This window comes from Rana temporaria, chromosome 3 (assembly GCF_905171775.1).
Source record: "Rana temporaria chromosome 3, aRanTem1.1, whole genome shotgun sequence".
NCBI lineage: Eukaryota > Metazoa > Chordata > Amphibia > Anura > Ranidae > Rana > Rana temporaria.
The window spans coordinates 426,452,155-426,579,644 of record NC_053491.1 but is presented as its reverse complement, the minus strand read 5'-3'; the positions used below and the strand labels follow the sequence as shown (position 1 = coordinate 426,579,644).

The window sequence follows — 127,490 nt, the reverse complement described above, 5'->3', positions numbered from 1 at the left end:
CGTGACCTCAGATGCCAGCGAGAAGGGCTGGGGAGCTCACTACCGGGACCAGACAGCCCAGGGACCGTGGCACTTCCCTGCCCGGGCACAGTTTCGAACATTTTAGAGCTCCGAGCCGCGTTCCAGGCACTCTTAGCCTTCGCGCCTCTGCTACAAGGGAAGACCGCTTTAATCCGGATGGACAACAGGGTGGCGGTAGCTTATGTCCAGAGACAGGGCGGTACCCGAAGCCACACTCTATTAGAGGAGGTTCACCCCATAATGGAATGGGCACAGGCTCATCTATTAGACCTGAGAGCAGTTTACGTTCCAGCGGCACAGAACACGCTAGCCGACTTCCTGAGCAGGGAACTTCGTTCGAACAACGAATGGTCTCTGAACCTCCGGGAGTTCTCCATTCTGACGGAGGCATGGGGGACTCCAGAGATCGACCTGGCGGCAACACCAGCAAATGCCAAATGCGTGAAGTTTCTTTCCAGAGTTCCCTTTCCAACAGCAGAAGGGACAGATTGCCTTCTTCACCCATGGGACTTCAATCTGGGGTACATCTTCCCCCCAACTCCCTTGATAGCAAGGTTTCTATCTCGGCTCCGAAGGTCATCAGTCACAGTGATCGCGGTAATACCATTCTGGCCGAGGAGACCGTGGTTCACGACTCTCCTGCAACTCAATACCCGACCTCCTATCCACCTTCCGGTCTCAGCAGACCTCCTTCACCAAGGTCAGCTCCTCCATCCGGCTCCGGACAGACTCCACTTGACAGCCTGGAGGTTGAGAGGGCTAGACTTAGAGAACAAGGATGTTCCCAGGCAGTTATAGCAACCTTAATGCAGGCCAGGAAGGTCACCACGAACACTGTCTACACCAGAGTCTGGGAAAGATTCGCCCACTTGGCGCAACTCAAAGGTTGGAATCACGTCTCTCCGGATCCTTACCAGATCCTAGAATTTCTGCAAATAGGAATCGACAAAGGTCTGAGCTCAAGCACCCTGAAGGTACAGATCTCCGCTCTGTCTGCCAAAACGGGCACTAGATGGGCCCTGCACCCCTCGATAGTTCAGTTCATGAAGGCATGTATTAAAATTAGGCCACCCAGGAGACCATCCTTTCCGGCTTGGGATCTTTCAGTAGTTCTGAAGGCGTTGTCCAATCCTCCCTTCTTCCCACTCAACTCAATCTCCTTGTGGGACCTGACCCTAAAATTGTCCTTCCTCATTGCCATTGCTTCGGCTAGGAGAGTGTCGGAGTTGCAAGCTCTTATGTCAAAGGAACCATACTTAGTTTTCCTGCCCGACAGGGTGGTACTAAGGCCTTCGGATCGCTTCCTTCCCAAGGTTACTTCAGCCTTCCATTACGGCCAGGACATCGTCTTGCCATGCCTTTCTAACGAAGATGGTGAACCTCATGCCTTGGACATTAAGTCTGCAATTTCTAACTATCTATCAGCCACTATCCACCTTCGGTCAACAGACGCCCTCCTGATTATACCTCACGGAGCCAGACGAGGTCAGGCAGCCTCCTCTCGAACCATCGCCTCTTGGCTAGTCAAGGCCATCGAAAAAGCATATTCCACTCAACAGCTGGAGATCCCAGAAGGCATCAAAGCGCATTCAACTAGGGCAGTGGCTACCTCTTGGGCAGCATATTGTGGAGTCTCTTCAGAGACCATCTGCAGAGCAGCAACCTGGTCTTCCAGGCATACCTTTATCACCCACTACAGAGTGGACGCCGCTCTGTTGGCAACTTCCGAGTTTGGCAGATCTATCTTCAGGGCCAATTCTTCGGCTCTATAGGAAATAAAATACTTTTGCATTGAACCTGCCCGACTAGCGAGTTATTTCCCAGTGTGTGCTGCCATGAATGCGTCAGGAAAACGTAAAATTGTATACTCACCTTTCCGTAATTTTCCTTTCCTGACGCATCTTCATGGCAGCACACAACTGCCCACCCTGTTGTTCAATGATGATGATATTTACGGAGAATGATGCCGGGTGTCTCCTCTTCGAATTTATAGCTAACCAATCCTGTCAGGTTGTGGGGGCGGAGTCACAACCCAGTGTGTGCTGCCATGAAGATGCGTCAGGAAAGGAAAATTACGGAAAGGTGAGTATACAATTTTCAGTTTTCCCGGCTCGTCATAGTGTTTACGTCACTGCGTTTTGGACGGTCGGAATTTGGTCTGACATTGTGTATGCAAGACAGCTTGAATGGAATTCCGACGAAAAATTCCATCGGATTTTAGGCCATTGGAAATTCCGATCGTGTATACAGGGCATTAGTCTAATATCACCAGAGGATTTTCTTGTTCCAGCAACAAAACAGTCAGTTACAGTGACAGAGAAGATACTACTGCCCAAAAGTTGCCATACTGCATTCAAATAAAGTTTTAGATACACTTTAAAGTTAATAAGGTTGCAAAAAAACACAGATCTTCATCAATTTCCTTTCATAACATCTAGAGCAGTGGTCTCCAAACTGCAGCCCATGGACTCTCTGCTAGCTTTTATCCAGCCCTCGGGGCACTATTCCCCCAACAGTAGGGAACAATTCCTTTCACTGACACAAATGATGGGGTATTATTTCTCCCACTGACACCAGAACTGGGGCATAATTCCTCACACTGATATAAACAGTTAGGCCGGGTTCACACCTATGCGAAATGGATGCAGCTTAAAACGCATCCAATTTGCATGTCATTAAAAAATACATACATTTTTATGAGGCTGGTTCACATATCTGCGGTGGATTCGCACTGCGCAGTGCCGAAGAAAAGTGTGCATTTTCTAGGCATTGCGGTGTGGCTCAGCTGCGAATTCAGACCCATTATCTTCTACGGGCACGCATCTGATTCGCAGATGTGTTCCGTTCTGAACAGGAATTATCGCCCTGCTCACTACACACCCCCCCCCCCCCCCCCAACTCCCAGGTCAAGAAATTTAGAGCTACAATGCAGATGATCCACTGAACAGCTCTGTTATCTCTTTGCAGAGATAACAGAGCTGGAATTAGCACCGCACAAGTGTGAATCCAGCCTCAGGCAACATTCCTTTCACAAATAATCATATGACATTATTCCTCCTTCAACCGACTACAGGCACTATATCATTTTTCTACTCCCACTGAAGCTGGGACATGTTCTTCTTGCACTGGTAACTCCGGCCCTCCTAAAAATTTGAAGGACAGAAAACTGACCCTTTGTTTAGAAAGTCTGAAGACCCCTGGTCTAGAGGAAGGCAATACAAAAGTGGGGATTCAGAATACTTAAAAATCTTTGTGATGGCTTCTCTTTGACCAGTAGCCGACCAGCCGCCTTCATTCTACGGCAGCAGAACGACTCTCCTGCGCAAATCGGCGTAGCTGTACGTCGATCCCTCAAACAGCTATAGCGGGTGGGTGCACGCACGTGCCCGCTGCACGTGGGGAACCTGATGCTCGTAGGCTAGTGGTGCAAATACCTGTCTTTAGACAGTTATCTGCACCCCCTGGAGGTAGAGGGTGGAGCTCCGCTTTAAGGTGAAGGTGTTAAAGGGGTTGTAAAGGTTTGTGTTTTTTCACCTTAATGCATCCTATGCATTAAGGTGAAAAAAACACCTCGCTGTCATGGGCCCCCCGTCTTACTTACCTGAGCCCATCCCCGGCGTCCTATTTTCCACTGAGTCTGGCCGTTAATTGGATAGATTGATAGCAGCGCAGCCATTGGCTCCCGCTGCTGTCAATCACATCCAATGACGCAGCCACCGGGGGGGGGTCGGACCGAGTCATACACTTGGCGTCTATGGACACCGACTGTATGACATGGGAGCACGCCCGCAAGCTAACCCCCATGCGAAAGAGCTTGCCAGAGGGGGGTTAGCTTTAGTAGGGAGGAGCCGAGACAGCCGCTGTGGGACCCCAAAACAGCAGGATCGGGGCCACTCTGTGCAAAACGAACTGCACAGTGGAGGTAAGTATGACATGTTTGTTATTTCTTATTTTTTTTAAAACAAACCTATACAATCACTTTAAAGCTCACAGCAGAAAGCTAAGACAGACAGCTCTTGAACATTGAATACAAGAAATACAAGTCATTTCTGTATGGCTTTATTTATGAAACAAGTTTTTTATACATTAATATATATATATATATATATATATATATATATATATATATATATATTAATTTTTTATTTTTTTCAGTTACACGGTTTTCCTCTCAGTGCAAATACAAAACCTGTTATTCCCAAGACAGCTGCATGTGTTTGAGTTTCAGGTCCTTACTGTTGCTATGGTGATACACAGAACATTCATCCTCTTCATTAAGGGCATTTCAAGAAAATTATCTTCAGTTTTGTAAATAATGATTTTTTTTTCCTATTCACAAATCCTTTTAATTGGACAGTCACTTTTCCTGAGTTAAGGTTTTTTAAATTATTATCCTGGTAAGATAAATCATACCCCTTCTGTATCAATAATTACGATTGTCTGCAGTTTTCCCAGAGGCTATGACAAAGACGGATTTATCCCCCCAAAAAATAAAAATAAAATAAAAAAAATCAAGATTTGGCTTGGGTAGAATTAGGTCTTCCAATAGGATATTAAAGCGGTAGTAAACATTGCATGGTCGCCTGTACCTACAGGTAAGCTTAGAATATAAAGCTTACCTGTAGGTACATTGAATATTTCCTAAATGTGCACCGCTTAGGAGATCTTCTATATTTCTGCAGCCAGTGATGCGCACAGTGCTCCGAATTGAACACAGACTGAGTATGCTGTCAACTCAGAGCACTGTGCTGCGACTGTGACTCCCGTGTATGACATCATCACGGCTCGGCCATTCAAACGGCCAGAGTTCACGAACCCGGAAGACCGGGGGAAGATGGAAGCCCTGTCAGCAGTGACAGCGTGTCACTGGAGGGCTTCATTTTAGGGTACGTTTTTCATAATGTGCTAAAATGTGATGCATACTAGCACTTTATGTTGTTATTTTCTTCTTGCGGGGGGGACATTTTTTTAAATTTATTTTTTGGCAGACTTAACTACCGCTTTAAATAACAATTGGAGAAAGAAAGAGACGAAAACGATTTTGTGTACAAAAATTGGATGTCTGTTTTTAAGTAGGAGTCACCTTTCGCATAATGCATGACAAGATCATCACATAGCAATGGTCATGCTGCAATGTCAAATCTTACCAGCAGGTGAAATTTTATGTTGTAGATTCAAGCAGATCTAAATATGGCAAAGTTGTGCAATCCCTGCTAAAAGCAGAATTTTACTCTCTCGAACAACATTGACTATTTTTAACCAATGTGCTGCTAGCATTAGTAAATAGATAGGAAGCCATCATAGTTAAATTTTTTAAACTTTTTTTATTTTAACGTTTCTTCTGTTTTCTTGCCTAGGCAAATGATGTTATACATCAAGAGTCTTTAGGGGCGGAGGAGGGGTTTTCTCAGCTAAGCACACCCTCCTGCCTACATGCCTGAGCTAAGCGCAGATGAATTTCAGGAAGTAAACGTTACATGAATCATCTGCCCTTACTTAAGATGGCCACAACCAGAAATGCTAGGGCAGTGATGGCGAACCTTGGCACCCCAGATGTTTTGGGAAACTATGTTTCCCTATGATGTTAATGCACTCTGCAGTGTAGTTGAGCATCATGAGAAATGTAGTTCCAAAACATCTGGGGAGCCAAGTAGCGCCATCCTTGTGCAAGGGGATGTTTTTCAAAGCAATTTCTTAGTACAATAAAGCATGGAGACTTAGATGGACGGGTGCGTTTGCCTTAAATATTATACAAAGTAATTAAAAGCAGTTATTGGTTTGTGCTGCTCAGGTGCAGTGTAGTTCCGCTTAAAGCGGGGGTTCACCCTAAAAAAAAAAATCTAACATTACATTGAGCTCACTTCCGACATTGACAGTATGCTGATCTTTTTTTTTTGCCGTACATACCGTTGTATCGTTATTTCCCCCCCCCCGGCTTCCGGGTAGTGAATCCTGTGGGAGTGGGCGTTCCTATGCACAGGCTAAGTGATTGACGTATGACAAAAGCTTCCCCCCGGCGAATACGGCCGCGTCACGAGTTGCCGAACGTCGGTGCGCAGGCGCCGTATAGAGCAGACTCGCAGTCCGGCTTTTTTTCGGCAACTCGTGATGTGGCCGTATGCACCGGGGGGAAGCTTTTGTCATACGTCAATCACTTAGCCTGTGCATAGGAACGCCCACTTCCACGGGATTCACTACACGGAAGTCGGGGGAATAACGATACAATGGTATGTACGGCAAAAAAAAAAAGATCAGCATACTGTCAATGTCGGAAGTGAGCTCAATGTAATGTTAGAATTTTTTTTTTAGGGTGAACCCCCGCTTTAAATACTATAAAACAGCCAACAGCCAAAAGCCAACACATATTTTGCCCTGTAATCCCCCTTTAAAGCTTTTAAATGTAAAACCCAAATCTGATCAGATTGGGATGTCACATTCCATTTATTTAAATGAGAATTTTATGCTACGATTAGGAGGCCCACAATGCACAGGTTCGGACACAAAATGGAGGTTTTCTAAAAAATTAAAGGCATTAGAACGTGGTACGTTTTCTGACATTTGAACAGGAAACTCACAAAGAGTTGGATTATTAAATTTGTTTTCTAAAGCAACTTTAGCCATCTTTAAAACAAGAAAATTAAGGTCCCCCTACAAAGCAAACTATTAATACCAGTCCTGCTGCCCATGCCACCAAACTCCACAGGGTTGAAGAGATAATCTTGCTAAAAGATATTCAGTATTAGTGGATGTCTGGCCCCCCACTGCTCATTATGGCTGCGTCTGCCACCCCACATAGTGATGTAGGGTCTAGTGGAGAAAACCACAGAGATCAGCTGGGGACAACAGCATTCAATATCCCCAGAAGTGCTGAATGCAGAAAATCTCTGAACAAGTTCTCTCTTAAACCAAGCAGAGGTCAAGCAGCATAGGCAGCAGCACAGCAAAGTATTAACTGCTTGCTTTGCAGAGAGACTTTTTCCATCTCCATTACGAAGTCCTGGGAGCAGGGCGAAACGCGTCGGGTGCATGGCTCAGACAGTCTGCTGAAGCTGCTATTACTCTCACATTGGGTGGTAACCGGGATACTATTTCTGCCTTACAGTTTGTATTGAGTCAGGGCAGATTCTTATCTAGTCTGCACCCACAGAGGGATCCACCGAACGGGGCTGTGCAAGCTTGAGCAGAGACCCCAAGCTCTATCCAGGTTTACGGAGACTTTTTCATGTTTTAAAAACAGTGACAAAAGCAACAGAAAAATCACGATACAGAGGATATAATATATGGATGGAAAACTTATTTGACAAAGATTATGATGTACATTGGAAAGCATCAAGGGTTCAAATGCGAATTGGAAAATTCATATGCATGTGTGCAACCGGCTTATGAATGTCAACCTTTACAAGGGCTCAGGCATTTGAATGGGACTTTCCTCAGGCTGAAATGTTATTTGAAAGATCCTGTGTCTGGATAAGGGCACCAGGCCAACCAATGGAACCACCTAATTTCACCCAAATCTCATTTTTTTTTATTTTTTTTTTGGCAATAGTCCTTAATTGGGAGTTACCCACACTGGCCTTTTTTTTTTATTGTACAGTCCCCCAAACAAAATGCGACAATAAATCATTTACATGTGACTCTCACATTTCCAAACTTTAAAGTATAGATGTATTTGCACATCCAAAAATATGCAGAGAACACAAACACTTGTCATGCTAGGTAGCCACAGTCGTAGAACGGTTTGTAATGGCAAATAAAGTCTTGTGATTTGGGTAATGACTGCAGTCAGTGGCAAAGTTCATCTTCGAACGGCTTTAAGTAATTAAAACCTGTGAACTCCAAAATGGCTTTATTCTACCTAGAAAAAAAAAATTGTTTCCAGAAAAACACAGCATTTTTCCTAAAATATTTAGTTCTTCATGAAAACATCTACAACTACAACGAATTTCCATTGTAAATATTCTCAGTAATGTTCCATGGGTGCTGGAAGTCCAATTTGTCCAGCAGGGCATCCAAAAGGATGTCTTATTTTTTTTTTATAAATAGGTGGCTTTTCCCTTCATCATATTTTTGGCATGTTAGGCACCCGAAGACCATGCCATTTTTTTATGTCGGCTGGCCAGAAACCTCTTGGAATCCAAATAAACCTTTATAACGAAGAATCCTTTACTTCTGCCGCATGAAATCACAAACCCTTCCGCTCTAGCCTCTCCAGAATCAATTGTAGCTTCCTCACAGCTTCTTTCCGTGCCTGACGAATACCCTCCTGACCACCAGTTTCTACAGAATCTAATTCTAATAACTGCTTTGTTAATAGCTCTTCTAAATACCGGTAACTCATATCAGTCTTTCTACCTACAAATTCATCCACCTCCTTCTCCAGATCCACCACCTTTTCCAAGACTTCGCTGATCTTCACAATGCCAGGATGGGCGCTTGAAGGATCAACTGGAGAAGCATTAGCTTCTTTGGCTCTAGGACTGGTTTCTTGGTTTGAAGGATCTTTCCGGGTGTACATTTGAGGAGAGGCGCTGTAATGAGGGTTGGGTGGGGCTATTGAGGCAGGTGGGTTAGGCTTGGGTTCCGGTGTTGGCCCTGGTTGAGAGATATTGGAGGGGTAGCCAGGGTAGGGCCTTTGATGGTTGTAGTTGGATGTCCGAGATGGATCCTGAAATAAAAATTGAAGATGAAAAAATAATTATACCAAGAATAACTCAAGCTTTCTCATTATGGTTGCACATTCATCATCAGAAATAAAACCAAGACAGGACAGAAGATAAAACCAAGACATCACAGGCAATCTAACCACAAAACGCTTTACCCTTCCACAAGTCAAAAAACGATACCAATGCCTATGTGCATGGGTGACAATTCTGGTAACCATTTATGGTTGTGAGAAAAAGGTTGGAACTCCCTAGTAATTATCTAAATTTATCTGGGAATGGTTCATAAGATGTTATTTAATGTTATTCTGAGTCATAAGAACAGTCATAAAGACATTCTTATTTAACAAAAGAAAACAAAGCCTACTTGGTGCTCTTAGACAATTTCCCATGGCAAAGGAAAACAACATACCGTACCCTTATTTAAAGTCTTGTTTTTTTTTATATATAAAAATAATAAACATGTTGTTATATTTACCTGCCCTGTGCAGTTGTTTTGCACAGAGCAGCCTAGATCCCCCTCTTCTCAGGTTCCTCTTTGGTGCTCCTGGCCCCTCAGCCCTTTTAAGTGCCCCACAACAGCAAGCAGCTTGCTATTGGGGCACCCGAGCCAAGCCGCTTCTCTGTGTGTCTATTCAGACACAAAGCCACAGTCCCACCCCGCCCCCTCTCTCTCATTGACTTTGATTGACAGCAGCTGGAGCTTCCCTGCTGTCTCAACCAATGAGGAGGGACAGCCAAGTCTCCCAGCGATGTTGCATGAATCGAGATGCGGCTCAGGTAAGTATTAGGGGGACTGCTGCACACAGAAGGCTTTTTATCTTAATGCATAGAATGGCATGGGATGGTACAATAAGTGAAGAACTCCCCATTCCTCTGTTCTGTAAACTGCATAGTGTGCTACACACTTCTGATAGTGTTAATAAGAGCCAGGAACCGGTGTACACCTACAGGGAGACCCTGTCTTATCAATAACACAGGGCCTGTTAGAGGCAGAGGCTTCACCCATCACCGTGGGCATACCCCGAAAGGATCTTCAGAGTCTGGGAACCAAAGAAACAGACTACGGCCCTGGACCTGTATAGCACCCTGCTCCTAACTACACATGTTGCACTGCATGCCTAGGTAATACCCAACACCAGATCCAGGGCCTGAAGCAAAGATTACAGGCCATGCCAACAGAGTGGGGTCCAAGTACGGTCCCCAAGGTACCTGATCTGGAACCTGCTAGATAGCCCTGGGGTTGTATGGTGTGCTCTGTGGGTGACCATAACAAGTTTAGTTTGACAACGACCACGTGAAGGCAGCTACATATAACCTATGGTCTATGAATACAAGTCCTCTGTATTACTCATTAAAAGAAAAATCAATAAAAATGCATTTGGGTATAGTGTTCTATGACAATTGTCAAACTATCACAGTACTGAAAAGCTAAATATGGCCTGGTAATGAAGGGGTATTACAAGATGTTACTCAATTGGTTTAGCTTTCCTGTGATGTGTTCAATTAGCCAAATTATCTGTAGTCACAGTATGTTATCAAAAGTATTGGGACACATGCCTTTACATGCACATGAATTGAATGGCATCTTAGTCTGTAGGGTTCAATATAGAGTTGGCCCACCCTTTGCAGCTAAAACAGCTTCAACTCTTCTGGAAAGACTGTCCACAAGGTTTAGGAGTGTCTATGGGAATGTTTGAGCATTCTTCCAGAAGCGCATTTGTGAGGTCAGGCGGCACCGACGTAGACGAGAAGGCCTGGCTTGCAGTCTTCGCTCTAATTAATCCCACAGGTGTTCTATTGCATTGAGGTCAGGAATCTGTGCAGGCCAGTCTAGTTCCTCCACCCCAAACTCAGGCATTTATGTCTTTATGGACCTTGCTTTGTGCACTGGTGCGCAGTCATGTTGGAAGAGGAAGGGGGCCATCTCCAAACTGTTCCCACAAAGTTGGGAGAATGAAATTGTCCAAAATGTCTTGGTATGCCGAAGCCTTAAAAATTCCCTTCACTGGAACTTAGGAGCCCTGAATAACAATCCCACACCATAATCCCCACCTTCACCAAATGATTTGGACCAGTGCACAAAGCAAGGTTCACAAAGACATGGATGAGTGAGTTTGGGGTGGAGGAACTTGACTTGCCTGACCTCAACCCGATAGAACACCTTTGGGATGAATTAGAGCAGAGACTGCGAGCCAGGCCTTCTCATCCAAAATCAGTGCCTGACCTCACAAAAGCGCTTCTGGAAGAATGGTCAGACATTCCCGAAGACACTCCTAAACCTTGTGGACAGCCTTCTCAGAGGAGTTAAAGCTATTATAGCTGCAAAGGGTGGGCCAACTCAATATTAAACCCTACGGACTAAGAATTGGATGCCATTAAAGCGCATTTAAAGGCAGGTGTCCCAATACTTTTGACATATAGTGTATGTGAAAACCAGGAATGAGATGGGAGGGGGCCGGATTCTCTCATGCAATAGTGTGATCCACCCATTTTGTAGAATCCTGATGCTCCAGACCATACAGAGTGTACTGTATCTATCGCCAGATAAATGTCCCAGCAAAACGCTGACGTCAGCAAACACATAAACAAAGATGAGTCATTGAGTCATGTCATCACGATCTTTGTGAAGTTCTGAAAACAGGAGGAAGCCATTTTAGGAGGGGTTGCCAAGTCATTCCCATGAGAAGTCTTTGGTCAGACAGTCAGACAGATAAGCAAATAAACATGACATTCTGCACAAGGATTATCCACTTTTTTTAAGGGTGGCTACACATCTCCTGATATATGCTAGCAACCTAGCTAATAATAATATGGCCATGTAGGTGTTAAAGTGGAGGTCCGCCCACCCCTGCCAAAATTAAAAACTTAAATGGCATGGGGGGTCCCCACAACCCAATGGCAGCATCTCTTCGGGTCTGGATTCTGAGGGGAACCCTATGCCAAAAAAATAATAATACCACCATACCAGATCCTTACTCGAGCATACTGCTGCCTTAAATCTTTGGTTGAGAAATATGTTGATAGTGGTCCGGCAGGACCCAGAGTTCTGGTAAGCAGCTGCACGATTGGTGGAGGATTCACGTTTGGTGTTTTATTACTACATTTCTGGAATCTTCACGGGTGTCTTCATTTGCTATATGGACCTACAACTTATTTCTAAAAATTATTTTGGACTATATGGACTTTATATTAATACATTATTATATGTTTTGTTAATTTCTTTAACAATTATTGTGGCTATGGTTCACAATCATTTATGTTATTGATCACCTGGTTCATATATATTATTGCTAGCAGAGAGGCCATCTGGCCCCCTGATTCCACTGAGTTTGTGTGTTAAACACGGACACAGTGGTTTTACACACACACTTGGTTATTAGTTTAATCACTAGTGCACGTTTGGGTTTAGCGCAATTATTCTTTTATCCGTTACTCGAGCATGCAGCCTGCCAGGCCAGAAAGGAGTGCTTTGGGGGTAGGGGGTGCTTCCCCTTTCCCAAAAGAACCTTGTTCCTGTGTAATAGGGACAAGGGTCTCTTCCCCACAACCATTGGCCATATCTCAAAGCCTCCTTTAACAGATCCCGCCACTCCACTATGTGAATTAGTATGGGGTACATTGTAAAACATGTGTCAAAAATAAATAAAAACACAGAGACAGTTAGACAATTCCTTTATATATATAAATCCAGTGTCAATCATGATGAACACCGCTGCCCTGAACAAAAAAAAAAAAAAAAAGGAGGTGGTCTGAACCCGATGCTGGCTCCCGCCGAGTTGATGACATCATGAGAAGGTGGGGGACATCCATTGACACTCCTTAGTTTATTGCTCGCCCCCCCCTTTCTTGGCCTGCATACTCATATAAGGGTCTGGTGTGGATTTGGGGGGGGGGGTTGTGGTTTGGTTGAGTTGCCCTCAAAATACCTTAGGTCTGGTATGAAATGGGGGACAGACCAAATGCCGTTTGATTTTTCACATTTTGCATGGGGTTCCCCTTAAAATCCACACTAGACCCCAAAGGGCCTGGTATGGATTGGGGGTACCCCTACACATTTTTTTTTCTCAAATTTTATTGCTGCAGTTTTTTTGGTTTACATTCAGCTGTCAGTGAGAACACGCTGACAGCTAATGAGTCATCGTTTGTTAAGGACGTGGCGACCAGCTTGCCGGCCTGCTCCTTAACAACCAGTTATTGTCAAGATTGCCAGCGGCCGCCTGCTCCTAACATCCGTATCAGAACCGTATCTAAAAACGCAGCTGAACCGCTAAACAGCTACTTTGGAAATGCACAGTGAAAACGGACCTAAAATTTGCACCACACGTGTGAACCCGGCCTTAAACTATGACCGCATCCGTTTAGATACAGCCACCGTTGAGCTGACAAGTTTCCATCTGCCTTCTTTTCTCCGGCTTTTTGTGTGATGTGTGTACATTCACAGCCAAGATTGTAAGGGCTACGAAGATTTTCATAACAGTGTCATCCCTGATCCAACACAACAGTCCAGAAAGCAGAACGGTGATTCCCTTCTGAAGAAAATGGGTGATGATGGAATAAAGGTGAAAAAATACACTAATAAGAGAGGTTCTTCAAACATCGATATGAGAAGATCCCTGGCTTACTGGCAGGACATAATGAGACGTGTAGTTCTTCCACAATTGCAGATAAACATCTAAAGCTTTCTGAACATGGCTGCTTACCTTCATATCATACACTCCTGGTGGTGCGTCTCCTCCTGTCCATGGTGGTCTGCCACCAGCCATATAATGGCCGCTGTTTGGGTTGTGTGTAGGAGGGGGTGCTGGGGGCCACTGGTATGGATTGTGGGCTCCATAAACGTTCCAGTTTTCATTTTGTGGGCTCTGTTGAGGCATTCCCTGGAAAACAAGATATCTTGCTATCATATACCAGTGAAATATAAAGAGGCGTTTTATTACATCTCTAGGTTTATTGCAATCAAGTACAAGATAAGTTCTGCCCAGTCTTAAGCTGGCCATACATTATACAATTTTATTATTCAATTTCCTTTAGATTTAACTTCAACTATGTAGTGCAAGGGCCTGCCTGATTGCATACAAATTGAAATTTAGGTTTGACCTCATATTATATGGTTTTGGCAAACTAAAGGAAAAATTGTATACCGTATTTATCGGCGTATACTGCGCACTTTTTTGCCCTGAAAATCAGGGCAAAATCGTGGGTGCGCGGTATACGCCGATACCCGCGCCGAGTTTGAATACTGTGCCGACATATACCGAGCTCAGTACACTCGGGTATAGTCGGGCAGTCTCGGCTCCTTCCGCGCTTACGTCCTGGACGTACAGGACGTCAGCGCGAGAGTTGCCGAGCCTGCCCGACAATACACGAGTGTACTGCGCTCTGTATATGTCAGCGCAGTATTCAAACTCGGCGCGGGAAACGAGCGGGGAGGACGCGAGGACGCTGCAGAAGGACGCCGGACCCGACGAAGAGGACACCCGAAGCCGCAGACGGACGCCGGACCCGACGAGGCCGCCGCGCAAGACACCAAAACTAAGTACAAAAAACTTTTTTCCACAGGAATCCGCTGCAACTTTAGGGGTGCGCGCTATACGCGGGAGCGCGCTATACCCCAATAAATACGGTAATCTATGGCCAGCATTACATGCATTTTCTCGGGCAAAGTCGTTAGTAGTAGTCATTAGCACTTATGTTCTTCCAAGGACCTGCCAGAAAGAGAGCTGCTAATTAGGTCAAATCAGACTGGAACTAGAGGGAAAATAAAAGATGACACATGCTGCAATCTGTGAGCATTAGCCACTTGCCGACTGTATAACTTGCATATACGGAGGCAAGGTGGCTCTGCTGTGCCAGACATGTACCTAGTAAGTGATCCGAAACTTGTGGGTAGGGGGCACGCATGCACAATGCCGCCAGCCCGCTGCCGCTGATTATACATAGTGAGGGCTGACCTGCGGGTACCGCAGACTCAATGTCAGCAGGCACCCACCGATCATTCAGTACAGAGGCAGAACGGCAGCCTGCCTATGTAAACAGATTGCTGTTCTGTCAGTAGGGAAGACAGGGATCCTGTGTTCCTGCAAAGCTGGGGTCCATGCCTTCCCCTAGTAAAAACACCTCCCACTTGGTACAAAAGCACAGGCTAGGCACACAGTTAACCCTTTGATTTTAACCCCCTGATATTAACCCCTTCCCAGCAAGTGTCATTAGTACAGTGACAGTGCATATTTTTAGCACTAATCACTGTATTAGCTTTACTGGTTCCCAGAAAAGTGTCAGTTAGTGTCCGATTCATCCACCGCAAAATCGCAATCCCGATATATATCGCTGAACGCCAACATGGACTGATCTTGGTGATGTCAGTAGAGAGCGGAGTTCAGGCTGAAAACGGGTCACAGGAGTGAAAAACAAATTGCACTCCTGCGACCCATAGGAAAAGCCCAGCCAAATGAGCTTAGGCTGGGACTTGTCCTTTAATGCATTCTATGCTTTAGGATAAAAAAAAAACTGTACAGCAGCCCCCCTCGGACCCCCCAATACTTACCTACCTGAGCCCCCTATCTGTCCATGAGTGTCTCAGCTGTCCCAGATTCTCCCTCTCGATTGGCTAAGACATAGCAGCGGCGCCGAGAGAGAAGAAAGCACAGCTCCATGTCTGAATGGACACAGGGAGCTGTGACTCGGCTCGGGTTCCCCCATAGCAAGCTGCTGGCTGTGGGGGCACTCAACAGGAGGAAGGGGCCAGGATCGCAGAAGAGGGACAAGAAGAGGAGGATCTGGGCTGCTCTGTGCAATTCCACTGCAACAGAGCAGGTAAGTATAACATGTTGGTTATTTTATAGGAAAAAAACAAACAAAACCCTTTACAATCACTTTAATTAATTCTTCTGTCACGTGTATAAAATGTATGAATATAATGACCATGTGGGACAAGGCATCTTATGGATTTGGCCATGTAAAAATGAATTTAAGACGTGCAAGTACAGAATATTTTATATTGTATGGTCTGTGTACAAAGGTCATGTCTGTTGCTATTTTCAGTTTTACAATAGGCACGTGTTAAATATTTCACTTTATAACTGTAATTTTATATCCGTTCCCTACTCTAACCTAAACTAAAGAAAAAAAGTTTTGCCCATAAATATATTTTAAATGTAGCCTTTTATATGCAAGCCATGTAAATATGTAATTTTGACTTGGCATCAGCCTCCCTGGCACAGCAAAGCTCAAACTAGAGGGAGGAGAGAGGCAACACAAGAAGCCAGCCAGTTGTGCTGCAATGCTCCAGTACCAACAAGGGTCATAGGGATAGGAGGTGAGAGAAGACTGCTAAAGAGATGAGCCCAGCAGTCTGTGCTTATACTTTCACTGTCTAATCACAGGCTGGGGGAAAGACAAGACCAGTAAATGTTACTAGAAGTCATACTAAAGGATATTTTTTTTGCTTAAAATAAAAAAAAAAAAGATTTTATATAGTTACCTGCTCTGTGCAACAGTATTACACAGAAAGGTCCTTTAACTTTTAGAAGTCCCCACAAGGGCCGTCTGCTCCTCCCTCCTCTAGGTGTATCCTTAGCAAGTCAGGCGCTACGGAGGCACCTGAGCACACGCTCCCCAGCCAGGCTGTGTGTGTCCATAGATACACACAGCGCCAATAAGCTACACCCCTGATCCCTCCCCACAGGTGTTTGACTGACAGCAGCCGGAGCCTATAGTTCCCACTGCCCTCAGCGTCTCCAGTGAAAGCAGGAGGTGGAGAGCGGTGCTGCAGCCAATACAGAGATGGAGGTGGGTAGGACAGGTAAAGGGGTGTTTCTTTAAAACAAAAACAAAAGCTGGAGCTGCCGACTTTTAATAAACAGACACTCACCTGACCGGGGATCCAGTCCTGTGCTTACCTGAGCCGTTTGCTCCACCGGTCTTCCGTTCCTGGCGGCTGCGACATCTTAAAAGTGGAGTTCCACCCAAAAGTGGAACCTCCGCTTATCTGCTTCCTCCCTCCTCCAGTGCCACATTTGGCACCTTTTAGGGGGGAGAGGGGGGGGGGAATGGGTACCTGTTTTTGACAGGTACCCTTCCCCACTTCAGGGAGACAGCACCGCCCCACGGAAGTTCGGCCCCCCTCCTCCTTCGTTTTGCCGCCAGGCCAGTAAGGAAGTGCAGCGTATGCGCAGTAGGGAACTAGCTGTGAAGTCGAAAGGCTTCACTGTCGGTTTCCCTTAAGACGAATGGTCGGCGACAGCACCCGACAGCCTGGCTGGGGTGATGACATTGTGAGCTACCTGGACAGGTAAGTGTCCATATAAAAAAGTCGGCAGCTGCAGTATTTGTAGCTGCTGATTTTTAAATACCCCCCCCAAGGCAGAACTCCGCTTTAACTGTGGCAACCCAACTGACAGCTTGCAGCTTCACATCCGGCTGCCCACTGCGCATGTCACACATCGTGAATGGTCCTGTAGTCTTCTGGGACCTCTGACATGTGCCAGAAGAAGGGAAGAACTGTCAAAACTAGGTACCCGCTCCCCCCTCCTTCCAGGCAGGGCTGTGCTTTGTGACAGAGCTGTGTGAACCTTAAGACTGGATGGAAGGAAATACAAATCCTTTAGCACTTAAATATAGGAGTTAGTTCAGGGCTCAAAATTTCAAGTCCTGAGCTACTAGCCAGGCCTCAAGGCATACTCCAACCCCTACCATGTCCTGCCCCTACTCCTGCCCTCATAAATTATCTCATGAAATGACACTTAAATGTTTTATGCAGAATTATGTTATAAAAATAAATATTAACAACAACTTTATCCATGCCCAAAAATGCAGCCTGCCCATGTCTACCAATGCAGCCACGTGTCCCCAGTGCAGCCACGGGTCCCTATTGCAGCAAAATGTCCCCAATGCAGCAAAATGTCCCCAATGCAGCAAAATGTCCCCAATGCAGCAAAATGTCCCCATAGCATCCTACCTGTGCTGGGTGAGAGGAGAGGAGCCGGAGGCGCCGCCTGGTTGTTCAAAGCGTGGGGAACATAACGGCTTTCAATTCAATAGCCGTGTTCCCCGCCGCGAGCTGTCATATAAAGCCCCTCCCCCCTTGTCCGGGAAACTTTGATAGACAGATCATCCGTCCAATCCTGGGATGGGTGATCTGTCTATCAAAGTGCCCGAACAAGGGGGAGGGGCTGTATATGACTTGAATTGAAAGCTGTTATGTTCCCTGCTCTTTGAACAACCAGACGACGGCTCCTCTCCTTGCTCGCCTCCCCTGCTCCCAGGCAGCCCACACTCGCCAGCCCTCAAAATTTACTCGCAAAATGCGAGCAGGCGAGTGTAAATTTTGAGGACTGTGTTAGTTGACTTTATATCAGCCTCTTGTATTCCCCTGTACAGCTGCACTCAGATTGGGAAAATGAGGAGGCACCACTAGGGGTTCTGCATGCAAATATGATAAGGAACAAGGCCACAAGAGGGGCAAATGAAAAGTGAAGGAGAACCAGTCCATCTTCTGCTGCTCCTTCACTGTCCAATCAGCAGGTCGTATTACCAATGTCAATAGAGACAGTTGTAGAACCCCCCTGGTTGTTCAGGTGAAAAAGCTCTCCAATAATGTGTACAATTCAGCTGTATGTAGTGGTTTTCCTTGAGTTTATCTTTGATTGCTTCTTGGATGGACAAATCTTTAAAAATATCAGAAAGCAGCTGGTTCATGCAAAAGACATTTCCGGGAAAACAAAGAAATTTGATTTTTAGGACCATAAAAGAAAAAGAACATTTTTTTTTTACGTGCATTAGACTACTTCTTTGCTGGATTGATCCAGTCCACTCATACATAATGACTAACACATACAAATATTTCATTTACAAAGAACGCACCTATGACAAACCTATCAGTGACAGTCATTACTCACCGGAGGAGCGGGGTATTGTTGATATTGGGGAGGCTGCTGAGGATAACCCCAATGTGGAGGGGCTTGCGGAGCACCACCTTGTTGTTTATAAGGATCCACAGTATAATGAGGCTGCGAGGGAGGAGGAGGAGGTGGTTGATAATAGGGATTGGGCGGGTGAATGCCAGGATAAGAAGGGTTCATTGCAGACTGACTATAGGCTGGTCCATATGAGCCATTGGCATAGTGCTCCATACCCTGTGAATAAAAACATTCACTTATTCACCTCATCATATTTTAAGATAATTATAAAAAAAAGGCACTAAATACATTTTGTCTTCTGTACGCAAACCACGAAAAGGGGGATCCCTACCCCACGTCCTTTATAAAGGATCCACCATTTACATATACATTTATCCTTCTATCTGGACAAGCTTAGCATTTCAAAGAAATTAAGACAATGGGACAAGTCTCCAATATGGGGCAGGAGGTCGGCCCCATTGTGCTACCGCAAGTAACAGGTAAGTACATACCTGTCCTCCAACTGTGTAATTGGGGGGATAAGGAGGTCTGGGTTGACCTGCACAAGACCAGCCACTTGGATCGTACCCCGAATATGATGTGTTCTAAAAAAGAGAAGAGATGGGTCTTTAGGGCTGAGCTTTATTACTGCATTTGAAATATAAAATACAATAGAAATACAAGCACAGTAAATATAATGCAACAATTCAGAAAAGCTTAGTATATTAGTATAGTCATACACATTTTTTTTATTATATATATATATATATATATATATATATATATGTATATATATATATATATATATATATATATATATATATACACACACACACACACACACGCGCGCGCACACACACACACGCACTGGCAACCCACCATATTTTAAAGAAACTACCTGCATGCTGACTTTCTTTTCCAGAAAAGGTGATCCCCAATTATATTATATTAGTTATATATACACAGTAAAACCTTGGATTGAGAGTAACTTGGTTTGAGAGTGTTTTGCAAGACAAGCAAAATGTTTTAATAAATTGTGCCTTGATATACAAGCAATGTCTTGATATAAGTAGCGTCATGTCACAACTGAGTATAAAAAAAAAAAAGAAAGAGGAGCCTCTAAGTGTAGCAATACGGTTACATTTAATGAAGGTACAACATTTAGCAACTTATTGCTACACTTAGAGGTGCCTCTCTTCTCTTTTAGGCCCCTTTCAGACGGACGGCTGTTTTGCCGAAGTAAAAAGCACTACCAATGTTTTGTGAAATTCAAGGCTCCAGGCACTGCGATTAGCTGCATTTGCACATTGCGATTACATACTTTTACGTGCGTTTAATTGCGGCCACGTTTAGCTGCGGTATTCATTTCCATAGCAACCCCTTTCATTTTTTGGGATTATGATGTGCTTCCTGTTCTTTTTTTTTTTCCCCAACGCTGCTATCCGCAGTTGACAAAAAAGACTGCGATTACCTGCGGTTATGTGCATATAGCTGCGCTACATCGCACCTGGACGCATTCAATTCAATTGTCTCTATTCGCACCAAACCGCATGTAACGAAATCGCAGGTAAACGCTGTGTGTGAATGGGGCCATAGGAAAGCATTGTGTGCTTTTAGCTGCGGTAGAAAAATAGAAAATCCGCAGCTAAAAGCACCATTCTATCCGTCCGTCTGAAAGGGGCCTTATACCCTGTAAAGAAAAATGCTTTGATATACAAGTGCTTTGGATTACAAGCATGTTTCTGGAAGAACGAATTATGCTCGCAAACCAAGGTTTTACTGTACACACACACACACACACACACACACACACACACACACACACACATATATATATATATATATATATATATATATATATATATATATATATATATATACACACATACACACACACACACACACACACACACATATCTGGAAGACATTTTTGTGTTGTGAATGGGCACTAACAGCTTTCACTCACTTTTTTCTTTTTTTTACAAATAAGTATTTAACAGGTGACAAAGGATTTCCAAAGCTCTACTGGTTAGCTAAAGAGACAGCACAGCAGCCTGCTCATAGGCACAATCTGTCCATAAGGGAAGGAGTCACCATTGACCTCAAGGTGCCTGGTAAAATTTATGTAGAACTCCCAGGCTGTCCCTGTGCAGAAAATGGACATCAAAATGCAAAATGTTAATATGAATAAAGTGATCGATAAATTTCAGCAAGTGCTTATGAATGTAGTACTACTACTACTACTACTACAGCGCTATTACATATACTTTGTAAATTCACATCAGTCCCTACCCTCAAGGAGCTTACAATCTAAGGTCCCTAGCTCACATTCATATACTAGGGCCAGTTTAGACAGAAGCCAAAATTGTAGCAAAGTAAAAGCTTGATGGCCATGACAAAAAGTAATAGGAAAGACAACACTTTATTCCCCAAGCAGGAGGTAAGGAGAAATCTCTTATCGGGGAAACTTGTTTGGGTAACAACAATGGGGATCTCCCCTCATTTTGGAGACATTTCCACTTCCTGTTACAGTTTCAGGGCAGGAAGTGAAGGAAAGCCTCCCTTATGGGGGCACAGACAGCAAAGAAACATAAACCTGACCGAGAAGAAAAAAACCAAACCTACCCAAAAACTTTTTTTGGCTAGAGATACATTTTAGGGAAACACGACTTTAAAATGTTATTTTCATCTCAAAAGCAGACCATAAACAGCTCAATGAAAATGACAGAAGTTGCGCTTATCTTGTTGAATACACAGGAAAGACAGGCTTGTGACCTTACCTTGGAGGTGCATTACAGGGAAGTGTCTTATTCAAATCTTGTTACACGACTTAAACAAGCATGAGTCACCGAGTGACGGCACCGCACACGTGGTAAAAGCTGTGCTAACGGCCTACGCCACGGGAGGAGGAGGAGTGCTTGTATCATCCTGCTTGGTGCAAGTACATACATAAAGACCTGGACAGATACCAGGATCAACTAAGGATGACGGCATGCAAGGTTGTGCAATGCCCCGACACACATCTATAGGAACATTTCTGAACACATGCCGCTACTGCAATTAGATCATTTCACAAGACACCGTGACCTTGAACATTCAAGGAAAAGCGAGACAGCATCTTTGTAAAGCCCCCACCACCCAATACTCGCCCTGGCACCACTTCTTCCATGCTTCTCTATGGTAGCCGGAACTTAAATCCCCAGTGTCAGGCGCTATGGTGAGCCATGATGTCACTCCCTTGGTCAACACATGCCTTGCTATTACTATCGTTTAATTTTTTGCCAACTTCACCTGAACCATTGGTTGCTCTCTGCCATTGCCCCAGTGTTGGAAGGGTCTGTGGACGCCATTCCCCTTGGCTAGTGAATCAGTGGAATGCCATTGATTTGATATTAAAAACTTTTATAGGTCAGAGTGATTAATGATAGTACCGTTTATGTTATGAATTGATTTTTTTATCATGTCATACACTATTGCTATACTAATGTTGCACTTTCTATATATAGTTTGCTACATACACCTGCCTGAGGCACCTCTGAAGAAGACGGTGGTTACGAAACACGTCGGGTGCCTTTGTGCTACTGTACAAACCAGCTTGGAGTTAACTATGTGTGCAAACTACTATACCCTAGCTGTGCTTGTTTTTACTATCTGTGTACAAAAAAGCAATTCTTTTAATGTGAACTGTTATGTATTATCTGGTAGCCCTTAACCACTTGCTTACTGGGCACATATACCCCCTTCCTGACCAGAGGACTTTTTGCGATTCGGCACTGCGTCACTTTAACTGACAATTGCGCGGTCGTGCGATGTGGCTCCCAAACAAAATTGGCGTCCTTTTTTCCCCACAAATAGAGCTTTCTTTTGGTGGTATTTGATAACCTCTGTGTTTTTTATTTTTTGCGCTATAAACAAAAATAGAGCGACAATTTTGAAAAAAAATATATAATATATATGTAATAAATAGCTCACTTTTTTTTTTCTCAGTCTAGGCCGATACGTATTCTACATATTTTTGGTAAAAAAAAAAAATATAAAAAAAAAAAAAAAAAAAAATCGCAATAAGCGACTGGTTTGCGCAAAATTTTTAGCGCCTACAAAATAGGGGACAGAATTTTAATTTTTTTACTAGTAATGGTGGCGATCTGCGATTTTTATCGGTACTGCGACATTATGGCGGACACATCGGACAATTTTGGCACCATTCACATTTATACTGCGATCAGTGCTATAAATATGCACTAATTACTGTATAAATGTGACTGGCATTGAAGGGGTTAACACTAGGGGGTGAGGAAGGGGTTAAATGTGTAACTTAGTGAGTGATACTAACTGTGGGGGAAGGGGGGGTGACTGGGGGAGGTGACCGATCTGTGTCCCTATGTACAAGAGACACAGATCGGTCTCCTCTCTCCCTGACAGGCCGTGGATCTGTGTGTTTACACACACAGATCCACGTCCTTGTATCTGTAACCACCGATCGCGGGAGCCTAGCGGACATCGCGGCCGCCAGGCACGCGCATCGGCATTCCAGTGATGAGGCGGGCGCGCACCACCGGTGCGCTCATGCGCCCCCAGTGGCCAGGAGGAGCGGATGCCGTAAAAACACGGCGGCTCAGAGATTTAGAACCACCGTGCGGCCGTATAAAGTCGTACAGCAGTCGGGAAGTGGTTAAAGTCCCCTTATGTTAATTAGAGGGTATTCATTGTATAGGCCTAGCAATAGGCTGCTAGATCTGAGCACCGTCACAGGGGAGATCACATTAGGGTTGCCACCTATTTGGGATTCACCAGGTAAGTCTGGGTTTTTAATTAGGCGTTTGGGTTTCAGGCGGGCTAAAACCCCGACACATTATTCAGACTGGGCTGCGGCTCCCCAAGTAACCAAGATAGTCCCACACAAATCTGTTGCCATCCAGGAGCTGTGGGCAGCTGTCTGGGGGAAGGTTTGGCATCACTAGGAGGGCAGGGCGATGATGTCAGCAAGAGCAAGTTGGCAATACAGACAGTTCGCTGCGGCATTCTATGCTCGCCGCATTACTACTCATCTTGGGGCACCTAAAGTGTTCGGGTTTGGCTAGAAGAAAAGATGGCAATCCTAGATCACATGCTTCCCCGTCATGAAAACACTGAGTACTGTCACTGTCTGCAATGGAGACATGAGTGGTGCCAAGGTAAGCATCAGGGTTTGGGGGGGATTTTACATACACACTGTCACTTTGCAAAGTGATAGCGTATCTTTAAAGTGTATCCGAGCACCACAAACAAAAAAAAACATGTTTATTCATTTTTAATATTCAAGGCAAGAAAAAAAATAAAAATCACAAATCCATCCATGCTTTACAAATCACTTATCCGAAGCCAGTAAGGGCAGAACAGTCATGCAACGTTTACTTTCCACAATCCATCTGCCATTAGCTCAGGCATGCAGGCAGGAAGGTGTGCTTAGCTGAGAAAGCCCCTCTCCTCCACCAGATAAAAAACAAATGCCCATGAAGACTCCTGGTGTCAGCATCTGAATCACCTGCTGGTGGCACTGTTCTTCCCAAAACAGGAGATGGCAGCTCCAGTGTCACCAGCGGGTTTCTCCCAGTTTCCAGTAATCAGTCTCCACCTGATTCTGGCTGCTGGGAGAATAGATTTCAGTCCTCCCCCTTTGGTGCCCCTTGCTTTAGTGTTTTGCTTCTGCCAGCCCTTGCTTACAGTAATCCTGATCTTACCCCTGTATCCCACTGCCTTGTACCCAGGGTGGATTCGATTTAAATCAAGTTAATTTAAACCACTAGTATAAGGCTTGGTTCACACCCTGCCAATCCACTGCGGGGTTCCTGCATCGCACCCGATTTGCACGGTAGTTCACACTGCCATATGCAAACTGCTGGGGAGTGTCATACAATGTTAACGACACCCCCAGTTCGGCTCGCATATCGCACTGCGAACTGACAGTTCGGACATGAATCGGATCACATAGGTGTGAACACCCAATGCGATCCTATTCTGGTATGGACCAAAATAAGGGTCCTGTGCGTGTTTGGTCCAAATGACTGAAATCGCACTGCACGGACATCGCATGTGATTTGCACTGCAGTGCAGTGTGAATCACATGTGATCCGATTCATGTCCGAACTGTCAGTTCGCAGTGCGATATGCGAGCTGAACTGGGGGTTTCGTTAATATTGTATGACACTCCCCAGCAGTTTGCATACGGCAGTGTGAACTGCCGTGTGTGTCGGGTGCGATGCGGGAACCCGCAGTGGATTCGCAGGGTTCCCGCATCGCATCAGTGTGAACCAGGCCTAAGGCTGCATTGACACCTGAGCGTCGGTCATTCAGTCATTTTTTCCGGCGTTTTGTCGCACGTATTCATGCTTATTTGCGCGTTTGCATACAGCGTCGTCTGACGTTTTTGTACTTCGACGTTTTTTATTTTAGCCAATAGGAAAAAGGCCTAGTTAGACTTACCGGTGACGGTATTTCTAAGAGCCTTTCAGGACAACCTTGGAGAGAGCGCAGCTCCGCCTCTTCTGTAGGAAACACCCACAGGCTTTAAATCCCTCCTCTTCCACCATGGCTTCAGTTATTGTGTGGCCTCCGGCACTGGAAAACAAAGCACAGAGAACCACAACACCATGATAGATATATACTTTACTTTTTTATACACATTTAGGGAGGGAAATAGCGGTTGTCCTGAAAGGCTCTTAGAAATACCGTCACCGGTAAGTCTAACTAGGCCTTTCTCAAATCGCCTTTCAGGACAACCTTGGAGAGGATAACCAAGTAACTTACCCTAGGGTGGGACTACTGCCTGCAGTACCTTCCTGCCGAAGGCTTGATCTGCGGCCGACAGCAAGTCCAACCTGTAGTGCCGAATAAAAGTTGAGAAACTGGACCAAGTAGCAGCCTTACAGATCTGATCAGGCGTAGCACCGGCCCTTTCGGCCCAGGAAACTGCGGTTGACCTTGTCGAGTGAGCAGCGATCCCAGAAGGAGGAACTTCTCCTTTTGCTTGATAGGCTTCAGAAATTGCTTGTCTAAGCCACCTACCGAGCGTACTCTTAGAAGCTTTTTCCCCTTTTCGGGGACCGGAGAAAACCACAAAAAGAGCGTTTGATTTCCTGAACTCCTTGGTGACGGAAAGGAATTGTAACAGACATCTCCTTACATCCAGTGTATGGAAAGCTTCTTCTCCTGCATTAGCCGGAACTGAGGAAAATGTTGGTAGAATTATTTCTTGCGACCGATGGAAAGTTGAGGCCACTTTCGGTAGGAAGGCTGGATCCGTTTGAAGGACCACTCGGTCTGGCAAAACTCTAAGGAAGGGTTCCTTAATTGCTAGAGCTTGGAGTTCACTGATTCTCCTTGCTGATGTAATGGCAACTAAAAAAATTGTTTTGAGAACTAAATTTTTTAACGATGCACTCTGTAAAGGTTCAAACGGAGCTCCCGTGAGACCTTGCAAAACAATAGATAAGTCCCAACAAGGGAAAACTTTGAGGGCTATCGGTCTATTTCGAGCCAGAGCCCTAAAAAATCTAGAAATTAAAGTTTCTTTGGATAAAGATCTTTCAAGATAAACTGAGAGAGCCGCTACCTGTGTTTTCAGGGTGCTGGCGGCTAGACCTTTCTCCATTCCTTCATGGAGAAATTCCAGAACTGAAATAGTACTCTTGATTTCGAAACTTTTGGAAGAACACCAAGAGTTAAATTTCTTCCATACCTTGAGGTAGATGGACCTAGTTACCTCTTTTCTACTTGATAGTAGAGTTTTAACTACTTTATCAGAAAGTCCTTTAGATTTTAGAAGGTCTTCTTCAGAAACCAAGCAGTTAGATGTAGCCTGCTTGCTTCCGGATGGCACACAGAGCCCTGTGTCAATAGATCCTTCCTGTATGGTAATCTCCAGGGAGGTTTTGAGGCCAGGTTCAAAAGTGTTGCAAACCAAGGCCTTTTTGGCCAAAAAGGAGCGATCAGGAGCAAGTTGGTGTTCTCCTCCCTGAATTTCCTTAGGACCAGAGGGATTAGTGGAAAAGGGGGAAAGGCGTAACACAGCCGGTAATTCCATGGGTGTGCCAGGGCATCTATCCCCACTGCCTGATCCATTCTGTGAATTGAAAAGAATTCCTGGACCTTCGCATTTTGTTGACTTGAAAATAGGTCCACTTGGGGATGTCCCCATTCCTCCGATATTATATCGAACACCTCCTGGTTCAGACTCCATTCTGCTTCCACCACTCTTTTTCTGCTTAGCAGATCTGCTAGGAGATTTTGTGATCCCTTCAGGTGGACTGCCGATAGGGAGGCCACATTTATTTCCGCCCATGACAGAAGTTGATTGGCCAAGTCCATGAGCCCTTGGCTCCTGGTTCCCCCTTGCTTTAGCACATAGATCACTGCTGTCGTATTGTCTGACAGAATCTGTACATGATGTCCTTTGACCTCCTGTTGAAAAGCTATCAGACCCAAATGAATGGCTTTCAGTTCTCGCCAATTTGACGATTTTCTTGCCTCTATTTTTGACCACTTGCCTTGAGCGGTTTGACCCTCCAGGTGGGCTCCCCAACCCCAGGAGCTTGCGTCGGTTGTTAGACGCTTGTCCAGGGGAAAAAACCATGGGAGACCCTTCGTTAGATTGGAAGGGTCCCTCCACCACCATAGTGCTCGTTTCACTTTCGCAGAAAGTCTGAAACGCCTCTCGAACGGCACCTGGTGTGACCAGACCTGCAAGATGTTTTTCTGAAGTGGTCTGGAGTGCAGTCTTGCCCACTGGACTGCCGGAATTGTAGCTGTAAGAAGGCCTAGAACTGACATAACTGTTCTGACTGGTACTGAAAGGTTCGTCTGGATCTGACCCACTGCTGAAAAGATTTTGTCTATCTTTTCCTGAGGCAGGAACACTTTTTGCACTACTGAGTTTAGGGTGTAGCCCAGAAATCTCATCTCCCGAGAGGGATCTAGATGCGATTTTTCTAAGTTCAAAATCCAACCTAGATTTTTGAGATGAGTCTGTGACGTTTGGAGGTTCGTCCCAAGCTGATCCCTGGAATCTGCGAAGAATAATAGGTCGTCCAGGTATGGCACGACCGAGATCCCCCTCAGTTTTAGAGGCTCCAGGGCTTCCGCCATAATCTTTGTGAAAACTCTGGGGGAAGATGACAGGCCAAATGGTAGGGCCCTGAATTGGAGATGCCATACTGATGTTCCCAGATTGATGGCTAGGCGAAGGAATTTTTGTGAGGCTGGTGCTATTGGCACATGTAAATAAGCATCCCTTAGGTCCAGGGATGCCATGAAGCAACCTGGAGACAACAGTTTTGTGATGGAGTAAATTGTGTCCATACGGAAGTGTTTGTACCGTATTGATCTGTTCAGGATCTTTAGATTCAGAATCAACCGGTATTTGCCTGAAGGTTTTTTTACAAGAAATATATGGGAATAAAACCCCCGACCCTCCTGCTGTTTCGGGACCTGGATAATGACTTCTTGTTGAATCAGATCCTGTAAAAGGTTCATCATGGCCGAAGCCTTTTCTTGGTCTCTTGGAAGGGCTGTAATGTAAAACCTGCTTGGCGGACACTCCGAGAATTCCAGCTTGTAACCTTGTAAAATGATGTTCTTTACGAAAGGGCTTGTGGATATTTGACTCCACTGAGGGAGAAAGGATGACAATCTTCCCCCTACTGGAGTAGTTTTGTCATTTGTCTTTAGGGGTTTGATCTGGAGGCGATCTGAAGAGAACCCCACCTCTTCCCCTACCCTTTTGAGGAAACCAACGTTTTTTGTTGACATCTTCTCTATTTTTGTAGGGTTGTTGAACAGCACGAAAATTCTTTTTAAACGTCTGTTTCTTCTTGGCTGGGAAAGCCTTCTTTTTATCGGCCGTTCTATCTAAGACTGTTTCCAGGTCTGGCCCAAAAAGAAAATCCCCTGAAAAAGGGATGCCACAAAGTTTAATCTTTGAGGCTGTATCCCCTGACCACGTTTTTAGCCAGACTGCACGCCTAGCTGAATTGACAAGTGCTGAGGATCTGGCTGCCATTTTAATAGATTCGGCTGATGCGTCAGCCATGTATTTAATTGCATTAAGGATTAGAGGAAAGGAGTCTAAAAGGTCTTTCCTATGGGTGCCTGCTTCAATGTGGCCCTTCAGTTTCTCTACCCAGCATTCCAGGTTTCTAGCTACCACCGTGGAAGCCATGGCTGGTTTAAGGCTGGCGGATGCGGAGTCCCAAGCTTTTTTAAGGAGAGCATCTGCTCTTTTGTCCATCGCATCTTTCAAGACCCCCATGTCTTCAAAGGCCAGATCTGTCCTTCTAGAAACCTGTGAAAAGGCAGCATCCACTCTGGGTTTCTTATTCCAAACCTCAGTTTCTTTGTTTTCAAAGGGAAATCTTCTCTTAAGAGATTTAGGAAGGAAGGGACCTTTTTCCGGGTCTTTCCATTCTTTCTTAACTGTGTCAGATAACACTTTATGGACAGGAAAAACTCTATGTTTGGAGTCATCCATACCCTGGTACATTTTATCATGGACTGATAGTTGTACTCTTTCCTCCTGAATGTCAAGGGTAGTGTAGATTGCACCTAAAAGTTCATCCACATCCTCCAGGGATAATTTATATTTAGAGGTTCTGCATGCATCCTCTTCTTCCTCTTCCTCAGAGTCTACAAGTGAGGGAAGAGTACTTGTCCCCTCATCCCCAGAGTCCACCACTACCGGCCTGGAGGTGGAAGCTCTTGGGCTTGCTGGTGGTTGCTGGGGCTCAGTATGGACCGCACTCTGCACTAGCATGGATTTCACTGAACTAAGTGAGTCCGAGAGTTCCTTGACAGATGAAAATAATTCTTTAATTTGTTGAGAAGATTCCTCTTCAACTAGGTCTTTAATACATGATCTACACATGGCTTTCTGCCAAGAGTCTCTCAAAGGGTTTTTACAGGAAGGACATTTCCTTTGGCTTGGTGGATTTGCTGGTTTAGATTTACTAGCAGTTTTCTCCTGAAACGAGAAATTAAACTGACTTAAATCAAAGCTCTCTTAGCTAAGCAAGGGAAACCACCACCGTGCTAATACCACCAGAGTGAAAGAATGTCCCCTTTAAGAAAAAAGATAGAACATAGCAACCACCAGAGTTTCTGCTAGATGGCCCAGCATAGGCTTCCATCAGAGCAGAGCAGGCTCCCATAAGGAGGAAAAAACAACCAAACACAATAGAAAGCCCATAAGGATAAGAATAAAGGCACCATTGTACCCCTCTTACCTGGGCCTGACCGGTGCTGACGGCGCCTGCATCCGCCATCGCTGTAACTCTTTCCTCCATTGCAGAGAGACAGCTGTAGAGGAAAACGCTGGGCTTTTGAATTTCCCGGGCTCCGCGTCATCAATAGGAGCCGGAAACGGAAGCGCCGGTCAGAGAACCCGCCCTCTAGTCCCTGCGTTCCAGGCGCCAGGAGCCACGAGCGCCACGCCTCCACAGGAAACGCCGCGTCGCCGGCGTGACGTCACCCGCCAGACCGGGACCCGGAACCGACATGCAGGACATGTTTCTTGAAAGAAACGGTACCTGCCCGACCACCGGGGTCAAAACCTGCGGACTCCGGGCACCAGACGCAGCGTCCCCTATGGATCCTAAAGCTCCCGTGAGCAGGCGAGACCAGAGGACTCCGGAGCATCCCCCCTTAAAAGGTACAGTGGAGGAGCTGGGATGGTTCAGTCACCACCTAAAAAAAAAGGTAAATCAATGAGGGAAAAGCCTGTCTCCAGCCTTGGAGAGAACGCAGCTCCCTGGCTCCAACCTGATGCTTCCACCATGGCGGAGGAAACACAATAACTGAAGCCATGGTGGAAGAGGAGGGATTTAAAGCCTGTGGGTGTTTCCTACAGAAGAGGCGGAGCTGCGCTCTCTCCAAGGTTGTCCTGAAAGGCGATTTGAGAAATTATCATCTTTTCATCACTTGTTGCTATGTTGGTAGATTTTTTTAATCTTCTGCCTGGGTGAAATGTTCGATTGATTAAAGCAACGAAACGCCCGTAGCAAACGCTCGTTGTCGCGCTAGTCTCTTGAATCGAGCGTTTCCATTACTTTCTATGGGAAATGGAAGGGTCCGGAACTTGTTTGCGCTTCAGGTGTTCGGCGTCAGGTGTATGGAGATGTGAACCATCTCCATAGTGAATAATGTATTTTTTCCCCTCTAGCGTTTTTGAGCGTCGTGCTTCAGGCGACAAAACGCTCAGGTGTGAATGCAGCCTAAAGGCTTAATTTAAGGGCCCTTTGCTCAGCGGGGATCCTCCGTAAAATCCCCGCTGAGCTGGCAGCTGACAGGGCGGTCCCCGCACACTGTGCAGGGACAGCCCTGTGTTTTCTCCGCTCTTCCCTATGGGGATTTGGGTGAACACGGACCGTATGTCCGTGTTCATCCGATCCGATCCGGCAGACGGAAGAAAAATAGGATTTCTTCCGTCTGCAAATGCGGATCTTTGCGGAGGTGGACAAATTACGGGTGTCGGCGGATGTTTATCCGCTGACACCCGTAATCACATAGGAACCCATGTATGTCCCGTTTTCATCCGCAAACGGACGGATGAAAATGCGGACATACGGTCCGCTAGTGTGAAAGGGCCCTAAATCAATATGATTTAAAACATAATTTTTAAAAGAGCAACTGTCATTTCTGTCCCACAGTGGCTCCTCCTCCTATCCGCTGCTGACTCATCGACAGTCCCATTCACTTTAATGAAACAGCAGTGATACGACAAGGTGAGGGGCGTGGCGGCAGCAGATGCCCGCTAATAGGCGCTGCCATGATGGATCTGAAATGACAGATGCTCTTTAAATGTAAGGACTCATTCTTGCTAAAAGTTAGAATCTTTAAGATTTGCAAACAAAATGAAGGTTTCCTATTTAGAATATTAAGTTGTTAGGTTAGTAAAACAGCGATATCAGAAGCAAATTCAATTATACAGTTTGTAGTGTACATAGATTTGCAAAACAATAGGATAAAGTAATATTCCTGAACTTTGTTTTATCTCATGGTTACCGTGAAACTGTGTGAATGCATCAATGCAGTGCGTGTTATCTCAGCTTGCATTCATTGAATGAGTTTATAAAAATATGCTCGATAACTAAGCTCCATTTCATGCTGAATAAACTAGATAATTAAATGTATCCTAAATAGAAAAACGATCTTTATATAGATTTTTTACTCCAAAAGCATTTTATTAAAATAAATTTGCTAAAAAAAAAAAAACTGATTGAATTTTTTTTTTTTTAATCATTGATTTTTGTCCACCCTGCTTCTACCTGTTCTCCCTTGTTTATGACCCCAGTGTCGGTTGCCCCTTCCCATCTGTTTCCTGCATCTCTGGTTTAACTTATTTGTTCATGTTCTTTATTTTTTACACATTGTATATAGTATCCTGTTTGTTAGGGTTATTAGTCAGGTATTGTGTCACTGGGGTTTTTGTTCACGTTACGTATAGGTTTGCTGTGTGCTGTTGCTTGGATGGGTTTTGTTTCATTGTAAATAAATCTCACTTAAAGCACATACAGTCTGGTTCCAGTTTCTAAGTGTAGCCACACAGATCTGGCCATCTCAGCTGTTGAATCCAGACACCTGGGATGTTTGATGTCATTTTGGCCTAGGCCAGAAACCAGGAAGTAACTGAAGAAATGTAGAAAAAATAAATAATAAAGTTGAAAACAAGTAAATAATATACTTTACAACCTATTTATGAATATTAGCTGCAAAAAGCATTAAAAATAATTCATGTTGATTGAGATTTTAAAGGTAAAAAAGAGATTTTTAATACAGCTTACCTGTAAAATCTTTTTCTTGGAGTACATCACGGGACACAGAGCGGCATTCATTACTATATGGGTTATATGGAGTACCTTCAGGTGTAGACACTGGCAATCTCAAACAGGAAATGCCCCTCCCTATATAACCCCCTCCCATAGGAGGAGTACCTCAGTTTTGTAGCAAGCAGTATGCCTCCCAAAATGGTCCTCAAAAAAGAGGGGTGGGAGCTCTGTGTCCCGTGATGTACTCCAAGAAAAAGATTTTACAGGTAAGCTGTATTAAAAATCTCTTTTTCTTTATCGTACATCACGGGACACAGAGCGGCATTCATTACTATATGGGATGTCCCAAAGCAATGCTTACAATGAGGGGAGGGAGAACATCTCCAAGACAAAAAGGATTTAATTTAGAGATATACTCAAATCATAATAAATCCAACTTAGTTGAGAAAAATAATTTTAAATTTTAAATTTAACTCAAAAAAGAGGAGCCCCCGGAATCCGAGGGTCTCAAACTGCAGCCTGCAGCACTGCCTGCCCGAAGGCAGTATCAGTATTCCTTCTTACGTCCAACTTGTAGAATTTTGTAAACGTGTGGACAGAAGACCAGGTTGCCGCCTTGCAAACCTGAGCCATAGAGATCTGGTGGTGTGCTGCCCAGGAGGCGCCCATGGCTCTAGTAGAATGAGCCTTTAATGATACTGGAGGAGGCAACCCTTTCAAGCCGTAGGCCTGAGTGATTAATTGCTTAATCCACCTAGAAATGGTGGACTTTGCAGCTGCCTGCCCCTTCTTGGGCCCATCCGGTAGAATGAACAGCACATCTGTTTTCCGGATCTTCTTTGTAGCTTTAAGATAGGCCTTCATGGCCCTGACAATATCCAAGGTATGCAGCAACCCTTCCTTTCTGGAAGTAGGTTTAGGGAAGAAGGATGGTAATACCAAATCCTGGTTCAAATGAAAACTGGATATGACCTTCGGTAGGAAGGAAGGATGAGGGCGGAGAACGACCCTGTCCTTATGAAAAACAAGATATGGTTCCTTACAGGATAAGGCCGCTAGCTCCGAAACTCTTCTTGCGGAAACTATGGCAACCAAAAATACTAACTTCCTTGTCAGTAGAACCAAAGGAATTTCAGCCAACGGCTCAAACGGTTGTTTCTGTAAACTTGACAGAACAAGATTTAAATCCCACGGACAAAGCGGGGATTTAACTGGAGGTCTAATACGTAAGACCCCTTGAAGGAAGGTCTTAACCAGCGAGTGGGTGGCCAGCGGCCGCTGAAACCACACTGACAGAGCAAAAATCTGTCCTTTGATTGTGCTTAATGCCAATCCTTTATCCACTCCTAGCTGGAGAAAACTTAATACTCTATCGATGGTAAATTTGCGAGAAAGCCATCGCTTGGACTCACACCAGCCTACATAGGCCTTCCAGACCCTGTAATAAATCACCCTAGAGACCGGTTTCCTGGCTCTGATTAGGGTAGAGACTACTTTCTGAGACAGACCTCTACCCCTGAGAATCAGGGATTCAGCTTCCAGGCCGTCAAATTTAGATGCCGTAAGGCAGGGTGGAGGATCGGACCTTGCGATAGCAGGTCTGGCCGTAGAGGAAGAGTCCAAGGGTCTCCCACTACCATCTTTAGGATGAGTGAGTACCATGCCCTTCTGGGCCATGCTGGAGCTACCAGGATGACTGGTATGTGTTCCACCCGGATCCTGCGCAGCAGGCGGGGTAGTAACTGGAGCGGGGGAAACGCATAAAGAAGTTTGAACTGATGCCAAGGGCAAACCAACGCATCGGTTCCGCAGGCCATCGGATCCCTTGAGCGGGATATGAACCTGTCTAGTTTCTTGTTGAGTCTCGATGCCATGATATCCACGTCCGGCACTCCCCATCTTTGGCAGAGTGCTTGAAAGACTTGTGGATGCAGAGACCATTCCCCCGGCCATAGAGTCTGGCGGCTTAAGAAGTCCGCCTGAAAGTTGTCCACTCCTGGAATGAATATTGCCGATATGCAGGGCACATGCGCCTCTGCCCATAGGAGAATCAAGCTCACCTCTCTCTGAGCGGCTTGACTCCTGGTTCCCCCTTGGTGATTTATGTATGCCACGGCCGTGGCATTGTCTGATTGAATTCTCACCGGGAACACCTGCAATTTTGACGTCCAAGCCCTGAGGGCTAGTCGAGCAGCTCTGAGCTCCAAGATGTTGATGGGCAACTGCTTCTCTGGCTTTGCCCAAGTACCTTGGCGAGTGCAACCATCCAAAATTGCTCCCCAGCCCGTCAGGCTGGCGTCTGTGGTCACTATCTTCCAAGCCACTGGGCTGAAAGACTTCCCCTTCAGTAGATTCTGAGGGTCTAACCACCAACACAGACTTTGTCGGACTCTTGATAAGAGCGGCAACGGGATATCCAAGGCCTGTGGCCTTCTGCTCCATGCTGACAGGATGGCTGCCTGTAGGATGCGAGTGTGGCTCTGGGCGTATGGTACCGCCTCGAACGTGGCCACCATCTTGCCTAGTAACCTCATACATAGGCGAATAGTCGGTTCTTTCTTGCTTAGAACCAGTAGGATTAATTCCTTGATGGCTTTTACCTTCCTCAGAGGTAGGAACACTCCTTGTTGTTCTGTGTCTAATCTCATGCCGAGATATTCCAACTGCCTTGTGGGCTGGAAAGCTGACTTTTCTCGATTTAGGACCCAGCCGAACCTCTCGAGGTATTGGACCGTGAGGGCCACTGCTCGCTCCAAGCCGGGAGACGAGTGGTCTATGACTAGGAGGTCGTCCAGGTATGCTAGGATCGTGACCCCTTGGATCCTTAGCTTGGCTAGGATCGGAGCTAGGACCTTCGTGAACACCCGGGGGGCCGTAGCCAACCCGAAGGGAAGCGCCACGAATTGGAAGTGACGCGAAGCCACCATGAAGCGTAGATATCTTTGATGTGGCTGATAAATTGGAACATGAAGGTAGGCATCCTTTATGTCTATGGACGCCATGAAGTCGTCCTTCTGGAGTGTGGCAGCTGCTGACCGCACGGATTCCATCCGAAATGAGCGGATCTTTAGATATGCATTTACCATCTTTAGGTCCAAAATTGGCCTGACATCTCCATTGGGGATGATGAATAGGTTGGAGTAGAAACCCAGCCCCTGTTCCAGGACTGGCCGGAATCCGAGGCGGATCGTTTGGAATCCTCGACTCCTGGAAATGAGGAGGAGGAAACCTTAGGAAATCTAATTTGTAGCCTGTGGCCACGGAAGACCGTACCCACTCGTCGGGAATGCTGGCTTCCCAAATCTCTGAAAAGAGTCGCAGCCTTCCCCCCACCTTCGTGGGTGGGGGCGCCCCTTCATAAGGTTGGCTTGGGGGCTGGTTTTGCTGGTTTGCGAAACCACTGCCTTTTGCCTCTAACAGCCTGTCCTTGTGATTTGCTGTTGAAGCCGAAGTTTGCTTTTGCAGGAGGCCGTCGATACTGCTTGGCATTAGAGGGCCCCTGCCCAGGGGAATACTGTCGTTTAAACGCAGGCCCCTGAACCTTCTTCTTAGTTGGCAAGAGAGTACTCTTGCCGTTTGAAATGGTCTGAATGTATTTATCTAGGTCTTCTCCGAAGAGTCGTCCTCCATGGAAGGGGAACCCTACCAGGAGCTTCTTGCATGGGGGCTCAGCCTCCCAGCTTTTTAACCATAAGAGTCTTCTCATATGGATAAGGGATAACGATAAACGTGACGCTTGCTGGATAGAATCCTTGATTGCGTCTACCGTAAAACATATGGCCTTAGGGACATCCGAAAATTCTTCTGCCTGCTGGGCAGGAATAAGTTTAAGCATCTGCTTAAATTGATCCGATAATGCTTGAGCGACCCCAATCGCAGCCACAGCTGGCTGTACTACTGCCCCTGCAGTAGTGAAGGAGTTCTTAAGTAGTGCTTCCAAGCGCTTATCAACTGGATCCTTGAACACCTGTATGTTTTCTACAGGGCATGTTAACGATTTGTTAACACATGAGATGGCTGCGTCTACTGCAGGAGTAGCCCATCTTTTGGAAAATTTTTCTTCCATAGGATATAGGACAGAGAACTTCTTAGGTGGTAAGAAGATCTTATCTGGCTTGTTCCAATCTTGGAACAAAACTCCCTCTAATAGAGGATGGATCGGAAACACAGCATTGCTTTGAGGCGCCCTCAGTGAGCCCAAAGCTGAAACCGTCGATACCTGGAGATCTGGTACTGGCAAGTTGAATGCCCTATGGACCAAGTCCGACAATCCTTGAATCCACCAGCTCTCCCTCAGGGAGACTGCCCCAGACTCCTCTGTATCCGGATCTTCGATCCCTGAACCTACTTGGTCCTTGTCCAAGAGGTCGTCCAATTCCCCTGAGGAAAGGACCTCCTCTTCTGAGGGTCCGCGCTCGGGCGACGGAGATCTATTCCGCTTACTGCCCCGCATAGCTGCGGCTATCATTTTACCCATGCTTTTCTGCATCTCTTTTAAAGAGGTGAGTAATACCTCCTCCGTGACCATCTTAGGGTTGGACTGACCCGCGTCAGCTCCAGCCCCAGATCCCGATGGCCCCAAGGCTCCCTGTGGGGAAAGCAGCGGCATAGCATTGTCCGAGACCTCAGACTCTCTGGGGGAATCCCCACCTCTTGTACCCTTGTTTTTTGATGCCATGGTACAATACCGAGGTACACCTGCTACTTATTGGTACCTGGGACTTATAAATAGTTAAATGCCCAAACACCTGTTTGGGGGATAAAAAATGCTTCCTCTCCCCTAGATGACACTTTTTTTTTTTTTTTTTTTTCAAAAAAAAATCTTTTTTTTTTTTTTTTTCAAATCTAGGAAAGAAAAAACATTCTGTCCCCCTGAGTAGTATTGCAAGAAAAACTATGAGATGGAAAAGAAACAGCCTATTCCTAGGCTTGAAAACAGTCTTTCTGAAGACTGCAATATTCTTTCTGGCCACTGTGTGTCCTCGGCGCCCCGTGCTTGCCGTTCTGGTCTTTCCTCCTCAGTTCCAAAGTATTGAATGAGCTATATGGAACAAACAAGGAAGGGCCGCCCCTTCCTTAAGCCACTGACCCGCCCTTCCCCCCCAGCAATCTCAAACAGGAAATGCCCCTCCCGACAGGGGGGGGGGGTGGGGTTGGGAGGAAGGGACCTCTCTGCTCCAGCAAACTGCAGCCTGCAGCCTGGAACCATGAGGAGGTCAGCGTTTTGCCTGCTTTGCAGGCCGTGAGGAGGAAGACTGAATGGAGCATCGCCTGGAGGCTTGCAGGTAAGCACAGCTCTCTGACATACACATATACTTTTATATCACACAGGCCCCACTCAATGCTTTTCCAACACTACAAGGGAGGTCACATCTTATGGGGAATAATACATATAGAGCCATCCTATCTTTATGATATGTGACTAGTTTGCCAGATGCAGTGCATAACTTTAGGCATGTCCCCTGTGACCCCCCAGAAAAAACCTGCTAAGAACCAAGTTCCGCAAGTTTTCCCCTCACTTACCTGCTCCATGCCGCAGGACTTTGCCAAGCAAGAGGCCCAATCTTCCCCCATCTCGGTGGGGATGTCTAGACCTTCAGGCCCTGGGTTCCTATGAAGGATCCACTGTCCTGGGCCCATATAGCACTCTGGCAACAGAAACATTAGGCACCCAAAGGTTTCTAAGTTCTGGGCCCAGGGCCCAGCTCTCTAAAAAGAAAAGCATTATGGGCTATACCCCAAGGGTTTGGGGTCCGGTTACTGACCACTTTAGCGCTGAGGCTTTTTTGGACAGAACCGGTTAGCTCACCTAATCCCAAGGATGTGGAGGCAAGCTAAACCATGACTAACACCTAAGACACTGGCGGAAAAACTGAGGTACTCCTCCTATGGGAGGGGGTTATATAGGGAGGGGCATTTCCTGTTTGAGATTGCCAGTGTCTACACCTGAAGGTACTCCATATAACCCATATAGTAATGAATGCCGCTCTGTGTCCCGTGATGTACGATAAAGAAACATGTTTTTCCTAAATAGCTTCCTTTACCTTAGTACAGTCCTCCTTCACTTACCTCATCCTTCCATTTTGCTTTTAAATGTCCTTATTTCTTCTGAGAAATACTCACTTCCTGTTCTTCTGTCTGTAACTCCACACAGTAATGCAAGGCTTTCTCCCTGGTGTGGAGTGTCATGCTCGCTCCCTCCCTTGGACTACAGGAGAGCCACTAACACATGGCTCCTTTCTCTATCTGCAACGTAGAGAGCGTCCGGACTCTCCTGTAGTCCAAGCGAGGGGGCGAACACGACACTCCACACCAGGAAGAAAGCCTCACATTACTGTGTGTAGTTACAGGCAGAAGAACAGGAAGTGAGGATTTCTCAGAAGAAATAAGGACATTTGAAAGCAAAATCGAAGGATGAGGTAAGTGAAGGAGGACTGCACTAAAGGAAGCTATTTAGGAAAAAAAATATTTACCTTTACAACCCCTTTAGGAAGAATCCCACAAAAAAAATGTAAAAAAAACAAACAAAAAAAAACGCTGTTTTACATCATATCAATGCAACCATAATACTATAAATATACAAGCATTTGCCCAGACAGCCGTACTTTTTATATTGTTACCATACCACTAACTGCCAGGCATGTGCAGATATTTTGAATTTTATCTCCTATGGGGCAAAGCTTGATCAATAGATTACATAAGAACACAGAAGGTCGCAGGGAGCGATGAGGAGAGCAACTTCTCACAACAAGGAGTAAAGGTGTCAGCAAGACATACAAGGCCCAACCAATACCTCAAGGTTACTTAGGGCAAAGGGAAACCAAAGAAGATGCAGGATGAGGAATGAGCTCTGGTTCACCCCAGTGCGGCTTTGAAGTTGTGCTACTTCAGCGCGACTTTAAAGCCGACTATCAGTACGATTTTATGTGCAACTTGCCGACATCTATGTGACTTCATTTAACAGAAGCTGCACTGAAATTGCACAAAAATAGTGCAGCAATCTTTTGTGAAGTCGCTGCAACCTGGGTCGCAGCGTTCAAAATGGTTCCATTGCCGCAAATGGGGTGTGACTTGTCATTTGACTTTGAACTGTCAAACCGCATGAGAAGTCATACTGGCGTAAACCAGGGCTAACTTCTAAGATGACATTCCCTATCATCACGCTGGGTGAGAACTACCTGACATAAGGCCCCTTTCACACTGGGGCGGGGGTGGCGTCTGCGGTAAAGCACTGCTTTACCGTCAATTTCACAGCATTATTCACCCCCGCTAGCGACCGAGAAAGAGTTAAAAACCGCCGCAAACGCCTCTGCAGAGGCGTTTTGCCGGCGGTATAGCCACGGTGCCCCATTGATTTCAATGGGCAGGAGAGGTGAAGGAGCGGTATACACACCGATTCCTCTCTGCTCCAAAGATGCGGCTAGCAAGACTTTTTTTTACCATCCTGCTAGCGCACCGCTCCAGTGTGAAAGCCCTCGGGGGGCTTCTAGGCAACGTGTACCCATAGATTTCAATGGACGTTGCCTCCAAGTCGGATCTCCATCTATATTCAAGGGACTTTACAGGAAAAGAAAATAGTTTACTCAGGCAAACCCCTCCCTCCCACAGAGCTGATTTATCTGTGATTGGCCGCAGCCAAAGTCGCCTGTCCTGGAGGCAACTTTGCATTGTAAGTTGCTCCAAGTCACGCTAAAGTCGCACTGTCTGTCGGGTTGCCCCTGTGTGAACCGGTGTTTTGCCGATGAGTGTCCCCCCAGTGGATTATGCCCCCCCCCCATACTGCGACTGCGCAGGCCGCGGCGCTTGCCTCCGAAAATAGCCAAACATGCGGTGCCTGCGTGGACCTCGCTGTAAGTGGCCAGTCGGCCTCACGTCCTCACTTCGCTCGCTCAGCCTCCTGGCTCTTTTTAAACATCCTCCATGTCCATGGGGATGGTAAGGAATGAGCCTGGATGTCAGAATTGTGCGCAGGCGCCGTCTAGAGCTACATGCTCCTGCAATTTTCGGAGGCAAGCGCCGTGCCTGCGCAGTACAGGGGGGGGGGGCGCATAATCCGCCGGGGGACCTTTTTCGGCAAAAGACACTGTCACTAAAGCTTGCAATGTTCCTAGCTAGGGGATCTTAGTCATTTAGAGATGCTGGGAGATTTCGCGGAAAGTCTGTAAAAGCCCTCACCTAACTAAAGATGTTTTTGGGTGAGAGGAACTGGCAAGTCCTGAGACACATGGAGAGGAAAAAAAAGCACTGAAAATGGTGGGAAAAGCAACCTTTGCCTGCAACTGTAATGTGTCTGATATAAAAGGGCAGGTTTTTGAGAAGGTGAGGTGAGAACAGAAATGGCTTCACGAAAAAGAAAGAAATATCTGAGGGTTGTATGCCAGGAAAATACGTAGATGTTATGGGGTCCTCAAACTATGGCCCTCCAGTTCTTCAGGAACTACAATTCCCATAATGCCCAGCCATGTCTGTAAATGTCAGAGTTTTACAATGCCTCATGGGACTTGTAGTTCTGCAACAGCTGGAGGGCTGTAGTTTGAAGACCCCTGTGTTATGGCAATGAGGTTTAAAGCTCTAGGTAGTGAAGCCAATCCCAACATGTAATGAGGAGAATCCTACAGATCCTGAGTGGAGAATAATAAAACTGCCATGGACTGTCTCTAAAGAGTTCACCAGCAGAACCTGAGAGACATTCTCATAAAAAGGAGCAACTGAGGGGTGCTAGTAAGAGTAAGTTCCTGGACACGGGACCAGACACAAACATGAGGAGAGAATGTGAATGAGAATGATGATATCAGGATATAGACTGCAGCTGATACAAAGTCTGAGAAGGATGTGGAATTAAATCAAAGGGGAGAGCGTCAGCATTTTAGCAAATGGTTGAAGTAATAGGCCTCAGGAGCCTTGTAGTAAAAGGTCTCTTGGACACCTTGGGATGTGAATGATCAGGGTGCAAATAAGTGTCTAATAAAATAGCACCATATAGTGTACAATGTAAGGCAGGCATGTCCAAAGTCAGGCCCGGGGGCCAAATGCGGCCCCACTGTTGATTTAATATGGCCCCCCTGGGGATTTGGATAAATATATATTGTTTGTGGCCCCCAGGGCCACAAAAGATATATACTGTATTTATTGGCGCTGCCTTGGAGGGGACAGGGATGGGGCAGGACGAGCGCCGTCAGATTACATGAAGAGAATCTCCTGTTTACTCAGCAGCATCTGTATTGGAAGTCCCATCTCCTGGGATGTCATTGGACGACAGTTCTGTCTATCATAGGAGGCAGGACTTTGTATTAAAGAGGCCACAGAGTAAACAAGACATTCTCCTGTTTGTAATCTGTCAGCATTCGTCCTGCCCCTCCCTCTGAGGCTGCAGATGGACATCGTTCAGGCTGCACTGATGGCAATGGTAAGGCTGCATTTATGGCACATGTGAGGCTGCATTGGTTGCAATGGTAAGGCTGAATTCATGGCAATGGTGAGGCTGCATTCATGGCAATGGTGAGGCTGCATTCATGGCAATGGTGAGGCTGCATTCATGGCAATGGTGAGGCTGCATTTATGGCAATGGTGAGGCTGCATTGGTTGCAATGGTAAGGCTGAATTCATGGCAATGGTGAGGCTGCATTCATGGCAATGGTGAGGCTGCATTCATGGCAATGGTGAGGCTGCATTCATGGCAATGGTGTGTTATACGCCTTTGGCTGTGTGTTATACGCCAATAAATACGGTATATCCAAATAACACACCCAAGCTCATTCTTAGTCCTAAGCAGCGCTCTGGGATTCGTTGGGGCCACAAATAAAATATATACAGTATATCCAAATAACACACCCAAGCTCATCTCTTCACCACACAGCCACAAAGGCAAGAGAATTCTTGTTGAGCTGTGTATTGGTACTCAGGCAAACACACTTAGACAGAATTTTAATGGTTCAAAGAATGTCAGGCAAAACAGTCGGCCCTCACGCATGTTCACTTCATCAAATCTGGGCCTCTTTGAAAAAAGTTTGGACACCCCTGATGTAAGGTCTACACCAGTGGAGAAAAGCCAATCGGCTGCTCTCCTGACGGGGGGGGGGGGTGGTCTGCGCTGATTGATGATCAGCACAGCCTCCCCCAGGATGCCCACCATGGATACCCACTGGAGCCCACCAGGGATGACAACCAATGCCCATTAGGGATGGCACTCTGTGTCCATCAGTGATGCTTGCCAGTGCTGCCTATCAGTACCATCTATCAGCTCCTATAAGTGCCCCCTTTCAGTGCCCTTCAGAGCAGCCTCATCGGTGCCCTTCAGTGAAGGAGAAAACATACGTATTTATAAAAGTTTTGTAACAGAAACAAACAAAAAAAAAGCTTTTCTTTAACTTTTCGGTCTTTTTCCAATTGTAGCGCAAAAAATAAAACCCCCAGTGGTGATCAAATGCCACCAAAAGTAAGCTCTATTTGTGAAAGGGGGGGGGATGGTAAAAATGTGTTTGGGCACAGTGTCAATTGTCGCAATTGTCATTCAGAATCTGATAGCACTGAAAGCGGAAAATTGGCCTGGGCAGGAAGGTGTATAAGTGCCCTGTGTTGAAGTGGTTAAAGCAGGGTAGATAAAAATCAATGTTTAAAAAAAAAAAAAAAATACCAGTTACACTTACGGTAGCTGTTTTTCTGTAAGTCTTACAGGACGGCACCTTGAGAGTAGACTGGCTCCACCTGACAGGAAACACAATCAGAAAGAGGTTTAAAAGCCCCGCCCCTCCCCGTGCACCTCAGTTAGTGATAAAGTAACCACCATTAGAGCACGGGAACCAGTATATAAAAATACAAACCATATGAATTCCTCAGGGTGGGAAATAGGCCTGCCGTCCTGTAAGACTTACAGAAAAACAGCTACCGTAAGTGTAACTGGTATTTTCTCAAGTCGTCTTCCAGGACGGCACCTTGAGAGATAAGCAAGTAACCCTCAGGCCTACCTTAGGGCGGGACAACTGCCTGCAGGATTCTTCTGCCAAACGTCAAGTCTTGGGGTGACAGAAGTTCCACTCGGTAGTGTTTGAGAAAGGTGTTCTGGCTTGACCACGTTGCTGATCTACAGATTTGTTCCACTGAAACTCCTGCTCTCTCTGCCCAGGAGGTTGCTATAGATCTCGTGGAATGTGCCTTGACTTTAGGTACTGTTTTGCCAGCTTTAATGTATGCTAATGAAATTGCCTGTCTTATCCACCTAGATATAGAGGCTCTAGATGCTTGGCAACCCTTTTTCTGTCCTGAAAAATTAATTAGCAAGTGAGATGAGCGTCTGAACTCGCTCACCCTTTCCAAATAACTTAACAAACAGCGTCTTACATCCAAACAGTGGAAGGTCTCTTCCCTTTCGTTCTGTGGATTTGCGCAAAATGAAGGAAGAATAATTTCTTGTGACCTATGAAATTTCGTTGCCACCTTAGGTAGGTACAGGGGATCCTGACTTAGGACTACCCTGTCTTCAAAAAGACGAAAATAAGGCTCTTTGATTGAGAGCGCCTGCATGTCTCCTATTCTTTTGGCCGTAGTAATAGCCAGAAGAAAGGAGAATTTAAATGTCAACAGCCTAACCGGAATGCTGTCTATCGGTTCAAACGGAGGTTTGGATAGATGGTCTAGAACCAAGGTGAGGTCCCAGGGGGGAACCCTGGAGATTTGAATAGGGGATAACCTATCCCTAGCCGACAGGAATCGCTTGATCAGCGGATCCAGGGCCAGCCTCTTGTCTAAAAAGTAGGACAAGGCGGCTACCTGTACTCTTAAGGTTCTTGTGGCTAGTCCTAGATCAACTCCTTCCTGGAGAAATTCCAGGATGACAGATATTTCAGGTAGTGGGGCTTGCCTGGCTGCACACCAGCGTGAAAAAACCCCCCAGGTCTTAGCCTAGATTTTCCTAGTGACCTCCTTATGACTAGCCAAAAGGGTATTTATTACCTTCTCCGAACAACCTCTCCGCTGCAGGTTCCACCTCTCAAGTACCAGGCCGTCAGACTGAAAAAGTCGGGCTCTGGGTGAAAGATCGGTCCCTGCCGCAGAAGGTCCACTCGGACCGGGAGAGGAAGGGGGGGAAGAACTGACCAACGTTCTAACATTGGGAACCAAGCTCTTTTGGGCCACTGGGGAGCGATCAGGATCAGCTTCCCCCGTGAGCGACTCAGTTTCTGTAGGACCCTTGGGATCAGACTCAGGGGAGGGAAAGCATAGGCCAGCTGAAATGTCCAGGCCTGGGCCAACGCATCCACACCCTCCGATCCCTGATCCCGGGAGAGGGAGAAGAACCTTTCTACCTTCCTGTTCTTCCTGTTCACGAAGAGGTCTATCTCTGGGTTGCCGAAACGATGTCGAACCCAGTCGAAGACTTCTCGATTTAATTCCCACTCCCCCTGGAGGATGGGTTGGCGGCTTAGAAAGTCCGCTTCTAAGTTTAGGACTCCCCTGATGTGGATTGCTGAAAGGGAGAGGACTCTCTGTTCTGCCCAACTCAGAATTTCTAAGGACAGCCTTAGGAGGGAACGGGACCTGGTGCCTCCCTGGTGATTTATGAACGCCACCGTGGTTGCGTTGTCGGAGAGAATCTGTATTTCTTGGTTTATGACTCTCTCCTCGAACGCCTCCAAGGCCTTCCCGACCGCTAATAATTCGCGGAAGTTGGAAGAGGACCTGCTCTGTTGTCGATCCCAGCACCCCTGGGCCTGGAGACCCGACATGTGGGCTCCCCACCCCCAGGAGCTGGCATCCGTGGTTATCCTGAGAGGATTTGTCTGGTTCCATGGGAGGCCTTCCTCCAAATTCTGAGGAATGAGCCACCACCCCAGTGTGCATTTTACTGACTCCGGGATGCTGACCCTGGAGTCTAGGGATGAGTCCTTCCCGTCCCAGGAGGAGAGCAGGAAGGCCTGCAGGGATCTGTAATGAAGCTGGGCCCATGGGACCGCTGGGATGCATGAGGTCATCAGTCCCAGTAACCTCATGATCTGTCTGAGGGAAATTTCTATTGACCCCATGACGGACCTGACCACTGACCCGAGTCTCTGGATCTTGTCCTCTGGAAGAACCAGCTTTTTCTCTATGGAATCTATCAGGAATCCCAGATACCTTTTTCTCTGTTCTGGGAGGAGAGAAGATTTTTCTCTGTTTACAATCCATCCCAAAGATTCCAGAGTAGTCAGGACGGTGGCCAGATCCGAGAGAAGGAGTTCTCGGCTGGGGTTGAAAAGCAGTAGGTCGTCCAGGTAGGGGACAAGGGAGATCCCTTTCAGATGTAGAAAGGCGACCACCTCTGCCAGGACCTTCGTGAAAACCCTTGGGCTGGAGGCCAGACCAAAGGGGAGTGCGGTGAACTGCCAGTGCTGAATCCCCTGAGGGGAGGCAATGGCAAATCGGAGGAACCTTTGATGGTCCCTGAAGACTGGGACATGGAGGTAGGCGTCCCTCAAGTCTATGGTTACCATAAAAACTCCTTCTAACAACAGTCCCTTGAGACTGTAAATGTTTTCCATGCGGAATTTCTTGTAGAGGAGAAAGGTATTTAAAGGTTTTAAATTTATGATCAATCGGAATTTCCCCGAAGGTTTGGGCACCATGAAAATATGTGAGTACACCCCCTGACCCTGTTGTCCTGGCGGAACTGGGATTATGACTGCCTGCTGAGCTAGATCTGTGACACTTCCCAGAAGGGCAGCTGCCTTGAGGGGATCTTGGGGTAGATGAGTGAGGAGAAATATTGGGGGGGGAAGTTGTCGGAATTCCAATCTGTAACCCTCCCTCACTATTTGCAGAATGTGAGGACTCCGTGTTATACTCTCCCAGGCTGGAAAAAATTGGGAGAGTCTTCCCCCGACTCTTAAGTCACTTGGAGTCCTTACCTGCGGGTTTGGGATCGGGGAAAAGGATACCCCCTTTTGGCTTATCCTTTCCCGCGATCCAACGCTTATTAAAGGCCGATCTTCGGTCAGAAGGTCGGTTTTTATTCTGGGGGCCTCGAAAAAATCTTCTCCTATTAGGTCTAGGTTTTGGGGGGAACCGTTTCCCCTTTTCTGAGGCCCTAGTTAGAGCTTGATCAAGCCCTGCCCCAAAGAGAAGAGTACCTTCAAAGGGCAGGGCACATAGACGGGTCTTGGAAGCAAGATCACCTTCCCACGTCTTGAGCCATACCGCCCTTCTGGCGGCGTTGACGAGAGCACCCGTCTTAGCAGAGGATCGGACTGTTTCAATCGATGCGTCTGCAAGATAGGCAACCGCACTGCCTATGACTGTAAGAGAATCTCTAATTTCTTTAAACTTGGAGGTCTGAGGTACATGCTCCAGAAGTCTGGTTAACCAGGTATCTGCATTCCTAGCGATGCAGGAAGAGGCTAAAGCGGGTCCAAGGGCGGCCGTATTAGCCTCCCAGGCCCTGCGAAGGGAGGTGTCTGCCCGCCTGTCTAAGGAATCCTTTAAGTTCCCTGCATCTTCAAACGAGAGGTCAGACTGCCTGGAGAGTTGGGCTAGAGATGCATCTAGTTTAGGAGTTTTAAACAAAGTATTTTCTAACTCCTCCTTAAAGGGACAGCGCCTCTTCCAGGTCTTGTACCTTAGTAGTTTCTTTTCAGGCTCAGCCCATTCCCTCAGAACTATATCTTTAAGAGACTGATGGACTGGGATAACCTTTGGCTGGGGTTTAGCTAAACCCTGGTACATTCTGTCCTGAGGTGACACCAGCTCTGCTGGCTGCTGGATCCCCTCAGAGGCATAGACAGCAGACAGCAGACCCCCCATGTCATCTGTAGAAAAAATATATTTGCCTGATCTGGCATCCTCATCCTCATCCTCAGAATGACTATCAACTACCCCATCTTCTGGAGCCTCTGAATCTTCGGTGTCAGATAGGAGAGACTCCCTAGCCCTGGAAACTCGTGGCACTGGGGTGGATGAGCTCTCTTGAGAAGAGGGGCCGGCTGCTATGGGCTCAGGATCCCTATTTTTTAAGGTGTCCTTAAATTCCTTTAATGTGGAGAGCATTTGGGATTGGACAGCTAGGAATTCTTTCATAATCAGGGAAGTTTCCTTTGCTGTAAATTTTTGTATGCATTTGGCACAAAGAAGTTTGGAGTAATCTGCAGCCAGCTTAATGCTACAGTTACCACACCTCTTGGTTTTGGAAGTGTGTTTTAGGGAGAGAATAGCAGCTTCCCCCTGGGCAGAAACCTCCTCCCCTGTAAGGGGAGAGAAAAAATATATCACAGTTCAAACATCAAGTGTGAGAGGAGAGGAGAGGAGAGGTGGGGGGGGGGGGGGGGGGGGGGGGGGAGGGAGAGGACCCAGTCCAATATGCCCCCCTGACATTCTGAGGCAGACTCACCCTTGGTGGTGTCCTCGGCAGCGGCTGCTAGCGAACGATCCTCGCGCTCCATAGCGAAGTCGTGTAGGCGCCACTCTCCTCCTTGCTGCAGTGAGAACAGCGAGGAGCCGACGCCGCTGGCGGCCGCCATTTTGGTGAAGACCGGAAGCGGAACCTCGTCATCACCGCGCGCCGCGGCGTCGACTGCTGGCTCCATTCGAAAATGTCCCCGGGAGGACAGTACACCGGAGCCACGCTGAGGAAGCCCTCACACCCGCCCAGCAGGTAAGGGGTCCTGGAGGAGAGGGAACATGGCCACATAGGAGTACTGGAATAGCCACTATCCCAGGGATTCCTACAGAAAGGAAAGAAGGGGGGTATTTGCAATCTTCCTCCCCCCCCCCTATCACACGGGGAAAACCCCCCGGGACAGGCATTACACCTTTAAGCTGAGGCAGGGACGGCCCCCAGGACCCACTGCTCAGTACCCGGAGGGGGACCACCAGCCCCAGGCCTTAGGTCTGATAAAAAATAACAAACTGTTTCGCTGGTGGGAAACACAATCAATAACTGAGTTGCACGGGGAGGGGCGGGGCTTTTAAACCTCTTTCTGATTGTGTTTCCTGTCAGGTGGAGCCAGTCTACTCTCAAGGTGCCGTCCTGGAAGACGACTTGAGAAAAATCAGATTTTATTTTATTTATGCATTCTAACAAAATGCTCTTGAAGTAAAAATCTATCTAAAGATAGTTTACCATTTAAGATACATTAAAGAGGAACTGCAGTCTGCTCACATAATTTGTAATAAAAACATCTTTGCCATTCTGAAGCTTCCCTTCAACCACTTTGCATATTAATTTATATATATACTGCGATTCTGTACCAAATATGCTGCAGAAATCTCCCTCCGCTGAGTCTGGCTGCATCCATTTTAACTGTGGGCAGCTGAAGCTGCTGCCTGTTCACTTCCTGGATTTACAGAGGCACATCTGCAGCTCTCATTGGCCCTCTTAGGACTCATCCCCCCATTAGCGGGCATCCACTCACCTGATGCCGCCACCTCCTTCACCTTGTTGTGTCACTGCCGCATCACCAGCCGTCCCATTAAAGTGAATGGGACTGTCGGTGAGTGAACAGCGGGTCAGAGAAGGAGCCGCTGCAGGACAGAGATGACAGTTGCTATTTAAAAATTATGATTTAAATTAGGGTTGTCCCGATACCGATACTAGTATCGGGACCGATACCGAGCATTTGTGCGAGTACTTGTACTCGCACAAATGCTCCCGATGCCTGATCCGATACCCGGAAGTTGGCGGACGGAGAGGGGGCGGGGCCAGTGGGGTAGCATGGACGGCGCCGGGTGCATACATTTAGGGGGACGCCAGGCAGTGTGTGTCACTGCCGGATCCGTCCCCCTAATGTTCCTGTGTCCCTGTGAATAGACATGTACCGGGGCGGGCGGGCGGGGCTGGCCAATCCGTGATCACGGCAGGGCTGGCCAATCTGTGATGACGGTGGGGCGAGGCTAGCCTATCCACGATCACGGCGGAGCTGGTCCCGCCTCCTTCTAGCCTCCGGACGATATTCTGTCTTCACCTCCTCCAGGCTGATTGAACTGACTGAAGCTGCAGGTGAGACTGTCAGCCAGAGAGAGAGGTTAGACAAGTCAGTATTGGTCAGTATATAGTGCAGTGGGCAGAGCAGTGGTCAGTAGTGTCATCCATCCGTCAGTGCTCCCCTGTCAGTGCCATCCACCCGTCCGTGCTCCCGTGTCAGTGCCATCCACCCGTCAGTGCCCCCCTGTCAGTGCCATCCACCCGTCAGTGCCATCCACCCGTCAGTGCCATCCACCCGTCAGTGCCATCCACCCGTCAGTGCCCCCCTGTCATGCCTATTATTAAAATTGTCACATGACATTAAAAAAAAGTATCAGTATTCAGTATCGGTGAGTACTTGAAAAAAAGTATCGGTACTTGTACTCGGTCCTAAAAAAGTGGTATCGGGACAACCCTAGTATAAATCAAGTCTTTTTACTAGCGATTTAAAAATCGACTTGATTTCAATCAAATCCACCATGCTATAAATGTCGCAGAACAAATGTACAGCCATATCTGTTACCCACTGCAGGTTCAAGCAGGTAGTAGCAGCTACAGGAGTCGCTCATCCCACATACAGACTGAGTGCCAGCTTACTATTTATGAAATATGACCTTATATGCACCGATAATTGCCTTATTTATTGACACAATCATTCAGAAGAATTATGCCAGTGCACTGCCAAAAACATTACTCACACACAATTTCAATATTAGGATAAGGAGTGGCTTTAAAGCGGAGGTTCACCTGAATTTTCTTTTTTTTTTTTTAAAAAGCCAGCAGCTACAAATACTGCAGCTGCTGACTTTTAAAAAATGGACACTTACCTGTCCAGGTCGCCCGTGACGTTGGCAGCCGAAGCCTAGCAACCGCTCGGCTCTCGGCTTCCCCCGCCGCTATCCTCGTGAGGGAATCTGGAAGTGAAGCGCTGCGCCGTTCTTACTGGTCCCCGCTGTGTTCTGGGAGCCGTGTGTTTCCCAGAACACAACAGGGGGGGGGGGGTTTGACACGGAGGGGCAGGAGTCTATACCCGGAAGTGGTGCGAAAACCTGTTTTATACAGGTATCTGCACCCTCTCCCCCCTTAAAGGTGTCAAATGTGACACCGGAGGGGGGGGGGGGGGAAGGTTTTCCGAAAAGTGGAGGTTCACTTTTGGGTGAACCTCCGCTTTAAGCAAAAATACAAGACATTTGATCCAGTTCCATAATAGTATAGGGCTGCTTTCACATTGATGTGCTGCGGTATGCCCACACCCCGGGTGGCAGCTTTCCAGTGGGTTGTAATAGTCAAGGCGAGAGATAACGAGGGAGTGAAAGAGTAGCTTGGCGGTTTCATTAACCCCTTCCTTACCGGCGCATTGTAAAATGACGTCGGTGACTTGTCTGTATGGTTCCCCTATCGAGATGGTTCCTGTAAAGCCTGCGCAGGCGCAATCCTTGCCGACGGAAATCTCCGAACCTCGGTCGGCATCCAGGCTCATTCCTAAACATCCCTGTGGATTGGAGGATGTTAAAAAAAGAGCCAGGAGGCCGAGCGAGCGTAGCGAGGACGTGGGGCCGACTGGCCACTTACCTCAAATTCCACGTCGCCCTGGAGGTTCGGTGATTTCCGTCGGCAAGGATTGCGCCTGCGCAGTCCTTACAGGAACCATCTCGATAGGGGAACCCTATCGTAAGATCACCAGCAGGAACCCTCCCTCGATCCGGGTGGACGTCATATGACGTCTTTTGTTCCCGACGATCTAGGGCACGCGGCACCGCTCGTGACTCGGCGGCTGCGATTGCCGCTGGGCACCCGCGATTGTCGGTGATCACGGCAGGAGTGTGGATCTGGGTGTGTAAACACCCAGATCCACCTCCTGTCAGAGGCGAGGAGACCGATGCTGTGTTCCCAGTACAGAGGAACACACATCGGTCTCCTCCCCTTGTGGGTCCCCCTCCCCCCTACAGTTAGAACACACTTTAGGGAACATTTTAACCCCTTCAGCGCCCCATAGCGTGAACCCATTCCCTGCCAGTCACATTTACACAGTAATCAGTGCATATTTAAAGCACTAATGGCTGTATAAATGTGAATGGTCCCAAAAACGTGTGAAAAGTGTCCGATGTGTTCGCCGCAATGTCACGGTCACAATTAAAAAAAAAAATAACAGATTGCCGCCATTACTAGTAAAAAAAATGTATAAAATAAAAATGCCATAAATCTATCACCTATTTTGTAGACGCTATAACTTTTGCGCAAACCAATCAATATACGATTATTGCGATTTTTTTTACCAAAAATATGTAGAAGAATACGTATCAGCCTAAAATGAGGAAAATTTTTTTTTTTTTTAAATTGTGATATTTATTAAATCAAAAAGGAAAAAATATTGTGTTTTTTTTTTAAATTGACGCTATTCTTTTGTTTATAGCGCAAAAAATAAAAACCGCAGAGATGATCAAATACCACCAAAAGAAAGCTCCATTTGTGGGGGGGGGGGGGACATAAAGATTTAGTTTGGGTACAGTGTTGTATGACCGTGCAATTGTCATTCAAAGTGCAACAGCGCTGAAAACTAAAAATTGGTCTGGGCAGCAAGGGGGTGAAAAAATGCCTGGTATGTTTTCAGGAACTAAAATATAAAATAATAATAGTGCAGCGCAAAACAAACAATTTTAAACTATACATACAGAAAGTTAAAACATATGGTATATGATATATAATTAAAAATTATATAATAAAGTCCATATAAAGTGCTCAAGTGCAAAAAGATGATCCAAATCGGAATATAATAGTGCAAAAATCCAAAGGGTGATATTCAGAAGGAACCTCCACCAAATAGCAGGAATGGCCTCTCACCTTACAACTTTGACCTGCAATAGGTCACAAAGCATAATCAGAGAACAGCAAGCAATGCAGCAGTAGAACCACGATATCAGTCAGACTCAGGATCAGGACATGGCAATCAGGGCATAAAAAACAAAGGAGAGGAAATCTAGTGCTCTCTGAAGCCAAAATACATTTATTTAAGAATAAAAAACTAATACACTCACTGTATAAGCACTCTCAAACGAGTGCAGCGAAACAGCATAAAACATCCATAAGAGCATGGGATTCAGTCTAGGTCGGCGATCGCGGGTGATGTCACATGTGGCCCCTTCCCCTCGTACGATGTTACGTCCCTATGAGCGGGACTTCATTAGCGTGGGGTGAAAAAAGGCAGCATCACCCCACGCTGATGAAGTCCCGCTCATAGGGACGTAACATCGTACGAGGGGAAGGGGCCACATGTGACATCACCCGTGATCGCCGACCTAGACTGAAACCCATGCTCTTATGGATGTTTTATGCTGTTTCGCTGCACTCGTTTGAGAGTGCTTATACAGTGAGTGTATTCGTTTTTTATTCTTAAATAAATGTATTTTGGCTTCAGAGAGCACTAGATTTCCTCTCCTTTGTTTTTTATGCCCTGATTGCCATGTCCTGATCCTGAGTCTGACTGATATCGTGGTTCTACTGCTGCATTGCTTGCTGTTCTCTGATTATGCTTTGTGACCTATTGCAGGTCAAAGTTGTAAGGTGAGAGGCCATTCCTGCTATTTGGTGGAGGTTCCTTCTGAATATCACCCTTTGGATTTTTGCACTATTATATTCCGATTTGGATCATCTTTTTGCACTTGAGCACTTTATATGGACTTTATTATATAATTTTTAATTATATATCATATATCATATGTTTTAACTTTCTGTATGTATAGTTTAAAATTGTTTGCTTTGCGCTGCACTATTATTATTTTATGTCAATGTGAGGTGTTTTATTTGAATTTACCTTAGTGCTGGCTCGCATTTTTTAGTTTATATTTACATTCCAGCGCTGAATAATTTTTCTTTATTAGTATGTTTTCAGGAACACCGATCAGTCCAGACTATATTTTTTAGGGCATGGCAGCCCAATTTTATTTAAAACGAAACAAACTTTAGAGAAAAAAAATCTGACAAATCCGTGGAATTTTGTGCGAAGGGCATTGGCCATGAACTTGTTCTGCATACAGACGGCAGGACTTTTTCAGCCAACATTCACGAAACGACGTGTTTTTTCAGCTCTTTAGCGCCACCCTTTGGACAACTTCTGCTAATGTTGTCTTATGGTTAGCATTGGTTCGGAGCAAGCGTGTTTGTACTTTTATTCCCGACGGACTTGTGTACACACGATCGGATAATCCGACGGAACACATTTGTTGTCGGAAAATTTAAGAGCATGCTATAAAACAGGGATATGCAATTAGCGGACCTCCAGCTCTTGCAGAACTACAAGTTCCATGAGGCATAGCAAGACTCTGACAGCCACAAGCATGACACCCAGAGGCATGATGGGACTTGTAGTTTTACAACAGCTGGAGGTCCGCCAATTGCATATCCCTGCTATAAAACATTTGTTGTCGGAAATTCCGACAAGAATTGTCTGATAGAGCGTACAAACGGTCGGCCTATCAGACAAAACCCTGCCGTCACACAATTTTTGGCAGAAAATCTGATCATGTACACAAGGCTTTAGACTCATAGGGCCAGATCCACGAAGCAGTTACGCTGGTGTATTTATGGATACGCCGCGTAACTTCTAGGTTGCTCCGGCGTATCTTTGTTTTGTATCCACAAAACAAGATACGCCTGAAGCTGGGCTAGATCTAACTGGCATACGTCTTAGTACGCCGTCGGATCTAAGGTGCATATTTACGCTGGCCGCTAGGTGGCGCTTCCGTCGATTTCCGTGTTGAGTATGCAAATTAGCTAGATACGCAAATCCACAAACGTACGTCCGGACGGCGCATTTTTTACGTCGTTTCCGTAAGGCTTTTTCCGGCGTAAAGTCACCCCTGCTATATGAGGCGTACTCAATGTTAAGTATGGACGTTGTTCCTGCATCAAATTTTGAAAATGTTACGTCGTTTGCCTAAGTCGTTCGCGAATAGGGCTTTGTGTAGAATTACGTTCACGTCGAAAGCATTGGCTTGTTGCGGGTTCATTTGGAGCATGCGCACTGGGATACCCCCACGGACGGCGCATGCACTGTTAAAAAAAACGTCATTTACATTGGGTCAAGACGTATTAACATAAAACACGCCCCTATCTCAAGCATTTGAATTGCGTGCCCTTACGCCGACACAGATACACTACGCCGCCGTAACTTACGGCGCAATTTTTTTGTGGATACGGGAAATATGCTGTAAGTTACGGCGGCGTAGTGTATCTGAGATACACTACGCCGGACGTAAAGAAGCGCCGCGCTACATTGATCTGGCCCCTAGAGACTGCCTGTCTCTCTTTCATGGAGCCGTCTCTACCGACTCCTACACCAGGCCACCTGAAAGCCCTCCCGACTCCTACACCAGGCCGCCTGCCTGTAGGGTTGGACTGTTCCCAAGTGCGATCCCCGACCTCTATTCCTGGGAGGATTATGAAGCCAGCGCACAGGTGTGCAATTAGCACGCCTACCAAAATCAGACATACATTGCTCCTATGCACCTGTGACACGGGGGGGGGTCGCATCTCCACAAATATTATAGATTTGAATTTTTCATTAATATCATGAATATTACATTTATTATCTGCTATTTTTGGCAACTTTATTAAAAAAAAAGCTAAAAAAAAAAAAAAAAAAAAAAATGCATCCTTTTAAAAAATTCTATGTATGTCTGCACACTGGTCTTGCGCTTCATTGTGGTGTTAAAAATCTTGCTTGCCACATTTTTGGTCAATTAAAAAAATAAATTAAAAAAATGCAGCTCCCCATTGAAATGCATTGAAAACGCAGCAATAACGCACCTGTGTCAGGTTTTTTATGTGATTTTTGAGTCACATGACCTATGAAAAACACACATAAGCACAGGAATCGTGTTAAAAAAAATAAAGTAAAAAAAAAAAAAAAAATCGAAATAACGTGCATTTTCTCATATCGGCAAAATGACTATAAACACCATTTTTGGCCGATATGTTGAGGCCGCCGATACTTCGGTGCATCGTTAATTAAAAACAGTGGGGTAGATTCAGGTACCTGTGCGCTTTTTTTACGGAGGCGCAGGGCAACGTTTTTGCCCTGCGCCCCCGCAAATTTTCTGCGCTAGCCGCGATTCACGGAGCAGTAGCTCCGTAAATTGCGTGGGCGCTCCGGCAAAATGCCCGGCGTAAGCGCGTGCAATTTAAATGATCCCGTAGGGGGGCGGGAATCATTTAAATTAGGCGCGTTCCCGCGCCGATCGTAGAGCGCATGCTCCGTCGGGAAACTTTCCCGACGTGCATTGCGGCAAATGACGTCGCAAGGACGTCATTTGCTTCAAAGTGAACGTGAATGGCGTCCAGCGCCATTCACGAATCACTTACGCAAACTACGTAAAATTCAAATTTCACGACGCGGGAACGACGGGTATACGCAACATTGGCTGCCCCTGAAAACGACGTAAACTGCGTACGCAGGGCTCGCGTAACGTTGTGAATCGGCGTTAGTATGCAATTTGCATACTATACGCTGAGCACAACGGGAACGCCACCTAGCGGCCATCGCAAGAATGCGGCCAAAGATATGCGGGCATAAGAGCCTTATGCCACGCATATCTTAGGCTGCAGTCGGCGTAACGAGGTTCCTGAATCAGGAGCATTCGTTACGCCAGCGCAAGTAAGCAATTGCGCTGCGTAACTATGGTTACGCAGGCGCAATTGCTCTTTGAATCCGGGCCAATGTTAATTTTGTCGTCAAATTTCAATTTAGTTTTAGTCAATCTTTTGACTAAAATGCCATTTTAGTTGTAGTCGTATTTTAGTTGTCCGAATTGTTTTAGTTGTATTTTAGTCCCCCAGTGCATTTTAGTTGACTAAAATGTTAGTAATGAGAGAGAATTTCTGCTTAAATAATACATTACAATTCAACTAATGAACTTAACCATTACAGTTGGTTAAGCCAATCAGGCTGCTGGGTTCCCTCACACAAAAGATTGCTGGAGAATGAGAACATGGATTCAGATTTCAGCTCACATGATCTGAATGACAATTGCACGGTTATGCAACACTGTACCCTAATGAAAAGAAATAACAAAATTACCTATCAGTGCAACCTATCAATGCCACCTCATCTGTGACCATCAGTGCAACCTATCAATGCCTCCTCATCTGTGACCATCAGTGCAACCTATCAATGCCTCCTCATCTGTGACCATCAGTGCAACCTATCAATGCCACCTCATCTGTGACCATCAGTGCAACCCATCAATGCCACCTCATCTGTACCCATCAGTGCAACCTATCAATGCCACCTCACCTGTGCCCATCAGTGCAGCCTATCAATGCCTCTTCATCTGTGACCATCAATGCAACCTATCAATGCCACCTCATCTGTGCAGCCTATCAATGCCTCCTCATCAGTGCAGCCTATCAATGCCTCCTCATCTGTGCCCATCAGTGCAACCTATCAATGCCTCCTCATCTGTGACCATCAGTGCAACCTATCAATGCTACCTCTTCTGTGCCAATCAGTGCAACCTATCAATGCCACCTCACCTGTGCCCATCAGTGCAGCCTATCAATGCCTCCTCATCAGTGCAGCCTATCAATGCCTCCTCATCTGTGCCCATCAGTGCAACCCATCAATGCCACCTCATCTGTGCCCATCAGTGCATCCCATCAATGCCTCCTCATTTGTGCATCCTATCAATGCCTCCTCATCTGTGCAGCCTATCAATGCTTCCTCATCTGTGCCCATCAGTGCAACCAATCAATGCCACCTCATCTGTGCCCATCAGTGCAACCTATTAATGCCACCTCATCTGTGCCCATCAGTGCATCCTATCAATGCCTCCTCATCTGTGCAACCTATCAATGCCTCCTTATCTGTGGCCATCAGTGCAGCTTCTCAATGCCTCCTCATCTGTGCCCATCAGTGCAACCCATCAATGCCACCTCATCTGTGCATCCTATCAATGCCTCCTCATCTGTGCATCCTATCAATGCCTCCTCACCTGTGTCCATCAGTGCAGCCTATCAATGCCTCCTCATCTGTGCCTATCAGTGCAGCCCATCAATGCCACCTCATCTGTGCCCATTAGTACAAATCAGTGCCACCTCATCTGTGTTCGTCAGTGCCCCCTATCAATACCACCTCATCAGGAGAAAAATGTGTTATTTTACCCAATCAGGGAGCAGAATACTCTGTGCGTTGCAGGGTGTACATCAGGGGGGGGGGGGGGCCCTGCAAATTGGGGTGTTTGGCGAAAGGCCGAACAGGCAAATGTTGGATCTGAACTCATGCTCGGGTCAAATCGTTCCTCCATACCTACTTACTAGTATATACAATTCCAGTCTATATCCCATAGTCTGTAGACGATAGAACTTTCACACTGACCAATCAATACACACTTATTGGGATGACATGGAGCACAATACATATTGGCCCAAATCTATGAAGAAATTGTCTTTTTTTATTGGATGCGTTTTAGCAGAAAGTAGAAAATATTGTTTTGCTCGTTTCTTCTTTTCAACATTTTCGGTCTTTTTTCATTCATATCACAAAAGAAAAAAAAATCCAGTGGTGAAATCAGATGTTCATAATGAGGGACCAGCATGACACAACCCTACACATGGTACAGAGGAGACATTACACCCGCCTACCACATTGGAGGAGTAGGGAGCAGAGGACAGACATGACACATATCACAGGTGATGAGAAGAACATTAGGGACATGACAGATATGAGGGATGAACATGACAGATATGAGGGATGAACATGACATACGAGACGTGGTGATGAGAAGACCAATGACAGAATAGATATGAGAAGAAGGAGGATGGAGATAAGGATAGAAGAGATACAAGCAGGGAAATGTAGCAAGGAGGAGGTGATGACAGATATACATAATAAGGGGACAGAGAGGCCAAAGACAATAAATACAAGAAGTGAAGATGAGGATGGAGTTGATATATTTCAGACCTGAAAATGAGAATGGAGATGACAGGTAGTTAAGAAAAGGATGGAGATGGCAGTGAAGAAAAGAATGGTGGTGAAGAGGAGGATGGAGATGACAACAACTGAAGAATGGAACGTAATGAAGATATTTCAGGCCTGAAAATGAGGATAAAGATGACAAATATAAGCAGTGAAGCAGAGGATGAAGATGACAGAAATTAGCAATGAGGATGAGAATGAAGATGACAGATCTCAGAAGTGGCAATGAATAGGAAGGACATAAATTTAAGCAGTGAAGGTGAGGATGGAGACGACAGCACTGAAGGTGAGGATGGAGATGACATATCAGTAGTGAATATAGGATGAAGATGACAAATACCAGCAGAGTGGATGAGGATGGGCATGTCAGATATCCACAGTGAGAAGGATGGAGATGACAAGATATCCACAGTGAAGTTGAGGATGGAGACGACAGATATCAGTACAGATGACAGATAGTGAAGAGGAGGATAGAGATTATAGATCAGCAGCGAAGAGGAGGATAGAAATGACAGACAGTGACCAGGGGGATTAAAATTACAGTGAAGAGGGTGATGGAGATGACAGTGAAGAGCAGGATGGAGATGATAGATTAGCAGTGAAGATGATGAGGATGGAGAAGACAGTGAAGGATGAGAATGGAGATGATAGGCAGCGAAGAGGAGGATGGAGGTGACAGGCAGCGAAGAGGGGGATGGAGGTGACAGGCAGCGAAGAGGGGGATGGAGATGACAGACAGCGAAGAGGAGGATGGAGATGACAGACAGCAAAGAGGAGGATGGAGATGACAGACAGCAAAGAGGAGGATGGAGATGACAGACAGCAAAGAGGAGGATGGAGATGACAGACAGCAAAGAGGAGGATGGAGATGACAGACAGCAAAGAGGAGGATGGAGATGACAGACAGCAAAGAGGAGGATGGAGATGACAGACAGCAAAGAGGAGGATGGAGATGACAGACAGCAAAGAGGAGGATGGAGATGACAGACAGCAAAGAGGGCGATGGAGATGACAGACAGCAAAGAGGGGGGTGGAGATGACAGACAGCGAAGAGGGGGGTGGAGATGACAGACAGCGAAGAGGGGGATGGAGATGACAGACAGCGAAGAGGGGGATGGAGATGACAGACAGCGAAGAGGGGGATGGAGATGACAGACAGCGAAGAGGGGGATGGAGATGACAGATTAGCAGTGAAGATCAGGATGAAGGTGACAGTGAAGATGGAGATGACAGAGAAGAGGGAGATGACAGTGAAGATGGGGATGAGGATGACAGATTGGGATGAGAAGTAAGATGTGGCGTTGCTCGGGGCACACAGCGCCCCCATCAGTCAGTGGCCGAGTTGGGTGATCACACCCCCTCCTGCCCGCAGCCCTCTCCTCCCCTTACCTGAGCTCCGCCGGCTCCTCCCATCTCCCCGCCTCCCGGCCAGCTTCTTCCAGTCTCCGGAGAATAATAGCCGGCTCCCCAGCCCGCCGGCGCCTCCTCCTGCCTCTGCCGGCCCAGCACCTCCCCTCCCGGGTAATATCCGCCGCCATCCCCGGCTCTGTGCGCGGCAGACATGGAACTAACTGTAGACACAGCCGCGCAAACACACTCCTACTGCGCAGCCGCGGAGCCCAAGACGGCAACCGGGTGACAGCCAATCACAGGGCCCGAGCCGCTAAAACAGCTAATGGGACGTGAGCGCGTGAAAATGACCGCGCCCACTAGAGGTTTGTACAGCCAATGAGAAGTGAAGAGAATTAGCTGTCATTTTTCCGAAGTTCCCGCCCTCATTTGTCCTTATAATGATCCTGTCCAATCATGAGTAATACTTTACCGTTGCGTCAACATTCATTTTTTTCCAATGGCCAAAGACCACGGTTCGCGCATGCCTGCTTATCACCGCTGTAGCACCTGGCCAGCCCCAGCATCTCCCCTCCGCCAATCAGAAAACATAAACGCACTGGTAACGCCCACTACAAAAAGTCACTCACCAACACCAAGCTACTCTGAGGTGTTCCGTCCAATCAGTGTGTAACATACTCTGGCCGCGCCTGCGCGAGGTCACTCCTGCGAAACCCCACGCCTCTAAAAGCCTGCCGTGCCGCCGGAAGTGGAAAGTGAAGGATGGTGGAACTTCCGGTTGCCGGTGTTGAGTGGTGTCCCGTGTGAAGAGAAGCCCCGGTCGGGGGGGCGGGAGGCAGAATGAATTATATGCCGGGGACAGCCAGCCTCATAGAGGACATAGACAGTCAGTATTCCTCCTCTCATATGTCTTCTGTGTGTGGGGGCTTGCTGGGACTTGTAGTTCTCAGGTGATGGTGACATGTCTGTGAGGTGAGGCCAATTTAGGGAGCCCTGACTGCTCCTGGACACAGGAAGGCCGGTTTTGCTCTCCTTGTGTCTGAGATATAGAGATTATATATATATTTGGGATATTTAGTATAGAAAAAAAAAATATATATATATATATATATATATATAATTTTTCTAAATTGTCAGTCTTTTTGTTAATAGCGCAAGAAAAATAAAAAGCTGCAGAGATTAAATACCACCAAAAGAAAGCTATTTGTGGGGATGATGTTTTTAGTTTTGGATAGAGTGGAGATGAATACAAATACCTGTCAGTTTTCATTGAGGCCTGTGCCCCCGTTAGGCGATTTCCCCCCCCCCCCCCCATTTCTAACATTATCATTGAAAGTAAAAGAACACCCCAAATTTTGGGTTGTCTCTAGAAAAGAGAGGGGAAATCTTCCAATGGGGACACTAGATCTGGGGGTTCCCTTAGGAATTTCTTTAATTTGGAGGGATTTCCTCTCACTTCTTGTCTGGCTATAGGACAGGAAGTGAAGGCAAATCTCCCCAATGGGACACAAATGTGGGGGGAAAAAAAAAAATGTGTATATATATATTTCCCACATGTGTGTCCCATTGGGGAGATTTGCCTTCACTTCCTGTCCTATAGCCAGACAAGAAGTGAGAGGAAATCCCTCCAAATTAAAGGAATTCCTAGGGGAACCCCCAGAACTAGTGTCTACATTAGAAGATTTCCCCTTTATTTATTTTCTGGGGACAACCCAAAATCTCTGCGGCTTTTTATTTTTTTGCGCTATAAACAAAGACTGCCAATTAAAAAAAAAAAAAACACACAATATTTTTTGCTATACTAAATGTCCCAATTAAAAAAAAAATATATATATATATATATATATATATATATATATATATATATATATATATATATATATATATATATATATATATATATAAATTTGGCCGATACGTATCCTACGTATTTTTGTTAAAAAAAAAAATCGCAATAAGCGTATAGTGATTGGTTTGCGCAAAAGTTATAGCATCTACAAAATAGGGGATATAATTGCTAATAATGGTGGTTACATGCACGTTTTGTCAGGACTGCGATATTATGGCGGACACTTTTGACACAATTTTGGGACCATTCACATTTATACAGCAAATGGTGCTATAAATATGCACTGATTACTGTATACATGTGACTGGCAGGGAAGGGGTTAACACTAGGGGGCGAGGAAGGGGTTAAATGTATTCCCTGGGAGTGATTCTTACTGTGGGGGGAGGTGACCGATGGGTGTCCCTATGTACAAGGGATTCACCATCGGTCTCCTCTCCCTGACAAGACGTGAATCTGTGTGTTTACACACACAGATCCACGTCCCTGGCTCTGTAACTGGCGGACATCACGGCCGCCAGGCACGCGCATCGGCACCTGAGTGACGTGGTGGGTGCACGCCCCCCAGCGGTGAAAGGCCCAAGGCCATCAATAGACGACCTCCCGGAACTGTAGAGCCACCTTGTGGCTGTCGAACTACAATGGCCCGGATACAAAGTGGTTAAGGTGAAAAAACTTCTGATCTTTTCCAGGCCCTGAGCCCTTGAAAGTCCCCCGTCGAATGCGCTTGATCTCGGCACGGTCTTCTCGGCTCTTCATTGGATAGATTGATGGCAGCGCAGCCATTGGCTCGCACTACTGTCAATCAACTCCAATGATGCGGGGGGGCAGGGCTGAGTCCTGTAGTTGGCGGCTATGGACGCCGAGTACAGGACTTGGGAGTGGGCCCGCAAGGTAACCCCCCTTGAGAGCGCTTCCAGGGGGGTGGGGGGTTTATCTGATGCGGGGAGAAGCCGAGAGCTGTCGAGGGACCCCAGAAGACGAGAATCGGGGCTCTCTGTGAAAAACGAGGTGCACAGTGAAGGTAAATATGACCTGTTATTTTAATAATAATTAAATAATCTTTACAACCCCTTTAACCACTTAAGGACTGCCTCCTGCACATATACGTCGGCAGAATGGCACGGCTGGGCACAAGCACGTACAGGTACGTGCTGTGCTATTGTCCAGTCGCGGGCCCGCGCCCGCTTCCCGGTCCGAAGCTCCGGGACCCGATCGCCGCTGGAGTCCCGCGATCGGTCCCCATAGCTGAACAGCGAGAGCCGTGTGTAAACGCGGCTTCCCCGTTCTTCACTGTGGCGGCGTCATGGATCGTGTCATCCCTTTTATAGGGATACACAATCGATGACATCGCACCTACAGCCACACCCCCCTACAGTTGTAAACACACATGAGGTCCCACATAACCCCATCAGCGCCCCCTGTTGTTAACTCCCAAACTGCAACTGTCATTTTCACAGTAAACAATGCAATTTAAATGCTTTTTTTGCTGTGAAAATGACAATGGTCCCAAAAATGTGTCAAAATTGTCCGAAGTGTCCGCCATAATGTAGCAGTCACGAAAAAAAACGCTGATCGCCGCCATTGGTAGTAAAACAATTAATTAAAATGCAATAAAACTATTCCCTATTTTGTAAACACTATAATTTTTGTGCAATCCAACCGATAAACGCTTATTGTGATTTTTTTTTTTTTTTTTTTTTTTTTTTTTTATTTTTTTTTTTCTACCAAAAATAGGTAGAATACGTATCGGCCTAAACTGAGGAAAACAAAATGTTTTTTTATATATTTTTGGGGGACATTTATTACAGCAAAAAGATAAAAACCGCAGAGGTGATCAAATACCACCAAAAGAAAGCTCTATTTGTGGGAAAAAAAGGACGCCAATTTTGTTTGTGAGCCCCGTCGCACGACCGCGCAATTGTCTATTAAAGCGACGCAGTGCCGAATCGCAAAACCTGGCCAGGTCCTCTAGCTGCATTTTGGTCCAGGGCTTAAGTGGTTAATCTCCAAAACAAAAGCTCCTGGATAGAAATCTGGCAGGTAATGTGGATGAGTGATTGCACCTGCCTTGGCACCCACATTATATAATGATTTGGCTCCTAATGCAGGTGCAGTCACTAATTATCTCCTGTCAGATTTTCATCCAGAAGCTTTTTTTTTTTTTGTTTTGAGTCTGGCGGATACTTTTGTTACATAGATCAAAGCCATTCTCCATGTTGCCTGCCACTTTTAAGGACAAGTTGATTAAAAAAAAAAAATATGTGTGTTTTTTTTTTTTTTTGCCAAATTTTATAACAAACTATGAAAGGGGGGGGGGTGTTTTTTTGCTATAAAAAAACCCAGTGGTGATTTTAAATGTAACCAAATGAAAGCGTGTGTGTGTGTGTGTGTGTGTTCATATGAGTACAGCATTGTATGCCCACGCAATTGTCATTCAAAGTGCGACAGCACTGAAAAATGGCCTGGGCAAAAAGGGGGGGGGGAGTAGTGCTTTTTGCACCAAGCTAGTCCAAGTGAACCATTTCCCTTCATGAAGTCATGTGCTGGCTTTAAGAACCATATGAAGCTGTACACAGTGCTGGGTTCTGGCTGTGAGACAGAGAATGATGGAATATTTGTTTTGCTCCTAAAACGTGTGTGTGTGTGTGTGTGTGTGTGTGTGTGTGTGTGTGTGTGTGTGTGTGTGTACCAATAATAGATTTAGAACTCTCCCTGCTGTCAGGAATGTGACTGCTTTTGCACATTGTCATGAGTGAAGGTGTAAGAGTCCCTGTGAATGCACATGTGATTAGTCATCAACGCACATGTTCAGTAAAAAAGCAGAGAATCTGGCACTGTCACAGGTAAGATGGTGATTTGGCCATCAGCAGAAATATTGAAAATTAGTAAATGTTTGGGGACACGAATGCAACTAAGAGGGAAGTGAAATTGTAACCATTACAATGGAACTTATTGCTAAAAACAAGTTGGTAATGAGTCTCTACAGCATCCATTAATTTGTATGGAGCAATACTGTTGTATAGAACAGTGTTTATCAACTTTTTTTTTCAGGCCGAGCACCCTTTAACTGCTTCAATACTGGGAACTTTTACCCCTTTTCTGCCTGGACCAATTTCCAGCGCTGACGCATTTTAAATTAATTGCACGGTCATGCAACACTGTACGCATGACATTTGTATCATTCCCCCCCCCCCCACAAATAGAGATTTTTTTAAAAAAATTTGCGCTACAAATAAAATTTTATATATATATATATAAAAAATAATGTTCTTTGCTTCTGTTTAACCACTGTTTAACCGGGTCTTAAGTGGTTAAACTTTGCAAATAAGTAAGATTTTTGCCTTCATTGAGACTGTACTGATAGGCCCTTTTTTGCAGCACTGTAGGGCACCGGTGGCCAATCACTGGCACTGATTGGCATCCATGGTGGGTGATATTGTGCATCCCTGGTGGGTCTGCACTGATAATGCGCAGATTCCCCCCCCCCCCCTGCACTTCCTGGTTACCATGTGATGAGCTGTGATTGGACATGACATACTTGGTGGAGAAACCCTTGTTGGCGAGTACAGAGGTACGATGTTTCTTGTAGTTGGTTATCAGGTTTGCACACATCTCAGGAGGGAATTTGGTCCACTCTTCTAACAAGGGTTTCTCCATCAAGTACTAAGTCATTATTTTTGCTTTGGGATCAAATGCTGATCTGCAACTCGATTTGTTTTAACGTGTATCGTGTGTGGGGGTGTTTATTTATTTTTTCCTGGATTTTTGATTGATATTCTGTCTCTATCATATAGAAATTGTAGACCCATTATTTCTTTGTAAGTGTGCAAACTTACAAAATCTGCAGTAGATCAAATAAAAAAGTCTGTGTTAAATGGTTTGTTTCAACCCCTTAAATTCTACATCTGCAATATCTTATTCATCTGAAAAGAGCCTCAAAAAGAAAACTAATGCATCCATCACATTTAGGAGTTGGTAATATGCAACATGTCGGCTGACCTCGCATAGCCCAAAAATGCGGTCGGTATCCGCCCAGAAGCCTGGACCTGCAGCTGGCTTGGCCTTTCATCGATCTGCTAAGAGCCCGAGCCAGCTGCTCCCGTCCCCTCCACAGCCCAGCACTCCAGTGAGTGCTGGAGGGGTGGATAAAAAAAAAACAGTGACTGACAGTCCCCAGCTCTCTCTCTGCTCATGGAACCCTGAGAACTGAGCGATCAGTGGTCTTTGATTGCTCAGTTCTCAGTTTTAGAGGCAGTGGGGGGTAGATGCAGCATCGAACCAATGCATCCACCTAGGTGAGTATACTTTCTATATCTATAACAAAACCACAGGCAATAATTGCAAATTTTAAAAGGAAATTAAAACCACATGGTAGCTGATCTCAATGGAAATTGAATCATAGGCATACTTCTCTTTTTAAACTTGCTGTATACTAACTACCCTGTAAAGGAGAGATGTGTATACCTGCCTATTCTGAGGGTGTTCAGTTCTGGTCACATGTTCAGCTCCTAGCAGGGCCGTCATCAGGAATTTTGGGGTGCTGCCGCCGCAAATTGGGGGGGGGGGGTGTCGCAAGTGAAGAATCTAGAAGCTGAGGGGGTTGCCGCCGCAAATGAAGGTCGGGGGGGGGGGTGCCATCCGGGCCCCTTAAAGGTTGGAGGGGGTTTTGGGTGCTGATGAACAAAAAAAGATGCCATCTGGGGACCACCGGACTTCTTACAGGTGTACTGCCTGTACCCCCCTGATGGTGGCCATGTCTCCTAGTGCCAGCTTCAGTGCAGTAGAGGGACAGCCGACAATGGATGCCCTATTGTAAGCCTGTGGGTGTTACGGCAAAGGCTTTGCCGCCATCTTCTCTTCCCTTCTATGGAGACAGCCGCTGGAGAGATCATGTGACTAGACCAAGAGCGCCTTCAGAATGGGTAAGTATAGACCTCCTTTCTCAAATCGCCTTTCAGGACAACCTTGGAGAGAGCGCAGCTCCGCCTCTTCTGTAGGAAACACCCACAGGCTTTAAATCCCTCCTCTTCCACCATGGCTTCAGTTATTGTGTTTCCTCCGCCATGGTGGAAGCATCAGGTTGGAGCCAGGGAGCTGCGTTCTCTCCAGGGCTGGAGACAGGCTTTTCCCTCATGTTTTTCCTTTTTGAAAGGCTGCGACTAAACCATCCCAGCTCCCCCACTGTAACTTTAAGGGGGGATGCTCCGGAGTCCTCTGGTCTCGTCTGCTCACGGGAGCTTTGGGATCCATAGGGGATGCTGCGTCTGGTGCCCGGAGTCCGCAGGTTTTGGCCCCGGTGGTCGGGCAGGTACCATTTCTTTCAAGAAACATGTCCTGCATGTCGGTTCCGGGTCCCGGTCTGGCGGGTGACGTCACGCCGGCGACGCGGCGTTTCCTGTGGAGGCGTGACGCTTGTGGCTCCTGGCGTCTGGAACGCAGGGACTAGAGGGCGGGTTCTCTGACCGGCGCTTCCGTTTCCGGCTCCTAGTGATGACGCGGAGCCCGGGAAACTCAAAAACCCAGCGTTTGCCTCTACAGCTGTCTCTCTGCAATGGAGGAAAGAGTTACAGCGATGGCGGATGCAGGCGCCGTCAGCACCGGTCAGGCCCAGGTAAGAGGGGTACAATGGTGCCTTTATTCTGATCCTTATGGGCTTACTATTGTTATGTTTTGTTGTTTCCTCCCTATGGGAGCCTGCTCTGCTCTGATGGAAGCTTGTGCTGGGCCATCTAGCAGAAACTCTGGTGGTTGCTATGTTTTATCTTTTCTCTTAAAGGGGACATTTTTCACTCTGGTGGTGGTATTAGCACGGTGGTGGTTTCCCTTGCTTAGCTAATAGAGCTTTGATTTAAATCAGTTTAATTTCTCGTTTCAGGAGAAAACTGCTAGTAAAACTAAACCAGCAAATCCACCAAGCCAAAGGAAATGTCCTTCCTGTAAAAACCCTCTGAGAGACTCTTGGCAGAAAGCCATGTGTAGATCGTGTATTAAAGAACTAGTTGAAGAGGAATCTTCTCAACAAATTAAAGAATTATTTTCATCAGTCAGGGAACTTTCGGACTCACTTAGTTCAGTTAAAACCATGCTAGTACAGAGTTCGGTCCATACTGAGCACCAGCAAGCCCACGAGCTTCCACCTCCAGGCCAGTAGTGGTGGACTCTGGGGATGAAGGGACAAGTACTCTTCCCTCACTTATAGACTCTGAGGAAGAGGAAGAAGAGGATACAAGCAGAACCTCTAAATATAAATTATCCCTGGAGGATGTGGATGAACTTTTAGGTGCAATCTACACTACCCTTGATATTCAGGAGGAAAGAGTACAACTATCAGTCCATGATAAAATGTACCAGGGTATGGATGACTCCAAACATAGAGTCTTTCCTGTTCATAAAGTGTTATCTGACACAGTTAAGAAAGAATGGAAAGATCCGGAAAAAGGTCCCTTCCTACCTAAATCTCTTAAGAGAAGATTTCCCTTTGAAAATAAAGAAACCGAGGTTTGGAATAAGAAACCCAGAGTGGATGCTGCCTTTTCACAGGTTTCTAGAAGGACAGATCTGGCCTTTGAAGACATGGGGGTCTTGAAAGATGCGATGGACAAAAGAGCAGATGCTCTCCTTAAAAAAGCTTGGGACTCCGCATCCGCCAGCCTTAAACCAGCCATGGCTTCCACGGTGGTAGCAAGAAACCTGGAATGCTGGGTAGAGAAACTGAAGGGCCACATTGAAGCAGGCACCCATAGGAAAGACCTTTTAGACTCCTTTCCTCTAATCCTTAATGCAATTAAGTACATGGCTGATGCATCAGCCGAATCAATTAAAATGGCAGCCAGATCCTCAGCACTTGTCAATTCAGCTAGGCGTGCAGTCTGGCTAAAAACGTGGTCAGGGGATACAGCCTCAAAGATTAAACTTTGTGGCATCCCTTTTTCAGGGGATTTTCTTTTTGGGCCAGACCTGGAAACAGTCTTAGATAGAACGGCCGATAAAAAGAAGGCTTTCCCAGCCAAGAAGAAACAGACGTTTAAAAAGAATTTTCGTGCTGTTCAACAACCCTACAAAAATAGAGAAGATGTCAACAAAAAACGTTGGATTCCTCAAAAGGGTAGGGGAAGAGGTGGGGTTCTCTTCAGATCGCCTCCAGATCAAACCCCTAAAGACAAATGACAAAACTACTCCAGTAGGGGGAAGATTGTCATCCTTTCTCCCTCAGTGGAGTCAAATATCCACAAGCCCTTTCGTAAAGAACATCATTTTACAAGGTTACAAGCTGGAATTCTCGGAGTGTCCGCCAAGCAGGTTTTACATTACAGCCCTTCCAAGAGACCAGGAAAAGGCTTCAGCCATGACGAACCTTTTACAGGATCTGATTCAACAAGAAGTCATTGTCCAGGTCCCGAAACAGCAGGAGGGTCGGGGGTTTTATTCCCATATATTTCTTGTAAAAAAACCTTCAGGCAAATACCGGTTGATTCTGAATCTAAAGATCCTGAACAGATCAATACGGTACAAACACTTCCGTATGGACACAATTTACTCCATCACAAAACTGCTGTCTCCAGGCTGCTTCATGGCATCCCTGGACCTAAGGGATGCCTATTTACATGTGCCAATAGCACCAGCTTCCCAAAAATTCCTTCGCCTGGCCATCAATCTGGGAACATCAGTATGGCACCTCCAATTCAGGGCCCTACCATTTGGCCTGTCGTCTTCCCCCAGAGTTTATGGCGGAAGCCCTGGAGCCCCTAAAACTGAGAGGGATCTCGGTCGTGCCATACCTGGACGACCTATTATTTTTCGCAGATTCCAGGGATCAGCTTGTGATGAACCTCCAAACGTCACAGACTCATCTCAAAAATCTAGGTTGGATTTTGAATTTAGAAAAATCGCATCTAGATCCCTCTCAGGAGATGAGGTTTCTAGGCTACACCCTAAACTCAGTAGTGCAAAAAGTGTTCCTGCCTCAGGAAAAGATAGACAAAATCTTTTCAGCAGTGGGTCAGATCCAGACGAACCTTTCAGTACCAGTCAGAACAGTTATGTCAGTTCTGGGCCTTCTTACAGCTACAATTCCAGCAGTCCAGTGGGCAAGACTGCACTCAAGAAAAACATCTTGCAGGTCTGGTCACACCAGGTGTCGTTCGAAAAACGTTTCAAACTATCTGCGAAAGTGAAACGAGCACTATGGTGGTGGAGGGACCCTTCCAATCTAACGAAGGGTCTCCCATGGATTTTTCCCCTGGACAAGCGTCTAACAACCGACGCAAGCTCCTGGGGTTGGGGAGCCCATCTGGAGGGTCAAACCGCTCAAGGCACGTGGTCAAAAAATAGAGGCAAAAAAATCGTCAAATTGGCGAGAATTGAAAGCCATTCATTTGGGTCTGATAGCTTTTCAACAGGAGGTCAAAGGACATCATGTACAGATTCTGTCAGACAATACGACAGCAGTGATCTATGTGTTAAAACAAGGGGGAACCAGGAGCAAAGGGCTCATGGACTTAGCCAATCAACTTCTGTCATGGGCGGAAATAAATGTGGCCTCCCTATCGGCAGTCCATCTGAAGGGATCACAAAATCTCCTAGCAGATCTGCTAAGCAGAAAAAGAGTGGTGGAAGCAGAATGGAGTCTGAACCAGGAGGTGTTCGATATGATATCGGAGGAATGGGGACATCCCCAAGTGGACCTGTTTTCAAGTCAGCAAAATACGAAGGTCCAGGAATTCTTTTCTATTCACAGAATGGATCAGGCAGTGGGGATAGACGCCCTAGCACACCCATGGAATTACCGGCTGTGTTACGCCTTTCCCCCTTTTCCACTAATTCCTCTGGTCCTAAGGAAATTCAGGGAGGAAAACACCAACTTGCTCCTGATCGCTCCTTTTTGGCCAAAAAGGCCTTGGTTTGCAACACTTTTGAACCTGGCCTCAAAACCTCCCTGGAGATTACCATACAGGAAGGATCTATTGACACAGGGCTCTGTGTGCCATCCGGAAGCAAGCAGGCTACATCTAAGTGCTTGGTTTCTGAAGAAGACCTTCTAAAATCTAAAGCACTTTCTGATAAAGTAGTTAAAACTCTACTATCAAGTAGAAAAGAGGTAACTAGGTCCATCTACCTCAAAGTATGGAAGAAATTTAACTCTTGGTGTTCTTCCAAAAATTTCGAAATCAAGAGTACTATTTCAGTTCTGGAATTTCTCCATGAAGGAATGGAGAAAGGTCTAGCCGCCAGCACCCTGAAAACACAGGTAGCGGCTCTCTCAGTTTATCTTGAAAGATCTTTATCCAAAGACTTTAATTTCTAGATTTTTTTAGGGCTCTGGCTCGAAATAGACCGATAGCCCTCAAAGTTTTCCCTTGTTGGGACTTATCTATTGTTTTGCAAGGTCTCACGGGAGCTCCGTTTGAACCTTTACAGAGTGCATCGTTAAAAAGTTTAGTTCTCAAAACAATTTTTTTAGTTGCCATTACATCAGCAAGGAGAATCAGTGAGCTCCAAGCTCTAGCAATTAAGGAACCCTTCCTTAGAGTTTTGCCAGACCGAGTGGTCCTTCAAACGGATCCAGCCTTCCTACCGAAAGTGGCCTCCACTTTCCATCGGTCGCAAGAAATAATTCTACCAACATTTTCCTCAGTTCCGGCTAATGCAGGAGAAGAAGCTTTCCATACACTGGATGTAAGGAGATGTCTGTTACAGTTCCTTTCCGTCACCAAGGAGTTCAGGAAATCAAACGCTCTTTTTGTGGTATTCTCCGGTTCCCGAAAAGGGGAAAAAGCTTCTAAGAGTACGCTCGGTAGGTGGCTTAGACAAGCAATTTCTGAAGCCTATCAAGCAAAAGGAGAAGTTCCTCCTTCTGGGATCGCTGCTCACTCTACAAGGTCAACCGCAGTTTCCTGGGCCGAAAGGGCCGGTGCTACGCCTGATCAGATCTGTAAGGCTGCTACTTGGTCCAGTTTCTCAACTTTTATTCGGCACTACAGGTTGGACTTGCTGTCGGCCGCAGATCAAGCCTTCGGCAGGAAGGTACTGCAGGCAGTAGTCCCACCCTAGGGTAAGTTACTTGGTTATCCTCTCCAAGGTTGTCCTGAAAGGCGATTTGAGAAAGGCCTAGTTAGACTTACCGGTGACGGTATTTCTAAGAGCCTTTCAGGACAACCGCTATTTCGTTCCCTAAATGTATATAAAAAAGTAAAGTATGTATCTATCATGGTGTTGTGGTTCTCTGTGCTTTGTTTTCCAGTGCCGGAGGCCACACAATAACTGAAGCCATGGTGGAAGAGGAGGGATTTAAAGCCTGTGGGTGTTTCCTACAGAAGAGGCGGAGCTGCGCTCTCTCCAAGGTTGTCCTGAAAGGCTCTTAGAAATGCCGTCACCGGTAAGTCTAACTAGGCCTTTCTTTTACAGGATAGTTGGTCTAGGACTTAGAATGGGGATTGGACCAGGTAAAGCAGATGTAAACCTGATTTCATGAAATTTTGAGCTGGGCACCTATATCTGCAGTGTTTTCTTATCTCTCTTCAAAGAGCAAAGTCCCTTGGCTTTCTCCTGCTCCGTTCCTGTTAGCCTGTTCTCTGAGATGGGTTGCTATAAATAGGACAGCAGAAATGCATGTAAAACTTATGTAAGGAGATTTGTTTTTTCTCTGTATCATTTGAGGCTGTTGATGACTGAACTTCTACTTTTATAGTCCTAAATTTTTAATTTCTTTTATTTACAGAAAAACATTTGGTCCTTCTCAGAGATGGAAGAACTCTCATTGGATACTTGAGAAGCATCGACCAATTTGGTGAGAACTGTTCTTGAATGTTCAGTGTCAATGCTTGCTTTTATAACCAGGTTTTTGAGAGACTGTTGGAACAAAAATTACATGGAGACCCTATCATCTCTTCTATTCAAGACAACATGAGACTGTCCTTTTTAAAGATGTCCATTTTAAGAAAAGTATTTTCATGGAAATATTAGGTGTGGGGGGGGGGGGGGGGGGTTGACTGGGCGAATTACGGACAGTCAAGGTTTTGGTGCAACATCGCTGGATGGGCTCAGGTAAGTATTGAAGGCGGGCTCTGTTGGCCCAAATGCCTGCATAGCCTACATAGGCTTTTGCAAAATGTAACTCATGTTGGGCCAAAAAAAAGTGTATGCAGTATCCATGCACGTTTTTCCTGTGTTGTATTCCTTTAAAGACCCTGCAAGTGAGGCCCATTGATTTGCCAAAAAAATGTTGGTTCCTAACTTCCTATTGTGGGGCTGACAACAAGCAGGATTTTTGTGGACTGAAAGGTGTCGGCCCTATCCCATTTTTCTCTTGCTAATCTAATCAAATCCACCCATGCTATTTTCTAAAAGCTTATTCTGTAGTCCCAAAAATAAGAATTGGGAGGACTAATTTGACTCTAGCGATAACACGGAAGTGCACAAAAATGAATTCAATAATTTTTATATACAGGCAGTCCCCGGGTAACAAACGGAGGGAGACGATGGGAAGTGAGGAAACCTACCTCTAGGAAGGGAAAGCCACTCCTGTTAGGCCTGTTTTGCATGGGGCGGATCAGTAATAATCCTCCTCCGTAAGCTCAGCGGTGATCGCTCCATAGATCCCCGCTGAGCAGTCGAATGAGCCCGCACACTGTGCAGGGACCGCCCTGTCTTTTCTCGCTCTCCCCTATTGGGGGATCGGATGAACACGGACCGTGTGTCCGTGTTCATCCGATCCGCAGACGAAAGGAAAAAATAGTGTTTTCTTCTGTCTGCAAAATCGGATCTTTGCGCAGGCGGGTGATTACGGGTGTCCGTGGATATTTACATGCTGATACCCGCAATCACATAGGGACCAATGAATGTCCCTTTTTTCATCTGCAAATGGATGGATGAAAAAGCGGGCATACGGTCCGCATGTGTGAAAGGAGCCTTGGGCCCCTTTTCACATGATAAGCCTGCTCAGACCTGCCTGTCCAATTGTTTTCAGACAGATCCGAGCGGGCCACCCATTGACTACTATGGGCTGGTGGATGTCGGTAGAGATGTGTTCCAAAATGGACATGCTGTCCTTTTTTTTTTTTTTTTTTTTTTTTTTTCCATCCTCATAGATATCAGTGGGGCTTTGACAGGTCCCTCCCCACTCAGTGAGTAGACACGGACCTGTCATCCGCTGGCTCAGCACAGATCAACGGAGCGATCTCCTGCTGAGCGGATCTGCCCCGTGTGAAAGTGGAGTTATTGTGGGGGGGGCGGGGGGAGGTGTCTGAAGCTTTATCACCAATCCTTTTTCTCTTCCGTTCATAGACACACAGCATCCTTTGACAGTAGGGTTATATCTGCTTACCTTTAGGAGAGTTTAGGCAGAAAAAAGCACTTTAAGTGTTAACAACACATTCCTCAGTGCAGCTCCTCCCAGGGGGTGTGGCCCACCTGCTCTAGCAGCCTCAGTTTTTTTTCCTGCCTAACGACAGGAGAGTCAGGGACTTCTAGAGTCCTGTACTCTGGAGATTTGTTTCTTGCGATTTTTCTCGCTTTTTATTATTTTGTTCCTGCATTTTTGAATCCTGTGATTCTTCTATCAACAGCCGACTGGGTGACAGGCTGGGTCTTGACTCTTGTAGTCCACCCCCCCCCCCCCCCCCATGTTCGGCCATCGAGCGTGTGCCGGCCCTTAGCTCAGCTTTGGGACATCCACGACAGGCCCCGTTGCTCCAGGGGTGGCCGGGGAACTTTGGTTCTAGGGCACACATGACCGGTCTTTTATGGCTTTGTCACAGTGTGTCTGGCCGACAGCCATGCCGTTTAGCGGACGTTGGTTCTATCTGGGATACCTCCAGCCGGTGGTCGCAGGATGGGTAAGTAGTGGCCCCTTACTCAGGTAAGTGGTCTGGCTGGAATTTTCCCCTGGGAGGTCGACTGAGGGCTTGCCCTGCTTTCCTCTCTCCCTTATTCCCTCTCCCTCCTTTCCCATTTGGGTGACGGCTGTGAGGGTTTTTTATTCTCTGGGGTCTCCTATCACCTGGACCTGTGTGCGTAGCCGGGATTTAGTGTGTTCACTACAGGGCCTCTTTTGTGTGCTGGAATGTGATTTTTGTGCTGTCCTGTTTTGCTGTGTCACTGTCTTTTTTTTTTTTTTTTTTTTTTATGCGGCCATTTTGTCAGAGTCGCTCTTTATATAGCTCGGCGGCCATTTTCTTGTGGTCCTGAGCTGTTTTTTTTACTCATTCGGCGGCCATCTTGAAAATCGCTTGGCCTCGTGTGGCCGTTTTAGCGCTGCAGGCAAGACCGCGAATCTGCTGAAGGAGACAGACACAGCACTGCCAGCTTCTCCACACACGCATAGGCTCTCTCAGACCGCGCTGCACCGGGATGGATGGTGAGTTTCGCGGGGGGCCCCCCCATGCTCTGTAACGGCCGGGAGGTGACCGTGGGCACTTCTGCTTTGCAGGTGGGTGACACAGCGGGGGAGGGCGTTGGGAAACTGGACAGGTACTTCTCCCCTGTAAGCCTGAGTTAACCCTTGCTGCCCATGACACATCTACTATGGCAATGTCAGTGGCGTTTTTTTTTTTTCGCCAGGTTGAAGTGACTGGTGGCCGGCTGGGGGGTATATTAGCGATCCCCTCCCTGGCCTGCTTCTGGGGATATCGCTGACACTGTATTGTCAGATGATGCAGGCTTAACCCACGCGCACAGTGAGAACGACTCTGGTCAGGGTCGGTTACTGTTTGGGAAATGTTGGAGCTATTTTTTTCTGCATGATACTCAGTACTTGAGGATGGGGCAGGGGCACCTGCTGTGCCGGTCCTTTTTGGGTCCCGCAAACCGCCATGCAGAGACACTTTTTCCTTGTGTTCATTTTTTGGGACAGTCTGTTTTACAAGGAATGGGATACACCGCAGACAGTTTTTTGCTTGCGACCCGTTCTCCTTTTGTGGAGGACCTTTTTAATAAAGTGGGTCTCTCCACCGTCCGTGGACCCTCCCGTGTCCGGGTTGAGTTCCGCCATGTGGATGGGGCTCCTGCCTTTGAGGACCCCGCGGATGGGAGAATGAAGGCTGTGGCCCACTCCATCTTAGCGGGAGGGAGTTCGGCTGTGAGACCGGTTTTGGCCGGAGTTTCTGGTGCCACGGACTCTGACTGTATGGGCAATGTTTTTTTTGCTGCAGGAGCGGGATGCTTCCGGGACCTGCAAGGACCTGGCTGAACGATTAGTTCTGGGTCCTAATTTTGTCTGTGGGTCGGTCCTGGTTACGCTCTTGCTTCCAGGGCTTCCGCCTATGCGGTGGTACTGCGCCTCCTTGTCTGGCTGTAGTGCTGGTCTGCGGACCAGTCCTCAAAGAAGGCCTTGGTGGTTTGCCTTTTAGGGGTGAACGGTCCTTTTGGGACATCCCTGAATGGCATCATTATGGATGCCACTGGTGGTAAGAGCATGCTGTTCCCACAGTCTGGGAAGGGCTAGGGACCTCGCCATGAGCAAGGACCCTCCTTTACTACCCCCAAGCGTTTTTTTTTTCGCCCACCCTGTGCGGTAGGGGAAGGTTTGCACGGTGCCAAGACCCCCGCTGCGGGGCAGCAGCGCACCTGGTTCTGAAGGTCTACCCCCGCCCGTGTCTCGGGTGGGGGACCGGCTTCGCGAAATCGCGGCTCAGTGGAGGGCTCTCCTCCCCAACCGTTGAGGTTTGAGAAGTGGTTTCCTCAGGGTACAAGTTAGAGTTTCTCTCTTGTCTACCAAACAGGATTTTTTTTCCCTCCAGCCTCTGGCTTCCTCCGGTTGGCTCTGTCAGGGGCTGTCCATGATCTTCTGGTCAGGGGAGTGATTGTGCCAGTTCCCTCGATGGAACGGTCTCAGGGGTATTACTCCAATCTGTTTGTAGTCCCCAAGGAGGACAGGGTCCATCCGATTCTGGGCCTCAAGGCCCTCGTTTGTTTTTGTCAAGGTGCAAAATTTCAGGATGGGGATTTTCTGCCGTCCTTGGATGGCATGAACCTGCATGTCCCCATATGCTCAAAGCACCAGAGATTCTGGGCTTTGCGGTCAGGGAGGACCATTTTCACAGGTTTTCAGGTGCTCGTCCCGATACTGGCCCGGCTGTGACAGCGGGGGGTTATCGTGGGATGTCTGGGCGACATTATCCTACGAGCTTCTTCGAGCTCTGAATTAGTGGAGCCGTGTCTATCACATGTCGACTCTCCAGGAGTTCGGCTGGCTTCTGTATTGTCCAGAAGTCAGTGTTGGTTCCGTCTCAAGGACTGGAATTCCTGGGACTAGTCCTGGATCCCGCCGGGGCGGGTGTTTTTTTTTTTTTTTTTTTTTTTCTCCTAACGGAAAAAATTCACACTGCAATCTGCTGAGCAGCAGTTGTCAACCTAGAAGTGGTCATCTCTGCGATTCTACATGAGGGTTCTGGGTCTGATGGTGGCCTCTTTTGAGGCGGTTCTGTATGCCCAATTCCACACCAGGGTGCTACAGAGGGAACTGCTGTCACGTTGGGACAAGCTTCCATCATCTCTGGATTACCAGGTTCATTGAGTCAACTGGTCACTTTTCCCCTGGTGTGGTGGCTGGCGTCTCCGGCGCTTCGGGCCGGGCAAGTAGTTTTCTGCCGTGCCACTGGACAGTGGTCACGACGGATGCCAGCCTCTCCGGTTGGGGGGGGCGTTTGGGGCACCCAGTCAGCCCAGGGGCGCTGGACTCAGGAGTCCCGCCTACCGATCAGTATTCTGGAGCTCTGAGCAATTAAGCTGTGCCTTGCCAGGTGGTCCCTGGATCTGCAGGGCCGACCGGTCACGACAACGCCACGGCTGTGGCATACGTCAATTAACGGGGAGGCACGCGGAGTTCAGCATCCTTCGGTGGGCCGAAAGGTCCGTTCCGGCTCTATCAGCTGTGTACGTTCCGGGGGTACAGTATGGCTAGCCGACTTCCTAAGTCGCACTGCAGGTGTTTCAGGGTCTGTGCCAAAAAGTGGGGCACTCCGGACGTGGACCTCTAGCGTCCCTTCTCGTTCGGCAGGTGCCACGGTTCATGGCCAGGTTTAGGCACCCGTGGGCGGACGCGTCAGGCGCGTTGGTGGCTCCTTGGGGTCACTATCGCCTAATTTACACCTTCCCTTCTCGGAAGTTTCTTCCTCGCCTGCTGCGCAAAGTGGAAGCCGATGGGATTCTATCGATCCTGATTGCCCCACATTGGCCGCGTCGCTCCTGGTACGCGGACCTGGTGCGTCTGGTGGCAGACGCCCCCTAGCGTCTTCCCCCTGAGAGAAGATCTTCTGTTGCAGGGTCCGATCTTCCACCATGTTTACAGCCACTGGCTTTAGCAGGGTGACTGTTGAGAGCCAGGGGCTGAAGGACCGAGGCCTATTGGGCTCGGTGGTCTCTACCGTGCTGCCTGCACGGAAGTCTACCTCACGTAGGATTTACCACCATACGTGGAGGGCCTACATCTCTGTGTGTGAGAAGATGAAATGGCACCCTCGTACATACGTGGTGTACAGGGTTCTGCTGTTTTTACAGCAGGAAGTGGATCAGGCTCTCGCCTTAAGTACGGTTAGGAGTCAGACTACTCTGGCTGTTTACTTTCAGCGACCCTTGGTGTCGCACTCTTTGGTGCGTACGTTTGGTCAGGGGGTCTGGCATGTGGCCCCTCCGGTGTGCCCTCCACTACCCCCATGGGACTTGAATTTAGTCCTTTCGGTGCTTCAGGATGCTCCCTTTGAGGACATTTGGGAGGTTCTTTGTTGATGATTTTTTTTCTGGTAGCAATAAACCTCGATCAGACGAGTGTTTGTCTGAACTGGCAGCCTTGTCTTGCAAGGCTCCCTACTTGGTCATCCATAAGGATGAGATGGTGCTGCGGCCGCAGCCGTTTTTTCTCCCTAAGGTCGTTTCGGCTTTTCACTTGGATGTGGACATTGTTCTTCCATCCTTATGTCCTCGGCCGAAATGCCAGGAGGAGGCCACTTTACATCCTCTGGATGTGGTTCGGGCCCTACAAGTGTACTTATCTGCTACGATGGATTGTGCTTCGGGCCTATGCCCTGAAGGGGCGTGCGCGCCCCCCCTTTCGGGTTACAGCGCATTCGACCAGGGCCTCTTGGGCTTTTCCGCCATCATGCCCCTGTGTTACAGGGGTGTAAGGCAGCGACCTGGTCGTCGATCCACACTTTTTCAAAGTTTTACAAGGTGGATGTGTGTGCATCTTCTGATGTCTCCTTAGGCCGCAGGTGTTACAGGCAGCAGTTTATGGTTGGAGTTTCTTCGTTGAGCAACTCCAGTTTTGTTTGGGGTGTAGCTTGGTTTGCTGTGTTTTCCCACCCCTCAAAATTTTTTGACACTGCTTGGGGACGTCCCTACTGTCAAAGGATGCTGTGTCCGTCTATGAACAGAAGAGAAAATAGGATTTTTGTACTCACCGTAAAATCCATTTCTCTGAGTTCATAGACGGACACAGCACCCACCCCTCCTTTGTTTGTACTGCTTGTTACGAACTGAGGCTGCTAGAGCAGGTGGTGGGTTATACCCAGTGGGGCCACGCCCCCTGGGAGGAGCTGCACTGAGGAATGTGTTAACACTTAAAGTGCTTTTTTTCTGCCTAAACTCTCCTAAAGGGAAGCGGATATAACCCTACTGTCAAAGGATGCTGTGTCCGTCTATGAACTCGGAGAAATGGATTTTACGGTGAGTACAAAAATCCTATTTTTTTTTTTTTGTTTTTTTTTCCCACAACAATCCAATGGGGAACAGAAAGTGAGGTGAGATCTTCTGAACAGAGGAACAGACAGAAAGCAAATGGCACAGGGGTTGTTATCCTTCTATGCTATCCCAAAAAAAGTAGCAATTATTATTTTGCCTGGAGTTAAACTTTAAAAATGTAACTGTTCAACTTGCGAACAAACCTACAGAACCTCTCTTGGTGGTAAGATTGTCTGTATTCATGCAACCAACTCCAAACTCCAATCTCTTGTATGTTCTTATTCAACTTGTGCAATAATTAAAAAATTCCAAGTTAATTCGTTCAGAAGATTTGCTTATATTTCCAAAGTCTCTTCATACGTCACAGCATGCAGGGCCAGCTAACTGCTGCTCAATGTATTGCTCTGTCTAGGAATCTCAGAGGTATGGCAGTCTGTGACATGCGCACCGCTAGGCCTACTGACACACGTGTGTGTGTGTGTGTGTGTGTGTGTGTGTGTGTGTGTGTGTGTGTGTGTGAGATGCATAGATTTTTTTTTTTTTTTTTTTTTTTTTTTTTTATCGGAGCATCATTGGTTCTCTTGTAAGAAAAGGCAGAAAGGATGATACCATAAGAAGGTAATGGTACAAGAAGGTCCACCTGGCATGCAAAGTCAACATTTGTTTTAGCTAATTTTGTTCATTTTATACTTGCTGTTCAATTGCCTGCACTAATGCATGTTTACCACAAGGTGGCAGCAATACATAAATTATCTGTTACTATTCAGACATAACGCTCCCGTATTCCCTATATTTATAATGGCGTTAAGTGGAGTTCCACCCATTTTAAAAGTCGGTAGGTACAAAAAGTGTAGCTGCTGACTTTTAATAAACACGCACTCACCTGTCCCACGGTCCAGCGATGCGGGCGCACTAAGTCTTGCTTCTCTCCCCCCTCCTCTCTGCGGCGCCGGCATTGTAACTAGGCATTCGGCTGTGGCTTCACAGCTCGGCGCTCGCTGTGCATGCGTTAGCCACGCTGCTATCTGGGCACTCTTCTGGGACCTGTGACGTGTACAAGAATATGGGGGAGAGGTGACCTTCCTTCCAGCGCCAGGGGAGGCAGTGGGAGCCTGGTGCCTGTCAAAACTGGATACCCACTCCCTCACACAAAAAATGTGGCATGGGGGGCAATATTAATTGCATCAGTACTTAAAGCGGAGTTCCAGCCAAAAATGAAAGTCCAGATTTAAGTGTTTTCTTTCTCGTACATCACGGGACACAGAGCAGCATATTCATTACTATGTGGGTTATATGGAGTACCTTCAGGTGATGGACACTGGCAATCTCAAACAGGAAGTGCCCCTCCCTATATAACCCCCTCCCATAGGAGGAGTACCTCAGTTTTTTCGCCAGTGTCTTAGGTGTTGGTCATGGAATAGCTTGTCTCCTACATCCTTGGGATCAAGGCAGGCTAACCGGATCTGTCCAAGGTGCCTCAGAGCCAAAGTGGACAGTACCCGGGCCCCAAACCGTGGGGTTTTGCCCATAATGCTTCTCTTTTTAGAGAGCTGGACCCTGGGCCCAGGACTTAGAACCTCTGCGGTACCTAAGGTAACCTGTTTGCCAGGGTGCTATATGGGCCCAGGACAGTGGGTTCCTTTTAGGACCCCAGGGCCTGAAGGTCTAGTACGCCACCCACGGAGATGGGGGAAGATTGGACCGCTTGCTATGCAAAGTCCTGCGGCATGGAGCAGGTAAGAAAGGGGGGGCCTGCGGGACTTGGTTCGTCGGCAGGCTCTCTAGGGAGATCTTTGGGGGATGTGCCTGAGTATGCTCTTGCATTGGCAGTTTTGGGCCACTATGTCTATCAAAGAGACAGGATGGTCTGTGTATGGGCTCCCATGTGTGATCTTCCTAAAGATATGTGTTGCATTGTAAATTGTCTGCTGGGCGCTGGGTTGGGAAAGGAGCTGTGTGTTAGCTATGCTTTCCCAGGACTGGGGGGTCAGTGACTCACCTGAGGCCTTACCTGTCTGGGTGCCGTGCGGTGTCCTCCTCCAGCATGTCAGACGCTTCCTCCGCAACACGGGCGCGCGCGCGCCCTGTAATATAGGCGCAGGGTGATGATTCGCGCCGTTGTGGAGAAAGAGGGGCGGGACATCTAGTCTCATAAAAGGAAGGGGCGGCCCTTCCTCTATGCTGTGTAGCTCAGTTGCTTGCTGAGCTTGAAGGAGGAGGACGCAGAGCGGCTGCAGTGCGGCTGAGGGCACCCAGTGGCGCAAGGAAGTATTGCAGTTCTGGTGAACAGAACTAGCTGTGTGGTTACTAGCCTAAAAAATTCCTTATACAGCAGATGGATACTTGCAATTTTTTGAGGGAAGACAGCATGTTTTCATAGAAAAAAAAAAAAAAAAAAAAAAAGGTTTTGAAAAAAAAAAAAAAAAAAAAAAAATATAGGAAACATACTGGTCTTCCCGTTTTGGTTTTTGGACGTTAATTGTTAATACCGTTCCCTAAAACCGTACTATTTCTTTCTCCTAGCTACAACCATCAAGGGTTGTAAGCAGGGGTACCTCGGTATTGTACCATGGCTTCCAAAGGTTCAGGATCAGGGGGTACAAAAGAAAGAGGGCCCCCCCTCAGATTCTGACGGTTCAGATCGGCCTATGCCGGTACTTTCCCCACAGGTTATTACACCATTGGGCACCTTGGTTAAGCCATTAGGGAGATCTGGTGCTGAGGCTACATCAGATCCACCCAACCTTGTGTTTATCACAGAGAGTATGCTAGCCGCCTCCTTGGAGGGGCTAGAGAAAAGATTGGCGGCTATGATAGCCAAATCTACACCGGGTAAAAAGCGGACTAGGTCTCCGTCGCCTGAGTGTGGACCCTCAGATGCTGAGGTTCTCTCCCCGGGGGGATTTGAGTTGCAGGAGGATCATTTGGACCGGGACCAAATTGGTTCAGAGGTTGAGGGTTCGGCTAATGAAGAGCCTTGCTCGGCCTCCCAAGCGGAAAGCTTCTGGGTTCATTCTCTGACAGACATGGTCCACTTGGCGTTTAATTTGCCTTTGCCGGAACCTCAGGGTCCGGCCGTATCATCTTTAGGCTCTTTGAAAACGCCTCGCAGTAGCGCTGTTTTTCCAGTCCATCCTCTTTTAGAGGAAGTAATCTTCCAGGATTGGGCACGACCAGACAGAATCTTTTTACCACCTAAAAAATTTTCCGTCGTCTATCCTATGGAAGAAAAATTTGCCAAAAAGTGGACTCTCCCAGTGGTGGATGCCGCCATCTCCTGTGTAAATAAGTCCTTGACTTGCCCGGTAGAAAACATACAAGTGTTTAAAGAACCGGTTGATAAGCGTTTGGAGACGCTTTTAAAAGCATCCTTTACTACGGCGGGTGCAGTAATACAGCCAGCGGTGGCTGCTATTGGAGTTTGTCAGGCACTAACAGACCAGACAAGACAAATGCTTAAGGTTATTCCGGCCCAACAGGCGGAAGAATTATCTGATATTCCTAGAGCCATGTGCTTCGCGGTGGATGCTATAAGGGATTCCATCCAGCAAGCGTCTCGTCTGTCACTATTTTTAGTACATATGAGAAGGCTCTTATGGTTAAAGAACTGGGAGGCTGAGCCCCCATGCAAAAAGCTCCTGGCAGGGTTTCCCTTCCATGGAGAACGACTCTTCGGGGAAGATCTGGATAAATACATTCAGACTATTTCAAGTGGCAAAAGTACACTTCTACCAGTAAAAAAGAAGGTCCGGGGACCTGCGTTCAAACGGCAGCTTCCCCCTGCTCAGGGGCCCGCCAATTCCAGGCAGTATCGACGGCCTCCTGCGAGATCATACTTTAACAATAAGCCACCAGGACAAGCCTTTGGAGGCAAGAAGCAGTGGTATCGTAAACCAGCAAAGACAGCCCCTAAGTCTGCCTCATGAAGGGACGCCCCCACCCACGAAGGTGGGGGGAAGGCTGCGTCTTTTTTCAGAAATTTGGGAGACCGACATTCCCGACAAGTGGGTCCGGTCTTCCGTGGCCACAGGCTACAAATTAGAATTTCTAAGAATCCCTCCACCTCATTATCAGGAGTCGAGAGTGCCAGTCGAGCCGACAAAGAAGGCCGCCTTAATGGCGGCATTAAATCATTTGCTTTACCAAGGCGTGATAGTAGAGGTACCAGCCCAGGAACAGGGGCTAGGGTTCTACTCCAATCTGTTCATCATCCCAAAGCCCAACGGCGATGTCAGGCCAATCTTGGACTTAAAGGGATTAAATGCGTACTTAAAAGTACGCTCGTTCCGGATGGAATCCGTGCGATCGGCAGCCGCCGCACTTCAGAAAGACGACTTTCTGGCCTCCATAGACATAAAGGATGCTTACCTTCATGTGCCAATTTTTCAGCCACATCAAAGGTTTCTACGCTTCACAGTGGCTCGGCGTCATTTTCAATTTGTGGCACTCCCTTTCGGGTTGGCTACGGCTCCTCGAGTATTCACCAAGGTCCTAGCTCCAATTCTAGCCAACCTAAGAATCCAGGGGATCATTGTCCTAGCATACCTGGACGACCTTCTAATCATAGATCATTCATCTCCTGGCCTGGAGCGAGCAGTGGCTCTCACGGTTCGATACCTAGAGAGGTTCGGTTGGGTCCTAAACCGAGAAAAATCAGCTTTCCAACCCACAAAGAGGTTGGAATATCTCGGCATGTCATTAGACACGGAACAACAAAGGGTGTTCCTGCCTCGAATAAAGGTCGAGGCTATCAAAGAATTGATACATCTGGTTCTAAGCAAGAGAGAACCAACGATTCGCCTATGCATGCGATTACTAGGCAAGCTAGTGGCCACCTTCGAAGCGGTGCCATACGCTCAAAGTCACACTCGTGTCCTGCAGGCAGCCATTCTGTCAGCATGGAGCAAGAGGCCACAGGCCTTGGAATTTCCGTTGCCACTCTCATCAAGGGTCCGGCAGAGTCTGTGTTGGTGGTTAGACCCTCAGAATCTACTGAAGGGAAAATCTTTCAGCCCCGTGACATGGAAGATAGTGACCACAGATGCCAGCCTGAAGGGCTGGGGAGCGATCTTGGATGGGTGCACTCACCAAGGTACGTGGGCACAGGAGGAGAGTCAATTGCCCATCAATATCTTGGAGCTCAGAGCTGCTCGGCTAGCCCTCAGGGCTTGGACCTCCAAATTACAGGGGTTCCCGGTGAGGATACAGTCAGACAATGCCACGGCGGTGGCATATATAAATCACCAAGGGGGAACCAAGAGTCAAGCAGCTCAGAGAGAAGTGAGCTTAATTTTCCTATGGGCAGAGAATCATGTGCCCTGCATATCGGCAATATTCATTCCCGGGGTGGACAACCTGCAGGCGGACTTCTTGAGTCGTCAGACTCTGTCGCCAGGGGAATGGTCTCTGCATCCGCAAATATTTCAGATAATTTGCCAGAAGTGGGGAATGCCGGACGTGGATATCATGGCATCAAGGCTCAACAAGAAACTAGACAGGTTCATGTCCCGGACTCGGGACCCTATGGCCTGCGGGACCGATTGGTTAGTTTACCCTTGGCATCAGTTCAATCTTCTATATGCCTTCCCTCCGCTCCAGTTACTACCCCGCCTGTTGCGCAGGATCAGGGTGGAGCACAAGCCAGTCATTCTGATAGCTCCAGCATGGCCCAGAAGGGCATGGTACTCACTAATCCTAAAGATGTCAGTGGGAGACCCTTGGACGCTTCCTCTACGACCAGACCTACTCTCACAAGGCCCGATCCTCCACCCTGCATTACGGCGTCTAAATTTGACGGCCTGGCGGCTGAATCCCTGATTCTTAGGGGTAGAGGTCTATCTAGACAAGTAATCTCTACCCTGATTAAGGCTAGAAAGCCAGTCTCCAGAGTAATTTATTACAGGGTTTGGAGGGCCTATGTAGGCTGGTGCGAGTCCAAGAAATGGCTTTCCCGCAAATATACCATTGATAGAGTATTAAGTTTTCTCCAGCTAGGAGTGGATAAAGGATTGGCATTAAGCACAATCAAGGGACAGATTTCAGCTTTGTCAGTGTGGTTTCAGAGGCCGCTGGCCACCCACTCGCTGGTTAAGACCTTCATTCAGGGGGTCTTGCGTATTAATCCTCCGGTTAAGTCACCACTTTGTCCGTGGGACTTGAATCTTGTTCTGTCAACTCTACAGAAACAACCCTTTGAGCCGTTGGCTGAAGTTCCTTTGGTTTTACTAACAAGGAAGTTGGTATTTCTGGTCGCCATAGTTTCCGCCAGAAGAGTGTCAGAGTTGGCAGCCTTATCTTGTAAGGAGCCATATCTTATTCTGCATAAGGACAAGGTGGTTCTCCGTCCTCATCCTTCGTTTTTACCAAAGGTTATATCCAGTTTTCATCTAAACCAGGATTTGGTATTACCATCCTTTTTTCCAAAGCCCACTTCCAGAAAGGAAGGGTTGCTGCATACCTTGGATATTGTCAGGGCCATGAAGGCCTATCTTAAAGCTACAGAGAAGATTCGGAAAACAGATGTGTTATTCATTTTGCCAGATGGGCCCAAGAAGGGGCAGGCAGCTGCAAAATCCACCATTTCGAGATGGATTAAACAGTTAATTATTCAGGCCTACGGCTTGAAGAGGTTGCCTCCTCCGTTGTCAGTAAAGGCCCATTCTACCAGGGCCATGGGCGCCTCCTGGGCAGCACACCATCAGATCTCTATGGCTCAAGTATGCAAGGCGGCAACCTGGTCTTCAGTCCACACGTTTACAAAATTTTACCAGTTGGACGTAAGAAGGAATACAGATACAGCCTTTGGGCAGGCAGTGCTGCGGGCTGCGATTTAAGACCCTCAGAATCGGGGACACCCTTGAGTTAAAATTTAAGTTTAAATTTAATTTTCTCAACTAAGTTGGATTTATTATTATTTGAGAGTATCTCTGAATTAAATCCTGTGTCTTGGGAAGATTTCTCCCTCCCCTCAGTAAAGCATTGCTTTAGGACATCCCACATAGTAATGAATATGCTGCTCTGTGTCCCGTGATGTACGAGAAAGAAAAAGGGATTTTTAATACAGCTTACCTGTAAAATCCTTTTCTTGGAGTACATCACGGGACACAGAGCTCCCACCCCTCTTGTGGGGACCATTTTGGGAGGCATACTGCTTGCTACAAAACTGAGGTACTCCTCCTATGGGAGGGGGTTATATAGGGAGGGGCACTTCCTGTTTGAGATTGCCAGTGTCCATCACCTGAAGGTACTCCATATAACCCATATAGTAATGAATGCTGCTCTGTGTCCCGTGATGTACTCCAAGAAAAGGATTTTACAGGTAAGCTGTATTAAAAATCCCTTTTTTTTAATGTCTTGTTTACTGTAGCAGAACTTTTGCATGGGGGTGTTTTTTTTTTTTTTTTTTGGTTGTGAACATAATCTTGTTGACAAGTAGTGAAGCACAATTGGTGGTCCAAGATGACACAGGATGAGGTGGATTGTTGCACATTATTTGCATGCTCACTAGAAATGCATGGGGGAATTTCTGAAAGATGGTGCAGCTGTGCTTGACAACAAATTGGCTTCTAGCTTTCATTTTCAAAGCTTCAAGTAGAAGAAAACCCTGACTATAACTATTCTTATAAATGTTCCCTTCCTCCTATCTAAACTGTTTATTATTTATTTAAAAAAAAAAAATCTATACTTCAACTTTTTAATTTGCTCCTGTCCCTTCACGTGATCTTTCGTGTAAGGGAGCTTGGGACATTGCCCATAGGCTCCCAAGGCTGCTGTTGGCGCTGTGTGTGTGTGTTCCCCCATGGTTTCCATTTTTATGTTTTTATACCTCACTATTTTTTTTATATAATATTTGTTTGGGGTGTTGGCAGCTCAAAGATTTCCTTCTTTACATGTAACTCAACAAAAATCTGTGGCATTCAAATGTGTATAGGGAAATGCTTGTTATAGCTGAAAGTTAAACATTTGTCATGCAAATAACCTTTTGATTTATATAGGCAAAGTGGTGTGTGTAATAGCCCCTTTTGTTCCTTCCAGTAGTTTGTTTCAACTATTAGGCTTCATTTCCATGGACGTTTTTACAGCCACTTTTCTGAGCTTATTTTGTAGCTTAAAAACGGCTCTCCATGTTAGTCTATGGCCTCATGCCCACCATTATGTTTTTGAGCTGTAGATGGCTGAGCCGTTTTTAAGCTGCAAAAAAAAAACAACAGGACCAGTGCGTTCTGAAGCTCCAGCCTTAGAGCTGTAAAAATGCCAGACATTAAACGCGCAAGAACGCTACCGCGCCATTTTTGAGCTCCAGCTCCAAAAAAAAAAAAAATGGACAGGCGTTTTTAAGCTGTAGAAAAGGCTAAAAAAAGTGGCTGTAAAAACGTCCATGGAAATGAAGCCTTAAGAGGAAAAATATACGGTGCCTTGAAAGTATTCATGCCCCTTCAACATTTTCCACATTTGTTATGTTGCAACCAAAAGTGTGTGTGTGTTTTATTTGGAGGGGGGGGGGGGGGTTGTATGTGATAGACCAACACATCATTGTGAAGTGGAAGGAAAATTTATATATGGTTTTTCAACATTAAAAGGGGGGTGAAACGTGTGGTGTGTATTCAGCCCTCCTGAGTCAATACTTTGTAGAATCTCCTTTCACTGCAAATTTTTAAATAATCTTTTGGATGTCTCTACCAGCTTTGCACATCTAAAGCAAATTTTTTTTTTTGCCCATTCTTCTTAGCAAGATGGCTCAAGATCTGTCAGATTGGATGGAGAGCATCTGTTGCATCTTCAAGTCTTTCCACAGATACTCAATTGAAATTATGATTGGGTCATTCTAACACATGAATATGATTTGATCAAAGCCATTCCATTGTAGCTCCGGCTGTATGTTATGGGTCGTTGTCCTGCTGGAAGGTGAACCTCCGCCCCAGTCTCGTCTTTTGCAGACTCTAACAGGTTTTCTTTTAAGATTGCCCTGTATTTGACTCCATCCATCTTCCCATCAACTCTGATCAGCTTCTGTGTCCCTACTTAAGAAAAGCATCCCCACAACATGATGCCACCACCATGTTTCACAATGGGGATGGTGTGTTCAGGGTGATGTGCAGTGTTTGGTTTTTCTACCACACACAGCGTTATTCTTTTAGGCCAAGAAGTTCCATTTTAGGCTCATCTGACCAGAGCACCTTCTCCCACATGGCTTCCTGCAAACGAGACTTATAGCTTTCCCTTTTCTTTTTTTTTTTTTCTTGCCACTCATCCTTAACCACTTCATTACCAGTTTTGTTCATCTTCCTTTAAAAAAGTAACTAGTTACAATTACAAGTTACTTGACCGAAAAAGTAAGTGAATTAGCGACTCGGTTACTTTTTTGGCAAAGTAACTAGTTACTCGGAAAAGTAACTGAGAATTTTTTTGAAAAATGTGCACCTGGGAGGTATCTGCTATATCATCCAATCACATGCAGGGTCAGGGCACCCCCCAGGAATGGTAATTTATGCAATTTTTCATTTTAAGCATTATAAAAAATTGCTGCCTGCAAAAATATATATAATATATATATATATATATATATATATATATAAAAAATTTTTTTTGTTGCATGTCCCCCAGGGCATTGAAAATCCCCCCCCCCCCCCCCCCCCCCATCCCAATCCTTATCCTTGCCATTTGTTTGACAATCACTAGCATGTTCACCTAGAAAATGGCCATTAACATTCACCAAACATTTATTTTATTATTGTTGGGATTCAGCACCTGAAATTTAGTCCTGTTCGCTGAACCTGCCCCAAACTGATCCCAGGTAAAACCAGCTCATCACAAACTGCCACCATATCCCTCTCAGCATATAAATATTTTCATTGTTTCCTCGGTAATTAAAGCAGGTTTGGGTTTCATGGATCAAATGGCTGGAAGCTCAACAATTTTATGATAGTTATTATTCAGTACTGCATTCGAATTAGCACTTTAATCATAAAAAACTTGTAAGGAAAAATGTGCATGCAATATTGAGCTGAGTTATTAAATACAAGTGGAAGTGGTTCTTGGAGTGTACTTGTACTGCAGGTACTAACCACAGTCGGTGTTGCCTGGTGTGACTTGGCTGCTGGCTTGCTGCTGGCCTCAGACCGGTGGTGGAGCGGAGCCTCCGCGGGAGACGGACGGGGGAGATGCCGGCTCCCTCAGTCACTCGCACCCGACTAGTCCCGACGGACACACAAGTCATGGCCGCGGGCGGGAGACTCCAGGGGCGCGTGCATGCGCCAGCGCCACCCACCGAGTCAGTCCGACACTGGGTCACATGCCCGCCGGCCACCAATCAAGGAGCAGCATGGCATGTGATGACAGTGTGACCCGGGCCACCCAATCACAGTTCACACTGCATTTACATGCTCCATCCCGCCGGCCCTGAGGAGAAATTAGAGACATGACCCCGGACTGCCACCCGCGCCGTGCGCTCAATGTAACTTTGTAACGCCGCCAATGTAATGGCAATGGCATTGGCGACGGGGTAAAAGTAATCAGGTAGATTACTAGTTACCCCTTGACGGCCAATCGTTGCGTAACGGCGTTTACACTGTTCATTACCCAGCCATAGTCATATGACGTCCACAGATGGGATCTCTCATCCTGGTTGGGCGTCATCTGATTTCCTTGACTTTGGGGGGGGGGATACCTGAATGATGCCTGCAGCTATAGGCATCATTCAGATAACATTCTTTCATGCTGGCGATTCCGAGCATAAGAGCGATCAGAGCGGCAGTTCCGCAGCTTAATCGTTCTTGTAGGGGAGGGGACATCTACCTCCTGCCCCCCCCCCTTTACAATTGCAGTATAATTATAAATAATGCATTTTATTTTTTTTTCCCTTCTTTCTTTTCCCAACCATATTTTGAGCATTATTGTGCACTCGCTGCTCAGGAAAGTGTGTATTTTTTTTTTTTTTTTTTTTTATATATGCATGGATAATTATTTTGTGTATAATTTATATGTAATTCTTCTAGGAGTAATTACAGGCACTCATGTCAGTGTTTTTTCTCCATAGCTAATCTTGTGCTGCATCAGACCGTAGAGCGGATACACGTTGGGAAGAAATATGGTGATATCCCCAGAGGAATATTTGTTGTGAGAGGCGAGAATGTGGTTCTCCTCGGGGAAATTGTAAGTAGGCTAATGAAATAATTTTTCCGGTCTAGTTTAAATGGAAATTGTTTTTTTAAGATGCGTGTTTAATGCAGGGTTGAGCAGCCTCAGGCTTTTAAAGATTTTGAGAAACTACATCCCTGTATGTCTTGCCAGTGAGGTAAGATGGCATATTCTTCATGTACACTGACCGGACACTTTATTAGGTACGCTTGTTCAATCGATTGGTGATACAAATTGCTAATCGGCCAATCACATGGCAGCAACTCTATGCATTTATACATTGAGACGAGGCAACTTGCTGAAGTTCAAACTGCGCATCAGAATGGGGAAGAAAGGGTATTTAAGAGACTTTGAACGTGGTGTGGTTGGGGTGAGCGTCCATTTCCGTGTCCATCCCTTTATGACTACAGTGTACCCATCTTCTGATGTGCTCTCAGCCAATGGCTGACTGGAGTGTTCTGGTGGGGGGCTGTCAAAACACAATAGAACAGCAGGGGAAATTTTTTTTTTTTTTTATTTTTTTTTGTCAGACTTGCCTCTACTGTGCAGTTAGTTTTGCACAGAGTGGCCCTGATCCTCGGGTTCCCCGGCGGTGCTGGTAGCTCTTGCGCTCTTGTTAGCCAGAAAAGCTGTGTTTCTGTGTGGTCCCTTCTCTTACAGGATGGCTTCACTTTATTGGGGTCTGAGACTTGGCCTTTCCCACCTTGTCATCCTTTCCCCATTGCGAGCACCTCGTGGCAGACAAGGGTTGCAGAGAAGCAATAGCTGGCAAGCCCTCATGGAATGCTATATTTGCTATAAAGATCAAGATAGCCGTGGCTGTGTGGCGATGTGTTGGGTGGTCCAGAATACCCATATGGGCAGCTTTGGCTAACCACAAAATCTTGATATGCTCGTACAACTGCACATCGCTGGTCTATGTACAATTAATCGTGTAACTTACTATGAGACCATAGGTTGCAGAATCTATACAAAGAATTTACTAACAGTGGTTTGATTTAGCGTACATGATCTAGCATCTGAATTTACACCCTGGTTTCCTTTAATACATGGTGTAAAAATAAAGGTTCCAATGGGCAGGGCCAACAAGTTCTGCTGTGTTGATATTGACAGGCTGCATCATATGTCGGTTTTGATTTTTGTCATTTTTAAGGTGTATTGAAGTTTCCCGGTGGTTAAACCAATCATGTTTTTTCACGCAGGACCTAGAGAAAGAGAGCGACACTCCATTGCTTCAAGTTTCCATTGAGGAGATCTTGGAGGAGCAGCGAGTAGAGCAGCAAAGCAAGCAGGAGGCGGAGAAGTTGAAGGTGCAGGCCTTGAAGGAACGGGGTCTGTCTATTCCCAGAGTGGACACCTTGGATGAATACTAAGCTGCTTTATCGGACAGTTTGACACTGAATGTTTTCTTGCAATGTCGTCAAGTATTGTTTTTGTTTTTTGCTGCTTTGGACTATTGCAGCAGTGCTATACAGCAATCGTCTAAGTTTGTGAAATGAGTTAAGTTGCACACAGTGGTGATGCCAAACCAAAATCACGTGTATTAAAGAATTTCCATTATGGGGAGGACACCCCCGTCAATTTTATTTTACTTCTGTTTAATATGTAATAGAATTATACTAAAATGATTGCTTTTTAGTTGTGCTTATTTTATGCAAGTAAATCCAAAAGTATTTGCTGTCTATTGAATGGCATTGTGGCCTGAATTAAAAGATTGGGCACTTTCCCCTTTGGCATAAAATTTGCTGTGAAACTTTACCACCTTCCGGGTGTGCTCCGGTGAGCCTGTAATGAGCACAGCAAGTGCCATGTGTCTGAACCAGTGAAGACAGGGTCGCAAGAGCAAAAAATGGCATTTGGCAAACAAGCTATGTTCTTTAACTCTTCAGACTTGAGAAGTTTGCATTTTAAAGGATAGCTCAGCATTTGTTAAAGACTTTTTTTTTTTTTTTTTTTTTTTTTTTTAAATGTGAGGGTGTTTTAAAAAAAAAACGCGTCCACGAGCAGAAGCGAATGCACACGTCCACATATAAAAATGGTGTTCAAACCTCACACGTGAGGTATTGCCACGATCATTGGAGCAAGAGCAATAATTCTAGCCCTAGACCTCCTCAAACTATTACCCAAAAGAAAAATTCTACAGGTTGCATGTTTTGAGTTGGTCGCTATTCCAGGCGGTAGCAATTTTGACGAGTGACATGTTGGGGATCAATTTTGCATAATATCTTTCACAATATAAGAAAAAAAAAATTGGGCTAACTTTACTGTCTTGCACTCTTTGAAAAAAAATTTTTTTCCAAAAGTGCGCTTGTAAAACGGCTGCGTGAAATATGGTGTGACCGAAGTATTGCAACGACCGCCATTTTATTCTGTAGTGTAACCCCCAAACTTATTATTATTATTTTTATTAGAGAGAAAAATTTAAGTAATTGTTTGCAAAAAAAACGCTCACCATAACACAACATAAGCAGAAGTTGCCCAAATGGTGCTAAAGAGCTGAAAAAACACGTAGTTTTGTGTTTGTTGGTCAACTATTCTTTGTATGCAATACAAGTTCATGGCCAACGCCCTTCGGACAAAAGTCCTACGCTTTCTCCGGAAAATCTGATCGTGTGTACCAGGCTTAAGAGTGTCAATTCGTATGCAATCAGGGAAGCCCTTGCAATATATGGTTTTGCGCCTGTGTTTGTGATTAAAAAAAGTCAACTAAGCTGTTATGAATGAATAAATTGGTTCATAATAGCTGTTTCCAATGTTGGGATTAGACCACAGCTGTTCCTCCAGTATTTTTTGATAACATACTGCATTCATCTTGCCATCATTTTTGCACAAATTTCCTGTGCCTTTGTAGCTCACACGTCCCCAAAACATCAGCGATCCACCTCCGTGTTTCACAGTAGGAATGGTGTACCTTTCATCGTAGGCCTTGTTGATTCCTCTCCAAATTTTAGCTTTTTTGGCCACAACCATAAAACTCTAAATTTCACTCCATATGACTTTGTGCCAGAAGGTTTGAGGATTGTCTCTGTGCTGTTTGTCATATTGTAGGCGGGATACTTTGACATTTGTGTAGTAATGGCTTTCTTCTGGCCACTCGACCATGCAGCCCATCTTTCTTCAAGTGCCTCCTTATTGTGCATCTTGAAACAGCCACACCACATGTTTTCAGAGTCCTGTATTTCACATGAAGTTATTTGTGGGTTTTTGCTTTGCATCCCGAACAATTTTCCTGGCAGTTGTGGCTGAAATTTTAGTTGGTCTACCTGACCATGGTTTGGTTTCAACAGAACCCTTCATTTTCCACTTCTTGATTAGAGTTTGAACACTGCTGATTGACATTCTGAATTTCTTGGATATGTTTTTATATCCCTTTCCTGTTTTATACAGTTATGCTACCTTTTCCCACAGATTCTTTTGCTTTCCCCATGACTCGGAATCCAGAAACGTCAGTGCAGCACTGGATGAAATATGCAAGGGTCTGTCAGGAGTCCAGAAATGCATTGACTTTTTTTTTTTTTACACACTCTAATTACAAGCAAACAGATCACGGGTAAGGATGGTTACCTTTTTAAAGTGGTTGTAAACCCTTACAATCCACTTTTGACTACAGGTAAGCCTATAATAAGGCTTACCTGTAGCTACTCCAGATATCTTCTAAACCTGCACCTACAGGGGGGTAGAGGAGGATTGTAACCATCTGTCCCAAACTTTATTGTATTTACCTGGGCATCCTCTATTGGTGTAGATCAGGGGTGTCAAACTGGCGGCCCTCCAGCTGTTGCAAAACTACAAGTCCCATGAGGCATTGCAAGGCTAACAGTTACAACCATGACTCTCACAGGCAGAGGCATGATGGAACAGCTGGAGGGCCGCCAGTTTGACACCCCTGGTGTAGATCATTTTTGTTTGTACAGTGGGTTATTGTTAATGTCAACAATCCAACAGCTAGTGTAGAAACTGATGCTTGAATCCAGTTGTGAGCTATGGTCTTCCTTGCCACAAATGGTTTTATGCAGGATTCTAAAGCCCTGTACATCAGATTTTTGTCAAAAACGCATGTGCAGGATTTTTTCTAGCATACTAACTATCTGCAAATTGTCGCTTGACAAACACGAAAGTATTGACGTGCTATGAGAGTATAAAGAGGAAATTAATTTCTCAAGCGCCACCCCTTGGGCCCCTTCTGCTAATTTTTTGTTGGTAGAAGTCTGAGCGTTGATTTGCGATTTTCAGATCGTACAAAACAAATGCCTTTTAAATAAAGTTTGGCATAACTACATGTAAAGCAGCTTCATTATTATGCCATTAAAGAAGATGAGAATTTTGACATTTTATCAATTGCTGCATCACGAATGTTTTACAAACGGTAGTTTACAAGACCAACTCTTTCCAGTTCCTTGATTCCGAGCATGCGTGTTTGTACTTTTGTGTGACGAATTTCTGTACTGACCATCTGAAAATCGGATGTTGAGTTCACATCAGACACTTTTTATAGCCTGCACATCCAGCTTTTGTCTGATTGTAAAATTGTCTGTCGAAAGCACCGTACTGACGACCTGAAAATCCGCAGACAGCTTGTCTTGTGACCTCTTTTACCTTCTGATTTTCGTGCCATGTGTACGAGGTCTAATGCCACGTATACACAGTCGGAATTTCTGACAAAAGTTCGATGTGAGCTTTTGGTCGAAAATTCTGATCGTGTGTAGGCTCCATCAGACTTTTTCTGTCGGAATTTCCGAGAACAAAAATTGGAGAGCTGGTTCTCAATTTTTCCGAAAAGAAAATTTCTTGTTGGAAATTCCAATCGTCTGTATGTATTTCCGATGCACAAAAAACAAGCATGCTCGGAATCAATTCAACGCATGCTCGGAATCATTGAACTTAATTTTTCTTGGCTCGTCGTAGTGTTGAACGTCACTGTGTTCTTGACGGTCGGAATTTTGCGTGACCGTGTTTGAGCCAACATTCCGTCAAAAAAAAAAAAAAAAAAGGTTTTCTTGTCGGAATTTCCGATCGTGTGTACGCGGCATTAGAGTGTGTTTTTCTGTATCAGAATCTGGAAAATTGCCAACAGGCATTGCCTGGAATCTAGTGATACCGGGGAGCCCATCTGATCATGTAGAAAGTGAACAATCTGCCAGAGTAGGTGGCCAAACGTGCCAACGGAGATCAGACCTCTGGGGCACATGGGAATGTATGTGGGACAGATTTTTGCGTTCTGGTGCCATGTCAAGTATGCACTGTGTGTGATGTAGACATAGGTGTAGATTCACAGACAAGATACGACGGCGTATCTATGCGCCTGATTCATAGAATCAGTTACGCATAGATTTCTATTAGATCCGACCGGCGTAAGTCTCTTACGCTGTCGGATCGTAACTGCATTTTTCCGCTGACCGCTAGGGGCGTGGATGCTGATTTACGCGTCGAAATATGTAAATCAGCAAGATATGCAAATTCACGAACGTCCGGCCGACGCAGTACATTTACGCCATTTATGTTAGGCTTTTCCCGGCATATAGTTACCCCTGCTATATGGTGGCGTAAGTGCGGCATACCAATTTTGAGTATGGCCGTCATTCCCGCGTCAAATTTAGAATTTTGTACATCGTTTGTGTAATTCGTCCATGAATGGGGCTGGACGTCATTTACGTTCACGTCGAAACCAATGACGTCCTTGCGGCGTACTTTGGAGCAATGCACACTGGGAAATTCCACGGATGGCGCATGCAGGAAAAACGTCAATCACGTCTGGTCAAGCCTAATTTACAGAACACGCCCACCTCTTCACTATTTGAATTAGGCAGGCTTACGCCGGCCTATTTACGCTACGCCGCCGCAACTTTCTTTTAAGAAGACGGCACTTGCCTGTAAAAGTTGCGGAGGCGTAACGTAAATAGGATACGTTACGCCCGCACAAAGAAACGCCGATCTACGTGAATCTACCCATTGGTTTACAACCACATTAATAGCTATGCAAACCCCTTTGTGTCAAGTTGTGTGCATGGTATTTTTGCCAAAATCACCAGGGTATGTAAACATGAGCTGGGTGCCAAATTCTCAGCTGACCCATTTACTGTTTGGATGTTCAGAAAGCCATGGAATCTCCGGCTGCCTGAATAGAGTAACCTGCAGCGATGACTTCCTCCATCCACGCTATTTAGCATGAGTGAAGGAATCTGTTGACTTCCTTTTTGTTCAGCTTGCAAAATCTACAGTATGGGACTAGCTTTAAATAGAACTGAGGACTTTCTCTGTGACACAGTGTGGTGTTCCTAAGCACCTATTGCCAAGTGTCATCGTTGTCATGGGGGGGAATAAGTAAAAAAATTCCCCCCGATGAGCTGAGTGACGGGATTGAATGGAAATTGCATACCTGTAGCTGCAGGCTGGTACTTTAAGTGAACTTGTCAGTAAACAAAGGCTGTTTGTGAGGTCAGACAGGTCTTGCATAGAGATCTAAACACAAACGTTTCTATAGTTTCAAATGTTTAGATCTCTAAATATAACCCATAAGCTGAGAAAATACCTTTCTGACACTTTACTAATGAAGACTCACAATATTTTCTCTCTGCTGAATTATGCACGTGTTTTCAGCCTCGTTCATGGGGGTGGAGGGGCATTTTTTTCACCAGATTTTGTACTCTCCAATTTTAGTAAATCAGCCCCAGTTTGAGCAGGTAGCATTTACAAGCACCAGCAGGAATCTGATTCTTGCCGGTGGCCGATTCTATGCGGCCATCTGAATGTAGCCTAAAAGGGTTTAAAAATATTTAATTTACAATCTTCTACGTCTCTGTTTGGGTAAGCAAATACTATGGGCTAGATTCATAGAGAGTTACGCCGGCGTATCAGTAGATACGCCGTCGTAACTCTGAATCTACGCCATCGTAAATTTAAGCGTATTCTGGAAACCAGATACGTTTTAATTTGGGCTAAGATACGAGCGGCGTAAGTCTCCTACGCCGTCGTATCTTAGGGTGCATATTTACGCTGGCCGCTAGGTGGCGCTTCCGTCGATTTCAGTGTAGAATATGCAAATGAGCTGGATACGCCGATTCAGAAACATACGTGCGCCCGGCGGATTTTTTTACGTCGTTTGCGTAAGGCTTTTTCCGGCGTAACGTTACTCTTGCTATATGAGGCATAGCCATTGTTAAGTATGGACGTCGGGACAGCGTTGGAAATTTGCGTCGTTTGTGTAAGTCGTTCGCGAATAGGGCTTTGCGTATATTACATTCACGTCGAAAGCATTGACTATTTGCGACGTGATTAGGAGCATGCGCACTGGGATACGTTCACGGACGGTGCATGCGCCGTTCGTTAGAGATGTCATTTACGCGGGGTCATGTTTTTTTTTGCATAAAACACGCCCACCTCTTGAATTTGGCGCGCTTACGCCGACAGATTTACGTTACGCCGCCGTAACATAGGGTGCAGGTTTTTTGTGAATCCAGCCCCAGCCTCACTAAGTTACGGCGGTGTAGCGTATCTGAGATACGCTACGCCTGCACAAACTTAGGCTCCATTCACACCTCAGCGTAGGTGATCTGCCGCGTATTGCGGCGACACAAAACGCGACGTTTTAAACATTGTTTTTTTGCTGGAGGGGTGATTTTTTACATGGTCGGCTATGCCCGAACGCCGAAGCCGCCCGAAAAAAAGGGTCCTGGACTTCTTTTGAGCTTCAGGCGTCTCGGCGTTCGGCGTGGAGATGTGAACCATCTCCATAGCCGACCATGTAAAATCACCCCTCCAGCGTATGAGGGGCGGCTGCGGCGTTGCGCCTCAGGCGTATATACGCCTAGGTGTGAATGCAGCCTTACGGCGGGCTATATGAATCCAGCCCTATATTTATACAAGTAATTGCACCATGGATATATAATATATATATATATATATAATATTTTTTTTTTTTTTTTTTTTTACTCCATTGAACCTCTACATAAATATTATCCCAATATTCCACAATAACGAAGTGAGACAATTGCCTCAATTGCACACCAGTGACCTACAGCTCCACCCCTTCCAACTATTTTCCCAATATTTCTTTCTACTAAAATTGAAAGAATGATGAGGCCCCCTGAATTAATTCCACAAATACTACACCTTCAAACAATAAGCCCCTATTTAAATTTGAGCATTTTTCTGCTCATTTCCTGATACCTGACTACACAGAATCCCATTCTCTCTGATTGTACCTGATCATACTTGTACACTCTTTTTTTTTTTGTAAGTGTTTTTGGATCTCATAGAGCTCAATGGTAACGCCTGTAGACATTCGAAGAGTATTTTTATCCTCATGCCCCGTACGCACGATCGGAATTTCCCTTGGGATTAACTCAGATGGATTTTTCTGATGGAATTCTGTTCAAGCTGTCTTGCATACACACTGTCACACCAAATTCCGACCGTCCAAAACGCGGTGATGTACAACACTACGACGAGCCGAGAAAAATTAAGTTCAATGCTTCTGAGTATGCGTCGACTTGATTCTGAGCATGCATGTTTTTTTCTCCGTCGGAGTTGCATACAATTTTCTTTGGCAAAAAAGAGAACATGTTTTCTTTCTAAGTCCGTCGGAATTTCCAATGGAAAAACTCCGATGGGACACACACACAGTCAGAATTTCGGATGAAAAAAATTCTGTCTGACCTTTTCCATTGGAAATTCTGATCGTGTGTACAAGGCATCAGTGTACTCAAACCTTGACAGGCAGGGAGAAGGATTTATGACAAAACGGGCCAATAGGAGTCTTTTTTTCTTCTTCTTCGTCTTTCGTCCCATATGTACACAAACATAACAATGAAACGCACATATTGGGTGTGTGAGCATATGTAGCCAGGTTTTCGGGGCCCCTGAGTCCTAATGGTGACCTCCAGAATTTGGGACAGCTGACATCCTTCTGCGTAGAGTGGGTTAAAAGGCATGGTGGGTGTAATGCAAGATGGAATGGTGAGGGGTCAGACACTCTTTGAATGCAAAGAGATTTATTGTCTCTTGAACGGAACTGGGGGAGAGAGGGTAAGGGCCAGGATACCCTTAAGTAGATGCAATGGTAATTGGCAGACTCCGAGACTTCTATAGGTATACAGGTGAAGGCCTCCAGCCGGACACCACTTCTGTATAGGTAGGACCGCTGTCTTCTATGGCAACAATCTTGTAGCTGTTACTAACAGTAGTTGTATTCAACTATTAGCAACACAAACAGTTCTCTGCTTACTCCACAGTCACTAGCTGTGGATCTTCACTCAACAAACTCCCAGTCTTTGACTAGACTTCGGATCCATAAGCCACTGGATCCCCTGAGCTCTGTCACTTTTAGCACTCAGTATCTTCCTTAAGCGTCACCCCTGCTAAAAGGCTAGGTAACTGGCTTGGTACCCACTGATGCTCCGCAAACGTCACCTCTGCTGTCACGCTGGGTCCCTGGCTGGTGGAAAGACTGCTCTGGTACATGCTTTAGTGGCGACAGCTTCCCCTCTACCTCCGACCACGGCTGGTTCCCCATCTGGCTGAACCACTACTTCTGGTTGGACTACAAGCCAGTAGTTCCAACCCTATGCTGCTGCTTCTTCTCCAGGATAGGCTCCAGGCAGCCTAGCAGCTAGGCGTCCCTGGGATGGGACTCAGGCTTCCGGCCTAGCAGCCTGGGGCAACATAACACATGTCCACCCAGACAGGTGGCACAGGACCCCGATCATCTGAATCCACCCAAATAAATAGGCTCTCCCAGCAGGCCAAGGGACCAAAGAAAATCCCTACCCATTGGCTGAGATACCCCATCCATTCATGGCTGAGCTTGCAAAGCCCCTGTCTTATCTAATGCCACCAGCATAATGCCATCTAGTAACAGAAGAGAAAGGGTGCAACAAGTCAAGATTTAGAGAGGAATCAATCGATTGGCAAAGGCAACTATCGCCTGGCAACTAAATTTAATAACAACCCTGCCTAAACATCAGGGTGCTACACATATGAAAAGGACATTGTACCACCTAAATTAGGTATTATACAAAAAATGGAGTAGCGCTATAAAAAACATAAATTGAATGCCTTCAAAGGACAAAAGGCTGAGTGAAAAAACAATGTCAATCAATGTTGGGTGATACACCTCAGTGCAAGTAAATTTGAATAGTCCGAGTGAAAATCAAATTCGGAGCATCACACCCCAATGTAAAACAAAAAAGAAGAAGACTGGCTCCAACATGGAAATGCAACTTGCTGACCCTTACCACAAAGAGAGGTCCTAACGGACCTAGTCAAGCTGAAATCACTGGGTATGTTGAAGTAGAACTTGTCTGTATAGGCGGTCCCTCCAGGGGTCACCAATCCATCAATGTAGCAACCAGAGAAAAAAAGAAACTCATATAGTGTAAATCCGTGTAGGTAAAACACATAGGTGCATCCCCCAGTGACTGGCAACAGACAGTGTGAACATGAAAACAACCACCACCGGTACACACACTGACCCTTACCAGAGCCTATGATCCAACAGGATCAATCAGAGCATAGGGGATGTATACTGTAGGTAGCAATGGAGCGTCTCAACCAATGATGGAACGGGAGGAACAGCAGGTCCGATATGTGAGAGGAGGAAAGAGAACTCACATGGTGTAATATCGTAAGGATGTTTAATAAAAAAGGGTAGTAACACTTACAGTTTAAAATGTAAATAACAGCAGAGAAAGAGAAAGCCGGCCGGCGTGTCAGAACGGGTCCTCTAAATTAGGTATTGCTATGCATGCCAAAGAGAGAGCAAATGTTCTAGGGCCACCATTTCACTGTTTATGGAGTAGTGCGTAATAGAAAAACCTACCTACCTATCTGCTGCAGCTGTCCACTACTGGCTGTAAGCCTGAGAACTAAACAATCAAAAGACCATTGATTGCTCAGTTCTCAGGTCCGCTCTAAGCACAGAGTCATGTTTGTTAGTCACCGCTCTATGCTCTGACTCTCCAGCACTCACTGGAGCACCAGGCAGGAGAGGAGCAGGAGTGGCTGGCTCAGCTGCCAGTCAGGAATCCGACATTATTGTCAGGATACATCTTGAATCTGTCGCGGCTCTGTGATGTCAACTGACAGCATGCTTTACCCTGTGATTCTGGTTTACAGCAAAGCAGAACTAAGTGCACTACTGAGACCTACATGAGAAATATGGCCGAAAGAGCTTTGGCCATACTTTTCTTTCAACTCTAAATTGATGAGCTGCACAGACTTTTAAAAATCAACTCCACCTTTTGTACAATATTACCACTTCCCGACTGCACTGTGGCCAAAAGACGGCTACAGCACGGTCGTCTGGTTCTGGTAGGACATCCATGTACATCCTCCTAAAACCATGTCCCCAGCGTGCATCTGCCACGCTCTGTGATTGGGGTAAAGGGTCAATAACAGCAGCCCTTTACCATGTGATCAGCTGTGTCCAATCACAGCTGATCACATGTAAGCAAACTTGCCGTTTATCGGCATTTCTTTCCTTACGCACTGTCAATGCGCGAGGAGAGGAGAGCCAGTAATCGGCAAGTGTGACACAGGATATTTACACTGATAATCAGGGTCCTGATCATCAATGTCCTGATAATCAGTGCAGCCCCAACAGTGCCCATCAGTGAAGGAGAAAAATTACTTATTTGCTACATTTTATAACAGAAACTAAGAAAAATGTTGTATGACCACGCAATTGTCATTCAAACTATGACAGAGCTGAAAGCTGAAGATTGTCAGGGAGTGGGGGGGTCAAAGTGCCCGGTATTAAAGGGGTTGTAAACCCTCCTGAACTTCTGGCAGTCACTGGCCCCCCAGCCCCCCATTTTCCTTACCTGAGGCCTGGAATGTCCAATGGCGAGGACGCGCTGTTTCTCTGCCCGGGGTTCTCGGCTCTTGATTGGATAGATTGGAAGGGAGCCAATGGCTGGGCTGCTATCAATCAAATCCAATGACGTGGGGGCGGGGCCGAGTTTTGCATACAGCAGTTATGGATGCCAAATACTGGACTCGGGAGAGCGCCCACAAGGTAACCCCCAGGAGCCGTGAGAGCTGCCGGGGGACCCCAGAAAACGGCGTTCGGGCCACTCTGCATTAAGGTGAAAAAACACCTTGCAGTGTCAGGCCCCTAAGCCCCCCCCCCCCCCCGTTTTACTTACCTGAGCCCCGAATTTCCATGGGCGCGATCCCGCATCGCTCTCTGCGCGGGTTCTCGGCTCTCCATTGGATAGATTGATAGCAGTGCAGCCATTGGCTCCCGCTGCTGTCAATCGCATCTAATGACACGGGGGCGGGACCGAGTCATACACTCGGCATCTATGGACGCCGAGTGTATGACACAGGAGCGCGCCCGCAAGATAACCCCTTCGGAGAGAGCTTCCCAGAGGGGGTTATCTAATGCGTGGAGAAGCCGCGAGCCGCGAAGGCCGCCGTGGGACCCTAGAACAGGAGGATCGGGGCCACTCTGTGCAAAACGAACTGCACAGTGGAGGTAAGTATGACATGTTTGTAATTTTTTTTTTTTTTTTAAACTGAACCTTTAATATCACTTTAAAGTGTTTCCATTTACAAAATGTATATTTTCATACAGGTGTGGAAAATTTTAATAAAAAAAAAAAATGCTCTGGCAGCGGAAGGGTTCAATGAGGAATATTTGAAAAAATAAATAAGAGAAATTTCTTCAAAGGTTTTTATCACCTTGGCTGAGAGCTGTATTTAGAAAAGTATGTGTACTCACTCTTCACAACTGACTGTATCTGTACTGCTATCAAATACCGTCATTACTTTGGTGTCAGTAGGACCAGTTTTACTATGTTTGACTTCTATATTTAGCTGCGCGGTGAGGATTGTTGTGTGTAGCTTCCATCTGATTTGAGGTAAGAATGCCGTGCTATAGTAAGGACTGGCTCAGCTGGTTCAGCAGGGACTCTGCATGTCCTATTATGGGAAATGAGCAAGGTCACCAGCTTACAGTTTTTACAAAAGGAGTTTATGTAAGCCAGTTTCTGCTTTCTACAAAGGTTGGAGTATTTATGTTCACACATAAGCAGTGTGAGGGGTGGGATTGATGTTATATATGAATTACGCATAACATAGCCCTGTGTACATATGACGCATCCTTCGTTGCATGGCAAAAAAATCCCCCCTGTCCACCGAAGGTGACATATTCAAGTAAATGGGGTCGCACTTTAAAGCAAAAGTGGAACTTCCGCTTTAAAGCGGTTCTCCACCCTAAAGTGAAGTCCCGCTGATCGGAACCCTCCCCCCCTCCGGTGTCACATTTGACACCTTTCAGGGGGAGGGGGGTGCAGATACCTGTCTAAAGACAGGTATTTGCACCCACTTCCGGCCCGGCATTCACGGGCAAAAGACGGGCATTGCGTCACATCCCGTCGCCCCCCCCCTGTTGTGTGCTGGGAACACTCGGCTCCCAGCACACAGCGGGAGCCAATCGGCGGGCGCGGCGCGACTCGCGCATGCGCCGTAGGGAACCGGGCAGTGAAGCCGCAGCGCTTCACTTCCTGGTTCCCTCAGCGTGGATGGAGGGGGGAGCAGCAGGGTGACGAGCGATCGCTCGTGCTCTGCTGCGGACGCCGCTGGACTCCAGGACAGGTAAGTGTCCTAATATTAAAAGTCAGCAGCTGCAGTATTTGTAGCTGCTGGCTTTTAATATTTTTTTGGGGCGGAACATCCGCTTTAAGCACTCCTCACCCCCTTACGTGCCACATTTTGGGGGGGGGAATTGGGGGCTTTGGTAGGAGTGGGACTTCCTGTCCCACTTCCTACTTCCACCTACAGGCCGCCTGGGCGACTCCTCCTCTCGCCTTAGGCGGCCCCTCCCTCTAGGCGATCTCCTGGAACACATGACAGGTCCCAGGAGATCACCTGTCCACTCCTGGAGCGAAGCTCCGGGCGGCCGCATCGCTGGACCGTGGAGCAGGTACCGTATTTATCGGGGTATTGCGCGCTCCGGCGTATAGCGCGCACCCCTAATGTAGACCCGCAATATCTGTAAAAAAAAAACATTTTAGTACTTACAGTTTTGGTGTCTTGCGCGGCGTCCATCGGCGGCCTTGTCGGGTCCGGCGTCCGTCTACGGCTTCGGTGGTGTTCTCCCGCGCTGTCTCCCCGTCGAATCGCCGCTTCCCGCACTCAGTTTGAACGCCTGCGCCGACATATACCGAGTGCAGTACACTCGGCTACATTCGGCCAGGGAAGAGGAGTCACCGCTCCAGGTGAGTCTTGTGAGCAATTGGAGGAACCTCTCAGGAAACCCAGGTGCTGGCAATGCACAAGGCAAATGTAGAAAGTGGAAGGATGATGGACAGCCGCACTCAGAAGAAACTTCAAAAAGGTGTTTTTATTAACCACTTCCCTACCGGCCCATAGTAAAATGACGTCCACAAAGAACTTCTGCCGTTCAGAGTGGACGTCATATGACGTCCTGGGCTTTCCGGGTGGATATCTGAATGATGCCTGCAGCTAGAGGCATCATTCAGATATCCTTCTAAACTGCCGGCGATTCTGCACAACGTAAGAACGATCATAGCGGCGGTTCTGCCGCTAGATCGTTCTTACAGGCGGCGGGAGGGGACATCCCCCCCCTCCCGCCGCCATCCGGTGCTTCTCCGGGCTCTCCCGTGCCATCGGGGGCCCGGAGAACGAATCGTCCGGCGCTCGCAGGAAGCATAGAGATGACTGGTGACCAGATGGTCACCAGTCATCTCTATGACCGTCGGAGGACCCGGGCGCGATGTGATGACGTCACGCCCGGGTCCCGTAAGTAAACAAAGCCGCGATTGCGGCTGCTAAGCAACCACAAGCATGAGATCGGTGAATTTTTTTTCACCGATTTCATGCTTTCCAGCCTGGAGGAGAGATGTGGGGTCTTATTGACCCCGCATCTCTCCATAAAGAGTACCTGTCACACACATTCCTATTACAAGGGATGTTTACATTCCTTGTAATAGGAATAAAAGTGATAAAAAAAAAAAAAAAATTAAAAAAAAAAAGTGTAAAAAAAGAAATAAATATATAAAAAAAAAAAAAGAAATAAAAATGTATTTTTTTAACGCCCCTGTCCCCGGTAGCTTGCGCGCAGAAGCGAACGCACACGCAAGTCCCGCCGACATATGTAAACGCCGTTTAAACCACATATGTGAGGTATCGCCGCGTGCGTTAGAGTGCCAGCAACAATTCTAGCACTAGATCTCCTCTGTAAATCTAAACTGGTAACCTGTAAAAAATTTCAAATCGTTGCCTATGGAGATTTTTAAGTACCGAAGTTTGGCGCCATTCCATGAGTGTGCGCAATTTTAAAGCGTGACATGTTAGGTATCTATTTACTCGGTGTAACATCATATTTCATATTTTACAAAAAAATTGGGCTAACTTTACTGTTTTTAAATTTTTTTAATTCATGAAACAATTTTTTTCCCAAAAAAAGGCGTTTGAAAAATTATTGCGCAAATACCGTGCAAGATAAAAGGTTTCAATGACCGTCGTTTTATTCCCTAGGGTGTCTGCTAAAAAAAACATATATAATGTTTGGGGGTTCTGCGTAATTTTCTAGCAAAAAAATTATGATTTGTACATGTAGGAGAGAAGTGCCAGAATAGGCCCGGTATGGATGGGTGTATAACTGCCCGGTATGGAAGAGGTTAAATAAAAGTCGGCATGCAAAACAAGACACAGCCACAGAGGAGGACAGCCGACATGTTTCGCACTGTATTAGTGCTTAGTCATGGCTGTGACGTTTATGCGTGAGCACGAGCAAAGCCGAGTGTACTGCACTCGGTATATGTCGGTGCAGGCGTTCAAACTGAGCTCGCTGTATCGGCGTATATCGCGCACCCACGATTTCCCCCTTATTTTAAGGGGAAATAAGTGCGCGGTATATGCCGATAAATACGGTAAGTGTCTGTTTATGAAAGGTCAGCAGCTACACTTTTTGTAGCTGTTGACTTTTAATAGGAATAAAAAGGCTGGAACTCCCCTTTAACTACAAGCCTTCTGAACGCCTATAAGCCACCCCCTTGCCACTCTGTGAAAAGCGTTCCACCACAGATCTCTTTTTACAGACAACCGCAAGTGTAAAGGGGCCCTTTTTAAGAACTTGCTTTGGGATATCCTTATATAGGTGCATCTCATAAAATCACCAGCAGATGACATGGCTCTGTTTTATCAAGTCCAAAGTCAGTGAAGCCTTCTACCGGGGCATTCTAGAGAAGTTCATGCTTCTCTCTGCTGACCAGCTTCATGGAGATGCTGATTTCATTTTCCAGCAGAGCTTGGCACCTGCCCACACTGCCAAATGTACCAATACCTGGTTTAATGGTCATAGTATCACTGTGCTTGATTGGCCAGCAAACTCGCCTGACCTAAACCCCATAGAGAATTTGTACTCAGCCCACCTGAGTCAATACTTTAAAAACCTATAAAAGGTTTTCCAAATGTTTTACAACTAAATATCTGAAAGATGTGGTGTGTATTTGTATTCAGTCCTCTTTACTCGGATACCCCTAACTAAAATCTATTAGAACCAATTGCCTTCAGAACTTACCTAAGTAGTAAATAGAGTCCACCTGTGTATGATTTAATCTCAGTATAAATATGGCTGTTCTGTGAAGCCCTCAGAGGTTTGTTTTGAGAACATTAGTGAACAAACAGCATCATGAAGGCCATGGAACAAATCAGACAGGTCATGTATAATGTTGTGGAGAAGTTTAAAGCGGAGTTCCGGCCACAATTTCACTTTTTAAATATAAATACTCCTGTAATACACAAGCTTAATGTATTCTAGTAAAGTTAGTCTGTAAACCAAGGTCCGTTTTGTTAGGTTGTTACAGCATTTAGACACTTTATAAAATAGAAATTGACTGGGGCCATCTTAAGTGTGGGCATCATGAAGCCAGACTGTATGACTTCCTGGATTTCAGCCTTGCAGATCTCGCACATGCTCAATGCTGCACAAGCAGTGTAATACGTTTCAGATCAGGTTTCAGATCAGGTTTCAGCACCTGTGCTGTCCAAGTCACATGATTCTTCGAGACTGGGGAGTGCACAGACTCCTGGAAAGTTACACCCACTACATTCCCAGGAGTCTGTGCGGTGTAGGTTAGGAAGCTTAAGCACCTAGGTGCAGGAAGTGGGAAGATTAACTATTCTGCCTAGCAACAACACTTTGAAGGCATCTAAAAAGAAAAAAAAAATTCTTAAAGGACTAATGACATTTTTTTATAACTACTGATGTAATGTTATATTTATGGGTGGAACTCCACTTTAAAGCAGGGTTAGGTTATAAAAAAAATATCCCAAACTTTGAACATCTCATGGAGCACTGTTTAATTAATCATCCAAAAATGGAAAGCGTATAGCACAACTGCAAACCTACCAAGACATGGCCTTCCACCTAAACTGACAGGCCGGGCAAGCAGAGCAGTAATCAGAGAAGCAGCCAAGAGGCCCATGGTAACTCTGGAGGAGCTGTGGAGATATGTGGTGGAAAACTAACACTGCACATCACCCTAAACACACCAACCCCACCGTGAAACATGGTGGTGGCAGCATTATGTTGTGGGGATGCTTTTCTTTAGCAGGGACAGGGAAGCTGATCAGAGTTCATGGTGAGATGGATGGAGCCAAATGCAGGCCAATCTTAAAAGAAAGTCAGTTAGAATCTGCAAAAGACTTGAGACTGGGGCAGAGGTTCACCATAGACTTCAATAGCTTTGTAACCTTCAGAAAGCCTGGAGTCCCCCACCAAGTCCATGGAAAGATTTACTGCCTGACTTGAGCAGAAAAACGCTTGTAAAATGCTCAAATAGCATCTCCACCCCTAATTTTCTCTCCCTCTCCTCCCCCTAGTGTTTTCTGTTAGCTAAATAAAAATGCCTGAAGCTGTAAAAAACTTGTAATACGCTTCTAAAACTCGTTAAAAAAGCTTGTAAAAAGCTAAACCCCAAGGGCCAGATCCGCGTAGCGCGGCGCTTTTTTACGTCCGGCGTAGCGTATCTCAGATACACTACGCCGCCGTAACTTACAGCGTATTTCCCGTATCCACAAAGAAATTGCGCCGTAAATTACGGCGGCGTAGTGTAAATCTGTCGGCGTAAGGGCGCGCAATTCAAATGGCTAAGTTGTGGGCGTGTTTTATGTTAATACTTCTTGACCCGACGTAAATGACGTTTTTTCTGAACGGCGCATGCGCCGTCCGTGGGGGTATCCCAGTGCGCATGCTCCAAATTAACCCACAACAAGCCAATGCTTTCAACGTAATTCTACGCAAAGCCCTATTCGGGAACGTTTTACGCAAACGACATACACGACGGAAAATTTGACGCTGGCCCGACGTCCATACTTAACATTGGCTACACCTCATATAGCAGGGGTAACTTTACGCCGGAAAAAGCCTTACGGAAACTACGTAAAAAAATGCGCCGGCCGGACGTACGTTTGTGGATTGGCGTATCTAGCTAATTTGCATACTCGACGCGGAAATCGACGGAAGCGCCACCTAGTGGCCAGCGTAAATATGCACCTTAGATCTGACGGCGTACTAAGACGTACGCCAGTCAAATCTAGCCCAGCTTCAGGCGTATCTTGTTTTGTGGATACAAAACAAAGATACGCCGGAGCAACCTAGAAGTTACGCGGCGTATCAATAGATACGCCAGCGTAACTGCTTCGTGGATCTGGCCCCATATTTTTTTGCGTTTTTTTGTTTTTCTTTAGACAGCAATTTTTTTTCACATTTCCTTTAGCAACCAGCTATAAACAGGTTTAAAAAAATGCAAAAACGCCAATTGTGGCAAAATCGCAGTAAAAACACGGTACTTGCGTTTTGGATGCAGGTCCATTGAATTCTATTACATGCAAAACGCTGCTTTTTGCAGGAAAAAAAGTCCCTGACCCTTTCCAAAAACTTAGAGGCATAAAAAAAAGCATTAGTGTGAATGGAGCCTAAGTTCATTCATCCGTACTGGGTGTAAGTATAAAAAGTGAGAAATCCACCCCTCCCCCACATAACACATCCTGGTAATATAGGAATGTTTCATATGTGATCAGGTGACCTCAGACACACCACATTGCAAAACAACAATAATAATAACTAGAAGATCACTCAAGCTTCTATTCTGCCCAGCTCTGACTAAATACATCTCCCTAATCACTTGTCTATGTATATTCTGCTGGCTATTTACTGCACCATACATTTCTTCATCTCACTGAACTGTGGATCACACCCCATATTATGATAAACATCCAGGACAGGCAGCCAATCCTGGGAGAGCTGGAGGGGAGGGGAGAGGAGTGGAGGGGAGGGGGATATGAATTGGGAACTTTTTACAGAGGCTGTGCATGTGTCCAAGCTAGTGCACGAGATATGTAAATAACCTGTCACTCAAAGCAAGGAGGGAGGAAAAGACTTTATATTTAGACAGGGTTTTCTCTGCAAGTCCTTTTATTTCACTGAACAATAAAAGAGGATTGCTCAGAGCTGGATTAACTCTGCGTGGCAAGACTGGGCACAGATCATAGGAAATCTTATTCTCTACATTGTGACATAAAAAAATAATAATTTGGGTTTACATCCACTTTAACCACTTCCTACCCGGCCTATAGCAAAAGGACGGCTGGGCGGTGGTTCAGTTATCTTGACTGGACCACGTGATCAGCCAAGGTCCAATCACAGCTGATCAAGGTGTAAACTGCAAAACTTTTATCGCCTTTTCCTCACTCGGGTCTGACAGACGCGAATAGAGGAGAGCCAATTGACTGCTCTCCTGACAGGGGCGGTCTGCACTGATTATCAACACAGCCACCCAGCGGATGCCCGCCCAGGATCACAAGGGATGCCGCCAGGACCACCAGGGAGGCTGATCATGGATGACCACCAGGGATGCCATTCGGTTCCCAGACATGATGCCAAGCAGTGCCCATCGGCAATGCCTGCCAGTGCCATCTATCAGCGTTGATCAGTGCCACCCATCAGTGCCGCCAATCAGTGCTACCCATAAATACCCATCAGGGCAGCCTATCAGTGTCATCCATCAGTGCCACATATGAATGCCCATCAGTGCTGCAAATCAGTGTCCATCAGTGCCACCTCATTAATGCCACCTCATCAGTGCCGCTTTATCAGTGCTCTTCAGTGCAGCCTCATCAGTGCCTATCAGTAAAGGAGAAAACATACTTATTTACAACGTTTTATAACAGAAACAGAAGGTGTTTAGGTCTTTTTTTATTTGTTTAGCAAAAAAAAAAAACACAGAGGTGATCAAATACCACCAAAAGAAAGCTCTATTTGTGGGAACAAAGGGCCAGATCCACAAAAGGGATACGCAGGCGTATCTGCTGATACGCCGTCGTATCTCTGTTTCTATCTATGTGCCTGATTCATAGAATCAGTTACGCATAGATATCCCTAAGATCCGACAGGTGTAATAGTTTTACACTGTCGGATCATAGGATGCAGTACCGCGACCGCCGCTGGGGGGGAGTTCGCGTCGTAAACCAGCTTCGGGTATGCAAATTAGGAGTTACGGCGATCCACAAAGCTTTTTCCCGTCGTTAGGTCGCCGCGACTGTTAGTTTGCCGTCGCAAAGATAGGGCACCTTTTACAAAGTGGAAAATTACTCCACCACGTAAAAGTATACCCGTCTTTCCCGCGTCGCTTTTGAATTTTTTTTACATTTTTTTTTTTCCCGGCGCAAGTCTTTTTTTCACGTCGCGATTCACAAAACGTCGGCACGTCGTAATTTCGCGCAAAGCACGTCGGGAAATTTGCGTCGGGAGCATGCGCAGTACGTCCGGCGCGGGAGCGCGCCTAATTTAAATGGGACTTGCCCCATTCGATTGGGCCCGCCTTGCGCCGGACGTGTTTACGATACACCGCCGCAAATTTCCAGGTAAGTGCTTTGTGGATCGGGCACTGTGTAACGGTGTAACGTAAACCAGTTACATTACGCTGCGCCCGGCCTACGTGATACTGGCCCAAAATGATAAAAGTTTTGTTTGGGTACAGCGCAGCATGACCGCACAATTGTCATTTAAGAAGTGACAGCACTGAAAGCTGAAAATCGGCCTGGGCAAGAAGGGTGGAAAGTGCCTGGTATTGGAGTGGTTAAAAAAATGCCAGTAAATTGATACGCTTAGGTGTGAATGGAAGTGGAAGTGGACCCTTCAATTTAACATTTTCAAACAGTTCCATTCCCAGCATACCCGGATTGCTTGTGGTCTCAACCAAACTGTCAAACTATGAAGTTGCTGGTATGGTAACAGATCACATGTGCCGCACCATGGCAGTGGCAGATCAAACAGAGGGCAAGGTGGCAGCTTCTATGGCTGAAAAGGATAGGGGGGGTTTAGTTCTGATTTCATTGAGAGTGAAGTATTTCCCCCCCCTCGTATGGTTATATTAGGTCCGCCTTGCACAGCGTGCACCTTCTTTGCCTGGGGTAGTTATTTGAGCCCCACACTTGCTGAAGGTATGATGACAATGGGAAGCATGGCCTTTTAGGAATTGCTGAGCGGCAGGCTACGTGCGGAAGCAGTTGCTTCCTTTCTCTCTCTCTCTCATAATAAAATCACCGGACAGGACTGGGTGAATAACCTCTCCTGAAAGGGTTTACTCAGGTGCCCGATGACTAATCAGAAAGGCGGAGACAAGTTCCTGAATGAAGTATGCTGTACTTAGCAGAAGAGGTCATGCTTGAAGATCTTCTTTATGTTACTGATAGGTTTACTTTAAATGCCATTTTATCTTGTTATGCCATGAACACGGAATGCAGAGGCATGTTCAAGACACAAGCAAACGTGTATATGTGCATTGTAGAGTTCTCATCCGGCCCGTCTAGTAAAAGAGACAATGTTAGAAAAGTAGATCTAAAGCCAAAACCTTCATATCGGGTAGACCGAGAGTTAGAACCTCTGCCAGGATTTTATTACCGTACTCTTCGTGCTGCCATGACCATTGTCTCTCGTACAGAAAGTAATGAGTAATCCAAAGATTTTCAGCCGTCAAACACAACGCCCGCAGGCCGAATACAGCCCAGTCGCCCACTCAGTGCCTGCTGGTGCTCAAAATTTTTGTGGGGGCGCAAAAGAAAAAAAAAAAGAAAAACAATTGCAGCCTCACTGTGCCCATCAAAATGCAGCCACTGTGCCATCAATTGTCACCACTGTGCCATGCCATCAAACGCAGCCACTGTGCCATCAATTGTCACCACTGTGCCATGCCATCAAATGCAGTCACTGTGCCATGCCATCAAACGCTGCCACTGCGGCATCAATTGTCACCACTGTGCCATGCCATCAAACGCAGCCACTGTGCCATCAATTGTCACCACTGTGCCATGCCATCAAACGCAGCCACTGTGCCATCAATTGTCACCACTGTGCCATGCCATCAAATGCAGCCACTGTGCCATCAATTGTCACCACTGTGCCATGCCATCAAACGCAGCCACTGTGCCATGCCATCAAACGCAGCCACTGTGCCATCAATTGTCACCACTGTGCCATGCCATCAAACACAGCCACTGTGCCCCTCAATTGTCGCCACTGTGCCAATTGTCACTTCTGTGCCCTTTAATTGTCGCCACTGTGCCCATTGTTGCCACTGTGCATGTCACTGTGCCCTTTATGTGTTGCCATTGTCACCACTGTGCCCATTGATGCCACTGTGCCCTTTCGCCACTGTGCCCTTTGTCACCACTGTACCCATTGATGCCACTGTGCCCTTTGTCACCACTGTACCCATTGATGCCACTGTGCCCTTTGTCACCACTGTACCCATTGTCGCCTCTGTGCCCAATGTCGCCGCTGTGCCCTGTAAAATACCCCCCGCCCGGCACTTACCTTTCTCCTTCCACGTCCCTCGATGTCTTCTCCCGCCCTCAATGACGCTTCAGCCAATCAGGTTACCGATAACCAAAATCTGTGAACCTGATTGGCTGAGACGGCCGTCAGTCTTATCCAAGGAACGCACCTCCCGTACGTCCCGAGGATAAGCATCCGGGAGCCGAGGGCTGTACTCTGAAAGCCGTTGGCTCTGATAGGCACTTACGCACAGTCAACCAGCTGCCATTATTCAGGTGGTAGGCGCTCACCGTCCGGCCATCTGAATAGTTGCGGCAGCGGCCGGCAACAATAACATAGATTCATGCAATGCATGAATCTATGTTTTTCAGTGGCGGTGCGAGAGCCAGAGGGGGCGGCGCTCCAGCACCCTCTATAGACGCACCGCCACTGCCCCCACTTTGTCTCAGCAGTCGGCAGCAGGGGGGAGGACAGAATTCCCCCTACAGATCTTGTACCTCTCTGTGCAATGGCAGCATCCCCTCCTTTCTGCCTTCTTTGATTTCTACATTCAGCAGACTCCAGCCCTCCTCTGGTCCTCCTCCAGACCCTGCACTTTCTATTTCCCTATACTGTTTCCTTGCAGCAGAACATGGTAAGGGGAGTGCACTGTGATATAGAGGAGTGTGGTGGACTCTTGATATCTGATGTTGGGGGTCTCTTGACATCTGTTGTAATGGGAGGGGGGGGGGGGTTGAATGCTCTGGACACCTAGCATTACAAATACAACCAGGGTAACCAGAATTCTGATCCGGCCCTTGACAAAATTTAGTTTGACACCCCTGCTCTACCATACCTCCCAACATTTTGAGATGGGAATGAGGGACACCTACTAACAAACGTATGTAGGCATAGGACACGCCCCCGCCACACCCACTTAAAGGAGAATTAACAAAAAAAAAAACATTAATTAAATCCACAAGGACTTTTTTTTACCACTACTATTCCTTTATACTGGCTTTTTTATATGTACAAATGCAGCCATTTAGAATTTGGATAAAAAGTTTAGCACTGGGAAACACCTTTTGAAAGATAAAAAGTGCATTTAATATACAACTAAATAGATCAGACCAAAATGAGGGACAAATGAGTGGGAAAGAGGGACAAATCAGAGACAGTCCCTCGAAATCAGGGACAGTTGGGAGCTATGCTGTACTATATCTAGAAGGATTACAGTATTAAGTAGACACCAAGGAACTCCTGGATGGTGCTATGGGTACCCATTGAAAACTAAACTGATATCAAGTGATACATCCTATTTGCTAGAAATCGAAAGTTTGGGGGATTTTGGACTACAGTCCATGGACTTTATGGGCACACAATATTCATTAAAAAAATATAACTTTTATTGATTTAAAAACATAAAATTATTTTTAAAAAAAAACAACACAAATATTCTAGATAGTCAATCATAGGGAATACCACCAATCCTCCACATAAAGCTTGACATGTTTCACGTAGTTCTGCTTCATCAGGAGCTGAGGGTGCAAACAACAAAAATGCTATGAAGGGCATTGGCTGGAAGGAAAAAATGGGTGCAGGGACTAAGGAACTAGAACTAAGAAAATCAGTAAGACACATATACTAAGCAGACACTAAGGCCTCAGATTCCCTCAATAGTTAGGCAGATGTGTAGATGTAGTAATAGAATCAGATTGCAGATGGTATCGGTCTCTCCTATACAATACATTCAACTGTCATGGGTAGGGTTGCCACCTTTTCTTCAAGTCAAACCCAAACAATTTAGCGGCGCACAGCAATTTAGTTTTATAGTATAAGCTATACATATATTTTGCTATTAAATAACATTTCTAATCATACGAAGTTAATAACAAGAGTCCCCCTTTACATCTGGATCCACAGAGTCCCCTTTTACATCTGGATCCGTAGAGTCCCCCTTTACATCTGGATCCAAAGAGTCCCCTTTTACATCTGGATCCATAGAGTCCCCTTTTACACAAGACATTTCCCTGTTGTCCTGGAGGTGCGAAGGAATGAATGGAACTCTAGTTCACATCTTCTGAAATTGATAACAGATTTTTGGAATTTGTTGAGGGATCTCATCTACGAATAAACAGAGACCCAGCTGGAGAAGTGCCCTATGGAAGCAATCCATCCCACCTTCCCTGGAGGTTCCCTTCCTTTGTAGTCATGTTAAAGGAGATTCCTCACCTCCAAGATCAATATGACAGATTCTCACCACATGCGGCATTATTGCGGTGAATTCAGGAACTCCTAGGAATGTTGAAATGATCACGAGACCCCAGCTGACCTAGAACTCCACAGCCTTCCAGTTCACCAGAAACCTTTTTGTTTTTATATCGAAAGTTTTACAAAACATATAGACAATAGGTTCGCACCAGAACCTTCGAACGGACCGAACGTTTGTGCGAACTTTAGAACACCATTGAAGTCTATGGGACTCCAACGTTCAAATTCAAAAGTGCTCATTTTAAAGGCTAATTTGCAAGTTATTGTCCTAAAACGGTTTGGGGACCCGAGTCTTGCCCCAGGGAACATGTATCAAAGCAAAAAAAGTTTTAAAAACTAAAGTTTTTTCGAGAGCAGTGATTTTAATGATGCTTGAAAAAAAAAATTGAAAAATTCCTTTAAATATCGTACCTGCTGGGTGTATAGTATGCCTGTGAGGTGGCACGTGTTTAGAACTGACTGTCCCTGCACAAAATGACATTACTATAAGAAAAAAGTCATTTAAAACTGCTTGCGGCTTTAATGTAATGTCTGGTCCCTGCAATATGGATGAAAATCATTGAGAAAAATAGCATGGGTTTCCCCCCCTCCCCCCAGGTCATTACCAGCCCCTTTGGCCCTATATACTTTGAACAGCAGTATACAGGCGGTGCAAACAAGACCAGGACTGTAGGTTTGTTGTTAAGTAGAATCTGTTGGTAATTTTGAACTGGTACTTTTTTAAAGTGTAGCTCCAGCCTGTAGGGGCCTGCCGTATATACTCTGCAGAAATTTGGGCCCTAGGTGTTGGTGTTGCCACAACACTGTAAGCCCTCACAGTTAGTCTTGGTGGACGCTGGAATGCCCTGCTGTGAACTATTATATCAAGAATTGTAATTACATGCCATTGTTGAACAGTGGTAGAAAAATTGGGCCTTTGTTGATGGTGAATGAATGAATGAATGAAAAATTTATATAGCGCGGCGCATGCGAACTGAATCGCTTCTGGGCGCTAGTTGTTGCTGTCTTTCTAGAGCATCAAAAAAGCAGGGTTTTGATCTGTCTTCTGAAGGCTAGGTGGTTTTCCTCCAACCGTGGTGGTGGTGGTGGTGGTGGTGGCACTGGTGCCACAACACTGTAAGCCCTCACAGTTACTCTTGGTGGGCACAGGAATGCGCCTGCGGTGAAATATTAGATCAAGAATTGTAATTACATGCCCCTGTTGCACAGGGGCAGAAAAATTGGGCCTTAGGCACTGGTGCTGGTGCCACAACACTGCAACCCCTCACAGATACTCTAGTTGGAGCGCAGTAATAAGCCCTGCTGCAAAGTATTGCATCAAAAATTTTAATTACACACCTCTGTTAAACAGGGGCAGAAAAATTGGGCCTTAGGCACTGCCGCCGGTGCCACAACACTGCAACCCCTCACAGATACTCTAGTTGGAGCGCAGGAATGAACCCGCTGCAAAGTATTGCATCAAAAATTGTAATTACACACCCCTGTTAAACAGGGGCAGAAAAATTAGGCCTTAGGCACTGGTGTTGATGCCACAACACTGCAACCCCTCACAGATACTCTAGTTGGAGCGCAGTAATAAGCCCTGCTGCAAAGTATTGCATCAAACATTTTTATTGCACGCCCCTGTTAAACAGGGGCAGAAAAATTGGGCCTTAGGCACTGGTGCCGGTGCCACAACACTGCAACCCCTCACAGATACTCTAGTTGGAGCGCAGTAATAAGCCCTGCTGCAAAGTATTGCATCAAAAATTGTAATTACACGCCCCTGTTAAACAGGGGCAGACAAATTGGGCCTTAGGCACTGGTGCCGGTGTCACAACACTGCAACCCCTCACAGATACTCTAGTTGGAGCACAGTAATAAGCCCTGCTGCAAAATATTGCATCAAAAATTGTAATTACACGCCCCTGTTAAACAGGGGCAGAAAAATTGGGCCTTAGCCACTGATGGCTGTGCCTAGAACCAAAAATGTTCTTACAAGCTATCAGCATGATCATTGAGGAGGAAAAGGATAGTCACTCAGCATAACAGGATAGTCACTCAGCATCAGCATAGGCAGTCTTGAAGAGATCTGACATTTCCAAAAAAATTATTCAGTTACATCAGCATCAGATGCTTGGTAGCTGGTGGTGATCCAAGCCTGATTCATTTTTATGAAGGTCAGTCGATCGACCGAGTCGGTGGAGAGGCGCACCCTGTGATTGGTTACAAAGCCTTCAGCAGCACTGAATGTGCGTTCCGAAAGAACGCTGGATGCAGGACAGGCCAGTAGCTCAATTGCATACTGTGCAAGCTCTGGCCAGTGATCCATCCTCAAGACCCAGTAAACCAGAGGATTTTTGCTAGGAAAGGTGTCCAAGTCTGATCTTGCCCCTAGGTATTCCCGCACCGTGTAAAACAGACGCTGGTTGCTGGAACCGGTCATACTTTGGGGCTGTGGACTAAAAAATTGTCTGAACGCATCGGTCAGATGGCCACCTTCTCCACCGCTCCTTCTGTGACTGACCGAAGCCCAGCAACACGTTGTCCAGGACCAGGATTTTGTAACCTCCCAGTCTCTGGGAACACGTTGCACAGACCTTTCTGCAAGGCCTCCCGAAGATGTTTCATCTTCTGCTCCCTCTGCGCTGGCAAGATAAGCTCCGCAACCTTACTCTTGTAACATGGATCAAGAAGGGTTTGCCAGCCAGTAATGATCCCTCTCCTTGATAGCACGAATACGAGGATCCTTTCCGCAGGCTTTGCAGGATCAGGGAGGCCATACAGCGTAGGTTTGCTGAGGCATTCGGTGCAAAGTCCTCTGGGTCACTGAGGACGACAGGATCCGCAGCCACCTCGTCCCAGCCATGTACAAGCCCATGGGTTTCTTGGGACTGTAATTGATCCCTTGAAGACTGCTTCTGATGCTGAGTGCTAGGCTCCACCTCCATGCTGACACAATCCTCCTCCTCGTTCTCTTCCTGTATGATAGGCGGGCAAGCAGGAACACTGTTTGGATAAAGGGGGCCTTGAGAGGTAAGAAAGTCCTCCTCTTACTCCCTCTGTTCTGCCTCAAGGGCCCTGCCCATTATTCCACGCAGCGTGTGCTCCAAAAGGTGGATAAGAGGGACAGTGTCACTGATGCATGCACTGTCACTGCTTATCATCCTCGTGGCCTCCTCAAATGGTGACAGGACAGTGCATGCATCCCTGATCATGGCCCACTGGCGTGGGGAAAAAACGAGCTCCCCTGACCCTGTCCTGCTGCCATATTGGCACAGATACTCATTGATGGCCCTCTGCTGCGTGTGTAGTCGCTGCAGCATGGCCAACGTAGAGTTCCACCTGGTGGGCATGTCACAGATTAGGCGGTTCTTGGGCAGGTTGTATTACTTTTGGAGGTCTGCCAGCCGAGCAGTGGCATTATATGACCGTTGGAAATGCACACAGCGTTTCCTGGCCTGCTTCAGGACATGCTGTAAGCCCGGGTACCTGCCCAAGAACCGCTGCACCACCAAGTTAAGGACATGAGCAAGACAGGGCAAATGGGTCAGTTGTCCCTGTCGCAGGACGGAGAGGAGGTTGGTGCCATTGTCGCAAACCACCATTCCTGGCTTAAGCTGGCGTAGCGTTAACCACCCAGCCTGCCCCTGCAGAGTTGACAGAACCTCTGCCCCAGTGTGGCTCCTGTCCCCCAAGCACACCAGCTCAAGCACCGCATGGCATCTCTTTGCCTGCGTACCTGCGTAGCCCCTTGAACGCTTACGGAGCACCGCTGGTTCAGAGGACACATCAGCACAGGAAGAGGCCACAGAGTAAGAAGAAGAGAAGGGGGTGGAGGAGAGAGGTGTGTCACAACCAGTAGTAGCATTTTGGAGGCGTGGTGGCGGAACAACCTCCAACACTACTTTACCTTGTCCTGCATCCTTCCCAGCTGCCAGCAGTCACCCAATGCGCCGTGAAAGAAAGGTAACGTCCTTGTCCATGCCTGCTGTTCCATGAGTCAGCGGTAATATGCACCTTACCACTGACCGCCCTGTCCAGCGAGGCATGGACATTGCCTTCCACATTCCGGTAGAGAGCCGGGATCGCCTTTCCGTGAGAAAAAGTGGCGTTTGGGAACTTGCCACTGAGGTACCACACATTCCACAAACTCACGGAAGGGAGCAGAATCTACCAACTGAAAAGGCAGAAGTTGAAGTGCTAGCAATTTAGCTAAGCTAGCATTCAACCACTGGGCATTCGGCGCTGCAGCAGCTGGGGCAGGGAAATTTGCCTGGTACAATCTGCCATCGGTGTACCGATAGTAGATTGCCCGCATGTACTAGGCTGTGACACACCTAATTCTACACCTTCAGTCCTATCAGTGCAGGCTTCATTGAGGACTGAGGGTATAGTGGGGTTGGAGATGCCAGCTGATGAGGAGCAAGGAGAGGTCCGCTTTGTTCTTTGGTGTGGGTCTTTGAGGTACACTTGCCAACGAACTGCATGGCAGGTCGACATATGTCTGGTCAAGCATGTGGTGCCCAAGCGGGTGATGTTTTGGCCACGCGAGATACGCTTGAGACATATGTTGCAAATAGCAGCGGTGCGATCTGATGCACTCATCTCAAAAAAAGCCCACACCAAAGAACTTTTGGAATAACCCTGAGAGACAGCAGCGCCCTGCACATGCGGAGCTCTGCATTGTGATGCAGTCGGTGTGCTGCCCTTAAGCTGGCCCCTGGAGGGCATCCTGCCTCGTTGGAGATGTGCCTCCTCCTCTCTCCTATCAGGCACTCACGTGGAGTGAGTAACCTCATCATCCCCTCCCTCCTCATCACTGTAGAAAACCTGGCAGTATGCTGCAACTGGGGGAACATGACTGCCAGATTGCTGTCCTTCTTGGGCACCCCCTCTCTCTGAGCTCACGTTACTGCCTTCCTCTAGCTGTGTACCATCATCGGAGCCTTCAAAACGCTGCGCATCCTCCTGCAGCATGTACCCAACACTGTAGTCAAACAGTTCGGGGGACTCCTCAGGAGGACATGGTAGGGCTAGGGAAGGAGTGACTGATGCCATTGACCCGAGGGAAGAGGCCGCGTTGGCAGCTGCTTTTCCAGACAAAGTACCCTGAGCCTGGGTGAGAGAGGATGAGGAGGATGAGGACGGCTTGGTCATCCACTCTACCAAGTCTTTGGCATGTTGCGGCTCAACACGGCCAGCTGCCGAAAAAAAGGACGAGCGTGTTCCACGGCCACGTGCTGATGAGGATGCACCGTGTCCACGACCAGCACTGTTGCCTCTAGACACAGAGCCTGCTTGCCCTCTTTTATCGGCTCATGACTCTCTGCCTCTCCTTGTTGTCCTTCCAGACATACTAATGGCCTGCAGGGAGATGTAGCTGCACAAATACTGACAATACCTGCTGATCCCTGCCTGTGGTATTAATATGAGCAGATCTCTGCCTGTAGGAATTAATATGAGAACACCAGCTTTACGTAGCTTTAGGTGCACACTGTACAGAGGACACAGACAGTACACACACCACATAGCTTTAGGTGCACACTGTACAGAGGACACAGACAGTACACCACGTGAAAGTACTTGCAGAATGATCCCCTGCTTGTGGTATTAATATGAGCAGATCCCTGCCTCTAATATGAGAAACACCAGTTTTACGTAGCTTTAGGTGCACACTGTGCAGAGGACATAGACAGTACACCACGTGAAAGTACTTATAGAATGATCCCCTGCCTGTGGTATTAATATGAGCAGATCCCTGTCTGGGATCTCTCCCCTGCCTCTTCCTTCACCTTCCTTCTCCTTCCTTTACCTTCCTTCTCCTTCCTTTACCTTCCTTCTCCTTCCTTTTCCTTGCTTCTCTTTTCTTCACCTTCCTTCTCCTTCCTTTTCCTTCCTTTACTTTCCTTCTCCTTCCTTCACCTTCCTTCTCCTTCCTTTACTTTCCTTCTCCTTCCTTCACCTTCCTTCTCCTTCCTTTTCCTTCCTTTACTTTCCTTCTCCTTCCTTCACCTTCCTTCTCCTTCCTTTACCTCCCTTCTCCTTCCTTCTTCCTTCACCTTCCTTCTCCTTCCTTCTGCGTTCACCTTCCTTCTCCTTTCTTCACCTTCCTTCTCCTTCCTTTTTCCTTCCTTCTCCTTCCTTCTCCTTCGGGAGCCTTCCTTCTCCTTCCTCCTCCTTCCTTTTTCTTTCCTTTACCTTCCTTCTCCTTCATTCACCTTCCTTCACCTGCCTTCTCCTTCCTTCACCTTCCTTCTCCTTCCTTTTCCTTCCTTCACCTGCCTTCTCCTTCCTTCTCCTTCCTTCTCCTTCCTTCACCTTCCTTCACCTTCCTTTACCCTCCTTCTCCTTCCTCCATCTTCCTTCTCCTTCCTTTACCTCCCTTCACCTGCCTTCTCCTTCCTTCACCTTCCTTCTCCTTCCTTCACCTTCCTTCTCCTTCCTTCTCCTTCCTCCATCTTCCTTCTCCTTCCTTTACCTTCCTTCTCCTTCCTTCACCCTCCTTCTCCTTCCTTTACCTTCCTTCTCCTTCCTTTACCTTCCTTCTCCTTCCTTTACCTTCCTTCTCCTTCCTTCTCCTTCCTTTACCTTCCTTCTCCTTCCTTTACCTTCCTTCTCCTTCCTTTACCTTCCTTCTCCTTCCTCCTTCTTCCTTCACCTTCCTTCTCTTTTGTTCTCGGGGATGGAGACGTATTCACATGAAAAAGTCCCACCAAATTCCCTTTCCCTCTTATTTTCATATGACCTCCTGAGAATGCTAGTTGCCTGGCCATCTCTGCCTTCAATATTTACTGAAGGAAATGTCCATGAAGAGAATTACTGCTACTGCTGACCACCTAAAAATGCCAGTCGCCTGGCTATCTCTGGCTTCCATATGTTCTGGAGAGAACGCTTACAGAGAACTGCAAGGGCTGCTACAGCTGACCTCCTGAGAATGCTAGTGGCCTGGCTGTCTCTGCTTTCTATATTATCCAGAAGGGAAACAAGTGAAGATAATTGCAGGGGCTGACCCCAAAAATGCTAGTTGCTTGGCTGTCTCACCTTCTCAGGTGGTGGTGGTATGATTGACAGGAATACCTCCTTCTGAGAATTCTAGTCACCTGGCTGTCTATGGAAAAGTATTCAGATAATTGCAAGGGCTGCTACTGGTGATCGGCTGAAAATTCTAGTTGCCTGGCTGTCTTTGCTTTCTATATTATCCGAAGGAAACCTATGCAGATAATTGCAAGGGGTGCTACTGGTGACCTCCTGAGAATGCAAGTCACCTGGCTGTCTCTGCTTTCTATATTATCCAACGGAAACCTATGCAGATAATTGCAAGGGCTGCTACTGGTGATCGACTGAGAATTCTAGTTGCCTGGCTGTCTTTGCTTTCTATATTATCCGAAGGAAACCTATGCAGATAATTGCAAGGGGTGCTACTGGTGACCTCCTGAGAATGCAAGTCACCTGGCTGTCTCTGCTTTCTATATTATCCAACGGAAACCTATGCAGATAATTGCAAGGGGTGCTCCTGGTGACCTCCTGAGAATGCAAGTCACCTGGCTGTCTCTGCTTTCTATATTATCCAACAGAAACCTATGCAGATAATTGCAAGGGGTGCTACTGGTGACCTCCTGAGAATGCTAGTCACCTGGCTGTCTATGGAAAAGGAAACATATGCAGAGAATTTGTGACCTTCTAAAAAATGCTAGTCACCTGGCTTGAAAAATGTCTGCAGAAAACGTAGAGAATTATGAGGGCTGCAATTGGTGACCACCCGAGCATGCCGGTCACCTGGCTGTGTCTGGCTGCAATATTTTGTAAAAGAATCACAGATGCAGAGAATTGCAGGGGCTATTACTACTGCTGACCTATTTCTGAGAATGCTAATTGACTGGCTGTGTAATATGCAGAGAATCGCAGGGGCTATTACTACTGCTGACCTATTTCTGAGAATGCTAATTGACTGGCTGTGTAATATGCAGAGAATTGCTGTCTCTGATTTGTGGAGGGAGCACACAGAAGCCAGCATGGTCCACACATCGGATCACTATGACAGCCAGGAACCTGACACCTCTTGAGCACTCCTGTCAGCCTGCAGAGGATAGATTGGTTAGAGTAACATCCAATGAGAGGCGTTGCCCCAGGAAACCCTCATCCCCGCCCCTCTCTGCACACTACAACTCCCGGCACCCCCTGCGTGGCCCCGGCCGTGACGTCAAAGTGCAGGCCCCGCCTCACCCTGGGCCGCTCAGTCTCCGCCAGCCTCCAGGTCCATGTTACTTCCTGCTGCCTCTGCCCCGGGGATCGATAGGCGTGGGGTGTCCCCGGTCCGAGGAGAAGAACAACCCCCATTCGTGTGAGGTCATGGGGCTCCGCTCCCCCCAATAACTTCTTATCCCGGTCCCCACTCCCCTATTGATGATGATTTATTGTCAGTGCTGAGCCCCCAATACTGTGCCCCCCCCCCATCCCCCTCCATCTATAGATCACAGCCGGGACTTTTCTCTATTCTTCATCTCTTCCATTGATGGGATCCCCCCATTGATCCGGATTTGGGGTGCCCCCCCCAGGTTGATGTGGTCCCCCCAGGTTTGGGGTGGCGTATCAGTGATGCTGAGGTTGTGAATGAGCCCCGGAGACCATGGAGCTGGAGAATATCGTCGCCAACACCGTCCTACTAAAAGCCAGAGAAGGTAAGGAATGCACGCCGCGGCCGCAATACCACACTTTATATCAAATTTTATGTTGTTTGTTTTTTTATATCCTTTTTTTGTTTTTATTAGTAAAAATAAAAAAATATCCATATCTCTTGCTCTTAAAAAAAAAATTGGGAATATTTAAAGGGGATCTCTGGAAATAACGCAAAAGGTTCACAGGGGTGGCGGTACATGCAAGTGGTTGAGCTGCAGATTTATCCCCTACTGCCCACCTACTGCCTAGACTACAGCCAGAGAGGGGGGGCTGGTAACCTGAAGACTGGTCAAGTCAATGGATTCACGCCGTGACCGTGAGGCAAACGCTTGGCTGGTGATTGCTGCGCGTTATTCCCTAAGTTGTACTGGGGGAAAAAAAATCCAAAAACCGGAATGATGGGCATTCCAGGGGCAGCAGGGTGGCTTTCCAGAGGATGGAGTGCACAAAGCAAGGCCCATAAAGACATGGATGGGCGAGTTTGGGGTGGAGGAACTTGCCTGGCCTGTACAGATTCCTGACCTCAACCCGATAGAACATCTTTGGGATGAATTAGAGTGGAGACTGTAAGCCAGGCCTTCTCGTCTAACATCAGTGCCTGACCTCACAAATGCACTTCGGGAAGAATGATCAAACATTCCCATAGACACTCCTAAACCTTGTGGACGGCCTTCCCAGAACAGTTGAAGCCGTAATAACTGCAAAGGGTGCGCCAACTCAATATTGAACCCTACAGACTAAGACATCATTAAAGTTCATGTGTGTAAAGGCAGGTGTCCCAATACTTTTGATAATATCGTGTGCCCACACAACTGGTGTAGTAGTCCAGGATTTGAAATTCCTGCTGCTCTTTCCCATCTTTCAGTAGAGCTTCCAGGATGGATCAGAGCAATTCTGATGGTCAGGTGCTGACACGCAACCAATTAGAACCACTCTGTTCCATCCTGGAAGCCCCACGCAAAGATTGAGGAGAAGAGCGTGAATTTCAAATCCTGTACCGGTTGTGTGGGCACTGACCGCTCCTCATCTATGGAGGTAAGTACAGTGGGGACCGGGGAACATGTTAGGGCAGGGGTGGGCAACCTCTGGAACTCCAGCTGTGGTGAAACTACAAATCCCATCATGCCTCTAGGAGCCATGCCTGTGATTGTCAGGGTCTTGCAATGCCTCATGGGAATTGTAGTTTCACCACAGCAGGGGGGCCGAGGTTGCCTACCCCTGATCGCCTCTTTATGAATTTTTGTATTCAAAGTGTAAGCTCAGCTTTTCATAGAAAATGTGAATGAAAAGCTGACAGCCTCTCCCTGGGCCCCACTTTACCACTCGCCCTCCAGGACTGTGACGTGTTCCAGTGTCTGGTCCATTACACTGGCTGGTGTGGGTGGTGGAGATGGTGCCCACAGCAGGTAAGGAGACCTGGGAGTGAGTGTTGGCAGTTAACACTTTTTTTTTTCTTTTGAAAAGTGTTATGCCAACTCCCAACCCCCCATCCCCCGCTGCATTTATCTGCGGTATGTACCATCTACCTCCACCCACACCAACCGGGGGATGGGCCAGGCACTGGAGCACTACACAGTCCTGGAGGTCGATTTACATCGTAACACTCGCAGTGGATAGTGGACACTGGTCATCAAGGCCACTTCACTGTGCTAACCAATGAGGATCTCTTCTGAGCCGCCTTTCTTCTACTAAAGGGTCCCTGAAGAAAGGAGAGGTTCTGGTTGGTCAATCTGCTGACCAATGTGAATCTCTTCTGAGCCGCCATTCTTCTACTATAGGTCCCTGAAGAAAGGAGATCTGCTGACCAATGTGAATCTCTTCTGAGCCGCCTTCTACTGTGGTCCCTGAAGAAAGGAGAGGTTCTGGTTGGTCAGTGTGCTAACCAATGTGAATCTCTTCTGAGCTGCCTTTCTTCTACTATAGGTCCCTGAAGAAAGGAGATCTGCTGACCAATGTGAATCTACTCTGAGCCACCTTTCTTCTACTATGGTCCCTGAAGAAAGGAGAGGTTCTGGTTGGTTAATCTGTTGACCAATGTGAATCTCTTCTGAGCTGCCATTCTTCTACTATGGTCAGCAGATCTCCTTTCTTCAGGGACCTATAGTAGAAGAATGGCAGCTCAGAAGAGATTCACATTGGTCAGCAGATTGACCAACCAGAACCTCTCCTTTCTTCATGGACCACAGTAGAAGGCGGCTCAGAAGAGATTCACATTGGTCAGCAGATCTCCTTTCTTCAGGGACCTAATGTGAATCTCTTCTGAGCCGCCTTTCTTCTACTATGGTCCCTGAAGAAAGGAGATCTGCTGACCAATGTGAATCTCTTCTAAACTGCCATTCTTCTACTATAGGTCCCTGAAGAAAGGAGAGGTCTAGTTGGTCAGTGTGCTAACCAATGAGAATCTCTTCTGAGCCGCTTTCTTCTTCTATGGGTCCCTGAAGAAAGGAGAGGTTCTGGTTGGTCTGTGTGCTAACCAATGAGAATCTCTTCTGAGCTGCCATTCTTCTACTATGGTCCCTGAAGAAAAGAGAGGTTCTGGTTGGTCAGTGTGCTGACCAATGACTGCTAGCTGAGTATTATGATGTTACTCGGCCTCCAGGACTATGAAGTGCCGTTTTCAAGTGTCTGGTCCAATAAAACGCCTGGCGTGGCCAAGAGAAGATGCTATTTACAGCAGATAAGTGCAGCAAGATCGGGGAGAGGAGAGGTGCACCGAATGGAAACTTTGATATATATAATTATTGGACTTTTTAATATTGTGAACTAAAATGAATGAGTTTGGTCGTTATCGGCCCTTTGGCGCAAGAGAAGCTCAAGGAAAATGTATCCTTTTTTAAATTCTATGTATGTCTTTACACTGATCCGTTGCGCTCCCATTGTGGTGTTAAAAACCTTGCTTGCTGCATTTTTGGTCAGTTAAAAAAAAAAATCGCACCTCCCTTTTTGAAATGCATTGAAAATGCATCAATAACGCACCTCTGTTGTGTTTTTGGTGTGTTTGAGTCGCATGACCTATGAAAAACCCACCATACGCATAGTAAAATCGTGGCAAACTCGTGTGCATTTTCAGTGGCATTATCGACACCTTTTTCTTTAACTGCAAAATGCCAAACATTTTTGGCCGCCAAAATTCCGGTGCATCTCTAGGGGAGAGGGTGTTCGCTTTACTATGAGAACTTATCATTTTAAAGAGGACTATATACTAAACTGTTTTTTTTTTTTTTGTTTTTTTTCTTTATCATGGATAGAGTAATACCCCTTTCACACTTTGGTTAGTAGTAAAGCACCGCTTGTTTTAGCTGCGCATTACCACTGTTTAAGCATTGCTTTTCGGCCGCTAGCGGGGTGCTTTTATCCCCAAAGGAGTTAAAAACGCTCATGTTGCAGTGCTTCCGACACACTTTTCAGGTGCGTCATTTATTGCAATGGACGGTGTATACAGCGCTCCTAAACTGCCCCCAAAGATGCTGCTTGCAGGACTTTTTCTAACGTCCCA

At 46.5% G+C, this 127,490-nt stretch overlaps 3 protein-coding genes across 4 annotated transcripts in view; 2 read left to right on the top strand and 1 right to left on the bottom strand.

Annotated features, from left to right (window-relative positions):
- Window positions 1–6,470: 6,470 nt before the first annotated feature.
- On the bottom strand, window positions 6,471–59,906 carry BAG4 (BAG cochaperone 4). The gene is made up of 5 exons (XM_040346253.1): window positions 59,664–59,906; window positions 19,093–19,185; window positions 18,581–18,817; window positions 13,385–13,561; window positions 6,471–8,686 (listed from the first exon to the last, which is right to left on the bottom strand). The coding sequence occupies exons 1-5, from the start codon at window positions 59,835–59,837 to the stop codon at window positions 8,204–8,206; spliced, it is 1,164 nt and encodes a 387-aa protein (XP_040202187.1). The 5' UTR covers window positions 59,838–59,906; the 3' UTR covers window positions 6,471–8,203.
- A 49-nt stretch (window positions 59,907–59,955) lies between these two features.
- Window positions 59,956–91,971, top strand: LSM1 (LSM1 homolog, mRNA degradation associated). 2 transcript variants are annotated; one of them, XM_040346255.1, is made up of 4 exons: window positions 59,956–59,989; window positions 72,191–72,259; window positions 90,182–90,297; window positions 91,485–91,971. In XM_040346255.1, the coding sequence occupies exons 1-4, from the start codon at window positions 59,971–59,973 to the stop codon at window positions 91,653–91,655; spliced, it is 375 nt and encodes a 124-aa protein (XP_040202189.1). In that variant the 5' UTR covers window positions 59,956–59,970; the 3' UTR covers window positions 91,656–91,971. The 2 variants fall into 2 exon arrangements, with proteins under 2 accessions (XP_040202189.1, XP_040202188.1); XM_040346254.1 differs by lacking the exon at window positions 59,956–59,989 and adding an exon at window positions 60,272–60,510.
- Window positions 91,972–123,529: 31,558 nt separating this feature from the next.
- LOC120933190 (G protein-coupled receptor kinase 5-like) overlaps window positions 123,530–127,490 on the top strand; it is a 106,567-nt gene continuing 102,606 nt past the window's right edge. Inside the window, exon 1 of the mRNA XM_040346252.1 lies at window positions 123,530–123,996. Coding sequence (XP_040202186.1) covers window positions 123,945–123,996 — 52 coding nt within the window. The 5' untranslated portion in view covers window positions 123,530–123,944. The remainder of the gene's footprint in view (window positions 123,997–127,490) is intronic.

Bases quoted from the DNA above. Each gene is read 5' to 3' on its own strand.
- LSM1 (XM_040346254.1), top strand. From the start codon at position 60,465: ATGAATTATATGCCGGGGACAGCCAGCCTCATAGAGGACATAGACA. The intron at 72,260-90,181 runs GTGAGAACTGTT...TTTTCTCCATAG, and splicing joins GAGAAGCATCGACCAATTTG to CTAATCTTGTGCTGCATCAG. The intron at 90,298-91,484 runs GTAAGTAGGCTA...TTTTTCACGCAG, and splicing joins TGGTTCTCCTCGGGGAAATT to GACCTAGAGAAAGAGAGCGA.
- BAG4 (XM_040346253.1), bottom strand. From the start codon at position 59,837: ATGTCTGCCGCGCACAGAGCCGGGGATGGCGGCGGATATTACCCGGGA. The intron at 19,186-59,663 runs GTAAGGGGAGGA...TCTCTTTTTTAG, and splicing joins GAGGAGCCGGCGGAGCTCAG to AACACATCATATTCGGGGTA. The intron at 13,562-18,580 runs GTGAGTAATGAC...CTTGTTTTCCAG, and splicing joins AACAATACCCCGCTCCTCCG to GGAATGCCTCAACAGAGCCC.